Source organism: Solea senegalensis, linkage group LG16 (assembly GCF_019176455.1).
Source record: "Solea senegalensis isolate Sse05_10M linkage group LG16, IFAPA_SoseM_1, whole genome shotgun sequence".
Lineage (NCBI taxonomy): Eukaryota > Metazoa > Chordata > Actinopteri > Pleuronectiformes > Soleidae > Solea > Solea senegalensis.
Genome location: NC_058036.1, coordinates 20426462 through 20570640, shown reverse-complemented (window position 1 = coordinate 20570640; position 144179 = coordinate 20426462). Strand labels below are relative to the sequence as shown.

The following is a 144179-nucleotide window of genomic DNA, read 5'->3' as shown; positions in this document are numbered from 1 at the left end:
AGTTACCTTCTGCTAACAGAAGTCAAAGACAATATGACGCACAGATGAAGTATGTTTTCTTGACGATGATGTAACCATGCGTCCCATATGAAATCAACTAAACCTGTACTGGTACACAGTGTTTCTTTGAAGCTTCTGTGGTCTGCTGCCCAGTTTGGGAAACCCACACATTTGATGACTTCCTCTGTGTCGTCTGCTTCCTCCCCCTCTGTCCTGATGCACATTCTCTGAGCTCAGTTGTGTGGAACTCCATCTTGTGTGTCAGTGGGCGATGAGAAGCAAAGAGTAAATATTGTTTTTTTGGATTTTCCGTTTGGTCTGCTGCTGCAGTCAGTGCATGTCTTTTACTAACTAATAACCTTTTCTTTAGTGTTTCCACTCTGTTGGTGCTTAAGAGTGGAAACTAGGATAGTGCAGCAGGTTGTGTGGTCATCTTTCACCTGGAAGGTCATGGGTTTGATCCCCTCGTCGACACACATGGATGTGTGATAGAAAATGCACTGCACTGTAGAAATGTGTGAATGGTAAAGGTGTGATGTAAAACAGATGTGAGTGCTATATATATGAAATACAGGCCAACAGCTGGCATCTGTAATGCTACATGACTCCTCCTCCTCCTCCTCCTCCTCCTCCTCCTTCTTTTGTCTCTCCCTGAACTTGATGCTGTTTTTCATGAATAGCTTGTGTCCTCACTTCTCTCCACCAACACCAATACAACAAGTTTCTTTTGTCAGCCTTCAGGTTGACTTAGTCTTCATTATTATTTATTGTTTCTGCCAAATATTAAAATCATGCTTGTGCATCCATAGTTGTACATATAAAAAAAAACGTTGACTCAGTCGCAACTGGACTCGCAAAGAGCTGTTTGTTCGGCTTTAAACGAGTTCATTTCCCCAGATAGTCTCATCCAGACTGTGGACTTGTGGACCAAACAAGTGAACCCTGGTGCGGTTCACTTAGAGTGAGAACTGCAAACGGACAGTCCAGCCAAACCAAAGAGAGGAAGTGAGGATAGCTCGCTGCCTCGTCCTGGGCGGCCCTCAGTGAACAAAACAATTGTTGCTCCTTTGTTTTTGTGGGGAAGGGTTTGGATTTGGGGATTTGGTCCTGGCCAATCCACGAGGCAGGTTTTTTTCTTCCTCGTCAGTGGTCGTCTCGGGCAATACCACTCCAAACAAGCAGCTATTGTAACTGTGCGAGGTCGTCGAGGTGGTTTAGTCCGTCCACTCCCCGCCCAGTTGAGTCCCTCGGTCTATCCCGGTGTGAATGCGCCCTTAGTTTAAAGAGCAAAGAGGATCAGAGGTGGTGAAGAAAAGGAAGGAAGGATCGAGGATGAGGATGAAAGAGAGAGAGAGAGAGAGAGAGAGGGAAACAATGGCCAGGAAGCTTAAAGGGCAACAACAAGCTGCTTCACGTAAATGTGAATATTGATTTAATGAACACTGAACTATGTTGACTCTCCCTCTCTGTGACACACACACTCACACACACACACACACACACTTACACAAACACTCTCCGTCCCCTGACGCCGTCTCTCAGGTGGAAGTTTCAGCGCCGCCTTGTTTTGGGAGGGTGGTTATTTTGCTCAGAGGAGAAATTACAATGAATTCACAAATGCATTTTCTTCCATCAATTATTCAGACGTGACCAAGCCTCATTACCACGGGAATGCACTCTGCTCACGGACTGCTCGCGGAGCCTGCACCAGGGTTTGTTTTTGCCTCCGTCGTGCACGGATGAATGCCATGTGATCGTGAGAGAACATGTTAGTGGACGTGTCTTTCAGCAGCTGTGTGCAGGTGTCTGCGCCTGCTGTGGAGAGAGTTCAGACCCACTAAACAACAGCTGTTGCTTAGTTTCAAACTCTCCATATAACATGTTCCATTTCATGGAGCTGCAGTGACTGATCAGTGGACTGCTAATTCTGTCTTATTCTGTGGCACAAAAACATGAGATTAATAATTCAGCACGCTTCTAAATGTGTTTGTCCTTTTTCTACTTGTTTTCTTTTAATACTTATTTAAATCATTTGTTCCTATAGCACAATTTATCTTATTAGATGAAATCCATTAGTAAACAATATTGTCAGGAGAGGGGGAAAAAATTGCCCTGTTAAGACTTTAACTGTGTGCTATTGATGCATGTGACTGGAATCTCAACAGGCTAGAGAGGCATATGCCACTGAAGCAGAGACAATATTCAGAAGTTGGTGAGTGAGTGATGGAAAAAAAGTTTCCATTTCCACGACACAGACAATGATTCCCTGTGTTTTTGAGGTAAAACTTTGACAGGAGGGTTAACGGGACGCGGTGGGTGATGTAGAGGTTGGATTTCTTCAGTGTTTCCTGCTATACTTTTCCAAACTTGCATAATTTAGCTAAAGTCTAAAGCTGGCCAACACTAAGTTTTTGAGTCACATGGGTTCTATGTGCATTCTGTTGAAAAACATCACTGTGATTAAATCTTCCTAATGTTAATTGCTTTGTTTAAATGTTTCCAATGCAACCAAATGTCATCTGGCAGAACAGCCATGAATTAACTGTCTGGACCTATAGTACGAAGACGATAGCATCCGAATGCACAACACACAGAGACCCACGTAAAATTAAGACGTTAAACACACCATAAGCCAACTGTAGTGTTAATATATGTATTAACTTCACACATTTTAAAAAGGAAAAAACAATGAAGAGATTAAAAGTCAGGGAGTCGCCAAGGGCATTGGGATTAATCCACTTTTGTCAGTGAGTATTTATCAAATATATTACGGTAATGCATCCAACAGACAGAAATGTCAAGTTTCTGGCAGATTAAAGGTTCTACAGAACATCTGTAAGCCACCCTGTCGCTGATGAAATATTTCCATTTGAAGCGCAAGTTTGCTATGATGCAAATGTGGCAAAAAATATTAGGTGAACATGAAACTTTTGCCTTCTCTTTGTGTCTGTTCAGAGTCATGTTCAGAGTCATGTTCAGAGTCAGAGTTCATTCTCTGCCAAATACTCACTGAAACATGAAACTTTCTGTCAGTGATTTCCACTCAAAGCCAATTTAGCAGATTAATTTAACCAAGTCTTGGATTTCCATGCAGCAGGCCTGAGCCTCCGTGATAGGAAATAAGAAATGTGACTTTGGCAGCGATGTGCCTGAAGACATGCTCATCCCAAACTCCTCAGTGACTTTTGAACCCTTTCCAAAAGCAGGTGTGAGGTTTTTCAAAGTCAGACATTTCCTTGGTGCTTGGAATTGTCAATTTATATTAAACAAAAATAGTTCTGAGCTTATAACCCAAGGTGCTGTCCATTTTAATCATGCGAGCTCAGTGGTTCTCAAACCTTTAATACCAAGTACCATCCGAGAAAATATTCAGCTCTTAAACCATTTTCCACAACGTTCAAATACTGTGGTGTAAATACGGTCTAGTTTCACACTGGTATGGTTATATTAGATTAAGATGATTGTTATTTTTTAATCCCTGGTTTATACAGTGGAACGGCATTTCTTATTTTACTCCAGAGGAAGCTCATGTACCACTGGTGGTACGCGTGCCACAGGTTGGAAATAAGAATTCACCCTGAATAAAATGTTCTGTTTTGATCGTTCATTATCTTATGTGGAGCAGTATAACTTGAGGGTTTCTTCTTGTCTGTGCAGTAAAGATAGAACCGGTCACACATGCACATGTGTGTGTGTGTGTGTGTGTGTTCTTGCCCCCCCCCCGCTGCAATTGATTCAGTGATGCTAATCAGGCTGCAGAACTCTGATTAGTATGGTTGTCAAGGCAGCACTCTGAGGATCTTACAAGAGTTTTGGGGATCAATTAATAGCATGGCCCTGAGTCTGAATCAAAATGACATCGATATACTCTCTGGTGTAGTTTTGAAAGCACTGCTACTGTATTAATGCAATATCAGTGCTGTCCACTTCTCAACCTTATTTACTTTCATATTAAATGTAGCTTGCATGACGTCCTCTGAATGAAAAGACAAAATTGTTCATTCCTATTTAATATTTTTCACCTATGAGCAAGATGGCACCAGTTGTCAGACTAATGACTCTAATAACTGGATAACGTGTAAAAAATATTCTATGTGACAATGTTGTAGGTTAGATCCAGTACCTGAATGACATAAAGGTGTTTCATGTAGAAATGCACCACTTCTGCATTAAAGTATCTTTAAAAATCTATATTTTTAAGATATTTTATATGTATCTCTGGAGTACTGTACTCACATTAGAACATTATGTTCAAAGTAAAGCACTGTTTACGTACAGTATATAATCTCCTACGACTGTCCTGTGGATGACACCACTTCCTCACCGTGTCTACCGTAGACCACGTAGTAAATGTGCAACCAAATGTGTTTACCCCGGCAGCAAACCCCAGTGAAACATTATTGTAGACCACGAGTCAGCCAGTGTGTTGACTTGGCCTTGAAAGGGATGAGGCAATAGTACATGCTATTCATATTCACGAGATGCATAATAAATAGGCAGTTGATCACCATTTATGGGGCTTTAAGTGCAAGTTATATATATTGGCTGAATAAAGCACAGATAACATTCATTATTCACCAGTCTTCAAGTCTCATCCATAGTCATCAGCTGTGGTTAATAACCAAAGAATCATACGACAGATACAAGGCAGCTAAGTCGAGGTCTCTCCCCCCTCAACAAATCTACGTGACAGAATAAGAAGCTTAGTGACTGCGAAGGACGGAGATGTTAAGCCACTGCTGCCTTTGTGCTGACAGAAGCCAGGTGGAGTAGTTTAAACAGTGGTTACACATGCTTTTATCACACAGCTCGTAATATCTGTCTAAAAATGGACTTGTTTGACAGCCGTCGTGAGAAGACGAGAAGCCCGAGGAAATATCAAGTGTGTCTGATAAGATCAGGATGTTTTTGAGACGAGGTCCAGAGAACGTGAAAACAATGAACCTGGAGGACGAGCTTAGTCATAAAACTCCACCACAGTGTCCACCACAGCTGTGACAAGTTAGAAATATCCATATCCAAACAAAAGCTAATATCCGAGTCATGATTTTGTTTCATTATTTATCGAAACATCCTCTCTCTTATAATCTGCCTTTCTGTAGCAGCCAAGGAATAAAACTAATTTATGCAAAGAAAATTGAAATGTATAAAATACATTCTAAAATGGCGGAGCAAATATGTCCCCAAGTGTCTCCATGGACGTCGCTCTGCTTGTGTCTCTGGTTGACGCTTGCAGAAGCAGCAGAACCTTTCTCACCATTTCATTTAAATGTAAACAGTGCATGTCTAACATGGGATTATACACATGGACATGCTGTATAACTGTATATTTATTTACTTTTATTTCCCCACATTTTCGACATTTTTTTTATTATTACTTTTATACTTTTATATTTATATTTATCCTTAAGTGTGTTTATGTTTCGTACTACTGACTCGTAGAACCCGCACAAGATTTCCAATGTGCCTGGACTGTCTGTCTAAGCACAAATGGCAAATAAAAACCTTGAACCTTGAACCTTGAACCTTGGACATGTGCTCCGTATCCACTGTGCCCCTTTTTTAAAAAACATTGAGTTTTGGGCTTGAAGGACTTGAACACCAGCCCTCAGGACTGCAGCACGAGCGTCCAGTCACAGACACGAGTCGCCAGCTGAATAACTGTCAGATATTGAAAGTGAAAGTTGTAAAAAGGAGCAGGAAGAACTCACTCGCTGAACATTTGTTTTTTATTCTACGGCCATAAATGTAAATAATGCAAGAGCGTAGCATGTTTATGTCTCACACTGACATGTACGTCCTGCTGTGTGCTGTCACCGCGTATGAAACGTGATTAGTGTGGTTCACGATGAATCAGTGTCATTGTGGGGAGTCTGCTGACGCTGCAGACGTGATATCAATCCAACATGGAGACGCTGAAGCCTCTCACTGACGCTGTTCTATTGATACGGTTGTTATTGGCCTAATGTTTGTGATGACTCTCCCAGTGCTAATTACCCAGACTGAGGCGGAGACATGGACAAAAACACTGCATGAAGCAGAGAAAATGGAAAACCTGTCGTCATGCACACTTCACTCTCTGCTCATTGATTTGTAAAATATACATGTCAGCGATACAAGGGTCACTACTGCAATTATTTGGAATCTGTCCACATGTAAATGAGTCTTGGTGAATGTGCCAAAGTTTTATCACTATATATTAGTGTGTATGTAAAAATGCCACGCTTGCATGTTCATGACTGTGAGCTGTGTTCACTTTATAATAACTTTTATTGTCCTGGATCGTTCTGTCTCTTGTTCCCAGATTCTATACATTGTAACGTTTACTTGTTCAATACAAGTTTAACGTCGTCTGTTTTGGGCGTAGGCGTGGAATATGAACGACAGCGTTTTGTGTCGTTTTGTTTGGATGAAATATTTTTCAGAAGGAGAAATAAAACGATTGTTTTGTTACGTTTCCGTGTGGAGGATGTCTCAAGATTTATCTCATATCTCACATTTTACGTTGTCTAAAGTCATTTCCTGGTGCTTTAGTTTAATAATGTATCTTCATCCAATAAATATCATCATACTCTCGATGATGAATCTGTTTTGGGACGTGGTCTGCTACCAACCGCAAAATAAACGGGAATTAATACTCTAACAGTGAGTGTCAGCTAAAAAAATGTTTTATTTTTTGAAAGTGGAGGTTAAGTAATCACAGACGAACTGCTCAAAGTGTAAAGCGCTGAACCTGAATTTAAGCGTGTATTCCTGGGAGATGTTATCTTTCATTCTGTCCTCTCTGTTGTGTTGGGAGTCCAATCTGTTCTGTGCTACTGTTTCCGCTTGGAAGCTTTTTGTGCGAGTATGTGAGACCTCTCAAACCTTTTACATTGCAAACATCATCATTCACTGTTTTCCATGTGATTACACTCTCCTTTCTCCTTCAAGCTGAAAAGTAAAGTGTTTCCTGTCTGTAGTACGTCAGATATTTGGTCCAGTAAAAATTGCTGCACATATTTGAAGGTTTTCTTGTTTTTCTTCTCGTATCTTAAAGGAAACGATCTTCTTTTCCAGCTGCATACATTATTCTAATAATGAATTCAACATAAATTAAACATACACAAATGCATTTGACTAAGTGACACACTTGACCGTGTGTGCTGTATGAGGACTTTTTCTACTTGCTCTAACATTCATGGAATAACTTATTCAGGTTGAAAGTCTGACCTTGGTGCAGATCTGTCTCAATATTCCGTCATTCATGTGACATATGAATACGACATGGATGCATATGGAATTTCAAGTACCTGGCTTTAAGATTCACCACTGAGTAGCAGGAATGCATCGATCCGTCATGGCGTCGAGCACTTGGGTTAAACTGTGGCCAAGAAAAAGCTCTTCTTACAATTTTCCTGACCCCATTACACAAAAATGACGTCCTAAAAAACCAGCTCCCACTTGAACTGCAGAGTGATAGTAAACCTGAAGGAATATGGAGTGACAGCAGTTCTCTGTGTATCTGTGAAAATCAGCACAAAAGGACATCAAGGAATATTAAGTATAAGGAAATACACATTCTATACTGTGTTGAACATGCAAAGTAAAGGTATATACCATATATTTACTATCTGAGTTCCAATTGATCTTACTGATTTCGTCTTCTCTCGTCCAGAAGTGACTAAGAAACGTTCTCAGTTGGCGTGCCGCGTGCTGCCGTCTTAGCTGACTCGATTAAACTGGTTAAAAGCAGCAGCTCACATAGAGACACATTATAAATGGAGTTTTCTTGAGTGTGCAGCTTCCTCAAATACACTTTCCCTATAACCCTACCCTGTATATTATTGATCCAAAGGCGAGATGCGCGTCAATGTTCTTTTTGGGCAGTTTTTAGGTCTGTCTTTTGCTCCCTCAAAAAAAAAAAAGGTGATGGAAGTAACTTCCACACATGGTTTCCTGAGCTGATGATTCATGGGACTGATTGATCATTTTCTTCCACATGTTTATCAGTAATTAATCATTTCCTACAAGTGTTTCCTTGTTGAAAGCTTTTGTATTCAGAGAGTGAGAGACATTAGCGTTCTAACCTCCCATTTCCACAGTAATTCACTACCCGGACGCTGACCTGCATCTCAATAAGCAAACTTATTTACCAGCTCTCGCTGTATACGATGACTATAGCACATCTCCCCCTTCTCCCTCTGTGTTTCTCCTGTGTTACTCGCTGCCTATCTCCCACTGACATATCGGCTCGGTTTTAAGATTCCTGGCAGGCGTTGTGAGGTGTCAGGAAATGATGAGCCACTAAATGAACAGACAGATTGTTAATTTCCTTCCTCTAGGCTCAGACTGGACAGGGTTGAAGTCAGTTTGGAGACACTGTCACTTTTATTAGCTTTTTGACTGCATCAGAATATCTCCCTCTCTGTCTCTGTCCTATGTTTCCTGCCTTGAATCCTCCGCCCTTGGAGACTGTTTCTTTGTCTCCCTCTTGGGCAAACCTCCCTAAAAATAAAGCTTGACACACTGTATATAAATAATAAATGGAATATGTCTTGGATATGAATGATGAGTCAAGCTGTGCGGGAGGATTTCTTTAAGAAGTCAAGGAAGGAGCTGATTTGAGTGCAATGAAGCACAGTCAGATCTGACTCGACAGGCAAGGGACCAGTAATATTCACAATACTGCATGTAATGTATTTTTAGCATTACCTGTTTTGGTGAAATCTGCTCTTCATGATGTGAAGAGACATTCCCGTATCCACGGTTTCTGCTTTTGCACAAGCAAATACAATTTAAACATTCTCAGACGTTACATTTCATAATGTAACGTCAACAATTGACAAGAATGTTTTTAGCATGTTCTCAAATGTCTTGTTTTGTCCACAAACCAAAATGATTCAGAGTTAATGATTTCTTTGTGATATGGATCAGAAAATATTCACATTAAGAAACTTGTTTTATTTATTAAAAACCCTCAAACAATTAATTTAGGAATCAATTAATAATCGATCTTTGAATAATCGTTGCAGAAATATCATTTCTTTACTGATAACAACACACATTTCAGTCCTAATCTCTGGAAAAAACACAATGTCAGTGGATAAGATGGTTTTATGTTCCGTTATTGTCGACTTGTCCCTTATTTGTCATCATGTGATAATATGATATTTTCATCTTCTCCAGGATGATATGATAGAAACTGTTCAAGTACAGAAATGGTCTGAAATCATTGCTCAGTTAAAAAGAGGGACTAATCACATTTATGAAGCATATTCTTTCAGAATATTCTCTTTTTTTGGGATTGTAAGGACCTCACCTGGAGCTGATATGATGATATTGCTTATTTACTGAACTGCGCTCTGTGAAACACAACAGACGAGAAACAAAACACTGTCAAGATTGTTATTTATATGTTGTTTACAAGAGCAGTAACTCAACGCGACCCTGCTCCGTTCACACAGACTGGAAATAGTGGGCCGCTGTCGAGGAGGAAACACTATGTGGAATAATATGCTGCATCAAACGTCCTTCACACCCACCAGGTGAATTCAGCGCAGGGATGGCACGGAGATAATAAGTAAATGAACCGGATAAATGTGGCAGAACGATGCAAACTGTTTATCATCACAAAAATGAAACCATGATGCACAAGTTTGTCTCAGTACAGTGAGGATCTGTCAAAGACAGATAAACAACTCATAAATGACCTTAAAGGACTGTAGACTCTGCCTCTGTCACTATAATCCTGTCTCTGTCTGGACGGGGAGAAAAACTCGGTCAAATCGGGACGGCAGTGTTTTGGTAAATGGTCAGAGGTCCACACGGGGCAATGGAGGTCCTGCACAGGAGCTTTAGTGCTGCAGACACAACAATGACTGAATGACTGATGATAAGTGTCCTTTTTTTCTCGTCCTTCAGCTCGTTCAGCTTTTGTTTGTCAGACCTGGACTTTTCCTTGATTATTCTGGCTCTCACTTGATAGTTATATTATAGTTTACAGCTAAATTCATCCCTCCATGCTGCCTGTTTGTTCTGTCAGTGGACAAAACAAATCGTTTTTGGCTAAAGCTGCACGATCACAGCTCCTTCAGCCCAGTTTAACATCTGCACTGCTCTCAGAGAGAAGTTGGCATGTCTGCATCCGGAGGCCCCAGACTAATTGCTGCTGTGGAGGCGACCCATGCAAATACAAAAAAATGATATGGAACATAACAATAATTTATGTCTGTTCAACATTTGCTTACAATAAATGAATAAAGGGGTAAAAATCATGGTTCAGCCATCTGTCATTATTACAGATTATCTGCACTATCTTCTCTGAGCTGAGTAACCAGCCAGAGCTGGTGAAGGTTTTATTAAAAACAAACAAACAAACAAATTAGTGCTGACCATCTGCTGGTCTTGGAACAGAAACCTTGATCCCAACAGAGTCATCATCGGCTGAATCAGATGATAGTGAGTGAGCTCTCGTGAGCAGACGTGCACTGAAAGAGCTGCTGGTCTTTTCTTAAGCCCGCCCCACACAAGAGGATGATTGGCCAGATTTTGGCCTCCGATTCTAGGATGATTTGAACAGATTATATGGCCAAATTGTCCTGTAGTGTGAGGGATTAACAGACGTGATTTTATCGCCATAGAACGCATCACATGTGTCAAACGTGTGAGAGTAACCAATGAGAGTGAAGTCAAGTTTCCAAGCGTAACTTTTACAAGCTGAAGTGATTGTGTCTCCTTCTTAGCCGTGACTTGATCCACAGATCACACACACACACAAAAGACATTAACTGACACTCTGTCTCAGTGTGGATCGTCTAGTCTGTGCTTTCTCAGGATTAAAACTTTTTCAAAATCGCTTACAGAAGCCATCGTGTCTGTGCTCTCCCACATTTAAAAAAATAATAAAATAAAACTATATATATATACATACATATATATATATATATATATATATATATATACATATATATATATATATATATATCTATTGTTAACTATGTGACACACTGGAGAAGAAAAAAAGAACATGTTATGAAGTGGATTAAAACTGAACAGACTCTCTTTGCCCCAAGGTAACATCACTTGACATCAGCTACTTATAAAGTAACTATAATTGGGCCTGGAAGCGCACGCCTCATTGTTACACACACACACACACACACACAGAGAGAGAGTTTGGTTGTGCAACGGCGTCTCTGTTGCAGAGCGTTTCACATTTTGTGGAGAGCAGTGTAATGTCCATGATTATCTGCAGAAGATGATTGCATGAGCCCCAGACGCAGTTGTCTCGCTCAGACAGAAACATGAATTCACACTCAAACCCTAAAAATGTCAATGTAGTGTTTTCTCTTGCAGTAATTTACAGTTTTCACTAACAGAGGCTTACTGCACCGATTCTCACTCTACCTTCTCCTCTAATTGCGTCCTGTGCACAGTTCAGAAATGCAGCACCAATATTTCCTGTAGCTGCATCATTTTTGGGTGAAATTGACGAGAATAACTAGTCTTCTCTCTATGTCCATCTCCAAGAAGTGTCCTTGTATTTGTCACAGTGCGTCCTGAAATGTGTTGTACACTAACTGCGCCTCTTTAAGATATCACCATCCTACACACTAAGCTGCAGAGTCAACTTGTGTTTTATAAGGACATCATCAAAAGGAGCAAACTCTTCAACAGCCAACAGTAAAAACACGGTGTCACCTCCGGATAATCAGCAGTCTGATGAGCAGTCGTCGCTCTTTCCCTCATCAAACAGAAAAGGCCTGTGCTTTTGATTTCAGTCTTCCAGACGGATCATTACGACGTGGATGAAAAGCATCTCTGTCTCCTCTGTTCTCTAGCGTCATGTTATTGTGCTGCAGCCCCCTGCTGTGACCACAACATGGCACCAGTGATGGTACTTTGTTACGGCGGAGGTGTGTCAGTGACTGATGTCAGGTGTCATGTGCAAAATTGCACACACACACACACACATACAGTATATTGTTGCACAGCTTTCTCTCTCGTACACTCGTTGGTAAAAATGCTTTCCGAGCACTTTATCCTAACCTTAAGTATAAGAGCTGAAACGACAACAACTCTGAAGCCAAAAGTCTGTTCTCGCTCTCGTTCTGCTGCCGTGTTCTGGAGAGAGAACACATTTCTCAAACTACACCAGTCACATGCACAAAGAGAGCTTGTCATCAAACACACACACACACACACACACAACATTTGTATCATCAGCTGATACACAAGTCATTTTAGCCACTAACACGTCACACACATTCACAGACACACACACACTGTTTCATGCCACTCGGCTCGATGTGTGTCACTTAAGTCAAGTGAAACAGCTGAAGCTTTGGTCAGATAGGCCAATTATCGAGTGTTAAATCCTGGATTGTCGACCCCTCAGTTGGATTAGTGGACCTGCCAATCACCTTTGGCACTAATCCAGATAAAAGTCACATGGGACTGACAGAGACAGAGACATATGTCAGTGTAGTCCACAGGCAGTGTTTAACTTTGGTTGCTCTTTTATAATCTGCCTCTTATTATTTGGACCCCGCTCTCGGTTCCTGTCTGGTTACCACTTCTATGGTAATCTCACTTTTTCTCGGGCAGTTGTTTCTGTTTTAACCCTTTAACACAATAAAAATAAAATTATAAAATTCCAACGGTTTGTGAAAGCTGAGAAGTTGCAAGTCAAAGCCGATATGTGGTTATTACGGTAATTTCACTCCCGCTGTTGCATCAGCATCTTTGTCTTTAAATCTTTAAATGACTTTATTGTCATTCAAGTATCCACAGCGTGTATACACAACGAAAATGTGTGTCATACTGTTCCATTTTCAAATTTCATGCACGACATTTTAAATTGTTATTAAACTATGGGGAAGAAAAGGGCAAAAGCATTTACTCACAGGACTTTTTCTGGCCCTTTTATTGTTATTATTGTTGGACAAAAAATAGTTCAGAAGGACATTTTGAGGTTAAGACGTTGAAAGGATCATTTCTTGGCCACTTGAGTCCAGTAGACACTGACCAAAACTTTGTGAGTGTTAGTTGTAAATCCAGTCACTGACAGACTGTTGTTCACTTCTCATATCTGTGGTAATGTTGACCTTTTGTAAATCAAACCTCTGATTGAAATCGTATTTGCAGTCGCGTGGGACAGATATTGTGGAATTAGTCCTGGCTTTTTTTGCAGCTCCTTATCTCATCTGCTGTTTTTTTTTGCATGCGTTGATTTGCCTCTCTGCTTTTCTCCTCTCGTTTCCACATCACTGTTAAATAATACAAAGACCTATTTATATCACCCAGTTGAATGAAAATGCCACGGCTAGTGCAGGGGTCTGTCGGCAGCTTCAGACGAGCAGTCGACATTCGGCCCTAATCCAGTCACATAGGAGGGAGAAGACTTCATTTACAGCAGGTATTAAAATGTGATCTGCATGTGAATATGCTCTGTGGATAATGAGTTGTCCAATCACTCCCTTACATTTACATCTGAATTGAACAGGAATTGCTTTTTGGACGCAGCACGGTGGCTCCGTCTACTTCATGAGATTAATGGCTGAACAGCCACCTTACAAAAAAACACGTCAACAATCACATGAATAAATTCAAATCATCACAGAAACTGTTCCATTGAGGCAGCGAAACGTTGATTATTGCTACGATTACTTTTAAGCACTGTGTTCATAGTTGATGAGGAACAAAGTCATGGAGTCGCACTCGTGTGTGGACGCGGTCTTAAACATCTTACACTCGTAGCATGAGCTGAGTTGAGCTGAAGTCTCGTGACAGGAGCCACAGAAACACATCTGTCTACATTCTCTGAACTATTCATCGTATGCAGCATGTGGACGGCAGAGTTCATGTCTATAAATGGCTATGAAACTTGTTTTATTTGAAAAATAAAGCCCTTGAGACGCAGCGGCTCACGAGCACAGACATTCTAATGCATCTGTCTCGTGGATTTTACAGAGAAACTGTGGTTCAGCGAGTTAAATGTGCCTCGATCGAACCTATTGAACCACACGCGTCAAGACACCGACCACCTGTGTGTCATTGCTAATGAGCGCCCATTAATGTATGCCATCTTTTATAATGTGAAACCTTCGTGCCCAGTCATGGAAAGACCAGGTACAAGTCTCCTGAGGGGCTTTTTTGCGTTGTTTGCAGATTCTGAACGTGTGATTTCTAAGCTTTCCGACAATGTCTAACACACGGTAATCATGGTAAAAGATTTCTGACTTTGTTAAGTTAAGTTTTTGGTGGAAGTTAAACCCTGAAAAAGAGTCAATATGTCTCTGAGACGCCTGGAACACAGCAAGTGTAACCCTCACCTGTAATGATGCTTTTACTCATGCTAATGACGCCTCTATGTGAGACATAAAGGTCCCCATGGCGATGACTGATCTGTGCCCTCTATGATATTTCTGTAATGAGAACACACACACACACACACACATGTTCTCATTACAGCACTGACTGGTTTCTTTCTCACGTTCCAGGAGCACAGCATGTTCTCTACGGCAGAGAACTAACGTGTCCTGGAAGACACTCCCGTCTCATTTCCTCCTCCTCTTCTGTTTTTATCTTTAAATCTTTAAATCTTTAAATCTTTGTTTCTTTGTAGGGTTAATAATATCCATTTTAGTGACCCCAGCAAAATGGGCTGGATCAGCATATCGGCCAGCTGTCAGATGGAGTCAATGGACTGGAATACTGGAACTGTCTCTCCGTCTTCATTCATCCTCTCTTGTCTTGCCATCACTTACTTAAATGTCCGACATATTCAGAGCACAGAAGAGTCAGCGTGTGTGATGATGTTGCTTTCCCTGAAAATATTGCATCATTTTTTTCTTCCTCCAGGAACATAATATACTTTATTTTAATAAGAATGCAAAGACATTCCTCTCTGGTCTTTTGTTCCTTTTTCCCTCGGTGGGTTTTGTGAGGTCCATGGCACAGAATGAACAAGTGCACTAAAGTTATTATTCCTTGTTCTTCAGCTCGGCTCTTCTACACAGCAGAAACATGATCAATTTCTCTTCTTTCTTTTTCTTTTTCTTTTTCTTTTTTGAACCCATTTCCATCTACTAAAGCTGTGTGTGTGTCTCTCTCTCTGTCTCTCTCTCTGTGCATGTCTCTCTCTCTGTGTGTCTCTCGTTCTCTCCATCCTCTTCTACTGCTTCACATAGAAAAGGCTTTAAAATGATTTTTATGACTAATAACAGCACAGACCGGTGTGTAGAGTAGCTTGTAGTGACTCGACATGAATACAATTGAATGTAGCTATTCAGATCGATAAGAACAACAACAGTGGTTTGTGTGTGTGTGCTCTGTGTTTAATTAAATTGTGTTAGACTGTTGTTTAATCTTTGCTCACCTTTTTCATCCCTTGCAAATATTGAAGACATTAACTTTCTTAGTAAACACCAACTTCTCTCTATTACATCGTAAAGTGTCTTGAGATGAAATGTGGTGTGATTTTGATTTGATGCTGAAAACACCAAATAAGGACATAACACATGGTCATTTTTATTTTCATGTATAAAGCAGCTACAGCGGGCACTACCTTTATTCTACATTTAAAATAATGACATAATCACTTTGTTACCTGTGCCACATAAGGCACTAATGGACTTTTCTCCCTCCAAATCCCCTGAAGTGACCATTAGTGTGGTGAATGACCATGGTGGTCACGAGCCGTTAGCACCAGACCCAGTAAAGCCCAAAGCTTTGAGTGTAATGGTGTGACTGCATACAACGTCAATGCAAAGATATCGAGGCAACATTTCATCATTTACTTCATCTGTGTGACGTGATTTTTTAGTGTTGAGATTCTGCAGCATGTTGATGTGTGTGTGTGTGTGTGTGTGTGTGTGTGTGTGTGTGTGTGTGTGAAGGGACTTAACGGAAAGTAAGCATGAAATTTGGACCCGGCGCGTTCTAAAAATATGTGTGTGTCATTTGATTCAAGCTGTTAGTAACACTTTACTATGAACATAGCTCCAACATTAACCCCAGGTCGTGTTTACTCCTGGCACTCGCACGAGTCACGCCATTAAACACAAATGACTCAAATGATGCACGGAACACAACGCAGAGCACAACATGTGCTTCGTGTTTCAGTGAAAAGCAAAATGGCAGAGACGATGTGAGCAGTCACTGACATGAGTTAGGAGTAAATAATGGTTCAAAGGAGAACATAAACATATGATAAAATAATCAATAATAAAAAAGGGGAACAAAAATTTAAAAGATCTGTAATGTAAGCGTTTAGTCTATTTTCTATATTTATTGTTTTATACTTTTATACTGTTGACTATCATTCTATATTGTTTTATTCCATGTGTATTAATGTTGACAGGAGTGGGGCACCAATCTCCCGTAGGTCCGGCCCTGGACACTTGCAGTACTCTGAATGCACTGATGTTGTATTTCTGATCACATGACTAACAGTATAGTAACAATAATAAGGAATATAGCCGTGTGTTTGTGTTGTTTCAAAGATCGTGTCACATAATATTTTTGTAAAATGTCACAGCTCTAGTTTTCCATTAGAATGATAATAATACAAATGGGTAGAATCCTGTTATTATGACACTTGATCTTATTTAGCATGTATTTGAAAACGAGCAGCTTCACAGAGCAGGAGCTGCTCACTGGGAACCACCAGCATGTGTGTTAACTTTTCATGCTGTGGTCACACCAAAGTGAATTTTTGCCCTGTAGCATTCGCTTCTTCCACGCTGCGGGATCACTTCTGCGAGAGTGGAGCGAATTCTATAAGTCAATATATTCCACGCTGATTTTAGTCCAAGCTTAAAACGGTCTGTCGATCAGGCTTTTAGTGTCACAGCTCATACAGATTCTAAGCTTCTCCTCCATCGTGAACCACCTGAGTGTGGCTGGCAGCTGGAAACAGACGTGGCGTCAGTCAGAGAATATCGACCCCGATCGGGTTCTGTGTCATTGTATGAGGGGAAGTTTTCAACCTGCGCGAATGATGCAAAAATGCATGTCGTGTCTGTGTGTCCGCTGTGAGCGCAGCATCGTGTCAATGTGGATAAAGCCCGTCATCGTCGGCCCTGCAAGTACGAAAGATAATGAGCAAACTAGATTGTATTTCTAATATGTAAACGTTGTGATTTTAACACAAATATGAATGTGTCTTTACAGGACAGTCATTATAAACACCCTGATATTAGCTGTGTTATTGGTGATGATAGTGTGAGTTCACTGCGTACACCAATTCATCTTTGCTATTGATTTTTGTTTTGCCAACTTTTCTAACTCTGTTAAATGTTTCGGTGTTGTGCAGCGAGTGAGTCATCACCGAAGCAAAAGACAATAAAAGACCTAATTACATGCAGTCCCGTTGTCTCTTTAGGGTCCAACAACAGCCGAGCTGTCTTCAGAAGCACGTCAATACAGAAGAGACACAGTCGTGGGGAAAAGCACAAAGTGCTAGTTAGAAATCAATACTTTGCTTCTAACACAGGTTCAAGAACTGATGAAACTGCCAGAGAGAAACAATAGTGGGAGCAGTTTCAGCAGAGGTTTCATGTTGTTCAAAGCCACTAAAGACTATGGCACGGCCAGCAGTCACTTATCAACCTGTCAGTGTGCTGAGATCAAACATCTGAGTTTTGGGTGGCTGGATGCTGCACCTCAAACCAGCAAATGACACGATGATGAAGGGGTTTGTCCCACATAAACACGGGTCACTGGAGACTTCTGTATGTTGCTACCAAAGTGTGAGCATGTGAACCATAAATAAAACTAGAGCAGAGAAATAAACAAAAGTGTGAGGTTAAAGCTGGGGCGGGGAACAGGTTTCCCACTGAAGCACTGATGCTTTTAAACGGCAGTGATGATGATAGTTGACTTTAGTGGAAAACAACTTTTCTTTTTTGCCACACATGGCTGCAGAAGACTGATTCTCCATCCTTGTATCAAAATGTGCAGCAGACCCACTGTTTTAAAGGTCCAGTGTTTAACGTTTAGTCAATAATGAATAAGTTAATCGTATATTCACTAAAGAATATGCCCTTCTTCTTATTTTTGATTGAGGGAAGCTGTCTTGTTTCTGCAGCATTATGAACAGACAAACCAGTCTGCAAGTATGTAAATAAACACCAACAACATCCTTTCTGGAATACGAAGGCCACCGTAGTTCATGAGTGAGTTGGTTATTTGTCTTACCATCTTCTGTCTCTAACACTGACATACTGGACCAGGCAGCTATTTATAAATGTACTACATGTTAAAATAGTGTATTAACAATTTAAAATGAAGAAAACCAAAAAGTCACTTGTGAAATTTCCGTCATAACCACACGGTGGTTTTGACATGGAACTTCTCAGCGTTCAGAAACCGCCGCATAATCACGGTATCGTCAGCATTTTCATCTTTTTCATTCATTTCTGCGTCAAACTTTGTCGCATCCTAGTCGTGAATTTCACAAACTCATAAAAAAAACACATAAAAAAACATTAACTCCTGTATCCACAAAAAACCTCCGTATTTGCTCTTTGTTCAGCTTTTATTTTAAAGTGTTTAAAGTCACTCACCACCAGTGTTTCCTCAAAACGAATCTGATGCTGAGAACTCGAATCACACAGAGCAAAGTGAAGTATGATCCTCATTCCTTATTACCTTAAGTGTATGAATCACATGGTATATAAAGAAAAAGAGTTGGGAGAGCATGAAACAATTAAACCGATGCAAGAGCAAGATAATGGCTTGATGAAAAGGCTGCAGAGATCAGTCGATAGACAAATGCCAGACAGATAAACAAGACCAGATGAGTTTGTTGTAAGAAAGGAGTGCAGTGGATAACTTGAATTAAAATGAATGTTGATGCTTAGATATAGATACTGGGAAGATAGCAACAATTATAATTGTATACTTTACTATATTTTATTGTCTTGTTTAAAGTTTTAATCGAAACATGAAATAAAACAAGCAGAAATAAAACAAGCCGAGCACAGTGGACGCCGAGCAGCCGTCACAACTGCACTTAATGGTGGAATGATGAATCTCCATCACCACAATGTCTTTGGTGTGGACACGGTGTTTGCCTGGTGACCCTTTAAATGGTCACGTGTCACCAATGTGCTGAGAGTCCTCAGAGAACATCTTTGGTCGAGGCAGCTCCAGTAAAATGTGTTGAGTCTCAAAAGAGGTGATGGAGAGAGGAGCTGCTCATAGGCAGTGTTTTCTTATGTCCAATAAATATGCAAGTGAAGAGGACAGAGGGAGGGAAAGACCAGGGGGCGGGACAACATGGAGGAGGAGAAACACATCAGACAGCCTCAACATGAGGGTGTGAGTATGTCCTCATTTTACTGTCACTGAGAAGCAGTGAAACATACTCACACTGAAGAAGCTGAAATCAGAGACACAGTGTTTGCCTAAATATTCCTCAGTGATGGGCGAGGCACAGCAGTCCAAGTCCAGTCTAAGTAGTGGATCGAGAGTTGTACTGCAAAAATTAAACAATAGGCAAATTCAATATGTTCCATATGAGGTCGTTTTTCTCTTTTGCACCAAATTCAGTTTCATCAAAAATGTCCTCTATCGATTCAAGTGTAAAAAAACAAAGTGTGATATACTGTAAATACAGACCATGAAAGATGTTCCACGGTCAGTAAATGTGAGATTCAGGGTTTGAGGAGGTTGTGATAAACTAAAACAAAACATTTCAAAGATCTCTAAACTGTTTTAAATGCCTTGAAAAGTTTAATTGAGCAAAAATAAAAGCCTGCAAACAAACCTCCACTTTTCCACAGCTGCTCCACAATTAAAGCCTCCATTTACTCTGGTGATGAAATTTTCACTTTGCATCAGCAGCAATTTAACAGCTCACAGTAAAGAGATCAGCTAAATCAGGCTGCAAGGACAAAACACAATTAAAGACATTAGGAAAAACTTCCAACTGCAAAGTTTCAGCAGAAGTCAAGTGTTTAAGGTTCAGGACAGAATCTCCTGAAACACACAATCTGTCTCAAAAAACAACAACTTACAGCTGTGTTTGCACAGATGGAAACAGAGAAATAATCAGTGCAACAAACTCAACATTAGAAGAAAAAATAGTGAAGAAAGAAACGATGTTTTACAGTAAAAAAAGACCCGGGTTCACGACCCCTGCATGTCTCCTCCCACTGTCCAAAAAACATGCACTAAACTGACTGTAGGTGTGAATGTGAGAGTGAATGGTTGTCTGTGTCCCTGCGGTGGACTGAATGAGTATGAACACACACACACACACACACACACACACACACACACACACACACACACACACACACACACACACACACACACACACACACACACACACACACACACACACAGTGGGTTCAGTGTTTGGTCAGTGGGAGCTGGAAATCTGCTGTTTCACTGCCAACATGGGCTTTGGTTTTCTTCTCCTCTCTTCTTGTGTGTGTGTGTGTGTGTGTGTGTGTGTGTGTGTGTGTGTGTTGCATCTATCTGGTCTCTGCCTTTCTTCATTTGCCAACAGCATTAATTACATCACCGTCTTACACACACACACACACACACAGGAACACACAACTATTAAATAGATGACCTGGTTTAAAGCATCCAGTGGACCAATAACCATGTTTTTTAATTCCTGCTAATAAAGCCCACGAGTGTAAACACAACTCCCACAGTCTAATGCTGCAGGACTCATTTTCCTCGCTCATGCATCACAGGCTTCTTCTTATTTTAGTTTGTTTGAACAAGTGTTTGCCCTAAAAGCACAGTGTCGGCCACATAACTAAACAAAACTAAGCATTCACTTTTAACCAGTATTTGGACAAATTGACCTCAACAGTTATATTATCTGAGAGGACACTTCAAGTCAACTCTGCAGAAGTTTCCTGTGCACAAATGTTCTGGAGTTTGTTGTTGCTGAAAGCAGGAGGAGGTCATGTGGGTTACATGTGTTCACGTTCATGTCTTTTGTCTTATTTCACCATGTTGAACTGTTGCTTTAGCACCGATTGATTAAAAAGATGCCGGCTCTTCCTTGTGGCACTTTAGAGTAAATCACCGGGGCTGTATATTGGCAGCCCAGACAGCATTTAAAAAGTCACACGTGAATATTTATGTTTTTGTGTTCTTGTGAAACACTGAGTTTAACAGTGTTTAATCTGCGTAGTGTGAACAAACCCAGTTCATAATTTTTCTTTTTGAATTTAAGTACCTAACCATTAATACTGTTTTTTTTTATAAAACAAAATCACCCTAAGTTAGGAATAAATCACTCGAGTGATCTTTTCAAAACATTATACAATTCATTAAACAGCAACAATAAAACAAGTGGCTTAAAAGACCAAGCTGATAATTCAGTTACATTAAATAGTACAAAATCTCAGAGGTCCAGTCAATGAGAGGTGTGGTTAAACTACACTGTTGTTGCATTTAAGAAAAATGAGATGCTGTGGCATCGTGTGTCCTAATTGTGCCCATTGGGCTCTCATGATAATGCCCCTCTCATCTAAAAGCCTTTCAACCGGTGCCGAGTGAGCAGGTAATGAGGATGGAGCTTTGCAGAACTGGAGATGTGGGAACTTTCTGGTAAAACTCGAGCTGTTGTCCCACCTTGTACTCTAGTTAGTAAGGAATCTGTTTAGATGAACATCAGTCACATTAAGACAGAAATCTAAAGGACAGCGTGCATGTATAAAAATGACTGTTTCATAATTAGTCTCATTGTACCTTTTAATAACAAATTCTAACCCTAAAACTGGACAGTATTTACTTTAGTGGCAATGATGAGACCGACCTAGAAGAGTTCAATAATAACTGGAACATCTATAACTGTACACAACCATGTTCTTCACCTCTGTACATGTAGAAACTAGACAACACATCAATCACACAACTCATCTCTTTGTCGGCTGTTTTTTAATCATAAAAGTGAAGGATCGATGTGCTGGAGACAGAGAGAACATGTTGGTGGATCCTCACAGATCCAGAGAGACAGTGGAGGTGAAGCAGGAAACGGAGGGATGGGAACCCATCAAGCAACGGATGCTGTGGTTTGCTGTCGGTAAATAATGAACTAATGACGCACGAGTCTGTGCATCAACGTTAACTCTCAGATTACTGTTGAATGTTTGTCACAAAGCCAGATCGCGTCCATGTGTTTCCCTCCTGGCTCCTGGAAACTTCCTGGAAACTTCCTGGAAACGTCCTGGAAACGTCCAGTGACTCTGGAGATGAAAGGAAGTTTATCAGGAAGTTGAAGATGTCAGGATACTGCAGGTCAGGGACGATGTCGCCTCCGGCTGTTTCCTAACGGGGGGGCATCAAAAGGATCACATATATTCACTCTGTCTCAGTGGAGCTGTGTGGATTTAAAGTGCACAGTGAACTCTGACGGCTTCAGTCCATCACTCTGCCTCGTCTCAGGCTCTATTGGAAGAAAGTGAATATCGTGCTCATCAGTAGTTTCTGTTAGATTTAAAATGAAAATCATTGTGTTTATGTAGCTTAAAGTTAGCCTTTTATGTGCAGTGCATTATGGGGTTTTTACACATTTTGATGTTGGAGCTCTTCACAAAAACAAAGAAGAACGACTGGAACGTGAGGAAGGGAGCAGTGAGTGGTGTCTTCACTTATTTTACAGTCTGCAGTCTCACATTTAGACGTCAGTAATTCTTAAACAAACGACATATAACTGTTCATCAGTCGATTTTCATATATATATACTGTATATATATATATATATATATGCATTTTAAACGTGAGAAAGAACATCCTATAGCACAATCGTGATCTTCACACCTTCAGTATATTATAACCTTATAGAACTTTTGACTTGTTTTCATTGTTCATCACCATTAAATCAAACTCTTTCATCTTTCCCGTCTCCTCTTACCCTCTACTTAAAAAACATATATGCATGCATGCATCTTTTTTTAAAGCCCTCTTCCCTTCACTGTGCCCGCCTTCTCTCTCTATTTAAACATCTTTCCACTTATCATCCATCCATGCATCCATCCATCCATCCATCCATCCATGCACAGAGAGAGGGTGAAGAGCATGGTCACAGTGCAGAGTGGAGCAAATTGGAAAATGGAGACCGCAGTATTGCAATGAGGGATTAGTCGAGAGAGAGAGAGAGAGAGCGAGCTCCTGACTGAGTGTGTTTACCTTCTCCACATGTTTTATTCCTGCATCACCACCTCACCATCGATCTTTTTGTTTCCTTTTTCATTGTGTATATTAAGTCCACACGTCAGTATGTTTACTCATGTTTCCTCCCTCCACCTCATTCTTCATCCATCAAAGTGACTTTTCTATTCTTTTCTGTCAGACGTCTGAATATACACATGTGACAAAAGCCTGCTGGTGTTGTAGGTTCATTTACTTGGAGCAGAATGTTGTTTTTTTTTGATGCACTGGAGCTTGACTGTAATAAATACTGACATATGAATCTGCATCGGAAACCAAAATAATGATCTCAGTCCAGTAGGAACATGTTTGGCTGGGCTTTAAGGAAACGTCTCTTCCATCTTTCTGTATTCCCGTCTCGTGCTCGTCTTTCACAAACATGTCTGTGTGTGTCTTCTTCTCAGCAGACTCACAAAGTGAAGGCACGAGTGTCAACTTTCATCCAACAACAAATTGATCTCCATTATCCATTTTGAACTTTCACACATTAAAACATTTTTAGTAACTGAAAAATGTCACAAGCTACATTTAGATGTTACACCCTGACATGTGGGGGAGCTGCTTTCAGGTGGTGTGAGACACCTGTGTGTGAGACACCTGTGTGTGAGACACCTGTGTGTCAGACACCTGTGTGTGGGTGATTTTGGTTGGGTTTATTAGTGGAGACACTGACAAATGTTGGGCTCATTGTGTGAAATGAGCGGTGATTTATTTCACTGTGTCCTCTTCGCTCCCTCATAGTTCATATCTGATTCATTACAGATGGGATTTGATGGTTCACATTCATACTGTAACTATCGTCAGTGTCCTGCAGCTGAAAGAGAACTGATGAGATAAAAGATGAGATAAGATGCATCTTTATTGAGTCCCACAGGGTTATTATGGGGGAGACTTGGCTCGAGCGGACCACTCTCTCTCCTCTATCGTTGCACTGCTGGTGCAGGGTGAAGAGAACAATGACTTACACATGAATATAAGAAAAAAGCCGCATGGATTCTGATATTCTGATACGGCCCTGCTCATAGGACCACATAGACAAATCTGATGTGTGCATGATGGGATGTCGGTGCCTGCACAGCCCTGTGAAGTTTACTGTTGAGCTTTCTCTGTTGCTGTTTGGACGACATGTCAGTGTAGATATTAGTGTCGTGAACTCAAAGGAAGTGAGTTTAGGTGTTGACTCAAACCTCCTGACTTACCTCACGTCCTTCCCTCTGACCTGCTTCCTTTCCTTCTTCACCCATGAAAGGTAAAAAGGGAGCAAGAGTAAATAGACTGCATGGAGTATTCAGTCTCCTGAGCCCCCAGGAGAGTGCGACAGGAGAGCGTATACAGTACTTAAGGTGATTTGGAGAGAGAAGAGGGGGGAAAGGGATGAAAGAGTAAAGCAAAGGGGTTGCACCAGTACCTCCCTAGTCCTTTCATCCCTCAGTCTCCCACCACTTAAGGAGAAAAAGCCTGTTATAGTGTAGTATATTTGGCATTCGACTCCGTTTCCCATTTTTAAAAGTAGCACGGAGCTGCACAAAGGTGTTTGCTCCCTCATTTCACGTCATTACTTCATGCTTAAAGCTTGAGCTGCGTGACTAATTTGGTGGCAAGACAAACACGAGTGTGCGACAATAACGCAGCGCAACACACAGCAGAACTTCAACACAATCTGCTGCTGAGCCCCTCTCATGCATGAAGAAGTGAAAAGAAGGTTACGGTTACCAAATAGAAAACATATGCAGATGTATATTATTTATGGTGTGTACTTTCTGGGGCTTTCAAGTCTAAAGTTTTACTTTTATTGTTGTCATGTTTCAGGAGGGTGTCACATTTATGTGTAGCATTGTGTCAAAGTGTTTTGTTTTTATTGCTAGCTTCTCTAGACTTGCACAGCCTACATTTAAAGCAGTAAAACCTGTTTGCATGTGATTTCCTGGCCCAGTGAAAACCACATGTCATACATTATTAAGCTGAGAAACGAAAAAAAGAGTCATGTTAGAGCGTTTTCATATGAAAAGTTGGTGCTTTGAAATAGAAAAAGTGACAAATGGTGTAAAAATAATTCACTTTCATCTTTTTGCAATTGCACAACAAATCAAACACACAAATGTTTGCTCTTCATCGCTGCTTCTGAAACTTTGGTCCATAATAAAAAATAATAATAATAATTCCAGCTTGTTGGATGTTGCTTCTTCAGTCATTACTGAAATAGGTATGAATTCCATGTTTGGCTTTTAATGAAAAAGATCAGCATGAGCAGCATGTCTGTATTGTGTAACATCACGCGTGATTCTGTGCATGTTTCTCAGCAAATTAGACCGAAAAAAAGTAACGTTTTTACATTACTTACATATTTATTTGTAATATTGACAAGTCCCACAGATGTGCAGCTTCAAACTAAAGGCCTCAGGTATTAATATGTAAGCAGCAGCAGCAGCAGCAGCAGCAGCAGCAGCAGCAGCAGCACACACACACACACAGCTGTCCCCAGCCTAAGCCACTTGGTAACTTGGCTACGTTACAGGACGTGAGTTTGAGCATTTCTTCTATTGATTTATGAAGAAATCAACACGCTCCTGCTTGAGTTTTGGTAAATCTTCTCTCTTAGTTGCATCTTAATTTGTGTGACTTCATACTTGTTTCTCTCTCATTACTCATACTTGTGCTGCCTCAACATTTGCATTTTTGCATTTGTTTTCATCAAACTTCACCATAAGTCCTAAGTTTTGGAACCACTGTTCGCCATCAAAGCTTCACGGCCAAGTTTTCCTGGCACCTTCTAAAATAGTTCATCTCTTGTTTAGTTGTTTTGATTATTGTGTCCTGGAGGACAGCGTAAGAACAGGACACCAAATAAAATGGACTGTGTGCTTTAAATCATTGTTGTAAATGTTAAGAATAAAACCGAAACAGAAGTCCAGCTTTTATTTGTTTATTTAAATACACAGATGTTGAGTGAACATCACTCACATCTTCTGGTATCTTTCATTTACTGGACATTTTCATGCGAGTGCTGACACTTCACACACTGCTCAGAAAACATGGAGCGAACCACATTCAATGAAACGTGTCCCAGGGCGTCGTTGCCTCTACGGTGACTGTAAAATCTATTTGAACACAATGTCATAGTGGAACACTTCACAAGTTCCCTCCTCACAAATATCATTCACTTTCTCCTATTCATCACTGTTTCTTTCACATGTTGAAGCTGAGATGTAAAAATCACACAAAGCTACACACTTAATTTTCAGAGTTGTTGACAGGAAATGATGTCAGACCCACTTTCACACCCGTTTGTGTCGTTTCCTCATCTCATCTCACAGACCTTTGATTCATCCCGAGGATAATTTAGTTGTTGTTTCTCCTCGCTGTCATGGAATGCATTTTAAAACACGTTGGTAATTAAATTACTCTTCTTTTTTTTAATGCTGTTTAAAGTGGCAATCGACATGTGTTCTCCCCTTCAACTTATTATGACGTAAATGCTGATTGCACAATGTAATGGCCACAGAATAATGACACCATCTGCGTTTTGATTGGTTCCCCTGTAAGCCTCACTTTCAGTATGCTATTCTGTCTGCCACTAGGTACAAAAACTCTGCAAAATGATGGCTCGATTTATGAAGTGCATCTTAAACCACATAAACAGAGCACAAATAGGAAAGCACTTTTATTTTTATGGCTATATTGACACATTTACCCCTTGTAAATGGGAGCAAACTGTGGAAAATCCACCTGTGAAAGGGAAAGATGTTTGAAGAGGGAGAGAAGTTTTTCTTGCATAAGAAAAATAACATTTTACTTTATTTTCTTTACTTTCCAAAGTAAATCCCTTCAGTGTAGTCCATCTTTTTAGCATGAAATTGCTGTTTTGTTTTCTTTTGATTTTAATTACTTGATGAAATGAGGGCAGTGTGAGATTATTCATGTGTTAATAGTTTTTTGATCAGATCATAACATGACTTAATAAATGAGACCCTCTGCAGTCGAGAGTTTACAAGCAGCGGCGCTGAGTGAGTGTGACACAGAACACAACAGAAGAGAAATGAATAAGTACAAAATGAACGTTGACGAGAATCACACAACCACCCGACCCGAGGTTTGCGTTCGGTTCCACTGACATACGCACTGATTTAATATAAACAAGTTAAACATATGCGTCATGAAGAGCGGTAACCCATTGTCAAGTGGAAAGGGAACTTGGCTTGTAACTGAAGGGTTACAGGTTCAAGTCCCGCAAGTCACAAACCAGTAACTGAAGGGTTTCCAGGTCCCCAATCCCCATTGCTCATTGATAATTGGATATTCTAAGTGTACGGAGTGTACTCCGTGTGCTGAGCCCGGTTAAATGGGAGGGTCACATCAGGTAGGAAAATCTCTGCTAAATCAAATATACAGATCGTCCACAGTGGGAGGAGCTAAAAAAAGAATAATAACAAATTCTACATGGACAATAATATATGAGCATGTTAACTTTCATCAAAAAAACATCACTATGATAAAAACTCCTTACACTATTACATTCACACTCACACATGTTAAACAGTCAGGTGTGTTACAATGACAGAGTCGATTACTCTCTTGTAAATGTGAGTACACTGAGCCGGATCCAAACCTGTGGTCTCACTTAACACTTTGATAGGTTTCCAGCCTTTGTCCTTGTTTCCCCGTGTTAAGGTTACTGCAGCACACTGTAAAATAAAAAGCTTACTTTTCCCCCAGTTCCATTTAAGTACTTTTTTTTACTGCTCAGCTCCCAAAAAGATATCTGAAACAAATGCAGCCACCTTTATATGAGAGTGACTGCTGCTCAAAGTCCTAGACTTTGCTTTATTTCAACAATAAAACTCACTCTACACTATACTTCAGATTAGTTATTTAAAGAAAGTTGTATATATATACTGTATATATATATACATATATATGTTTAGCTTTAAACAGTCGGCCTAATCAGTCGACTGTCATGGCGAAAGCTGGTCTAGCTCCACCATGATTGTACTGCTTTACTCTCGCACCCCAAGGGAAGGGTCATTGAACAGTTGTGGATGGTTATTTTGGTAATATTCTTAATGGAAAAGTATGGAAAAAGAAATCTGTACTGAACCATTCCACCTGGTGGAAACATGGTTCAGGTAACCTTGTACAAGGTACCCCAAACCTTGACCTGGCAGGGATTCAAACCCAATTCTCCTCCGCTCATAAAGTGTTGTATGTATATAATAACTTCTCTCTGTAACTATCACTCACTGTTTAAACTGCTGCTTAATCCACAATATATATATATAAAAAGATAACTGAAAGATGGACACATGGGAGTGCAGCAGAAAGGGAAATAAAAATCAAGTGGATGGAGGGAGGGATATTCTCCTGCAAAGCCTCTTACCATTAAGCATTTACAGCTTAAGAAAGGCATTGCAAGGTCAGTGAGAGAGGCATGAAGCAGGACGTCACTGACACACACTTATGAAGAGAGGAGGAGGACGATTGTAGCCACACAACAGCTGTGCAGGAGAGGTGATGAGCTTTTTACACAAATTAAACCAGGAGAGTGATGGGAAGGTAATCTGTTTCCCTGCTCATCTTCTCATATGACTCCACTCAGCCACTCAGGTTCCCGTTTAAACATTCACCTGATGTCTGCTATCGTCATCAGCTATTGAAATGTAAAACCCTCTCGAGAAGCCAAATGTGATAGTGGGGGGAATTTTTGTCTCGCATCCCGCAGCTGTTGGGATCTGTATCTCACTCTCTTTAATTAAATAACTTTGACGGAGTAAAACACGTGACTTTATTGCTAATACTTTCACCCAAAGTGTCCTCAAGGAAACACAGAATGTGCACGCGGATATTCTCACGTCCACCGTCACTGCAGTGGGTTCAGTCTGCCATCATTACAACAGCAACACAGTACATGCATTTACATGTGCCTGTCAGAGCTGTTGTTACGTGTCAAATGATTTTCTCTTATTTACTTCCTGCTTTGATGTTAACTGAGAGTGACGCGGTCTGAGGCCCCCACGTTACCTTGTTACTGTTGGTGCTGATGTAGTGAGATGTAATGAAGGTGTCTATAATATGCTCTCCACCTTATTATAGTGGATTCATGTGGATTATAAAGTGGTTTTGCTCTGTGTTTGAGACTCAACACTGTCTGGTGTTTAAACAGGCAAGCAGAGGAGGAAAGTGCAGTATATGCTGTATTTTAAGCTTGAATGGCAACAATTACCAAACCACCCCTCAATAGTCACTTAGCCGGAACATTAAGAACCCGTTGACATTTTAAATGAACCAAACGGCCAGAAGTCTGAAATGTTCCCATATGTGAACGCATCCTCAGATCCAGTCACAGAAGTCAGGTGTAGCAGACACATCAAGCACTATCCTAACGTTAGAACTGCTGCTGTTCCTGCGCCATGCAGCTCCAATGTTCATGTTCCTGGATGCAGTCTGGACTAGTAACGTTTCATTAAAATACAGATTTACAACACATAATGTAAAAGTTGAGTGATGATGGACAGGTTGACAGATGAGGTCAGGCAGGAGTCTCCATGGACAGATGAAATCTGTAGTCGAGGACAGGTGGAATAGAGACTGGAGAGAAGAGGAATGAAGGTTAGTAGGAGACACAATACCTGTGTGTGAATGACAGTGGACAGTGGACAAGGATTAGAAATGTTCATATTTGATGGACAGCTCAGGTTGAACGGTTTGGAGATAAAGTAAAAGAGTCAAGGTTGAGCTGGTTTGGTCGTGCAGAGGAGAGATAGTGATTGTATTGGACCAAAGATGTTGAAGTTGGAGCTGCTGGGCAGGAGGAAAAGAGGAAGACCACTTTGAAGGTTCATGGATGTAACAGTTGGTGGACACAAGAAAGAGGACAAGATGGAGGAAGATGATCCGCTCTGACCCCTAAAGGGAGAAGCGGAAAAAAGAAAGACTTTTTAAACCAAGGTCGAACCTAATATCTAATTTCTTGCACAGCTGAATCCTTGTGAGAGACTGAGGAGGGGTGGGGGGGGAGAAAGAGAAGTGGTGCGCAGTGATGCTGTTGTGTTTTGGTAATTACTCGGACGTCCACTGGGGGCGATGAAGGTTCTGCTCTGGAGCTTTAACCAGTGACGTGTGCTGGTGTTTAGACAGAGTGAGTGTTTCCTGAATTCCTGCCTCCTCATTTGTCCCTCAGCACATTTTCATGAAATGTAAACATGTCAAAATCAAAATCATATGAATACATGATTATTTTTGCTGCCATTAAACAACATTTCCCATGGGTTTTAGTCACTGTCACACAGTCTAATGCTCTTGAGAGCTCTTTAAAAAATTGTGTTTGCAGTGGGGGGATAATGAGATTCTCTGCTCTAAATAAGCGTGTGTGTGTATCCTTGATGTATCAAATCATAAAAGAGGAATTAAACTGCAAAATATCAATTATTCCATTTCAGTAACAACCACGTGCCTGCTCAGGTCTGCAGTGGGAGGTTGTCCTAAATGAAATGATGCAATCATGGCACAAAGTGATCAGCTGATGCTGATGACATTGTTTGCAACAGATCCAGATGCTTGACGGTGTCCTCATCCCTGGACAAATCTGCAGATATTTCTAATACATCAGGGGCCACATAAAAACACATCTCTCACATTTACAGTTTTCATTTTACCCCTTTTTATTTTACACAACATAACAACACAGTACATGTTGCCTTTTTCTGTACAGAAGCTTTTCCAGGTGCTTGTGACCAACGCAGGTTGTCGTAAACCACCGGCGGTGAAAAGCTCACAAGTTATTGTTATTTTTATTTTTTTTTAATTCTTCCCTTTTAAAAAATATCAATTTCATAAGAGGTCCATTAAAGTCTTCATGTGTTTGTTGCTTGTTCTCTCAGTTTGTGTCTCTGTAAGTGAGGAAAAGGTCCGTACTCCTCAGTAGGTAAGAAAGGCTATGTGTGAAATCGCTCTAATCCCGCGCTCGTCTCATCTGTGTTAATCCCTCGTTGTTGGAGCCGCGGTGCAGTCTGAGATCCAGTTCTAACATCTGTGGGTTAGTGCATAAGAAGGCACCAACTGTTATTCTCTTGCCACCGTATCATGTTGTGTGAATGTTACGAAATGTGCACTTTTCAGTTTGTATAGTTTCTTTTTCTTTGTAATGCTTTATTTTCATTCTTTTTTTTTTCCTGTAATTATTCCCTTTGTGTTGTTTCAGTTGAGTGCGAACTAGGAGTTGACGTGGCAAACCCACTGTCTTTGTTTTCTTTTGTGCTCTAAAGTGGAACCAATGAGACAACTCGAGGACGCTACGAGACAAGGCAAGTGATCCACTCGCTGAACGACAGACTGCAAACAGTTAGGAAATTGTCTCAAGGTGAAAACCTGTAAACTGAATACAAAGAGGTGTAAATATGAAAAATAATAATCATCATTTAAAAAAAAAAAAAAGGTTGAAAAATGAAACGTTATGAACACAGAAGACACACTCATTCAGCCATGACTAACATGAACACATGTTCACACAGCATCACACCACACCACGCCAAAGAAAAGCACATTCTAAACATCAAAAACATGTCGGACACGCCTTCACACACACACACACACACACAGAGTCAAACATACAGTCATACAAAAGAGAAACAATAATGGATAAACTTTAGTGTGTTCACACTGTGCTTTCTAAGATCCAGTCTGAATCACACCTCCCCTTGTCCGAGTCTCCGTCCCTGTCTTTGGGGAGCAGCATCCCGCTCATTGATTGGCTCCTTTTGTTGCGCATTATGCGCCCTAATTTGGGCGCGCCTCCTCCCTGATGGGACGAGTAAGTCTTTGAACCTCCTTCACTGAGCGAGTACCTCCTCCTCGCCCTGCTCCTCCCTCCCTGCTCTGCAGGGAGAGTCTGGTACTTGGCGGAGGAGAAGGCAGTGGCGGAGGAGGAGGAGGAGGCGACGGCGGCGGCGGCGCGTGGTGCCCGGCGCAGAATGGGTGTATCTCTAAACCGGGTAGAAGGGACAGGGCTTGGTGTGGAGTAAGGGACAAAGAGAGGCGGGGTTTGGATGAGACAGGTGGAGTTGTTGCGGTTGGTATTCTCTAGAACGGAGGATGGGAGGAGCACAGAGGAGGCGGTGGAGGAGGAGGAGGAGAGGAAATTTTCAGCGGCTGCCGAGGTGTTTGAGCAAGCTGAGCCCGGTTTACTCGGAGCAGGCTTCCGCTTTGTCTTGGGCAGTGATCCGGTGGTGGCGGTGGGTGATGAGATGCCAACTTGAGCTTTCTCCTCACCTGCTTTCTCCCTTTCCTCAGCTCCACCTGTTGGGCTTCTGGCCGTCCAGGGCTGGCTGAGAACTGTCATAGCTGTGGAGCAATCAGGCAGGGGGGAGTCAGAGGACTGAGTCATCACGTCTTTACCCCCAACTCCTTCTGCAGCTGCCACACTCCTTTTCTTTGTGCCTCCTGAGAGGTCGTCTAATCCGATCGAGCCGTGTTTAGAAGAGCTGGGAGTCACAGTGCATCCCTGTGACTGCTGACCGTTGGTCTGCGAGTGAACGTTGGTCATCGCCAGTGAGACACCTTTCCCACCATCGCCATGGTTACACACCTGAGGAAACAACCATACACACAAACCGACTTTTATTTACTGAAACACTTACATCAATGTCTTTAAGTCCCGCTCAATTCATGGACGACATATTCAGCATTTTTGACATAAAATGACACAATGGTGCTGCCAGATTCATCCTTTCACTCGCAACAACACATACACAAACACTGCAGTGCATGCAGTGAACACACACACACACACACACACACACACACACATTACCAGCAGCACACTAATGCCAATGAAAACCACTCCCGCGGCTGACAGAGACACACCTTATACCGTATCATCAGGATGATGATGAAGACGAGCACCGAGGCCACGATTATCCCTCCGATGATGATGATCATTGTCCCGCCGAGGAACTGCGACTGCATGAACTGACACCTCATGTACTCGGACTCTGTGGTGAACTGCACGCAGCCGACCACGCGCGTCGCCGTCAGGGAGGTGATGACGTCATCGTAGATGGCCAGGACGCAGAGGTCGTAGGGTGTACCCGCCGCCAGGTTGTTGACCAGGAAGTTCTTGCTCGATGGGGGGATCATTCTGTGGACGAAGACGGAACAGAGAGACAGGAAAGACAGTTTAGGATTCTATAGCAATGAAGCAATCCGTGTACAGAACAGTTTTTTATTACGTAAACGCGTCAGGACCACATTTACAGTACAATATAAATAATAATATAATTAAATGATAGGATAACATCGTGAAAACATTGTGTTCTTTTCCTGCAAAGGAAAGAGAACAACAGGACAGAAAGAATGAAGATGATACAGAATCAACATGCTGCTCCACTGTGTATCGATGGATGCTGAATCTTCACAAACCCAAACCCCAAAAGTCACCGGCAGGACACAAGTCCATTTAAATGATTTATTACTGCACAGAAGTTCCGAGCGGATGCTTTTTCGTTGGCAAACTCTGCTCCAGCAAAGCATCGGTGTGTTTCATAAAGAACTCTTTGTTTTCTGGTTTCACTGTAAAGTTACATTATAGAGGGAAATCCTTACGTATGTTACGACACACACTGACTAAAGTTTAGTTACTCTTTCATGGAAACCTGCCCCATTGACTCAAGGGTTGGCTTTTTTTTCAGTTTCCTTAAAAGTGCTTGTCAGCTTTCCTGGGTTTCTTCTTTCGAATGCTAATGGAATTCCTCATTAAAACCAAAGGCAGCGGCCTCATATGCACTGTGGAGAGGAGCACAGGGTGATTTCAGCCAAGTTCAGCATCTGGTTTGGAGTTTGAGTCAAAAGAAAGTTAGGAGACATGCTGAGGGTTAATGGTTAGTATTAAGAGAAAGGGGATGGATATTATTCCAGTGCCCTCAGTGGAAAAATAAACTTAACCAGTTCCTCAGAAATGAGATTCTGCTTCTTTAGGACCATGTTTCGGTCCCTATGAGAACTACTGGTCCTGACAAGCTCAGTAAAGGCCCAAAGAGGTAACAAATACAAGTGCACACACACTCTGACATTGAAGTGTGCAGGTTAATGATTGGGGTGAATGTCATCAGCAATTACAAGCTCATATACAAGCTCCATTTGGACACAGACAATGATTCATTTCCATATAATTGCAGTGGCCTTGTGTGTGTGGCTGTGTGTCACTTCAGTTAGCAAAGCATTAATATCTCCCTATTTGTTGTTACGATTCTGCATAGCCAGCACATTTGCCCCTCCTCCTCCTCCTCCTCCTGCAGCCTTTAAAACTCCTCGCTGACGCATTAACACTGCATGTTTGTGGGGTGTGCATTTATATACGTGTATGAATATTCATTGCATAGATAGAATACATCTTGAACACCTGTTCCTTTTGTGATCATAATGATCAGGACATAATGGGGGCGAGACCTTAGCACTAAAAAAATGCATATTATTCACAGTACAGCAATTAATCAAGTATCAAATATTAGTTTGGTCCAAAAACCAAAATGTTTCAGTTTGAATGATTTGTTTGGCAAATGGAACAACAAAATATTCATACATGGGAACAAGCTTGTTTAATTGTAAAAAAAATATGCAAAATTAATCCACTTATTAATTTAGTCATCAATTAATGATCAATTAACCAAATCATCGCTGCAGCCCTACACAGCAGACACACATAATACACTCATAATAATCCAAAAAGGCACGAAGTACAGTTTATCAACTCACACAAACCTGACAATTGAAGCTTTATTATTTGTCTTGCAACTCAAAGGTTGTGGGTTTGATTCCCAGTTCCGTGTGTCTACAAGCTGATGTGTCCTGGGGCAAGGCACTTTACCCCGCTCTATGTAAAGTGTTACATGATTAAATAGAAATAGAAAGTCTGCTTTCAGGGTCTGTAAACCTTTAGTGCAAAGTAACCACAGCTACTTCCTGCGTTACTGTAACAGAAGCACAGTGTGTTTTATTGTTTGAACATGGACTGCAGAGTGAATGAAGTATGGAGTGTGGTGGACCACTGTGCTGGACTTCACAACGTCTTAATATCCGACCAAACACGATCCAAACACAGCTCGCACCAACACGGATCCCTGCACTCTGTCTTTGACAAGCCATTAAAAAGAGCTCACAACTCAGGCACAGACAGAAAACTTTAGTGCTTATGATACCGTGACTTTTTAATACTGCGGTATACTTTGAAATGGGTTATGGTCCAATTCCTATAGTCCCTACTTAAATATATCACTAAAGCCCCGCAGAACAGTGTAAGAGCATGATGATCTATGATCTCTCTTGATCTTGATCTTATCGCTCCATTATAGTGAAAGTACGGTCATTTTCTGAAGGCAAACAATTATGACTGTGGACAGTAACCGCTCAAAGTCATGATCCAAAGAATGTGCTCTAAATATCTGTCTTTCCGTCCACATGAATAAATCACATTGGCTTCTTTGTTTCCCTGCGGCTCAGTAAAACCACTTCTCCTGGACACAGTTTGAGTTTGACTGTCTCTAAGCAAAAATAACCCACGCAACCACATGCTCCCGCCAATGAAAGTAGTGTTGCACAGATAGCTGTCATTGTCATTGCGTAAGGCCAAGCTGTTATCATTTATAATTAATGCAGTCCACACATTTGTGTGTGTGTGTGTGTGTGTGTGTGGCATATTTGGACCCAGTATCTACTCCATGCTCAGAACATCATCTTGCAAATCAATGTTTTTTTCCTTGCGTATGATAATGTGTTGACTGTGTGAGCCGTCAGCATCGTGAACTCATCCAAACCGACTCATTCATTGTGGTGAATTTCTTTCTGTGTCTGAGCTGGATGTTGCTGCCAGGATTTGAAGCCCCACAGTGGGCAGATGATTTCCTTGGCCCGAGACTATTACACTAATCTATCGACTCTATTTTGCCAAGCTCTCAGCCCAGGGCGCCTGTGTGTGTGTGTGTGTGTATGAGGGTTTCATTACTATGAGCATGCATTTGTGTATTTATGGCTACATGTGTCTGCAGTATATAATGTATGTGCGTTACAGTAATCGTCTCCTCCTATGGCAGCCTCCTCCTCCTCCTCCTCCTCCTCCTCCTGGCTGTCGCTGTGTCTGGCCTCCTGCCAACGTTCATCACAGATAGAGCACTACATGTTGCCTCCACCCAAACACTTATTGCGTTGGCATGTGCACGGGTATGTTGTGTGCACACGTGTTTGTGTGTGTGTGTGTGTGTGTTAATCTATCCTAGCTTCCCTTACTCCAGCTAAGACAAAACCTAGAATTAACTCAAAATTCCAGGTAATACAAAGCAACATTTGGATAAAATCTGTGGTACAATTAATCCAGCATTTTAGTAAAAAGAACCCAGTAATTGGATTGAATAGTCAACCCAAGTTAAAAAAACAACAACAAATAAAGAAAGAACAACCCATCTTGTTGTGTTAAATGAACCCAGCATGTGGTTAGTCCACTAGTTACCCTGCAGTTGCATCAATTGGGTTATTTTCAACTCATAGGTTGTTTAGTGTGTACCTGCATGCACACATCAGTAAACTGTGATACCAGATGATTCTATTTCCATTTCACATCATTCACATATTGGACGAAGCCTACAGGCTACAAACATACTGTACATAGTGACTCAATGTTTCTCTATAGCAGAGCTTAGTCAGACTATGTGACACTGAACGTCCAGGGGTTTAAGTCCTTTTCACTTTAGAGAAACAGTATTTTTGAATTGTGAAAAGTGAAAGCTGTCTTAACCTAATATGCATTCATTGTATGAATGTTTTCTTATGTTTTCCTTTAATGAGTAACATCTGGGGACTGTGATTAAGCAGCATGATTACATCTGGTCACACTTGTTAACATCTTGATGCTGTGTGCTAATTTGTTTTAGTTTTTTGCTGAGATGTTAAAAGAATTGAAGCCTACAGTAGGAAGGAAAAGGACAATTAAACAACCGGAGGCAGCAATGACACCGAGCTAACTGCTAGCCCAGATTTATCATAAAACGGTGATAATCATGTGAAGATCATTATTTTAAACGTTAATGCAATAATAAAATGTTCCTGTAAAGTTAAAAGAATAAAGTCAGTTTTGCAGTAGCGGTGTTATCGTACCTTTATCCATTATTATTATCTGTGTTTGAATAAAAGAATTATGAAACTCCAGAGCAGAGTTACTCATCGGAAATGGATGAAAATGTGGGTCACATACATCTAAAAGTAGGTTTTCCAATTATTTCAGAAAATGGTATTTGGTGCTTCTGGCTAAATAGCCTCCCATGCTACCATAAGTCTAAATTAAACAGTTTGTAACAAAAATGTGCAACAAATTGGATGGAAAAGAAATTAAAAATAAAAGAAACAACAACTTTACTCTGCGTGTCTGAAACAGGTGTTAGTCTCACACTTTTCTAAATAGAAGCTTGGCTTTTTCATGATTCATTTCTAGTTCATTCTAATTTTATTAGCAATGAAGGATACGATCTCACATGGCAGCACATCCCTATGCATAGCACACCATTTCAATCAAACCAGTAAAGAATAACTGGTTTCTAAGCACAAAGTGAAGAGGATTAATGGTAGTTCAACTTCTGCTCCATTACTGCTGACCTCAAAGCTAATGTGGCTTACACAGCAGATGGCACAACGCCATGCTAATAGGTCTGAGTCTCTCAGGCAGACAGAAAACATTGCAGAGGCTAACTTCTTATCTTTGTTTTCCCATGCATAATGCCCCTGATGCCAGTGCTAATGGTTAACAAGCACCCACACAGCTTGTAATCAGAGGTGGAACAAGGGTTTTGAGGCGAGGCCAGGTGAGCTTTACTATCACATCCCTGCCCATTTTTATTCATCAATCCAACTTCAGTGTTACACTCGGGGAGAAAAATGCCATGCACTTGTTGAAGAGGTAAATATTAGCTTGTGGATTAGCAGTGAATCCACTGTTCTCTGCAATACAGATTATGGACAGACTATAAGTGCTATAAGACTCAAAAACATGTGGAAAAGATCTGGATCTTCTTCCACTGATGAACAGTTAGATAATTTACACAGGTTTCAACTGAAAAGCTGCTTATTCCCTTTGAATAAAGCAAGGTCACGTGTTGCCGGACTGCAGTGCACGAAGCAGCCAATCAAACTGTCTATGCAAATACTGCAGGAGGCCATTTTGTCCACCAATGGACTGTACATAAAAATGAACATAGGGTGCACACAACAACACGACACCTTTGTGTCTTTAGCAAAGCTTGGTCAATAGTGACTCTTGCTTAAAGGATCGGGCACGAAAGACACCGTCATCGGCACAGAGCGTCAACCACACCCGCCATTAAACATGAAAGCAAAGTGCAGCCATAATACTACAGTTGACACACATCGGCACCTTATTGAAAAGCCAGAGTGTAGCAGCATTATATAAAAAACTATAATTATACTCAGCCTTTGAGTTGCTTTGCTCATAATTATCCTCACTCGCACACTAAAGTACAAAAAAGGCTCATTTGCGTTGAGATGCTCACTCTCAGAACGGTTGTGTCATCAGTGACAGAAATGGAAAACATTAATGCTTTCCATTTGCTCTTTAACAGTTCACTCTTTCATGATCATTGCTCTTAATTTGAATTGATTTACAGTGTCTATAATAGTGACAATGCTGCTTCCAATTAAAGTCACCAAAACACAGTCAACACAACTCCATCTATGGGACTGATAGTTGCATTGCATCGCTGGAAGGACTGATCTAAGGTTTAGTCCTGAATGAAAATGACCAGCTCTGGTCTTCATGATTCCCACATGTCCACAGGGAGACTCAGCACTTAGCAACATCTGGTTACTGCTGAGTTGAGGGCAAACGAGCTGCAGACTGGACGTTGAAGTGTCGTGTGGTGAGAGCTGTCCCAGATGAGCAGAGGTCTTTTCAGCACTATCTCTAGCTGCGTGTAGCTCCATCTGTCCAGCTCAGCTCCATTCCCCATTTTAGTTGAGTCATCTCACATTAATGCTGCAGTTGGCGACTTCTTTACTTTCTTCACTAATCTGTTCTACGTTTGTGGCCCTTTTCCTTTTCTCTTTGTTCATTGTCTTTGCAGATTTTTTCTTTGTCCATCTCTTGTCATGTGACCCACATTCTTCCCATCGCTATTATTATTTTCTCAATTTCCTCTTGCCTTTTGTCCTCTTTCTGCTGAAAAGAGATTGAGTCTTTATCCATCCTTGCTTCCTTATTCCCTACAAAAGCAGGTTTTGCTGGTAGTCCACACTGTAAGCTGCATTTAAAAACCCATATAGAATCCTTACCACCATAACACGCTTACATTAGCTCCACGATAACTTTATGGTGCTATAAAATAAGGATTGGTAATACAGCATGATAAAGGCAGAGGGTCTTTCACGCCTTCACCAGTGCTGAGCAAGGTGTTTTACGTGTGTGTGTGTGTGTGTGTGTGTGTGTAGCTTGCAGATTCATCCCTGACCCCCTGTGGTGCAGTCTCTTAAAAAAGCTTGCGTCACAATTTGCTTCATGTGTAGATTTTTGTTTAAACAGAAGCAGTGCAGTGAGGGAAAACAAGTGAACGTAACTGGCAGAGCAGATGAAAGCTGCAGGATGAATGTCATTTTTTAGATTCCACAGATTCAGTTTTTAACAATTAGTTAAAGTTGTTGACAAAATGAGTTACTGACAAACTTCATTGTCAGTTGCACCTTCACACGCCTTTTTATGCTGTGAAGCTGAGCATAGTTTTTATAACAGAGTGAATGATCACACTTTCTACTGCTCTCTGCCGAGACTCAGATCTCTGTTAGCTCAGCAAACTCCACCGATAACCATATGCTGATTTTTAGTGGGTGCGTGGATTCAAACACTTCCTCCCTCCACTTTTCGGAAGTTTAGTTTTGTCAGTGTCGTCCAGTGTAAAAGACAATAATGTAACATAACCGTTGTCTTCATCTGATGAGTTGTAGATGTTATTTGCAGCCATACTGCCGGCACATACTGGAGATATCATTATTTTAGGTTTTCAGCTACTTTTTCATTCCCACTCAAAATGATCCTCCTCTATAATTCATAATGCTTCTTCATAATGAGTTTCAAGCCGACGCTCTAGTATTTCATATATTACTCATTAAAAACTGTACATATTTCCATATTTATCTTCTTTTTCTTAATGTAACTACTGTTGCATCCGGTGCTCGTCTTGTGTAACACAGTCATCCTGCATTGAACGTTGACTTTTCTCCAGTTCCATGATGTTTAGACGTCTAAGCTCTATTTTTCATCAAGTCATGAACAAACTGGGGCTTCAGCATTTCATCTGTCGAGTGGCATTTGTATCCGTGTGGACAGAGAACAGCGTTTTGCAAGGGAAGACACGGTGAGCGCAGTGAAAAACATTGAAATTGATCTTTTATTTCCATTTCCTACTTTAAAATGAAACGCTGTTATTCTTCAAACTGAGGGGAAAAAAAACACTCTTAAAGTGAACTAAACCCTCAGGAGAAGCGATCAAAGGTTTTTGCTGTGCATTTAGAAAAAGGTTGGCTTTAAACCATGAGGAGGTTGGTTCCTTAATACATGCCATTATCATGTCTAAAGTATGACAAATCTTCTTTCTCTGCACAAACTGTAAGTTAAACAACCTTCTGAACATCATTGTCTCTACATGTGAATACGAGCACCTATTTCTACTTTGTGTATGTTTTTCTGGACGCTGACGTCCGTGCAGGCGCTGAGTTAAACGATCATCATCGACACGTCTGTGAATGTCCAGTAAAACCGCTGAGGTGTAAAGAGCCAAAGATTACTGTAGTGCAAAGGTCACGTGTAAAAGGTCGGCACATTATTCCATCAGCATCAGCCTTCCCTTGACCTGACTCTGATATAAGGAGTTAACAGCCGAGACTTAGGTGAGCGCTCTGCCAATGATTCCATTTAAGAAGGAAAGAAAGGAGATTTGAGAATCTTCACAGGATGAAGAAATAAAAGAAGACTGAGGTGAAGGTGATGAGCTATTCCATTACAAACTACAAGAAATGAACTGGGCCAGACAATATCTGCAGCCAACATGCAGCTGGTGATGACATGATGTTAAAACCAGCACCAATGTCATTTATTCATCGTCTACAACGTTATCTTCCACATGAAGGTCGCGGGGCTGCTGGTGCCAATCCCTGATCATCCCAGCTGCTCATTTTTTTGTATTTTGGTCTAATTGTGTTTGTCATATTTGAAACTCATGATATGATGCGTTTAAAACAAGATTTAAATACGTTTTTGTGATTGTTCATTTTGTTAAAGCCCTTTATTTGATCAAATATCAAAATAATGAGTCTCAAGCTGAGTACTGTCAAACTGTTCTTGCCACAGCTTGATAAGAGTCTTAATTTTTCATGATGTAATTAACAAAAAACTGTAGCGGCTGTGATCTGAAAATTGCACTTGATTAAAAATAATGCCTCATACTTTTCACCCTTTTCCATAGTAATAACAATTAAATATTCATTCATTTTATCAAAGGAGATGGATGATTTCAGAGCTGGAGTGCTGTGCAGGGGTTTACTCTTGTGACTGACTGAGCAACAGACTCGCCTCTGGAATAGAAATGTAATACTCAAGCTGGAGGACTGGCATTCAAACACCGGAACTGTGCCTCTGCTTGGCTCAAGTGTCCTCGACAAACACTGACACTGAATCCCTGTCCTCTCCAAGAGAGCTTTTCTGCAGCTGACCCTGACCTCCCTGAGGATGGAGCTGTGGGTGGGGCCACAGTTATACTCCAGACATGCAGCATGTATGACCATGGGATTACCAGGACGGTGGAGAAATAACGGCCGTTATTTACAGGAACCAATGAATGGATGTGGCATTCTGGTTTGAAAAGTGAGGTATCCACCAGGAGTCCGTGGAAGTCTCACACGCTTCGTATCGTCAGTAAATATTGGTATTCAGGAGTTCATGGTTTCAGTTGCTAGTTTCAGGTCTTCTTCAGGAGCACACATTTGCACAAACTGCAAATAATTTTGCAACTGGAAGACTAAATCAATTTCTTACATACAGTATATATATTATGCAGAGCAGGAGGCAAGTATAGAGCATAAATGTCAAGGTGTGGAAACTCGTGTAGCTCTCACTGGATGTGAACAGTAAGTGATGGCTGTGAATAAGTGCACTTTTCCTGTCTATCACTCTTTTCTCTCCACTCTCCTCCTAATGCCTCTGTCTTTCCCCGACATTTTACGCTCTTCTTCTTCTTCCTTTATCTCTCTCTTTCCTCCATTCTCTCCACCTCCCTCTGTCTCTCGTCCTTTTCTTCTCCGTGTTGTGGGTGATGGAACAAAAAAAAAAGCACAATCAATGTGTTGGCTGCTTTGTGCCAGCTGAGGTGTTGAATGGAAATCAATCAGCTATCTAAAGACAAGAGAGCTGCAAAATAACACTCACATAAACACACCTCATGACTTCACCACTTAATACTGGGGAAAAGAACAGATGAGGGAGAGGGGAGGCTGAGAAAAACGACAGGAAGAAAGAAAACGCTGATTGATGTGACAGGGAGAAGACTCGTTGGGGAGAGTGGTGAAAGCCTCTCTAATCAATTCTGCTCTGTGCCCACACAGGAAGCTGTTTGTTTTTGTGGCTGAAATGTTCTTTAACCTAATACTGTCAACAAGCATTTTCAAGTGTTGGGCTGAAAGTATAAATCGGACTCCTTCTAAGATGAAACTCCTACAAATACACCGAGGCTTTAGTGTGGTTTGAAATAACAACGTTGTAACAAGGATGTGATCTTTGATGTTATCTCTTCAAAAGAGAAAGACGGCTGTAAATCCAGTGGGGGCCGTCTCGCTGTGATGCTTTCTCTGAACGGGGTTAAGTACTGATGAATTAAATACAGAGATTATGAATAACATGAGATGCTGATAATGCCAGTCAGAGTCACAGAGAGATTAAGACAGGAAGAGATCGGAGATCAGGAATGTACACAGTCTTAACAGATGAATTTGATAAGGGGAAATGTCATCGCTGTGACCCGTACGGTCTGTCCCAGCTGTCTGCCAGCACTATACAACCATGATGCTTACTCATGGAAGTATGAATGGGAATTAGCAATAATATGAAAGGGAAATAATAAAGGCAGATTTCCCTACGAAGGCTTTCTGCGTGTTTGCTTATTCCCTCATTCCACAGCAGTAAATATTGAACTCAAATAACAATCATCCCGAGCAAGATCAATCTAATCCCCGTTATCTTGAGTAAATGGCAAAAGTCAAGAAACAAATCTAGCAGAGCTCTCTCTCCCTGTCAACACCATTGTGGTGAGTCAGCAGGTGAGGGGTTTTTTTCATGGTCAACTTCGTCACATCTTTCCTTTACTTGGTTTTCATCCACGTGGCGTCTTCATTTTTGTACTAAACTCAGCTGCACCACAGTTCTACAGAGGTGAGATCACGTGATCATGTTTCATGTTCTAATGTGATAGTTTATAGTGGATCCCGGACCTGTTGACAGATGTTGATCAGCTGCTGCCTCCGTCAGTAACTCAGCAGTAGCAGTGGACCACGAGAGAGCAGTTTACAGTCTGTCTAACAGTGAGATTGTATTGTTTTCTTTTATTTAAAGGAGCAGAGCATTGTAGCATCCTACTAATGTTGTCCCGTGCCCTTGTCGTGCCTTTATAAGGCCCGTGGATTACTCTTGTAACACCTAGTGTTTCAGTCGCACTCTATTAGAGCTCTTCAAGCACCGGTGTTTGCCTTACACTCTTAGTTCTCTCCAGTTTCATCTGGGTCCCGTTTCAATTTCCTGTGATCACATTTTCCAACCACATCATTAAAGTGACATCTAATCAACGGTAATCTCATCCGTGCAGCTCAGCTCGGCGATCCTGTCAGTCTTACCTGTACACCAGTGAGTCGTCTTGGCTCCCGTTGTACTGTATCTGGAACATCCTAATTCCCGGAATATTCCTCTGGAAGTTGAACTTTATCAAAGCGGTGGATGACGTGGCCTCGGCCGTCACCACCCTTTTATCCACCCCGCCTTTGACGTCACCCGTCACGTTGCTCCCGTTGGCTTTGGTTGACGTGGAAATGTCTGAAGATCCCGGGTCAGGTTCCTGGATATTGTTAGTGTTGTTGGTGATGTGAGGGAGTTTTATAATAACCAGGTCTACTGTCTGGTGGGCTTCACCGGCGGGGTTGGAGGAGATACAGGTGAAGGAGCCGGTGTCTTTCACAGTGCTAATGAGGATGTCCAGAGTCCCATTGGAGTAGACCAACGTTCTGGAAGAGTTCGACACCAGTTTGCCCTCCGGAGAGATCCAGTGGATGGCTGGCTCCGGGTCACCTCTGGCCTTACACCTTCAAATGATGAAAAGCAGCAGAGTGGAACTTATTATTAGACAGAATGGGGTCAACGGTGCAGTAAAAGCAGGGCACTGCTTAATGGTGGCTTCTGGAATCTCCACCTCTTTGCTTAGTCGACTTTAAGTGGAGGAGAAAACTTGACCTGTTTATTCTATAATTTCATGAAATGACAACAGGGTGCAGATTTTCAGATCTGGATATTAACATAATTATGCTAGTAAGCCATGTATTACCTACGACTGTTATTAAAAACGAAACGTTAAATATTCACCGTTTAATGATCAAAACAGAAATGATTTGAGTGACAAATGAAGCAAAAGTTAAGAAAGAACTTACAAGTTCTGCATGAGTTAAAGAGCATCTCTGTGTATGTGTATTTTAAAGGCACTACCTTAAAAAATATTTATCAACTGGCGTAAAAAAGGTTCTGCAAACTGTAATCACTATCTACCAAAACAAAACTTACACTAAAGAATCATTGCCGTTGCATTCTTGGCATTTATTTTTTAATTCTATGCATGAATGAAGCAGTCGATGATAAATGTGAGGTAAGTTGACCCTTGACCCTCGCTTCCACCAACCCTACACTGAGTGTTGGTGGAAGCAGCATCTAACTGATTGTTTTTCTTAATTTACATATTTAAAAGCATACTGTGACATCACTCCATGTTTGCATGTGACCAATATATATGCAAATGAAGTAGTCCTCATCCTCATCATCATCATCATCTCTCAGACCAGTCGTGTGTAATGTCCCTGTTTTGTGTTTTATTGAGACTGTGAAACAGTGTGAGAAAAAAACTGATACCAACCAGTAGTTGGAAGTAAAAAATACTATGCTATGTGTAAATATGAAATAACCAGCGGCCCTTCTCTTAGTGTTTAAAGAAGCTGCCATGTTGTTACTTCCTCACTGCATCTTCAGACTCTCATTAAAGACTCTCTAGACTCTCTGACATCGTAGGTGAATCTTGTGAGACTTTTAGTTAGATACAGTATTACCTCAAAGACTTGCTCCCTGAGCTGAACTTTATGCATTCATATTTTTAGTTTTTTTTTTATTCCCCTTTGTACTTTTGCTCGACTTTGTGCTATTAGTGAAACTGTAATATTCTCTTTGTTCTCAGTGTTCCAGGGATTCTGCAGAGTTCAAAAATAACAGCGTTGCACTAGGAAGAGCTCATGCTTCTGTCTGTGTTTTAAGTGAAGATGAATGTCTACATTAAGAAAATAATTGTATCAAATCCTAGAAAATCATATTGTTACAGAATAAAATAATCATGGACCTGCGACGTGTCCAGGGTGTGCCCCGCCTTTCAGCCAGGATAGCCTGTTCACACTGTTTTCATGTATTTGATGAGAAAAAGTGATGCTGATACCTCAGTGCAACTCGCTGCCCTTCGAGCACCCTCATCTCATGGGAGTATCTGGTGATGAGTGGGGGCTCACACAGGAACTCCTCCTCAGGGATGGACCAGAAGTAGCGTCCAGAGAGGTGCTGGGGTGAGGCGCACGTCTCCAGGTCGTCCTCCCTGTTCAGTCGTCTCAGCCACAGTAACTCACAGTTACAGTGGAGCGGGTTCCCACCGAACGACAGTGCGAAGGAAGTGGACGTCATGATCCCAGACGTAGCCAGGACCTGTTCATGAGAAAAACTCAGTAAATCTCTGCTTCATATTCAAATCTGGAGTTGTTGCAAATGTAGGACTAATGTTTAAATCACCAAATTAAATCATTTTGGGTGAAGGTTACCTGAGCTCGCTGAAACAGAGGATCTGGTGGTAGCTTTTGGAGTTTGTTGGAGGTGACATCCAGCCGGTTGAGTTTCTGCAGCAGTGAGAAGGTTCCCTCTGGGATGAAGTCCAGCATGTTGTGGTCTAAACTTAGCGTATGGAGGCTTGTCATTCTCTGTTGGAATGCCAGAGGAAAACAATGTTTTAATTAACTGATAATAGTAACTGATAATGGTGATTGTCACTTGTAGGTGACTGAAGTTTCCCCTGAACACAGGCTACATTCATACTATTCTATGTTCTTTTTAATAGACATAATTCTGCTGCAGTTACGCTTGTTATCCATCTTCCTTGGCATGTAGAGCCTCTCAAAATGGAGATGTTTAAAAACTCTCCTGGCTCCATTTTAGTTTAAAAACTCCAGGGCTGCATTTTACAGAGAACATTGGAAATGATGACGCAGTTACTTTCATTCAATTCCTATTTGGTTCTTATCATTCGTGACTGGACTCAGTGGTGAATACAAAGCTCCAGAAACACTGTACATATAGTAAATGTTTTAGTATGGTTGTAACCTGGGTGAAGCCAGCTGAATGTACTGTTAGCTATCAGTACTTACATGTACCAGGCTTCTTCTCTAGTTCACCACGGGTCCTGGATCCAAGCGGATCACAGCACAGGCCACGATGTGGTTAAAGAACTGCAGGAACTAATGCAGCAGCAAGAGTGCTACTGCGGCTGAGTCTAAGCTCTGAGAATACTTCAGAGGAGGTGACATTTGAATCACATAAAAACTGCTTGTTGACTCGCAAAAAGCACCAATAAACTTTTAACTATCAGCAATAAAAATGCATAGAAATTAAAAAATCTCAAGTGAGACAATCAATGGAAACTGCATATAAGCTTATTGAGTTGTCTCCTAATGGCCTCTGTTCTGTCCAGAAGCCCCAAAGCTCTTTTTTTTTTATTTCAAAGAAAAGGCCAAAGAGGTTTTATAGGCGTTTTATTGACACTGGCTGGTTTTAAAGGCCTCCAGACAAACAGCTTTGAAAGTTTGCTGCAGTTTAAAGAAATCCTGACCTGAATGGCCTCCCATGGAATTGAGTCCAGATTATTGTAACTGAGGTCCAATTCTTCCAGCGCCAGCAGGTCATTGAATGCTCCCTGGTGGATCAGCACCAGCTGGTTGTTGTTCAGAATCAAGTGGTGAAGCTTTGACATCCCGCTGAACGTATCGTTCCCTATCCTCGTCAGCCGGTTACTGTGAGAGAGCAACAAACCTTTTCTTTAGAAACATGGACGTCTTTGCTGCTGTGGAGATAAACAGATAAGTGACAGTCTGTGTTACCTGTTGAGGTGTAGGGCTCTGAGGTTTTCCAGATCAGCAAAGGCATGAGGTGTAATGAAGGAGATGGTGTTTCTGGATAATGTTAGGTCCACCAGCCGTGTCATGTTTGCAAAATCTTTCCTCTTCACACTGTGAAAATGGACAAGCACAAAGCAAAGTTCCATTAGAGAAGAGACAGACATTCTCTGGTGCATATCGTCTATGGCTGTCCCAACACTGTTTTGAGCATCTTTTGAGGAACACCCAGAATCCCAGAGAGAGAGAGGGAGTTTGGATGAGCAAAGCTGTCAATCTCAGGATGAAAACGTGTCAAAATATGACTTCAGAGAACAATGTTGCACATGTGTCGCTCCTTAAATGCTCAGTGGATTTGAAAGAGATCTTTTGTGTGCAAACGTTCAACATTTTCAAGAACAAAAATCATCCTCAAAGGGAAGTCCCATATCTTATTCCTTTCATCCTGCGCAGCTCATTCAATATTTGTGAGCGTGAGCAGCTCTCTCTAAAGGCTGCAAAGCAAAGAACAGAGGCATTAAACAGCAACGCCATCAGGAGATAGCCTTCAGCTGCTCTGCCTGCTATGAAGAGACCATGAACTTCACTAGGTCCTTGAAGAATGTGCTGTTTTATGTGACAGCCAATAAGTTTTATTTTATTCTAGTGCCAGAAGACAATGTGTTTGACAAGCAGAACTCCAGGCTCATGAGTCCGTGCTTCCAGTTTTGAGGAAAATTAGTTATAATTTTCATCGTTTGTTTCTCAACAGAAGTTAATGACATTTTCAATTTATGCTCTTCAATCATCGCCATGCCAACCAAACTCACACGTCCTCCAGTGGGCCTTGTATCATCCTAATCAGTTTATCAGTATTTCAACTGGATTATTTCTCTCTGCTTTGCTTTGTTTTGATTATGGATGGATTTGATGTAACTGTCGAGGAAGAGACTTTTACTTTTGAAGAATATAGTGCAGACCTTCTGAGAAAAAGGGCATTTTTATGACATCCATGTTCAGTATATCTGCATATTGTGCAGGGGAAGTGAGATCATTGACAAGTGTTCGCAGGATGCATGTGAATACGTGGTGTGAATTAGATTAGAGATTAGATTAGAGGGTAGCAGCAGTTGTTGACGGTACATGACTTTTACCTTGTGACAAAGTTGTCAGCCAGCCGCAGCTCCACTGTGTGCCTATCAATGTTCGGTGGTACAAACAGGAGACCTTTCTTGGCGCAGAGGGTTGCCAGGTTGGGCGACAGGATCTGACACACGCAACGCTTTGGGCAAATCTGTGCCCGCACTGCCATGGCAACCGCCAGCATCACACAGAGCAACAGCCTCTCCATGGTCACCACCCTACCTGGACACACCTGGAAAAACAGGATAGAGACAAAAAGAATGACTTCCATTTTCCCGCTATTTCTTTTCATTTGGCATTTTAGAGATATACAAAAATTTGTAATACGGCATCTCCTCAGTTTGTCTGTCAATCGTCTGCTGACTTTCAAAGTTTATGTTCATCTTGTCATCCACTGTCCGCCCCTCTCATTACAGGAGCTATACTCAAAGTTTATAACACCGTGTTAGTATGCATCAGGAATCCCTCAAATCTTTATGTGGAGTAATATAACTACTTACATTATACTACACACTTATTACACTTGGCAACTTGCAGTGAATGTGATTAGAAAACATTACATGAGTGAGCCCACAGGTCACACCAGCAACTTTCAAATATCACTAATGAAACCATTGGAGATTATTAGACTTATTAGACATTGCCCATCAGCATCCACAAGCATGCACACACAACTATATTCACCATTAGTAAGCAGTGCTTGTAGATAATTAGGGGAGAGAGAGAGAAGATGATACAGGGGGTGTGGAAATGCTCGTTAATGACAACCGTGATTGAGGTTTGAAGGACGTTGGAGAATCGGTTTTAAAGGGATCTCGCTCTCTCTCTCTCTCTCTCTCTCTCTCCTCCCTCCCTCCCTTTTCACACACACACACACACACACAGAGGTTTGTGCAGCTATTCTTCTCGGGATACTGCTTGACCAGAGGTTCCACCTCATTAGGATCCTGAAGAGGTAACACATACAAGTACACACACACACACACAGTGAGAACATGAGAGTTTAACCCCAGGGAACTTTCCCTCGTCTCTGCATCACATAAAAAGACGAGCTGCAGAGGACAGTGAAAAGAGCTGCATTAGCATTTTTAGTAAAATGAAAAGTTGATTATTAGTGAATGAACTAACAACTGCTAATTAGCTGCTGTTAGCTGAGCGGTCATTACCTCTGCGGAGAGGTCATGCTTTTGGCCGCAAGCCTCGAACGCTAACCCGTCATTTTCACGACCTGTTAACTCCGAGTTCAGGTTGTCCCGTACGCGACTTTTCATGTTGGAATTTCAAGTTCACAAGTTCCACTTGAAGGGAGCAGAAGACTTTTAAAGAATGTCCTTCCTGTTCTGGTCCTCCATGCACACACATTTACTGTTTGTGTCCATCTTTTACTTTTATTCCCTTTGTATTGTCCCCAAATAGACTAGTTACTTCTGGCTACACGTTGAACCTATAATGACACCAATATGATCACATGTGATCAAACTGGTCCCCTGTCCCCTGTCCTGTCTGTGGGTCATTGATAGAAAAATGTGTAGTTAATCATTGGAATGTGTTTATTATTATTATTGTTGTGTGGTGAGTTACATGATCACAATCAATGAATCCAAACTGGAAACACACTTCTCCACCCCCGCCACCCTGATGACTGTGCAGTGACAATCAAAGAAAAGTGTTCTGAAATCAATTCAGTGTCAGTTTGAGTCATGGACACTGCTGATACATATTCACATGTGCCACGTGAACCGGTCTCCTCCCTCTGCTGTCTCTGTCCATCCACTGTGTAATTACAAGGCTGAAATCCTCCATTGAACGCCACACAAGCCATGTTTTTATTTCTCTCTCGATGCGAGTGCAAATAAAGAGGAGCAGAAAGACGCTGCAGCACCAGATGACTCACACACACACACACACACACGTGTGCTACATGGAAAGAAAAGAAAAGGAAGAAGAGGGAGAGAGTGTTTGTGACCCTTGTGACATGAAAGCAGATATCGGCTCATTAATCAGCCTGTGAAATGACTGTAATGAGAAGGAACGAGTGAGAGAGACAGAGAAATGGGAAAGGAGACGGCGGAGAATTATCAGAGAGGGAGAAGGAGGAATCAGAGAGGGAGCTAATTAAAATGAGTGCTGAGGTGTGAATGGAAAAAGGATGGAGATGGATGAATTTCATTTAACGAGAGGAGACGGGGTCGGACAGATGATGACAATGTCGCGCTGTCACACTTATACTTCACACTAAAACTGCATTTCATGTTCATTATGTCAGAGAATATGTTTGTCTCTGACAACTGAAATAGATTACCAAGTCATTGACATGGAATCTTGGGAGGAAGTTACCTGGGAGTTTACTAGCAGGCTAATGATGGAGAAAGCTACATGAAGAGATGCTCCATCCACGTTCAATACATAGACTTTATGACGTTTTGTTTTCTTCAGTTAGACAGATATCGTGATGTATCTCTGTTTGATTGCAATATAGTGAGTATCACGTATCATGTATCACGTATCATATCGTGATGTACAGCAGCTCCCCTGAATCACTGAACATGCATGGCCTTTCATCCTCGTCATCCTCTTCCTGGTGGCAAAGAGACCTCCTTTACTTTGTCATTCATGCCATTCAATGCTATTGGCTCCTATGAATCAATCTGGCAGTCAATGCCAGTCAATATGGTGACGAGATACAAAAATACATTTACATGAAGCTACTTGCTCTCATGAGGACTTTAAAAAAGAGTTTGATACAGACCGTTGAATCAATCAAAGGGATTATGGGTAAGGACGACACATTTAAGCTCTGTTTTGTGTAAAATAAGATTGAGCCAGTTTTATCCGTGTCTTTGAAAGCCGTCCACGCTGACACCACAGTTCCCTGCACGTTCTCATCACCCCAGCTCGCTCAGCGATCAACTGCTAACTGGCTCCTTGGGCAGCTCCAATGGATTCTCCACACACTCCATATACTGAAACTGATGTGAGGCTACATTCAAATCTCAAGGTGGATAACAGGTGGAACGACGTGGCAGTTAAAAAGAGAGCGCTTGGATTAGCTTTTGCATTCAAGGCCTTTTGAAGCTGCCAAGAAGCTGTGATTGAAGATATTGTTGCTGCCAATTAGCCTTTTTACACTTAATACACATCCAGTTACCCAGTGATATGTTAGGGCTGATGTGTTTGACTGCAAACCACACAGTTGAGCATTAAGAGCAAGCAGAATGAGTTTTCTATCGTCTTTGTGTGGGCAATGCACTTAATCCAATAACCTCTGTTGTTCTGTCGTTATCTTAGCTTTGCTTTCATGTTAAGACAGATTTAAATTCCCGTTGGTTTAAATACCATCATCTGTTCATGCACATTGCTGTGTTTGGTAAAGAAAAATCAGCAGATGTTACGAGAGTTACAGTGGTTTATCATGTACAGTGTGATAGAATAGAAAATTAAAATGAAACAAAATGTATATGTTAGTCATGATAAACTTTTACTAGATCTGAATGTGGTTGGCGTTCCCCCCGGTCAGTAATCGGTGGAAATCACAGGATACGTGACGAGTATCTGTCTAACTGAAGAAAACAATATGTCAGGACTTCTCGATTTATTCACAGCATCGAGAACAAAGTGCATAAAATCCATGTGTTGGACGTGATCGATATTTAGACTCACCCCCCCGTGTGGGGGTACATTGTGGTTTTTGCTCTCGGGGCTCTTTGACTAAGTGTTTCCATCATGGTATGGTTCTATTTGGAACAGTACTAGTCCCGTTACTTGGTGTGTGGGAAGCTTTGTATGAGAATAGACGGCAGAGATGACAAGGGAGTGACATTGTTCAGTAAGTTGACCGTTGTGGGTGGAGCCGGTCCAGTACTGTACCATTTTACTCTGGTGCCAAGGAACTGAACGGAAACACAAAAAATGAGTTTGTCTCGGAGCAAAATACAACTAAATCCATGCTGGATAATATTCAATAATTGCATTAGATTTCATAACAGTATGTCTTTCTGTCACACATCATTGCTTTCTATATATTATAATTGTAGTGCAAACACAAAAGCTCATGCATAATTCTCCTTCGTTTATTAAATTCCTGCTTGTTGCTGGTATAGTTATACGAGTTCATTTTAAAGCATGTCTCAGTCATTTCATTTGTCTGTTTCATTAAGATCATTTTTCATAATGATGATTTTTGAATATATTCTCACGATTGTGACTGACTGCACGTTGTTGCATAGATTTAAATTCACGCATGTTATTTTATTTGTCCTTTTTAAATAAAAACAAGGATTATATGGCAGCAGAATATTTACAGGATTTGATTTCAATAACCTTGTTTGAGTCTGAAACATCCCTTTAATAAAAACTAAAAGTAATATTGTGGTTCAAACAAAACAACACCTGCTTGGGTGAATTTGTTTTCTTAAGAGTTGAGGTTCAGAGTTCATTCAGCACAAGATTTATTTCATAGCCTTGAGCAAAAAACACAGTTCAGTCAGTTTCTTTTGTCCTTTTTTACTTCTTTTACCGTCAGTTATAAAAATGACTAACACATATTTCTGAATATATTCAATTGTATTCAATCATAAAAACTGTGAATCAATTCTGAAATAAACAAACAAAATAAATAAAACAAACTCAACTACTGAAGAGATGCAGACGCAGTGAGAGTTTCTGAAATTCTTTGATTTAATGAAATTCAGCTTTTATGTTGATGTAAAGTTATCCCTGAAGAGCAGCGTTTATGTGACTTATGTGATTTGAATGTCATTCAGGAAATGCGTGTTAACGCCATCATTTCCAAGCAAAAGTGTCACTTGTATTGAAAAATGTTCATGTTGTACTTGAGCAACATATAAATCCTGGTGACTTGGACGGACATTCTATTAAATCATGTTTTGTAAACCTGGACTTCATAGGCTGTTACTCTTGGAAAACCTTTTAGCGGCTGTTTATTTTCAGTTTCTCAAATGAATTAATAGTTTATATGCTCCCCTGCACTTGGAGGTATGTTGGTTGTTTGTACCAGCGCCACTTAACAAATCCGCTGCCTTCCTGTTCTCCTGTTCTTCCACTCTTTGGCCTTGTTTTTCTGTGTCCAGTCGAGCAAACCTCATGCATAAGCTAATGGCTTTAGCCATTCAAACAGCGGGGGTCAGCAGCTGCCTAAATAGATCACAATTACTCTTTATTCAATTAGTTCACTTTGAGACCACTGCACTGAGGACCCACACACTCATCATGGACACAGTGCAAGCTCCCACTAATGCAAACACACACACACATATGGAGAAAACACAAAGACTTGACTCTCATCTACATCGGTGCGTTGCATTTATATCAAAATCCTAATGTATTCTCTGTGTGTAGGAATGATAATAATAATGTTATTTGCATTGCACATTTCAAGCGCTGACCAGATAAAAAGGAATACAAAATAAAGTCAACCTGCATAATTTCTCTGGGAAACCAAAGGGTACTACGAGGTAACGAGGTACTAAGGCTGTGAGTGGTAGGGAGTTGAACTGGCAACCTTTACTACACTGCTCCAACAACCCTAACCCTAAACCAACAAAGAGCAACGAGGTTACAGACAAAAACATCAAATAATCAAATGTGCAATTTACTGACGAAGAATAAGAACAACAACAACCCATTGTCAGTGTGTGTGTGACTGTGGAGCAGGTCTCTCATGACCTCAGTGTTCTGGTCATTACTCCAGACGTCCACAGGGGGTGATAGACGTTCTCCACTGGAGCTTTAAGTGTAGGCCATTTGATAAAAGTATTGAAACAGTTGGTTTTCAGTCAGGTCGGTGGAACAGCGAAAAGGTCTCTTACACTGACCTGTGCTGGATAATCACCATTCACCTCGGTAGATGTTTGGGTTCAATAGTCAATTACAATCCCTGCACTTTACTCCCACTGAGCTGGGGGTCATTTAGCACACCTGTGTTTGCACCGCGTCCCTCCCTTCACCTGCCTCCCACTCTCCATCACTAACTCCTCAAATGGATGAAATCAATCCAATCAAAGGCAGATAAAGACAGACTGATTTCAAGCGCTGCCAGGAATATAAGACCAAGGTCAGTCTGATAGCAGTGGAATGAGACAACGTATGCATCCGACACCTAAACACAGATGCAAATATTGTGTACGTATAAACAGTACATTTGAGAGAAGGAGTAAAGGAAGAAGGAAGATGTGTAATAAGAGATCTGACAGTGGTGCTTTAAGTGCCTGATTCATGATGGTGCTGTGTAATATCTGGTCGACAAAACTATTTCCGCACCATTACATCACAGCGCTGTTCACAACACGCCAGAGTGCATCCATCACCGGCTATCAGATGATATCATATTCACAAGACAATCTCAAAGTCGTAATGTTGCTATCACTATCCCTCACGAGGCGCATGAGTGCGTTTATCAGTGACGCTCAAGAGTATCTGACGTATTTCTCCGCTCATTGTTTTATGGGAGATCAAGGGCTGTTAGGTGTCATTGAAGTAGATATTCCATCTTTTCTGAGATACAAAGCAGTTCATACTACACACTGTAATCAGCACTAAGGTGCTGGTTTTCCCTGTCAGGGTTGCAAGTGTTTTATCTTGAGCAAACAAATGGTTATTACTGCATGTGACAAGGAGCATGGAGAGAATCCCATCAACACTAAAAGGCCAATGACAGTTAAGAAATGAAAACAACAACTGAACAATGAGAACAGGTGCGTTCAAATAGTATGGTAGTAGTAGTGAAATGATCACCACACTACATACATTTACTAAGTTGTACTGTAAACAGTTGTGTTATTGTTTTCCGCAGCTGCACATGATTACATTTTGCCATCCAAACAAAGCTCCGAGCTCCTGCTTATAGATGTAGTTGCAAACAGCCTCTCAGCGAGGTTTCGCTGTGATTACACTTCTCTCCTACACCAAAACAAACAGCTGTAGGGTTTCAGTGACTGCTGCAGAGCAAATAGGTGTGAAAGTGCCTCAAGATGTGTCGGCTGCACGGGGCAACGGTGTCTTCCACGAGACCACACTGAACAAGAGCCAGAGCTTTCACATCTTAACTCATGCTACTCTGCTCCAGATGTTTCCTCCTCCACTCTGAAAAATAAATAGTTTGACCCTGATGAAAAAAAAAGATGTGTTTTTACTCCATTATCCAAACAGCCCAGAGACGCATTCATATGCCAGACACATAACCATGAGATACTGTTTACTCTACTACGTTATGCATACACGGAGCATCTAATAAAGTGTCAGGAGTGGCACCTGGTGTAGCCCATCTGCTTCAAGGATCAGCATATTGTGCCCTCAGAGATGCTTGTGTATATACCTTGGTTGTAACTTGTGGTTATTTCAAACCAGCCTGCACATTCTCCTCTGACATCTGCTTCAAAAATGCATTTTCCCCACAGAGAACTGCCACTGAGTGGAGGTTTTCTAGTTTTTGGACGCTTCTGTTTTTACCCTAGAGATGGTTGTTGGTGTAGGGGATTCCCTGCACATCAGCTGTTCTTAAAATGCCACACCCAATCATGGCTATGGCAATTTCAAAGTCATTCAATCACCGGGGGGGTGATTTGAATGGAAGTCAGTGGGAAAATGATCTGCAAACATTTTCCTGAGGCGTTAATGTCTCATTCACTACTTTTACATCTTTTTCAAAAGAACGTGGCGTCAGTTTTATAAATCATGTCCCAGTTTTGAGGAAAAATACAAAGCAGATCACATGTGACTGACATTTGGTTACTGACAGCGGTTAAGCAGTGATTCTCGTCCGTAGGGGGTTCTGCAGTCAGAGGATGATGATCCATTTTCATATCTAGTCTCATGTCTACATGACTAAATGCCCAGAGTTGCTGCCATGTGATTGGATGGTTAGATATTTGTGTTACTTTGCAGTTGAACAGGTGTAATGTGTACCCAACAAAGTTATTAGTGTGCGTATGTTAAATGAATGTAGTAAAACGTGAACAATAACTAAACAAGTGAAGGGTTAGGGTTTAAGTATTACATTGTTCACAATTCCTTTTCACATTTTGCTTCTTTTGCCCCTTTGAGGCTGAACCCATGTTTATTGACACATTCACACCCTCACAACATCTCTCACTTCAGTAGTATATGAATAGTAATATTGGACAGATATGGAAAGCATTGGCTCCATGATTATTCTAGAATTACAAACTCTGATCAAGGTTGTAAAGGTCACCAATACATATTACGTATACTCTACTTTCCATCTGCTCTGTTCCAATAGATTAGTTCTCTCTCTCCACTGTGGTTAGATAGATTTGTACTGTAGTAATTGTCAGGTTTCTCTGTATATCAACAGATCTTGGCATTACTCTGTTTGAGAGTACAACAGTATAGAATAGTTGATAATCACACAAAACTACTGAACTTATGGAAATGAGATTTGAGAAAATTAATGAAAATGTAACAAGTTAAAAGATGGCTCAACTGAGGTGACTAAAAATAGAACCAGAGAATAAAAGTCGACAGACACACACACACACACACACAAGGTATATTTTCATAACGGTCTCTCTGGGGTGTAAAAAAACGTATTAATCATGAAGTGAGACGGGGCGGATGAATATTTTATTTAAGCTGTCTAAATTGGGTCAGGCTCTTTTATATTAGAATTTATGAGAAGACAGATAGTGACAGTAATGGACTGAAATACAGTAGTGAAGAACAGAGATCACATAAGACTGGCAGACAGAGAGAGAAGGAGACGATGTTTCCATTCAAGTGTCAAAAAAGCAAACTTTTGAGACGCCTCTATTAGCGGCCCGAGCATAGACTGAGTTTAAACACAAACTACTCTACATAAAAGACATCTGTTAAGACATCTGTACTCTTCCAGAATTCCTTTTCCTTGTATCTTCTTATCCTTCCTTTATCTTCCTGATGTATATATGTATGTATCAGTGGATTACTCAGTGGAGTAATGAAGCATCGGGCAATAGCACGATAGATGCTACATAGGCCTAAATGGTGCCTGGAATTCCTCACTGAGGTGCAGGTTATTTAGATTGATTAGTTTTTGTGAATCTTCTGTTTTACATATTTAGATCATACATGTTACAAAACAACAACAGAATGGAAATGCCACACAGCTCATTTTGCACAGCCAGCATGTCCATTCATCATAAGGGTTATATGACAATATTATGACAATACCATGGTGGCCCCGCCCATGTTTGCTCACATGTTACTGAAACCAAATAAGACGATAATCTGTCCACTTCAAGCCCATTTAGTAACCACTTAGTACCCAGGTAGCCTTGAAAGGGTTCTAATTGGACATGGTAGCACAAATATGACCCTTATTATGTTCTTATTATTATTATGGAGCTGTGTGAATCATGCCATTTTAGTTAATGAGTAGCTTCCTCACAGGTTCACTTCTTCAAACTCAGTGCATTTAGACATGTGGACATGGTCAAGATGACCTGCTGAAGCTCTAAGTGAATGAATGTAATTTAAGAGATTTTGAACCAGACATATGTAGATGACGCTGATCCAGGCTAACTGCTTTGATTATTTCAAATAAAGATTTACTTTGTGCCAGCATCTCTAGGGTTTACAGAGAATGGTCCAAACAAGAGAAAATATCCAGTGAGTGGCAGTTTGTTTTGGGCAGAAAGGCTTTGTTGGTGCAGGAGGTCAAAGTGGCCAGACTAGTTTGAAATGATAAAAAGGCAGCGGTAACTCAGAATGTCAAACTGTGAAGCAGATGGGCTACAGCAGCAGAGCACTGCAGCAGAATCTTTATTGGGCACACATAACACCACAATCCAAGTCTCTATGAAAATATCTGACTGTCTGCTGAATGTTAGTCTCTGCCTGAAGTGCTCGTGTACAACTGTCATCTGAACATTTCCATAAATCTCCATAAAACTATCGTGTGCTTTATGTCGAGAGTACAGCTCACTCACGTTGTAGTCTTGTGTTCTCGAAATACTACGACTACATCTACTGCAACTACTTCTTGTCATCATCATCATCATCATCGTTGTCATCAACCAGGTTAACTTGCTCCTCCTCATCTGTGATTGGTCAGTTTGGGAAAATTGACACCGCAGCGCTTACAAGTTGCCTCTCTAAATAAGACTAAGTGCTCTTGAGAGGATGCTTAATGGACACACAAACATTGACTTTTCACTGAGATGGACCACTTCCTCTGAGAGCTGAAAGCTTTACAGTTTCAGACATCACTTTATATTTGATTCATCTGAAAATAGTGTAACAGGGAGTAATAAATCTCATTGTTTTTGTGCATGTTAATCATACATTCACTTACACCTCGCCTCGATCTCTCCTAGTGGCTGTAAGGAGGAAGTGCCTGAGGGAGCATTCACTCGCCTCCACTCTGCAGTCCTGCACGAGTGTGTGGAGGAGCGGCAGCTCACAGTGTGTCACACTGAGGAATCAACCCACAGCGTACATCCATGTTGATATGCATTTGAAATTCAGAATCAGTTAGGAATTTGTGCATGTTGGCACGGCTGTGTTCGCCTGGAAGTGTCTCTGCTTTGCCAACAAAGCACATTCGATTTGAATGGATGAAGATAGAGAGCGGGAAAGAGAGAGAGAGAGAAAAGTGGGAGGATGACAAACGCTCTCCATCATTATCCTCCAGGCTAGAGGAGGCAGCGTGCTTACATAAGATTACACACACAAACACAGGTTTGGGTGGTTATCCTTGTTAGGACACTGCAGTGACTTCAGTAAAGCGTAAAAAGCCCAACTGCACCTTTAACCATGAACAGGACCTCAGAAGTGGTGTTTATAGCAAACACACACAAACAATTATCTTGGAGACATTTATTTAAATACCACACCAGACTTTGGTCTTCACTAGTCCTGACAAGGTCTGTGTGTGATAAATGGACTCCGTGTTCCCGACAAGAGGGCGACTCCACTGATGTCAATGTTGTCATTGATGTTTCACTTTAGAAGGAAACAGGGATGTGAGTGGACACCAGTGTGATTGACAGCCGGTATCATCCAGGAGGAGGAGCCTGGTTGCAGGTGACGCCTGTGATGTCTGTGCTAAATGTCAACATGTGTCGGCTACATGGTGATTTTGGAGGCTTAAAAGTCTGAGTACAGAGATCAGGTTTGCACAGCTGTTCTTCTTAGGACACACACACACACACACACACACATGCATCTTGTTTAGGTGGTATTTGTATGTAGATGTGTAAATGTTGTTAGACTGTGGGGCAAAGCATTGTTAGAGGTCATGGCAAACATATCGGCATTAGCCTGTAATGACACATTGTTACTTGATATGTGCATTTGTGTTGGGTGGAAGAAAAGAGCCCGAGGGAATGTGGAAGCATAAATCTTTGTCTCCAGCTCTGTGCTGCACAGACAGAGGAGACGCGAGGAGACGCCAGGAGACGCCAGGAGACGCCAGGCAGTGCGCGAGGGAGAGATGCATCGCAGTTGAAATGATAATCATGGAGCAGCCATCTTTCATTTTCTAAACAATTATAAATAAAACAGGAACGTTCTCACGGGGAAACCAGAGCGTGGAGAATCTCAGTCAAAAGGATATTTCTTACAGGAGAAGCAAATGACTTCTTCTTCCTCCTCCCTCGCCCACCGCTTTGCCACTCACATCTCGGCTATCGACTTTTTCCGTGTTAGTGCAGAAGCAATCAAAAAGCTAACATGCATACCAGACAATCCCCAACAGCCCCTGTAGTTCTGACTGCTATGTTGAATGTGAATTACTTCAGTGTTCTATTTTTGTCAAACTAGTTTTCCACTTGAAAGAGGATCCTGCCAGACATTTAATTTGCACAGACGAGGGCCACGGTCTTTGAGCAATGTGTGAATATGAAACTATACCAAAAGCTTGTTGTAACTGATGCATATTCAACTCTAAATTGTCTTATTAACGCGGAAAACAATTTAACTGTCGTCCTCATTGGGTCATTTTGAAAATATATAGGCAGTTACCTTTTCTTCCACCGTCACTGCTGCTACATGTGGGAATACTTCACATTAAATGTTCACAATGTTGCATCACAGTCTAACCACCTTATTCCCACAAGTCCACTTGTGCCATTTATGTATATTACTTGTCTATCTTTAGCTGCAATGAAAACAAGGAGTTGTCCAAGCGATGATATGCGACGCCACTAATGTCTCATAGAGATCCTACCTGACTGTCTGCTGGAATTATGCTGAGGACACAACCTTCACGACCATAGACCGTACATTAGGAGATGTAGTCTAGTGCAAAGTGCAAAACAAACAGTGTGAGTGTTTCACAGACGTCAGCTGTCAATCACACTCATATATGCTCTCTAAATGAGAACACACTTTACAAAAAACAACAACACCTGAAACTAGAGATTTAGATCATTAACTCATCAGGAAAAAAGATTTCTGACGTTGTAAATCAATTAAAGAAGAGTTGTTTTCATACAGTTCTTCATGGTATCGTCTCCTGGTGGATATTCATAAACTATAGGATTATGTCCACTTTTGTATACATATGACCAATGGTTTAAGTTTAGAATTCCACTGTATATTTCAGTTACTGCTCAGTATAGTGTGTTATTTCCACCGTTTTACACGAGATACCCTAAGCTTTAAATTAGCAGCCATTACTGATGGAAAACTTTTTTTTAATTACATATCCCCTTGTTTTTCCAACCATATCAAAGATCCCGGGGATGTTGCCTTTTTCTAATTTGCTCCTGACTCAATAATTACTGCCATTATTTTTTAATGTATAGTCATTATGTTGTAAAATACAGGGCGTAATTGACTTAAAAGCCATTGGTGAGTGTGTGTGTGCGCTTGTGTGCACATGTTGGAGTGTGTGTGTCTGTCAGAGCACACAATTGGCAGGTTTGTCAATAGTCAGAGCTCAGCATCGACTCCAGCATCAAGGAGGCAGATTACAAATGTCCCTTTCATTTATTCATTCGCACCTAATTTTTCTCTCTCCTCTTTCATTTCTGATAAAAAAAAATAATTGAACAAAGAAAACACCAACTCAACCTGGCCCATCTTCATTAGACAGGTTTTACAGCCTGTGCAGGAAGACTGGAAACATTTAGACTGTCTTTCTCTTCCTGTCAGGATGCTATCTTTGTAATTGTGCAGTAGTTAATTGAGTCTAATGTAATAAGACACACAGCAGAACATCTCTCTGTCTCTCTCTCTCTCTCTCTCTATATATATATATATATATATTTATATTCATGTATATATGATGAATAAATAATCTGTTTTTAAATGAGAATGGATTTTGACGTTAAAGCTGCATTGATTAACTTTTAGTGACTTTTTATGTTGTTTGGTCTCTGTTATGCAATACTCTCTGACCCGACTGAGGGTGCATTTGTGCGTATACAGCAGCAGTGCAGGGGGCAGGGGGCAGATGTGCAGCCAGTCATCTCACTTTAGCACGAGGTTCCTGTAGCGACACGTGATATACATGTACTTAGAAACACAACGAGAGTTGGCTGCTCACTTTTAAATTATACTATAGTTTTTATTGATACACTGAATGGACAAAAGTATTTGGACACACCTGTTCAGTATTGAATTCAGGTGTTTCAAGCCTCTTCTCTCCAATGAAGAATGCTATGCTTCCAACTTTGTGGCATTTGTGGTGATTAGACACATTTGTCACTGACTATGGTAACTGATCACAGGGTTTGAAGGGATGTTTACTTCCTGAAAAAAGTCTTAACCCTGTAATAATCAACTTAAGTGCTCAATTAAAAAAAGGGAAAACACAATAGAGAATACAAGAAGTGAGAGAGCGGACAGATGGAGACAGGGAGACTGTAGCGTGTGGGCAGTGCGTCACATGGGGATACGTGTATTCGTCAGCATGTGTGCTGGATTGAATAATTTACACTGATCCACACATGAGTACACTCTTTTATTATTTACACAGTGTGTGTGTGAGAGAGAGAGAATGATACCAAATTTAATGGATCACAAAAAATAAAGTTATGGCAAGTAAGGGAGAGTTTCTTGTGTACAGTTGTGTCATAGCAATAACAATATAGTCCTTAAAATGAACAGGGGTGTGGTGTGTGTGGTCCAGGTCAACACTTCACGTCCCTAAAGCAGACATTACCTGTGCCGTGTCTTTAAATCAAATGCCATTTATTTGCCAGTGTAAGACACTACCAGTCATATAGCCTCCTCCTCCTTGTGTTAGGGTGTGCTCAACTGAACAGCTGCTCTTATTGTATGTAGCATTTCCTCTGGACTTGCAATCAAACACAATCAAAGGCAAGAGCAACAAAGAGAGGCTGTGTGCAAAACAACAACATTTAGAAAAAGAAACAATGGCTCAGAAAAGCATATTTGCCTGTTTTGTTTTCCACAAAGTCCATGAGAAAGTGTGACCTGTCGTGTTGAAGGAGAGTCGAAAAACAATTTTGAAAGATAATGCAAAAAAGATCATTAAAATCTTGCTACAGGCTTAACCTGGTTCTTGAGCTGTAATGACATGTGATTGGGTTGAGTGTCTTTATGTTCTGATGGCCATGCTCATCAATCAGTTTTACTGCACACTCATGGTTCATATTCAAAATATTACAACAAAGGACTCCGAGCTGCTAAACTGAGACTAAACGATTTGGAAAAACAAAACTGGATGACGTGGAGAGGTTGGTTTGAAATGAATCCCCTGGTGTCATGGTTATGCATGATGTATGTCACCATTTTCTGTTTGTCAGTGTTTGCAAAGGATGGACGCATGTGTGCTATGTTACGTTTGTCTGCTAGTAGGTTAGAGAGAGATACTGCAGTTGTGTGTACTTGTAGTAGTACACATTAGTACGTTAACATACTTAAATGAAAGTAACTGCTCCAGAGTCACAACCATGCTATGAGTTCTAAATGTGAAAGCTGTTGATGCTGTGTCGTAGCAGGGAAGAGCTCTCCATGGTGCTGAATGTACAGCTCATGTCACGCACAGGGATGTCAGGAGGCAGAAGTCTACGTTTCTGTTGGATTTTCCTCACTGCAGAAGAACACTGTGTTCTCTGTCGGTGCGAGAACACCCCCGTCACTGAGATTCATAATCAGTATGAATGTGGACTGACCCACAAGAGTCTCTCAAGACGTGGGTAATTGCATTACAGCGGACCACATGTGAGGCAGAGGTTTGGACACAAACACATTCTCTGTGTCTGAGTCACAAGCACAATTCCTGCTATTTATAAGCAGAAGCAGCTCATTCCCATTTGTCATCCAATCACAGCCTGACAGGCCAGTCTAAGGCCAATCACTCACACACTGTCAGATATTTAAAATGCACACACACACACACACACTCTCGTATGAAAGGTTATATAAGTGAAATCTTACATTTACACAAGGAAACAAAAACAACAATTGCACAGCAGCATGTTCCCCCACACCCTCGGCACTGCATAGCAACAATGCAGGGACAGGAAGGAAGGTACGGGAGCCCTGGAGGTGTAGACAGGAAGCAGTAAAGGTGCATCGTAGTGAACAATAAAAGAAGAACTTGACATTATAACCAAATGATGGGTGTTTTAACTCTAGGTCTAAGCATGAAAGACTTTATTCAATTCAGAATAAATTAAATCTAAATAAATGAAATGCATAATAGCTGGGGCACTCTGGGAATTTGTTTGAATGAGAAAACACTTGTGTGTGACGTAAACATCGTTCACAGTTGAAAAATAAGGTGACAGGTAGACTGTAGCATTCTTCAGCTCAACATATGGAGCTAACGTGCACATGTGATGTTACAGAGTCTGAGATGATGAAATATGGCTCACTGTCTTATCAAGCAGTTAACGTTCTATATGCACATGTCAAAGAAGGGTGGAGGTGTTCTTCTGTGCACGAGCTGTAACTTAACAAACATCTGTGATACATTACTGACAGCAGCGTGGCTGTGGTTCTGCTTAAACACTAACGACCACAGATCCAGTGTGATCTGTCTAATATTAAACCATGCACCCCAGCTGCACTAAGATTAGGCTGGGGGATTTTATGAGCATGCAAATTGTGTGTGTCATATTTCCACTGTTTTTGTTAATGCTGTAAAACATGACATGACCAAAAGTACAAATATGAATGAATCCACACTGTTTTCTTGTGAGATCAACAGACAACATGGTTTATTCTGATTAAATGTTATAATTTGAGTACTTGTGTTTTCGTCCACATAAACAGGGAAGTTGTAGTTTGTAATCAGAATGATTAAATATAAACATGCCTAACTTCTGTCCTCTGAGCTTCACAGTTTTACATGACAATCGACCAAAACTGTGCGTTGGTGCAAACATGCCTTCAGTATCTAGAGCTGGTCTCACTGCAGCCATTATCTTGGCCTTCACACAGTTATGTTTGAGCTGAGAGAATATTGTTAGAATAAGTGTTAGAAATAAAGACGACACCTGTAGTCTCTCCTCATTATTTTGCTGAGTAAGCGGAATATAACACGGCATCATCAACAAACCGCCCACAACATCAGCTTTGCTTGCCGACCAGATGAGAAACTGTAAACAGAATGTGAGAAAATGTTCACACTAATATGTCAAAATATGTCAGTCAACACAAACACACACATCTACAAAGTTGTTGCACAGTTGCTACACTGCAAAAAGCAAAAGAGAGAAGTCTGAGTCAAAGTCTGAAGACAGCATTTGACAAAAAGTCGCGCTCTGGAGTCAACAGTTCACTTCTGCTTCACTGAATTGTGAAAAGTGAATAAAAGTGACCTGTGAACATTTATACTGTTAAAGTTAGAACCAATGTTGCATTGCATGTGTACGGATTGTGTTGTGTTCTTTTGCACTGATTGACATCCATGAGCCTTCAGCTCAGATGACACTATGGGCTGCACACACACACACACACACACACACACACACACACACACAGTGTGGGCAGCACATTTCCTGCTAAGGGAGTTGGCAACATATTTCTCCAGTGATTACAGTCATACATCCATATTTGGACAACCACAGTGCACTTCCTGTCTGTCAGTGTTCCACATACATCAGCAGTTAACAAAGTCATCATGGGACAGGTGGATGAAGATAGAACGAGAGAGAGAATGATGAGGAATCAGGGATGAAGTGCAGCATGAACACACCCGACCTCATTTGTTTCATGTTTGTCCTTCGGTGCCTTTGCTTCTGTGTTTGTCAATCACGTCCTTTTCTACAGGACGTGCAGCCATTCAGTGATTAATCATGAATAGAAAAAGCAGAATCTGTGTTGGCAGCTGTCGGTATTCTAATGTTTGGCCTTGGAAATAAAACTAATTTAAATATCAAGTTTGCCAGATAGTAACTTTAGTTGTGTGCATACTTGTGTTTAGTTTTATTTATTGAAAAGTCTGAGTATGACTCTGTAAGAATCTGAGGCAAACACATGTATGTGGTGTTTTAATGCTTGACGGTGACACTGGGTCACTGCAGGTAGATATTTGAGCTTCGCAGACCACTGTCGGCCACGGCTAACGTGGTGGTGATGGCGTTCTTGGCAAAGTGAATGAGAAGCTTGTCCTCTGACACCTCTACATACATGAGTCAGCCGTCATTCCTTCAGGTAAGAACAGTGTATAAACTATGACTGGCTACAGTGAGTGTTTTCATTTGCCTTCATTTTTAATCTCCTTGAACAACCTCGTTCAAAAACATAGCTGGCTGGATTAATGGCTCTCCTTGATTCTTCTGGCGTTTTATGTAAGTTTCCAGGAGGCTGTGAGTGATGGTGCAGCATAATGCAGCTGGACCTCTGGATATGGCTCGAGCTACAGTGTTATCTGCATATTTCTCACATTTGCAGAGTGATGGCTTTTAAAGCATTATGTCGCTCACCTCTCACAGTAACTTTAAATAACTCATTTACACATTTTTCAGTATAAGGTATTAAACGCAGACACAACACACTCTTTCGCTTATGAAATAATCCAGGCTGAACTGCGGTATCCACCTTTAGCAGTAGCAAGAACGAGATGAGAAAGATTTTATCGTCAAAGTGAACAGCACAACGAGGCAGAGAATGTGAGGACAGAACAAGTTAAGAGAGTGAAACCACTCGCTGGGAGACAATTAAAGAACAGTGGGAAGAAGAGGAGGAAAAATCAGAAAGGGGAGGGAGAGAAAAAAACGTGTGCACAACAGTGCAACACTAGGAGAAAGAGCCAAACATGCTGCTCGAGACACATTTAGCTTGAGGGAAGGGAGAACAGCATCTGCAAGCTGTCGGAGTGAACACATTGGGTTTTAAAGAGAAAGGGGAGCAGCTACGGCAACATCAATGTGGAAAATCTGACGTGCTCTAATGAAACAGCTCCATAAAACAGTGCAGGAGGGAATCATGAGCCAGTAACGTCACACGCACAATATCATACTGTCGGCACAATCTAAGCAGGCTAGTCATTATATACACTGTATAGTCACATGAGATACTTACGACAAACCTTATACATTTTTAACTGAGTATGACGACATTTACTGAATTCATGGGTGTGATTCCCAAACACAGTGGCACTGAATTACATCAAGAATCTTTTATTTTAACCAAAGGTGGTTTTTTTTTATATTTAAAAATGTTGACTTCTGATCGGATGACATTCACTGTGTAAAACAAAGAGTTGCTGTCGCAGTTCGAAACCCATTCGTGTTCATTTCCCTCTGATTGAAACATAAACTCATGCATTCCGTGTCATTCTGAGCTCATAAGCCTGTTTAAATATTGAAATATTTAACCTCCAAGGCAAGTGTTGGAGGCTAAATATTCAAATCCCTGTCATGATTTTGTACATATGTACATCTTTACATCTCCGCTCACTTGCTTATCTATACTTGCGGGTCTATATCTGGTAGTAACAGAACTTTTTCTCTACATTTTCTATAGTGTAGTCCCTTCAGAGGATATAAATATGAATCCAGCCTGTTTGCAGTGTAACACACACACACACACACACATATGTATATAGTAAATCTCATCCATCACACAGACAATGTTGCACACACAGGCTCACAGTGCTGATATATGACAACAATAGAGTGTGAAGTGTATGAAAACACAGCGGGGAGAGTGACACTGCTGACAGAGGCAGAGGAGGATGAGGAGGATGAGGAGGATAAACTTTATAACGAGTTCAACATGTAATCTCAGTCTAAACACAAAAGTTGACTATACTCACTATTAACTAACTATTTGAGTTAACTATCTGTTGTGTCCTTTGAAGATCCTCTAGTGTGAGGCATGCTTTAATTTGTGTTTGTGATCTGAAGTAGAACATCATTTCAATTATATCTATAACTCAACTATACAACACAACTGGAAACACAATGAACACAAACACAAAAACCTTTTGCCTGATATTTTGTGAGTTTTTTCAATCAACATTTTCTGATACCCCTGATAACTTTTTCCTTTTTTTTAAACAAAACAAAAAGTGTCATCACAAGCATAAAGAGCACAGCGTGGAACCAGCCTCTGCCTGTGTCCATAAAGCACACTGTCTCTGTTTGTCTTCCCTCAGCGGTTTCCACCCGGCTGTCGCTTTTCAATAAAAAACTGAACAAGTATAGCTGCGCTCGCATCCTGTTTCACACACTCCATTTCCTGCTGCTGCCTATGGTGAAAGACCAACAGCGTAACATGGAGAATAGCTGAGGAATTTAAAGAGCAAAGTCGAACTGTGTGCATACGGTGATTCAGGCAGGAGCTCACTTCCTACACTGCAGAGAAAAGGAATAATACATGGAGGAGAGGAGGGGATTCTCGTGCAGGAATAACACAACTCCAAATGAGCAGGAATTCTATCTAATGTGGGAGGAATCGCATCAATCGCATCGCGGGATCCTTTTGTACATTCACTTGCGTCCAGAAGTCGATGCATTTTGGCCGGAAGAGAAGACGGAAGTTACAGACGTTTATAGAATTTATGAATTTACATGGAATGTCACCACACACACACACACACACCATTTAAACACGATCGCCGTGCTAACCGGGGCTACTATGCTACTTTTTGCTTTGTCTTTGTTGTTTGTGTCACAGTAAGAGAAACAAGTCGTATCGTACAACTCCGGCTGACTGCACACAGAAATAAGAATCATTTTGTTTTGTGGACATTCAAGAACGTCATCATTCCCACCTTTGGTAAACACTGATGAACATTTTTCAACATTTTATGGACCAAACCAAGTACTCGATTCATGAAGAATGTGTGTGTCTGTGTGTGTATGCAGGCCCAGACTCAAAGCTTGACAACCACAGACTGTAAATTGCATTTGTATTTGCAAATACAAATAGTGGATGTGTTTATATTGGGCAGCTCTTTCTGTGCCTCCCTGCTGCTGCTGCTGCTGCTGCTGCTGCTGCTGCTGCTGCTGCTGCTGCTGCTGCTGCTGCTGCTCATCGGGGGGAAACAAAGAAATAATGTAAAAGACCACTGTGAAGTGTTCAGCATGACTAACAACTGAGTGAGAGCAAGAGAGAGAGAGAGCTTTAAGGATGACTAAGTAACTACCTTAGGCTGTATGTCTTGTGTATTTGCATTTCCTCTCATGTATGAATTATCCCCTTCCCTTTGCTTTCCTTGTCTCTTTTATCTCTCCTCTCCTCTCCTCTCCTCTCCTCTCCTCTCCCTCCTCAAACATATTGTCCCATGAGTGCCAGAAGCAAAGCAGTTTAGCATGGTGACCGGGCCTGACTCGCCCTCGGCAGGTCCCCTGGGATCCAGATGCAGAGTCTTTTAACTCTGTGGGATAGAGAGCACAACAACACACACACACACACACACACACACACACACACACACACACACACACACACACGGAGGTAATGAGGAGGTTATGGAGTCAATAAGCAGATGAGGATTGTGGTGAGAAGGAGGACAATGATAGGACAATTACAGGGAGGGGACTGTAACAACAACAAGGTAATATAAAATATCAAATATCTATAACAACAACAACAACAACAACAACAACCTTAAACCGTGTTTAAAGCAGTTATTCTGCAATGCCAGTTCTAAATATTGTGTTGCAATCGAACACTATGTTTGTCTCTGTGATGGACTGGCGAGGTCAAAGCAGTAGAAGATGATGAGAACGATGTGTTCGTGCACACTTTCCTAAGTGACACCATAGAAATGGAGAAGAAGACAATTAGGAAAACTATAGAATATAAGGGATGTAAATGTAAAATGAGAAAAGAGCAAGAGAGAAACAACAGGAAATATGCTAAAGAGAAGATAAGGAGATAGGAAAATGTGGATGTTCACTCTCCCATTCTTCTACCATCCATCCTGAGGTGTGTAGATGAAAGGGGGAGTTTTGACTTTAGCAGATTAAATGTTTCAGAGCCCCAGGTTATGGGTTCAATTCCCCTGACAGTGCACAGGCCTCTGAGTGAACTGTACTTTGTTCATTAAAATGATAAAACTAACACGGGCTGCTGTCTGATGGCTCATCACTCTTCCTGTCTGACTCTGAATCTCACGCTCTCTCACTCTCTCCCCGAGGCAAAGAAAAAAACAAAAAAACAATGAAACTAACAAATCTACTCCATGTTTGTCACCTGATGACTGAGAGAGGAGAGAAAAGCAGCTGAAGCTAAACACACAAATGATAAATACTGAACATCAGAGCAGGATACAGTAAATACATGGTTACTTATCTTAAAATGTTTGGTAGAAATCAACATTAAACAAATTCTGATGCAAATAAAGAATCAATATGAGTCAATATTTACTGTATACACTCGATTACTACAACTACTAATGATGATAATAATGATCATATCGTATTATTCAAAATCTCCATCACACATTCATTTATAATACCAGTAAATCTACTCTTCTGACTTTCAACTAAATGAAAACTGATGATGCCTTCAGGGCATAAACGAAAAAATAATTGCATAAATCACTGGTTTTACAGATATGTTCGATTTTAACGATTTATTTGTTCTAAGGAGCAAAGAAACCAAAACATTTACACATTTTACTTTAAGAAGCTGAAAAATCTGTAAACTTCAGTATATTCTGTGTCAATAAATGTAATGTGTTCTATGATTCATAACACACAGTCTAATGTTTCTAATGTTTCTGCAGAATAAGTTAAGGAACCATGAAAACTGATAAAACAAGCCACCAAGGTCACATCCAACATGTCATTATCTGATAATCTGCACTAAATGCTATAAAATAAAGATTTTAATCCATAATATGTGTCAACAATGTGCAATATTTTGCTGAAAATGCAGCGCTCCCGGATCATTGTGGTGCTGTGCGACTCACTGCCCTGCATGTTTTAGATGCTGCCCCTGCTCCAACACACCTGATGCAGATGAATGATCAGGCTCTTAGAGTGAGCTGACCTTGGATCAGGTGTGATGGAGCAGGGAAACATCTAAAACATCCCAGAGGACCACGATAGAGAAACACTACTCTAGTGAGTGAAAACAAACCATCCCTCTACAAGGGGAATGTTGAGGGCGAGTATTGTCTTACTATAGTTCTGAAACTTTTTATTTATTATGTGTGTGGCATTTGTTCTGGTCAGAGCCGTTACAACTGTATGGATCACACACACACACACACACACTCCATATTTGTCTAATTGATCTCACTTCCACTTCCCTCTTTCCTTCCTCGCCACCCTTTCTCCCTCTTTTCTCTCCTCCTGCTTCTTTCTAGCTGAGTTCAGCACTCAGCCACGTCCCGCAGGGACTCACCAAGGATGGAAGTGTTGATCTAACAGCAGCTGAGGAGAGGGAAGGGGAGCACAGGGCGGGGAACAGGGGAAAAGAGAGGGCACGGGGGGGGAGGAAGGGAATCAGCAGCAGCATCTCAGGAGGTAAAGAGGTTAGATGTGGGTCTCTGACAGAGAAAGCCAATCTGAAGGTGACAAGCTCACAGCTGAAAAACAGGCCTGATGTGAGAGGGAGTTTGGATGAGAATGAATTTAATACTGCACTACTCAAGACAAAGCTGTTTTTTAAAGTATGCTACCTTCTTGTTCTTGTGTCCCACTCTACATTTGTACTTACATAGGAAATACAAGCTAGCGTTGCCCTAGTAACTCTAACACTACTCACTCACTAATCTGATCAACTCGAGATGTAGCCTCAGGTACGCAGCTCCATTTCCACTAAAAGGCCAAACACAGCTGACCTGGCTTCTCGGCGTCTGATCCGAGGTTTTCTTTCACCTCGACTTAATGTAATGTCACGTATCAGGTAAACTGTGTGTAAAGCTGTGGAGAATATCTCCTCTGACTTTGTCGTCCCACAGGAAAATGTCTTGCTAACCAAATTTGAATGATCAAAGAAGCCGCTAAGTGTTTGAAGTTAAGTTTCAGTTCATGTAAAACTCAGCTGCATTCTCTCTCTCTCTGAAATGCTGAGGCCGAGCACACACACACACACACACACACACGCACGGGTGTAAGCAGAAAATGCATTGACCTCTGACTGTGATGGTCCTCTAACAGCTGTACCTGCAGTCTCACAGCAAGTTTTTATAGGAGGAGGAGTTATGCTAATTATGGTGCGTCATCGAGGCTCATTTTTGGACACGCCCACAAAAACATGCTTGAATAGGACACTGGAGAGAAAATGTTTTCAGTCCAGAATTCTTTAGTCCACAGTTCCTAATATAATGTGTGCTTTAGAAAAACTGGATGCAGAGAGAAACTGTTTCCATCAGTGTCACAAATAAACAAATCACCTTCTGGTTGTCGCGTCGGATTAAACAGACGTCGGTGTCTTCGGCAAAAAAAGAGATGCCGTTAAAAAACGGCCTTACCTTCAGCGATGTAAACGTGGATAACACTCTGCTTCACGAATCACATGTTACCGCATCCATAACATCATGGATAAGGGTGCAGATGCTGAATGTTCTGTTCTCACACACTGTAGAGCAGGAAAATAAAGAAGAAAAAACGACAACAAACATTTAGCAAAAGATGGAAATTAAAAGAGTTTAACTGAAAACACAGAGACGCACCCAGCTGTAAAGCATGATGATAAGATGAACACCTCTTGTCCCCGCCCACCCCTGCACTGCTGCTGTATACACACAAACGCTCCCTCAGTCAGGTTTGATAGTATTGCTTAACAGCGCCTGTTTTTAGATGGAAGTTGCGGCATAAACATAATGTTACACGGTTTCTGTTCACAAAATCAGCTAAAGTTATGCACCGGAGCTTTAAAGTGTTTAAATATGATTAATCAGTATTTGTCTGACAGCACAGAGAACGTTGCACAGGTTTCTCCTGACTGCAAAGCTGCGCACATCCCCCCAAACCCACAGGAAATGTACTCTAGTATCAATGACTTGAACAACCCTGACCATTGATCCACAGATATCCCTCTTCCTTCCTCCCCCTCCCTGCACCCCTCTGCCCTTCTTTTACCCCTCACTCATCTTCATCCTCCCACGCTTTCTTTTCGTTTTATCCGATTTTACCATTCTCCTCTCTCACCCATCCATGTTTCACTCCTCCCCTCGACCCATCCCTTCTTCCCTCTCGCTTTTCAGCTCTCCTCCTTCAAAGCATAGAGGGCACCGGTGAAACAAAGGCTGCTTCTGTATGAGCTGAGCCAGCAGGATGGAGGGAGGCAGTGGAGGGAAGGGGGACGGATCAAAACGAGGCAAGGAGGAAAAGAATGAGGGCAAAGAGAAAGGTGGAAGGCAGTGTGAGCGGGACATGGCAAAAAAGAAAATGAAGAGAGGGCATGGGGGTGGCTGTGGTGTCGAGAAATACAACGGGGATGAATGTGAAGAAGGAGAGAGGCGGAAGGAGATAAAGATAGATGCGAGATGGGACACGTAGATGGCAGAGTTGAGATTGCTCTCACATCAATAGTGAGGTAGTGTCCGGTATCAGCAGGATCTTTCACACATGAAGCGTTATCACAGTCGGGCTATAATTAAATCTGCCTAAAGCAGCACAAACACTGCATGCTCTCCATTTTTAGCCCAAACGGAAAATCTAACTTTCCAAAATCTTACACACAGATTATTAATCTGGTGATGCACGACACAGGTGTTTAAAACCTTGGACAAACAAACTGGACACAGTGACTGATGTGATATGAAGTGATTGATGAAGGTGGTGATCTGTTCATTTGTCACTCTCACGTTGACCTTGGGGAAGCAGAAAAGCCTCAGAGTCATGCAGAGGTAAACTAATGCCACTTTGTCAGCTCCGCTGTCAAGAGAAGCAAAAGTTATTGACTGGTGTTACTGTGCGGGACTACACACTTAAAGCAAGGGCATGAGCACCAGTGTATACAGTGTCATATATAAAACTATGTGAACCCTTGGGAATGTTCCATTGTTTGGTATGAATGTATCACACACTGTGCTTTAGTTAATAACACACAGAGAACTCATATCTGTATGTTTGTTTTACTGCTTTAGATCAGCCTTGTTCTTAAGATTTTTTAAGGTCATTCCACAGCATCACTATTAGATGTTGTGTTGTTGAAGTGGATTTACTTTGTCATCGTCCATCGTGACTGATAAACTTGTGAGTTCATTTTTCCTTCAGTGATGAGGCAGTAACTTCACTGTTAGGTTGATGCAGTGCTCTTTTTACACCACATGTAATACTATGTGCTCTCCCAAAACAATGTCACCTTAGTTTCATCAGTCCATAAAACATTTCCCCTGAAGCATTAGGGAGTGCCCAGATGCTGTAGCCAGTACGAATCATTCCTTCAACTCATTTGTTATTGAATGTTTTTCCTCATTGGGGATTCTGTGTTTATCCATCGTGTGACTCGGTGCATAAAGTGTATAAACTATTCAGAGTTTGAGAACAGAGCCCTGACCTTCTCATCCAGCATCAGTGACTGACCTCGTACATGCTCTACACAATTATACTACGTTTAAACTCATGGAGATTACTCTGTAGCCTTTACCAGCTTCATCCAAATGTACCATTGTTAGTCATAGATCTTTGGTGAGCGCTCTTTGTTTTGCCAGATGCTTCTTGTGAAGTGTTTGTACCATTTAAAGCCGCCGCTCTAAACCACACCCTCAAACCTGTTTCATTGACAGAACACCACTAGTGCTAAAGTCTCACTCTAATTACCTTTTGTTGAAGTTATCAGTTTAGTGGCACTTTTGTTTAATAAAGTTTAAAAGAGTGTTTTTAATCAAAAAAAACATGACAGTGCAACAGTCAATAGTTTAAGCACATTACACTATTTGATACTTGTGACTTCGATGATGAAAAGATCCCATGTTACGACTTGTACCTATTGTGTGTTTGCTGCTGTCACTTTGTGAGGATGCATTGCAGCTGAATATCACAAGTTACCTCATGGCTGATTTCATGAATTAATCACTGTCTGTGGAAAGTGCTTGCCTGCACAGCACAACCTAGTTCAAGGCTATTATGTAACTCCACAGCAAACTTTGTTGCAGCCCATATTTACAGACAAAGAAAAATCAAATAAAAGTTTATCTTCCTGATCTCATCCATCTCTCCTGTCAAAACCACAGCCAAGCGTTCATTATAAAACTTTCCCGTCCTTGTAGAATTGTCACAAATGCCAAGTCTGTCGCCAACAAATCTATTTTCAGTAATCTGAGCATTAAATTTTGATGGAAGCTATAACAGTACAGAGCATTAAAGCTGCACCAGACACGTTACACAAAACTGTGGGTCACTTTCGAGCTTCATGAGGATTTCTAGACAACTGGTGCAGTTTAATGAGCCTCAGTCCCCAGGGTGAGACTGCACTCACTCAGTTTTGGCCTGGACCTTTTAAAGAGTCCATTTAGCCTTTAATGAGATCAGGTACCCGGGGTGAAATGCCACTGTCTCTTTATATGATTCCCGATGATGATGATGATGATGATGAAAGCTCTGAGGAAGCCCCACGTGAGATGGAAATCATAAATTGGTCCACAGCAAAAAGTCTTCCTAAAAATAATTACCTTCAATTATTCAGGATCTTATGTAACTCCAAAATAAGGGAAATGTCTTAACGGGTGAGCACAGCTGCAAGAAGCCTGCTTAATTATGGCTTGTTTATTCTCAATGCTAGAGTTCCTAGCATGGGTCGTTCACAGAGACTCTGCATACATCATTTATTCATGGTCCATGTCGTCTCAGTGAGGACATACTGTCCTGATGTTCTGTCTATGGTTCAGTGCCACAAATCAAATTGACATTTGTATAACTCTTATTCACTGCAAGAGAAATTCAGTGTTTTTAGTGTGTGGGGACCCAGCAGCAATGCTCTTTAACCACTGACTGAAATATGAGTCCATATCAAAACAAATACTTGCATTTATTAATAAAACCCAATTATGACTTTCTTATATGCATTAATATTCATGAGAAAAACAGAAATGAATTAAAGAGCAACAGTCAAACTGCTGCATTACTTACTGCATGTGACTTATACTCACACATCACATCTAAACATCACAAAGTATTTGAGATTCGGGTGTTCCAGCGTCAGCTATCGTTACTTGGCCTACAGTAGTTAATGGCTTTCCGTCGACGGTGTGGTTGGAGTCTCTTGTACACACGCCGTCACCAACCTTAAATTAGTTCTCACAGAAGTTTTGTTTTTGGCGACTGACATCTTCCAATATTCTCGGGGGGGCCCCTCTCAGCTCAGGGCCCCAGGCGATTGCTGGCTATGCGTTCCCCTGATATTTTGATGAAGGCCCGTGGCTTTACTGAGTCAGAACTTCTCTGATGAGAAAATCCCATACATTTGACACCAGTGTTGTCTTTGCAGCATTAAACAAACACAAATGCCTTAATGAGTCTTTTAGTTTCTAATCTAATACATACATACAATATTCTACCTTTTTGATATGATTTAGTTGACTGGAGTTTCTTAAAGAGAACTCTCTGTTATTGACTCATTGTTCAAATGAAAATAGTGAAAATGAAAGTGATGCATTTCTGTTGATTTCACCAGGTGGCAGATCGGTGTGGGATATCAAATGTCTGAGACTTGTTTGCGTGTGTGTAAAGCTGCACAGATGCAATGCTGCCAAGCATAACAAACATTATGTTTGTGGGTGTGTGTGACTGTGTACAGCAGTCAGACGAGTCTATGGGTAAAGCCCCATTGCCAGCCTGCAAGTCACTCTTCTGAATTATTGAAACAGGTCAGTAAGCAGGAAGAAAACAGCATCTCTCTCTCTCCCTGCGTGTGTGTGTGTGCGTACAACACCGTACTGCAGATTCACAGCTCAAGCTTTCAGTTCTATCCCGTACCGCTGCACCTTTTATTCCTTTCTGAGATAATAAATAGAAAGTACGACCAAGACGACTTAAAACTAAATCTAAAATATTGCAGATAGCGTGTGTTTATCACGTGCAGCGTCTCTGCTCTCTCACTCCATTAACCCATCAGAGAGAAACAAGCTAATGAACATGGGTATGTTGTTTTTCAAAAGCCTCTCTGACTTTGCAGTTTACAGGAGCTTCAGAACAACATCATCTTCTGTTTTCTCTCTATTTTCAGGACCAAGGGCAACCAGTGTTCCTAGATAAATATTAGAGCTTGGGATCCGTGTCATGTACAGATGTACAAACACGTTGTTGGGCATCTTGGTCGCCCAATTAGCTGAAACAATACATTCATGTTTTGATAAAAAGACTTTAATTAGGTTGCGTTAGGTTCAGTTTTCACACAGTAAACAGCTGCAGTTCAAACCAACAAATCAAGCAATAATTAGCACATTTGGTGCAGCTCAAACATTAACAGAGACATAACAAGACAACAAGAAGCTAATGTAATTAATCCCCTGGCACATACACTGTCGAGAGGAAATTCAAGACCCAGATTAAGAAAAAATAAATAAAGTCAAAGCCATCTGATTCTGAAGGTCTTATCTTATTTAATCTGTTTCAGAACAATGACCACAATTATCACTGTCAGCAGTAACAGAGAAGTAATCATCAAACATTAAGTTTTGTTTGTGAAAACACTTTCAGATAAATGGCTGCATAGAAACACACTTTGTTTGATATACATGAATTGTATTCTCTTCATGATAAAGCTCACTTGAAGGTGAGGGGGGGCGAGTCTACACAATTCTGCAGGCACAATTCTTAACTGCACAGATTTGCATTTGTGCAAGCTATCTTTTTTATTACCACTAGAAAGATTTTTTCTATTCTTTCCAACCTCCAAACTTCCTCTAACAAACTTTCCTCCGAGCATGTTCCGTTATCTTTGCAGATGAAGAGGAAACTGCAGCGATCGTTAACTGTACACCGTCGTAAACTGAAGGGTTAATGAGTCTAATTAGTACAGACGTATATTTGACTCAATAGTACCAGAGCATTTACTCACATCACCTTGCCCTGCGCCTTACACAACTCTTTAGATCCATTTCTGGTAAAAAAATAAAATAAAATACTGAGCTTGTCAGGACCAGTAGTCCTTATGGAGACCAACACCTGGTCCTAATCTAATACGATCTAATAGAATACAATATTTGGTATTGATATAAACACTGTAGCTACTGCTCTCTGTCTCCCTCTGTCTCTGTCAGTGGTACTGCAGCCTCACAGCAGGAGTCATTTCCTCATCTTTAGGAATTGTATACATAAAGTGCTGGAGCTTTTCTGTGTGTTTTTGAATTGTGGGACAAGAGTGTAGGAGATTTTTGTGCACCATGAGATTTTTGTGCACCATGGTGCCTTCCGTTTCATGGATCATTGTAAAAATGTAAACACCAGAGGACAGCAGCTCCCCAGCTGCAGCATAATTCATCAGTGAATCTGTATTCCTTCCTTCCTTTTCCACCTCATCCCTCCATCTCTCTGACTGCTCCTCCCTGCCCCCGCCTCTGTGTCTCTCACCTACTAGTATACACATCCATCTCTGCCCGCCCAGCTCCCTCTTACTCCCCCTCATCCCTCAGTACATCTGACTCGATCCACCCCCATCACAGCCTTGTCATGGAGGAGACCCAGAGCTGTCTCGGGGAGTCAGGCTCCATCTCCTTTTGTGTTTCATGCGTTGAAAAAATGAAATAAAATGAAAAGTACCGTGAATTCAGGCTCCCTTATAAACTTGAGCACATTTACGCACATAGAGAATTACGCATGCAAATGTCTTAAGACTTCCAGCACCGAGTGCATCAGACTTTTAGTTGCAACAAAGAATGGAGATGAATTATTGAGGCAGAGAGCTTTAAATGGAGGAAAAGTAAAGAAAGTGCATCGTGAGTGCATGTCCCTGCTCCCTCGCTGACAAAAAGACCAACATTTCACAATATGTAATATGAGGAAGGAAGGAAGGCAAAAATGTGATCATGTGAAACTGGATGATTTTACATCAGAGTGCACAAGCAGAATAGGTCGGAACTGTCGTTTTGATGCTGGCTGGAACATTGTGTGACATACAGAAATGTTTTCATGTCATCACTTTTGTCTTTTACCTGAAGAAAAAAATACTCAGCCTAGTTAGACTATTTGTTCACTAGTAGTAAAAAAGCAGTATCTACAGAATTGTGGTGTTTTTGGTTAAAGTTTAAAACACTGAAATAAACACAACAGAGTTACCTAAGTTAGTTAGTTTATTAGTTAGTAGAAGTGTACTTGACATCCATAATGTCTTAATTATCCATCACTGCTCTTCTTGTCTTTTCTTAATTCACACAGGAATAAATTATAAATAGAAATAACACTAAAAAAATATAAATATAAAGCCATGCTGTCATACCCGTGTTGGTTTCCTTGTGCAAGTATTTATCTGTCTAGGTTTTTCTGCACTGAAACTGAATGATGAAGAACACTTTGTCCTTTTACCTTCCATAAAAAAGGCTCCATAAAACACAGAGGCTGAACATATTAAACGTGCAAAACCCTTTGAAACGTCTAACGTAACTCCCTCAGTGTTGCACGAAGTGAGTGCACGAAGGGCTTGAATCCTATTGGTTGAGACTCGGCACAATTTCAGCTTTTTTATATGATACAGTCTTTTACGTGTTGAAATACCACTAAATCATTTCAAAGGGAAATCCATGTGTTGTGATGTTTGAACTTCAACGTTAGCTGGTAAATTAAAACAAGCAGCTTCTATATCCACACAATCTTTCTGGTGATCACTGCTGCATATTGTGTACGACCTCAGTGTATCATTGCTTTAAGGCTTAAGAGCTGAAAGTTTTATGTGTTTACTTCAAACATACTGAAAATATGTTTTTTCTTTCACTGGATTACTGCTGCAGCCCAGATTTTGCCTTTATTTATTTATTAGCTTCTGGCTAATTAGACTCAGGAAGAAAAAAGATAAATCCTGTCATGTTGCATATTTCCATCAGTAGTGGGATCCAGGATATGGATTTTTCATCCTGATGCTAATGCAGGAAGATAAAGTTGAATCCTTCATGAGATCTCATGTTTGTTCTGGCAGTTTTTTGGCTGAAAGAGACGTCAGTTACATTCAGAGATGCTCCAGAGCTTGGAATGACCACAAACATCTGTGGGAGGATTGGAGGCTTATTGATCAACACCAGTGACTCAACATTTTCTTGGCCAAGTGCTGAGACACCACATTTTCTCTCTAATACATATTCACTGTGTTGGAACTGTAACTTGTCTCTCAGCAGTTTTGCAAGACACCCCAAAATCCCCGGGTCTCTGCTTTAATGCGCGACCTTGATTTCAGCGTCTTCACGTGTACATATCTGTGCAGATTTGCACCTGCGGAGGACTTCACGATGCAGAAGGAACCAATTTAAAGTTGCACATCATCACATTTAGCAAAGGCAAGGAAACACCTTCATGTCTCACAGCTGCTCTGAAAGAAAAAACACTCACTCCGTCTGGTTGCCTTGCTTTTCTTGTGCAAAATGGTTAAGATTTTTAATTGAAGCTCAGCAACGCAGCACACAGAGCAGTTAACTAATGGCTATTTTCACCATATGGATTTATTTTTCAATTAAAAGTTTGCTGAGTCGTCTACAAGGTGACATCCCCGAAAACCCAACAATGCACAACAACGACACAGACGGTAAAACAGTAAAAACTCTACACCTATTAAATTGTTTAGATACATAGATAGATTTATTTTTCACTGCGTTCATTCCTCCTCAGAAAACTCACGCTTGCACATAAACAGTAGTTGAATTTTGCATGCTCATGCCAGGGTTGCAAATATGACATTTGTTTTGATGAGCAAAACGTATCAACATAAGTCAGAGGGGGAAATGTGTGGCAAATCACAACCCCCCGTCTCGCAAATGTGGAGAAAAACTGGATGAAATCCTCGAGTCACACTCTTTTTTTAACTCACCTTTTGTGACGGAGACAGAATTTATTTATACGGCGACAAGCTGAAACATGGAGACGGCCGATTTCTGCCTCGTACATTAAACAGTGCACTTCTGTGTCTTGAAATTGGGAGAATGCAGAGTGTTGCAGACATGGAGATGAGTCTACATTTGGTATAACATGATAATATTCACATTATTTACACAGCCACCTTTATAGCTCTTTCAGAAAATGACTCTCTGCCACAGTTTCTCAGCTAAGATGAAGCAGGAACTGAAGCTGGTAAAAGCCACAGCTCTGTGAGCGGGTAGTCTGGGGAAAAGCCTGTGAAGAGGTCATTCTTACTGCAGCCAGACACAGCTGTTTAGCATTTTGCCTGCAGCTCACCTGCTAAGTCAACACAGGCCTAATCTCCTCTGGTGAAATCAAGTTTTATTTATTCATTTCATTCCAACTTATTTGTTTTCATTTAGAATCCATGCCATTCTGACTTCACACAACTGGTGTTCCAGGCTCGTGTGAGTGTAATCCACTGCGAATAGTTATTTGTTCCACTTGGTTGAGTCCATTGAGCTGCATTTGGGTGATATGTCAGGGTAAATATGTTTCTGCGGGCTGGAAAAGCAGATGTGTTTTTAAATGAAGAGATATGAAAACAAGGAGGTGAATATATGGTCCAACATTTTAGGCAGTTTCTAATGGCTTTAACACACACACACACACACACACCAATGATGCATACCTTTGTTACAATTTAGGACTATTAAGAATTAGGTACGGCATAGAACGCATACCCCTCACACCTCTCGCCCTGTTCACACTTGGCCCTAATGACCGTACCATAATACATAAGTATCTGCTGTTTGGTGCAGGTCGTTAGATGATGTAATGTCAGTGAAAACACCGCCCAATGCGTCTGTTTACATCAGTGATGTGATGTTTCTGGTGGCAGCTGAAAGAAACAGCAAATAGTTGGAGAAGAAAGAGAGAAAGAGGGAGAGGAGACAGTTTACCATAGAGACACAGAGGCCTTTGATCTGGAGCCCTATGAAACTGGCCTGGCCTGCAGACACACACACACACACACACACACACACGGTATGGGGATGTGTGTGTGTGTGTTTGAGTGTGTACATAATTATGTATCTCTCTACAAAATGTCAGTGGACTTCAAAGGACATCAGACAAGTACACAGACACACACTGCATATCCCATTATTAGGTCAAACATATATGCTGTGTGTGTGTGTGTGTGTGTGTGTGTGTGTGTGTGTGTGTGTGTGTGTGTGTGTGTGTGTGTGTGTGTGTGTGTGTGTGTGTGTGTGTGTGTATTTCACCACACTTTCATCTTTGACCGAAGAGCCAAAAAATAAAAGTTTTCAAGGGTAGAGAGTTGCTGTAGCAGGGTTAAGAGAGAAATAAGATGATAAAGAAACATGGAACACACTGATTGTGTGTACATGGCGTCTTCCACATAAACAGTCATAAACTGTAGAGCGATGTTATCTTAGAGTCACTGTGATGTTTAGTATAACGGAAAAAGCTCTAAAATGCTGTGACACAGAAGGATTTGGGGAAATTACGAGCACAAAACAAACAACACGCAGTGGTCAAAAGTTAACTTGAGTATTTTGCAGATTCAAAGTATAAAAATAAACACAAGATAGAATAGCTGTAACCCTAACCCCCATTAAATGTAAAAGATATTTTAATTCTGTCGTCTGTTGGTGAAAGATTATTATACAACATGCAGTATGTGAAAATGTAATGTTTTCACTGATGTAAACAAACAGCTGACCCGTCTATTCTTCACATATTTACTCATCACATTCCACATTATTACTTGTGTAACTCACAAGGGGCGTGAGTTATTGAGCTTTCGTTATTGTTTTTTTTTTTCTTTTCTAAATCCACAGCACTGACAAATGCTCAGCTTATATATACAACAACAACACCCAGGCCAAGCACTTGAAATCTGATGTGACTGCTTCTCCATGCACACTCATATGAGACTCCTCCCTCACACCTGATTCAAATGAATGGGTCGTTATCAGGCTTGTGCAGTGCTTGCTGATGAGCGATCATTTAAATCAGGTGTGCTGGAACATGCAGAACAGTGACTTCCCAGGATCACACATGAGAAACTTATATAACAACTCCAATTACACCTGGAATTAAAGAGTCGTGAGTCGTTCATCAGCTCAACAATTCACTCATTCATTCAGGTTGACAAACACCTAAAACTAAACTATTCAAACTAAAGTAGTCAAGTGTGTTGTGTTTTTAATGTGGTTTTAACGTCCACATTCACCAACAAAAACTCAATTTCTCCTGGAGTAGTCAGGCTACACATGTTTCCAAAAGATTGATCTTAGTAATAACAGGAGACATTTTTCTGTGTGTTTATGAAAGTAATGTTTTCAGGTTTATGTGTCAGGCCTGTGTGTTTGCTTCCTGAACTATAGTCACCATGTTGTTCATACATTATATGAATATATTATGTTTGCTTCATGTCTTTGGGGGACACGTCATTGCGTTAGTGAAAAATTGTAAAAATGGATAAAAGGGCGTGCGCAGTGAAAGTGTGACAGGTCCAGTGTGACATGGAAACAACAACAGGATACATTGTGTTTGAGTTTAGTGAAGGTTTGTTGTTCACAGCCTGCCAAGGTTCACTGGTTACTGTTATTTTCAGCCCCAGTGGAACAGAACCCAGTGAACTGGCAGTGTTACTTCTTCAGCTGCATATATGATGCATCTATTTATACATTACACACATGTACTGTATATACTGTACACACACGTATATAGTGGATGTGCAGTTTATTCATTTCTATCCATAATCTGTGTCATTTGTGTGTAGACAAATGCAGCTGTACGGCGTGAACGTGTGTCTCTTTTTGAACATGACACATGAGTTGGATGATATTCTATCTTTAGAGTCTCACACCCTTCAGTGAGACGAATGGAGAAGAAAAACTGGAAGATTCGCGCTCCTGATTCTTCCCTCCTCTTGTCTCCTGTGAGATTTGATAATGCTCCCAATACTTAGTTTAAATGCTGATTCCTCTGATCTGATGATACTTGTTTATCCTGCCTCTGACCGCACCTTTAAGCCACTATCATGCCTTTCATACACGTCACTAGCCTATGTACTCCTGGAGATTACTCTAATCCATGTACAAATAGTGCATAATAATGGAGGTTTACATTGTTTATATGTATTACATAAGCTCCTACCACCTACCATCTGTGACCATAACCCAGTGGATAATAACCTTTTTGCACGCAACTCAACACTGAGTTGAATTTTTACTACTAAACAATTCAATTCAATTTTATTTGTATAGCGCCAAATCATAACATACATTAAATACATGTGTTCAAAAGTTGAAAAAACTATAATAATAATTCTATTATTATGATAATGATGACACTGTTAAAACATAATTTAACCTCAAACACTGTATGTGCAAGCTTTCCTGTCACTTTGAATCAGTGCTGATATCAGAACACAGCTAAAAACATGAATTCCCCCAGTAACAGGTCTTATACACAAAAGCAATTCCATACAAGTCAACATGTTAAGTGTTCCAAGTCCTGCTTCAATACTAAACTGTCTCCTTGTTTTCTGCAGCGTGGATCAAATGAAACATGGCATCACGATCGATGTAATAAAATGCAAACAGGGAGTCGTCAGGGGCTCACAGCTAATTTTTGCCTCGAGCCTCTGAGTGAATCCACCGATGCGTCTGTTAAAAACAAGTGGGGAAAAGCATCTGTTATTATCCCTATACAGCTGCACACAGACACAATGCAACCACAGTTCAACTGTCGCTCAGTGAATCGAGCTTTACTTCCATCATTAGTAATATGTTAACTGCAGAGAAGGAGAGAAGAGAGCAAAGTCAAATGTTTGTACCACAGTTACCTTCTGGTCACAGATCATTATTCTTACCCTCTGATAATGTGTATTATCAGGGTTTCACCTCCTTCTCTCTCATTCGTCCTTTACTCTGGTAAATAACTAGTAAATGGTAAACTGAGTCCTGCTCGAGCACTGGCACGTTTTCCTGCTGCTGACATACAGTAGATGTAACCCTGACATGCAGAGATGGGCTCACTCCATCAACTGTACATCAGACACTTTTATTTTGAAATGCCACAACCTCCCAATCCCCATGTTGTCTTCTATCCCATTCCCTCTGGTAAATAATCAGTTTAATCCCAGGATTAAACACTTTGTTTGAATGGTTGAATGTGTTTCATCATCATTTACTTCCTGTTCTGTAATATTTAGTTTTACAGTTTGGGGGCAGCACTCAATACATTTGATTTTATCCACTTGAATTTGAACGAGACTGTTTGTGGCACATTTGTGTGACAAATTACAACCAAACACTGGTAGTAAGAAGGACGTGAATTGCCATTTTTGCTTCCTGACTTGAGCAGGTGTTGGAAATGAGGATCCAGAGCCCACAGACTGTGCTGGGACTTTTCTGTCTTTCTCTTGTAAGAATTCACTTTGACCCAGCTGCTTTTATTATATTGGGTTAGGCAGTGCTGGGCTGTCTGCCAGACAGTGATGCAATTGCACTGTTAACAGTCATTGTGTCAGTGACTGTGAGCTTCACACAGGTCGCAGCCTTCACCTCCCGCACTTTCTGAGATGACATTACATTTGCTCTACCTTGTTCTGTCTCTCTCGCTCCCCCCAGTCTCGCTGTCATTGGCTTGCGAGGATGACAGAGACTGCGCCGCTGTTTAAACGCCACTTTTACTGCTGTCCTTCCTGCCTGTGTGTGTGTGTGTGTGTGTGTGTGTGTGTGTCTTTGTCTTGCTGATGTTAAATTTACCTTCATCGTGCGTCGCTGCTGTCACTTTGAGCACTTTGAGTTTCCAGCACCTCCCACTTTTTCTCTGTATTTTTGTCGGTACAATTATAACAGCGTTGACTCTCTGTCAGCTAAAGCATCTACTTATAGATTATTACCTTCACATGTGTTTTTCACAGCTACTGTCATTCACACCACAGATACTGATCTGTGTAGCTTAGCTTATTAGCAGCTAAATGCTCCCGTATACTTGCTAGTTGCTAATATTTTGGTGCTTTGCAGGCAAGGATGGATTACAGAAGGAGGCCTCAGTCAACGAGGTTAAGGTATGTGAGTTGTTTAAAGAGGCCCCTATTATTATCATCATTATTATTATTATGATAAGTCTTTTTAACTAAATGTTTTTGCAAAACAAACGCGTGGGGCGGGGGCTTTTCCCATCTGTGCCCAGGGGCCTTCAGGCTCATAATCAGTTCCAGTTTGCAGCTAGTGTACAGCTAATATTTAACTTTTTTGCTTAAAACATTGCTTGCTATACTTCACCAACACACACTTGTGAAAGACAATCAGAACTGTCAGTCATTGGTAGCTTCATTGCTAATATTCTGACAGCGTTCTTCATAGAGTTTACACCTGACTGTTTGAATGCTCTGGGTGCTTATCACAAGAATGGAAACTCAACTAGTCTTCAACTTTCTGATCAATTTTGCAATAGAATGATGTAAAATAGCACTTGATACCTGATACAAAGTGATCACTACACAAGTGGAATCTGTTGCCTGTGGATTCCCAGTGATCCAAGTCTGCCGTCTCTTGGAGTCTCTGGTGATCCAGTAAAATTCTCGGCAGTTTGCTTGTTTTGACAGTTTGACTGTTTTGGCGCGCACACAGTGATCCACCATCTTCACTTCTTTATGAATGCAGCCAGCAGAGACACAGCTTTCCTGGCATTTTGCCTGGTATATGTGCCGCGGATCACATATAACAGCACAGCCCGCTGCCAAGACGGCATCACATTGTGAGTGTGGTGCGGAGGGATAGCGTGACAACAGCTCCCGCACTTCTATATCAGCTTCAACTCAAATCTGTCTATAAGATACATTTATTATTAATACTTTTTATACTGTGGGTCTATTTTAACAGGTTCTTGGTTGGCACGCTGAAAACAAAAGTAGCCAAGCAGTAACTCATTCTTACTGGCCCTTAAAATGTTTTGACAGTGTTATCATGAAATCCCTCAGTAATTTCTAGACACAAGGCTGAAACAAGTTGCTCATTAAAAGGCCAGTGATGCTGAGGCGGTTAAATCTTCCCATCTCTGCTGTGTGACTCTGCATTTCAGGCCGTTTGGCTAAAGCTCCTGTGGAAAATGGAAAATAACCATATTCTCGACAGGGATCAGATCGGTGGGTTTACTGGTCGTTATGATTTAAAAATCTTATTGTTGTTGTTTGGTGTCTCGCTCGTCTTCACTGCAATTTGTGGAAGCAGCTTCAATAGAAAAGAAAATATCCTACACTAGTCAGTACACTAGTCAGTAGACTAGTCAGTAGAGTAGTCAGTAGACTAGTATCTTAAGCAGAATGCTTTCTTTTTAACACAGGGCACCATGTCCTTGTGTTTCTCGCTAAAGCACTTTAAGTTCATGTAATATCCTCGTCCTTCTCTTGTGCTGTGTCTCATTATGAATATTTCATGTTTTTTTTTGGTGAACACAATATCATGCGTACAGTTATATACAGATTTCTTGGCATGCTATCTCCTGGACCTGCCGTATTAAATAAAAAGTACGCTCATTTATGGATTATCAATAACACGTCTTTACTGTACAGTGAATCATGGAAACACACACACACACAAACACACAGGATGCTCAACTGGAACCACTCCCTTTCTGCTAAAGCAAACCTCTAATGAACTCTGAAGTCTGTAACCTTGATTTACTGTGTGTGTGTGTGTGTGTGTGCGCTTTATTTTTTCCGTGTGTATCGGTGTGTGTGTGTGTGTAGGTGATTAATCAGAGTAGTATCTTCAGCAAAGTCAGCTATGAGGTGATGTATGAGGGTGGCAACAGTACACAAACAAGAGCACACGGGTTACAAACACACACATACACACAAATACTGACACACAGCAAGTTTGCAGCTGCGGTAAATGCTGTGGAAACGATGAAAAAATATGTAATACATCTTTAAGAGACTTAACAAAGCATTAACTTTAACCTTAACCATAACCATAACGCCGACCTTAACCTTACTACAGTTCAAATCTTAGCCTTAAGCTTAACCAGTTGCTCAGAGAGTATGAAGTGGACTGGTCTGCTATGTCCCTGATCGGATTTTATTTAGAAAGAAAAAATGACTACTTCATTTTTAAGTAAGTCATGAAAATAGCAGTCAATTCTGGGCCAAGTTAGCACGAGCAGAGAAGAATCCTGGCACTGGCCACGAGTCTCTCTACTATAAAACACCAGCGAGGAGCAGAGCTGTAAGTCTGCACAGTTGGAGACGTTCCATGTTCAAGTGTTGTAGTGAACTAAATGGATCCGCATCAGTGTGTTAATGAGGCGTACACAATCAATCCTTTGTCAGCATCGTTATAACTAAGCTACAACTCAAGGAACAGTGCATTAAGATTGTGTGCTACAGGAAGCACTTCACAGAACCGAGTGTCTATTTGCTTTAGTGATTGCACTTGAAATGCATATGTGACATCTGTCACTGACTGCAGTCCAGAAAAGCTTCTGATGTGATCATGTGATCGTGAACATGTTTCCCACTTGTGTTCCACGCAGCAGGCTTGCGTCTGTGTGATGTGTCTTTTCACAGCCTCAAGGAAGAAGTGCTAAAAGCTCTTAATGCAGCAGTGACAGGTTATTCAGCGCCTCTGTGTGCATGTATGTGTGTGTGCGTGTGTTCTGCTTCCCAGCAACATGATGTCACGCGGCCACCCGCCGAGCACGCCACATGTCACAACCGCTTTCCACTCCAGTCATCAGGTGCAGACACCTTCAAACCCTCTCACTGCAGCTCCAAACACGTTATTTTCAACTCATCTCACTCAAAGACTGCCGTGCACTCAGTTTGCATCAGTGAGGAATCGGCTGCACACTGATTGATTGCTCAGTGTGACAAGGTCAAACAGAGAGGTGAAGAGAGGAGGGGAGATGGAGAGAGAGAAAGAGAAAGAGGAGCGTTTTGTCCCCATCTCTCCCAGTGTGTCATTACTGGGTGATTATGGTGGTAATGACCCTGTAACTCTAACACCTGTCAATGTCACATATACACACCGCTTCACTGCGCTCCTGTCTCTGCATCTACTTGCTTATTAAGTGGGGACTTAAATCACTGCCACTCAGAATGAGGGTCTGTGGTTTTTAGGACTCCTGTCCTTTAAAAACAGGCTTGACGCGGTCACTCGTACGAGATGAACATTTACTTTCCCCACTGAAATTTGCCAAATGTTATACCTGACACTGAAAGCAAGCGAGAGATGTCACATTTATGCCAATTCTACAATAAAATACTTGTTTTTTTGGACTAGAGGGCCACTGATAGTGGATTTTCAAAGGCCAGTAGTATAATGATAGGTTGAAGCAGTGTATGTGTAGTATTGGACAATGTCCAGTCCAGAAGCTGTAAAATTGTGTCGTAATTATCCAGAGTTTAGAAGAAGACTGACAGCTGTTCAGAGAGATGAAATGTACAAGGTTCCTTGAATGCATTAGCAGCAGTGGAGCCACTATTCAGGGCAGTGATCTGTCTCCACATGATGGGTGGAGGCAACACAGCCATCAGCCACTGTCAGAGGCAGAGTTAAATGTCCTATCACAGCTGATTCATTGGTTAAAATGATCATCAGTCAAACTGTATTTTCAAAGACCTGATGCGATGTGTATCTTTTTAGGACCAAGGACAAACGGTGCAGTCCTCCGTGTTTTATTTGAGCTCGTGACATATTTTATTTGAGGCTGTTCTCAACATGAAATGCATCACTATGCACCAAAATCTAGATCAGAAAGGCAAAATGTGTTATAGGAAATAAATCTAGTTTGTTTTTTTCTTGTCTTGGCTGCAGAAGAAAGGAGTCACTGAAGGAGCAGTTCAGATAAAATGCAAGCGAGGAGTGAGTGACATTACAGTTATAGGACAGTTACTGGGATGAAAACAACAATGACGGATGATCCAGATACAGAGTGGCTGAGCCACCAGCCAAGGCTCAGGGTAAGTCAGTCACAATCAGCTAAAGATGGACCTGATTTAATGCCGTTATAGGGTCAATAAAAGCTCATCCTCGTTTTTCATCTTCAGAACCGTATGGATCGAACAGTTTGAGAGTGTGACGTTCTGTTTTCTACTGCGATATCTTATGAAATAAATACAATTTTAAAAATTCAGCGGCACCTTTAATGTTGACAAATGTGCTTGTTGTTTCAGCCATATCCAGTTTTCGAGCAGAGGAAATTGTTTGCAATGAAAGCCAAAGGTTTAAGCACTTATTTCGTGTTTCTATGCTCCAGAGTTTTAGTGAAGGTCAGGGATTTTCACGAAACCCTCAGGTTTTAGGGGTTGTTTTCAAACAATGCTCAGGTTTTAGATGCTTTTTTATTATTATTGGGCCCCTCAGGCCATAATGTGTTTGTAAGTAACTTTAAGGTCTCGAGGAATAAAAGGGAATGAAATCTAAGGGAATACAATACTTGAAAGTCCTCATTTTGCTAATTAGACAACCGACAATTGGTATGAAACAAGGTGATATTTCAAAATAACCATATGATTGTGTCAATGGTGCCCGACAGTGAGAATATAAGGTTAATGAGTGGAACTGTGAGGGAATGTGAGACAAGACTTTGCTGGAAAATAGCACTCAGGATGTCCCGTCTTTGGACAAAGATGGAGACCAGTTAGAATTCTAACCTGGCACAAACATGTTCATCTGAGCTTGAAATCTGGCAACTTCTGATAATTGTACATGAACACACAGGCACAACAAAACAGATGTGGCACGTGAAGTATGATTTGAATGAGCTAGGCAACAACTTGTGTGTGTGTGTGTGTGTGTGTGTGTGCATCAGTATATAACAAAATTCATCAATAACTGGCACCACTCACTCACTCACTCACTCACTCACTCACTGATGCTCACTCATTTTCATCCAAGTTAAATGTCTGCGCTTCTGTGACTTTACTTCCATTCACATCATCATAAAACTAATGAAGAGGCTTCCTGGCAACTGTTACCCACGGCAATATTGCAGCATTGTGGCAGTTATGAACACACATGCATGTACACACTCTGTTGTGAGGTCAGTCCTAGTTTTAACTTCTTTTAACTGACTTTGAACAGTAAAATAGTGTTTAAACACTCAGGCTAAAGTATGTGTGTGTGTGTGTGTGGGACTGGTTTCATCATGGTTTTAGAGTGGGGGTAAGAGAATGCATTATGTTTCCCCCGTTGTGCATGTGTGTGTGTGTTTGTTTTCTTGGATATGAGAGAGAGAGAGCGAGAGAGAAGAAAATTCAGCACAACTCAATATGCTTTATTGGTGTGACCATCAGGTGGAAAAAGTGAAAATTGAACTGAACTGAGCGAGATATTCAGACAGATCTGAGAGTGAGAAATGGGGTTTGGCAAAGACAAGTGAAGCAATCACAGTGTCTTTCTGGCAACTAATGGTTTTGAAATAAAAGCTCTGGCAATCACTGAGATCATCCAGCAGAACAAAACGTCATCTGCCATGTCTGTTTGGTAAATAAGCAGTTAATTACTCATAGTGCTGGCTGTTTTCTGGTGCCTGATCGGTACTTTAGAGGCTTTATGGCTTTATTTTATTGTATTTTATTCATTTCTATGGCAAATGCACCAAACCTACCAACCCATTCAATGTATTAGAAGACCCGGGTTCGAGCCCCGGTTGGAACAAGGGCCTTTCTGCATGGAGTTTGCATGTTCTCCCCGTGTGTGCGTGGGTTCTCTCCGGGTTCTCCGGCTTCCTCCCACAGTCCAAAAACATGCAATGTGGGGATTAGGTGAATTGGACACTCTAAATTGACCATAGGAGTGAGTGTGAGAGTGAATGGTTGTTTGTCTCTAGTTGTGTGTGTGGCCCTGCGATGGACTGGCGAACTGTCCAGGGTGTGACCCCGCCTATCGCCCGATGTAGCTGAGATTGGCACAGCACCCCCCGCGACCCTCTGGTGGAGGATAAAGCGGTTAGATGATGACTGACTGACTGACATATTACAATCATCAGTTAACAACATAACAAAACTCCAGTAGTATGAACACAATCTCATGCTGAAACTATGAAGTAATCATTCAGGCTCCTCGAGTCCTTGGACATGAGCACTGATGACTCAGAGCAGGACTCGAACATTCAGACATGAAATACAAGACGTGGAGTTGCCTCTTTTGTGTCACAGGCTACAGTAAATTGTCATGCGGTTGTCACTTTGTCCACCTCCATCGGTGTTTAGATGCCGAATGAGATCCTTGTGGACACTGAGAAGACTTTGTTGTCAGCTGCTGCTTGACAAGTTACTCTTGTGTCATTAGTTTTTGACGTCCTTTTTTTATTTGTATGTCAGCTGTAGCTATTGAGAGCTTTTTGGATATGGAGTCACGTGACTCAGGTAATCGGGACCCGCCTTCACTGACACTCGAGGTTAATGAATCGTACTACAATACTGTTTTCTTTTTCTCCCAGATTTCTGGGATTATTTAAAGTCCATACGTCATCTCATGTCTAAGTGTTGTGCCGCTGTGCCGTTCCTGCGTCTAAAGTAAACATAATCTCTTCCTTCATCTGCTTCATGTGACTCTTGTGACCACATTGTCACACTCTATCACGCTGTATTCAAAGTGGTTACTTCCTGCTGTCCCTTCTTCTCTTCACACTTCACACCTCTCCCCTTCTTTCCCCCCCGGTGACTGAACAAACATCTTTTGCTTACTTTCACACTTTCTTCTCCATTTTTTTTTTTCTCTTTCAAATCTGTTCCTCCTCTCAACCGCCTTGTTTGGACGACATCTGGCACAGCGTGGCTACGTGTGTCGGTGACCAGGTGTCTGGGCTCTTGTCATTTTGAATGGCACAGATGCTAACAGATAACAAGTAGCTGGCACAGGCTGCAGGTTTGGAGACAAATTAGAAACGTGGTCACATTATTCAGTGAGGTCCTTCCCTTTGTCACCCCGGGCTCTAACTCAAACAAATGGCCACATGCAGGCGAATTATCACCATCCTTTCATATCATGTTCTGTAGCTGGGTCAAAATAACAACACAGACACGTTTCTAGTCACTGCAAGCTTCAGGATCACGGGATCTTTTATCTTAAAGGTGCTATGAGGATATGATGTGTTCTTAAAAACATCTTCTGTAGAGACATAAGGGATTCATATAAAGGGTTGAGTGTCATTCACTTCAGTGTCTGAATCTGTATCTAAAAAGTAACATCAATAATACTGTATGAAAGAATACATCATTGTGTTTAAAGCTAATATAAATATCAACTTAACAACAATCTAAGGGCCAATGTGCAACATTAGCATAAATTAAGCATGCTACCTATAGGTATATTTATATAAGTGTATAATCAAAATATCTATGTACTTTACCGAGTGTTCATTTTCAGACACTCACTTCTTAGATGTGAGTGTCCATGTCTCACAGATGTTTCTCACCAGAGAAAACCCACAAACAGCTGCGTCAAACGTAGTGAACAAATGTGTTTTTTCACGTGACAAATGTGCAAGTGCACAGTGCACTGATTGATGCCACGGTCCCCACAGCTCTGAGGGTTCTGTCAAAGAACCAAGCAAAAAACACAACACAAAACTGGAGCCAAGACCCAGCAGAGGAAAACAGCTCGAGTCCACCGACAACACAAAAACAACACAAAAACAACACAAAAAACTCTTTTCTCTTCAAGTCTATACTGTATATCTAAACTTACTTTAACTGACACTTTTCAGTTTAATCAATTTTGATGACTTTTATCACCTCACCCAGCTTCTTTATTTTCAACTGTCCATCCATCCATCCATCCATCCATACATCCATTCATCCATTCATCCATCCATCCATTCATCCATTCATCCATTCATCCTTCCATCCATCGCTGCAGCTTATCATGTAGGCAGTGGGTGAGAGGCAGTGCACTCTCTGAGTCTCTCACAGGAACCAACACAAAGAGTCTCCAGTTCACCTAACACAGGCTGCATGGCTGGAGAACCTGGAGAAAACATCACAGACACATCACAGAAGGACATGCAAAGATAAGTTAATCTTATCTTATCTTATCTTAGCTGTCTGTGTCTTACATACGTGCACGTGTTAGAGAGGACAGTCGATGTACGACCCTTGTCGCTGTGAACGTGAACAGACAAATCTGATCTCATGAAGAAGATTTTAATCCGATTTTAACGACATAGCTGGTAATCTGAATGTGATGTGGAGGTGACATACAGTAGCTGCCCCTATAATCTGATTCAATCTGAGTTGATATGAGAGTCATCTGGATGTTTGTGTCCTCCGTGGTTCTGAACATGGACTAAACTGATCACGACTCACTCGCTCACTAAACCTATTCACAACAGAAATGGACCTCTCTGTGTCACATGATGCCTCATTTCCTTTGTGAGTTTGATGTTTTAGGCCCCTCCCCCTCCCCCCTCTTTGTCCCTACAGTTAATGTAACTCGGGACATAAATGGCTTAGGAGGATGCAAATGACCTCATTGTAGTTCTGTAGGACCCGAGTTCTGCCAGCAGTGGAGCTGATGGTTGAGAGATGGAATGGAGAGAGAAGAAGAGGAAACCTGATATTAAACTTCTTACAGGGTATTTCAAAGCCTCTTAGGCCCCTCGCTCTCACTTTACCCCCGTGACTCACTTTACCTTCACTGTCTTTCTCCTGAACTACTGAATAAATGATGAAATTCAATCTGGCTCCACAAACACTCCAGTATTCTGTTTCCCTTCCTACTTCACTCCATGTTACAGTATCTCGTTCTTACTCTCCTTCCTCTCATTTTCTCACGGATGAGACTTTCTTTCATTTCCTACAATTGTTTATCATGTGATCTCCTCTCCGTCTTGCTCCAGGTTAACTGCTGCAGGGTTACATGTGTTTACCTGACGAGAGGTGCGGCATATTCACCGCTGACGTCCTCAGTGCGTCTGTGGAGTGTTTGCAGTTTAGAGATCGGCATCACTTGTGTGTGCCACAGCTAAATTACAGTATCAGTTCAAAGGAATTCAGTTACATAAACAAGAGAAAAGCAAGGTCAAGAAAACAGCAAAGAAAGCAGGAAATTGATTCTGTCTGTGAAACAAAAAACAACTTCCACCATCAGCAAAACATCATTTCGCCATCTTAGTGGAAAGAACAACACACTGTAACTGAATTCCATATTATATAATCATTATCTACTCTAAATATTTATCCAAAAAGAATATTTATTATTTATTATTGTTGACTTTTGATTCATATTTCACACAATAATGATAAAAAAAAACCTATAATATCCTTTACATTCATGTTGTTCTGTATATTAAATGATTTTCGTTATGGACTTTGATGTGGCGAGTGAGCGTTTCACAAAATTCAGTTTCCAGTTGATAAAACTCTGTATATGGAAGCGATGGTGCGTCTGAAGTCAGGCTCAGCAAAGTCTGTGTTAATGTGTGTAAATACAACACTTTACAACAACAACAACAACGACACCTTCAAAACACACCCACCTGAAATTCCACAGCGTAAAAGGTAAAACAGTCTCTTTTATTAGGAAGGAAGCTGAGTTTATTTGTTTTCTTCTTTATTTATGAAAGTCTGCACAATATCTTCACACCCTGTGGATTCTTACACTGACTTTAGTGGATGGCAAGCTGTGTTCTTTTATCTCAAATCTCTTGAGGACTCTCTTCGGAGTGACTCCATCATTGTTACTACTCATACAATATAGTATACTTCTGGCCTTGTCGGTCCATTTGTCTCGCTCTGTGTCTCCATCATGCTGCAGCTCCATCACTCTCTCCACTTATCCCTGATCTCTCTCTCTCTCTCTCTCTCTCTCTCTCTCAGTCCATTTCTCCCCCCTTCCCTGCGTCATGGAGTGAATAATTCATATCAATTCTTCAAGGAGCCCTCACCCTCAGTTTTTCTTTTAAAGCACTTGGGATAGTGTCAGTGTGTGTTTGTGTGCAGCATACAACACACACACACACACACACACACACACACACACACGCAAATCAGCCTTCCTATCGGAATTAAACCAATGCATTATTTATTTCTTTATTTTAAAAGTAAGGTTTCTGCTCTACAGCGTGTGTCCTGTTCTCTGGTGGTTCCTTTGTGTGATGATTAATGTCATCATATTGAAGGTTTTTTTTTACTGCCAGTGAGGCGACAGGGACAATGCAGTAATAAGAGTTAAGACCTTCAATCTCACGAAGTCTCATATGCCTTCTTCGTCGTATCGTTTCTCTGCTGGCAGATATTGAGTTTTAAAACCAGCTGTTCTCTCATTCCATCTTTGTGATTCTTTGCCACGTGCTGTGCTGCAGGCCAAAGCTTCAAGCATCTGACGTTTGTGTGTGTGTGTGTGTGTGTGTGTGTCTGCCGTCTGTCGCTTCTCCCCGTATCAGTATTACATTACACTGTACTTGCATAGGCGGCTGTTGCCTTTTCCCACACTAATAATATATAATAATAATAATAATTATTATAATAATAATAATAATAATGATAATAATAATAATAATAATAATAATAATAATAACAATAATAATAATAATAATAATGATAATAATAATGATAATAATAATAATAATAATGATAATAATAATAATACTAATAATAATAATAATAATAATAATAATGATAATAATAATAATAATAATAATAATAATAATAATAATAATAACAATAATAATAATACGTACTGTAGCTCCTCACTTAGATACGTGCACCCTGTACCCAACACACCAGCAGTGTCTGTGCTCAACAAACCTGATATTTTAATCATATGACTTGGGAGAACATTTGGAGCTGATAAAAGTCCACAGTGGATGACCTGCATACTTGACTTTGCAGAGATTTTTTCCCGATGCAACCCACCTATTTTATCGGGGCTTGGCACCGGCTACAAGATGTACCTCCGTGGCTAGGGTCAGTTTAGAGCCGGGGTGTTAAACTCAAATGACCTGGGGGCCAATGAGCATCTAGTCTGGTCAAGCTGGGGCCGACATAGAGGAAAAAAAGTGGAAAAAACAACTATTTAGTATCGGGTGGGCAATATAAGATATTCATTATGATATTAGACAGAATTGCAAAGTAGAAGTGCTTGTTTTGATATAAAATGATTCACAATAAAAACATATTTATGATGCACAAAAACGAAGAATTCAATTGAAAATTTAGCAAATAATGACGAGGATAATTGTGATTAAAACAGCTTAAATATATGTCATTTCATGTTGAGTGTAATACATTTATTAAAGCAGTGATTACAACCCAATGTCTTATTAGTATTATAAAAATATTGCCGGCAAATACATTTAGTCTTATATTCTGTCTCTATTGTATCACCTCGTACAGTGGTGGGCGGGCCACATGTGGCCCCTGGGCCACCAGTTTGACACATGTGGTTTAGAGCGTAGATTGTAACATGTGGTTTAGAGTGTAGATTTTGGTACCTCCCTCTGGGTTAGCCCAGGCCTTGAACTGGCGGTGATGTATGACAACATAACATGAGCTGCATCTCTGCATCTCATGGACTGATGAGGATCCTACTGATGGTAGGAATGACATCATCATTGCATAACTATGACATCATTATGCCATACCGATCATAATATTGCCAACTTCTTATATCTATTATTAAAAGGCATTATTACAGTATTAAACAGCTATGATGCTTTTCACTATAACTTTCACTCTGGCTGGTCAGAGACGACGTTCTGTGTCGTGTTCACTCTTTTCTGCATGATCGATTGTGATGTGCGTCTGTTCCTGTTCTGTGTAAGAGTCTGTGTTCTGCTGGTACATGACGTCCTCATATTAAAGAAGAAAGACATGTACTCCACACTGTAAACAGTGACAACAGCATCTGTATAGCATGTCGTCTGAGTAAACATGTAAAATGTAACGCACATGTGTAGAAAATGTGCGTTACATTTTAGGTTATAGTAAAAAAACACCAACATATCGAAGCATTGTGTTTGAAATGATCAAACTCTTAAAGATGGTAATTAGGGGTGAGTCAAAATATTGATTTGGTGATATATCGTAGTCCTTCCTTTTGCAATAAGATAATCAATACACCGGGGCGAATATAGACATTTGAATTAATAAATGAAGGAGTTCACTTCATGTTTCCTTGTGTTGGCGCTGCTCAAATGAAAGGGAGGAACTTGGGCAGAAGTTACCCGGCCGAAGAAGAGCGAGTTTACAGCACTTTGTTCTCTACGTTGGGAATAAATAGAGAAATCCTCCTACGTCTATTATCACACAATCATTGTATCATGATAGTATTGGTATCGTATCATATCGTGAGTTACCCTGTGATTCCCAACCCTGATGGTCATTTCAAGTTCTGGACAGCTACACCCAGGATTCCTTCCATTCCTTCCCGTTTTTAATTTTGTGGTAATTCACTTAAATAACCTTTTTTTTCCGTCACTTCAGGCCTGTGTCTCCTGGGAGCAGCAGAGTTACAACACCTGAGGGCACAGGTTCATACTTCAAAGAATGAAGCAGCATATTTTCTCTTTTTTAATTGCCAATTAAAGTCTGTGATTTGTACTCGGAACAGAATCAGAATGACTTGTTATTTTCATTCACAATCATCATCATCATCATCATCATCATTATGACGTTAGTCATATCCTGCCTCACCATACTCAAACACAAAGGCAGACCTGCGTCAGACGGGATGACAAATTAAACACGGACACAATGTTTCCTCTCTGCGTCGTCAGGATGAGAAGAGCTGCAAGGCCACGGCGAGAGAGAGGAGAGACAGTGTCTACTGCACCTGTCTCTGTGCTGATATTTACTTATTTATTTCTATGAGAACCAGCTTGGACAATGTTGATCACTTTTACACAAACGAGCAGCTGTAGTTAGTTAGTTAGTTAGTTAGTTAGTTAATCTGTAAATGGTGACAAGCCATGTTGCCATTTGCCAAACGTCCAACCTTTTTTGGCAGAAATTGAATATATATAACCTATAAGTGTGTTTCTATAAGGGGATAATCACGACCACCGTAGTTCCCTGAGATGCAACAATTATTTGATACATCGATTATTAATCGTGTATTTATTGATTGATTGATTTATTTACATGTTTATTTCAGTCATCATCACACATCATCTTAGTGTAGTTCACACAATACACATAACCGAAAGGGAAAGCGGGAGAAGCAAAAGCTTATCTAGTCCCGCCCCCATTACTTTGATAATCGATGAATCATTTGAATCAAACAAACTAAACAAGAACTTGATTAATTGAGAAAGTAATCGAGTATGAAAATCCTTGTTATTTGCAGCCCTGTTGAGATTATTCATTTGTGAACAATACAGATCAATGCCATTGTTGTATTTTGGGACTTTGGTGATCTCTTCACTCATTAGTGACTCACTGTTTCACAAGTATGACGCACGACGAACATGGCCGACATTTGACTGAAGCAAATATGATCATCCACAAACTTAAGGAGCGCGTCGAGCACACTGTGGCAAACACCAAGTGCTCTCATCCGTCCATCGCCACACAGAACGTGGAGTTGATTCCGGCTCTGCTGATTAGAATCGCAGCCACTCCACCCGTCCACGGCCCAGAGGCAAATTTAATATTCTTACCAGTTTAGACCCGGTGCCATGAATATTTATAAAAGGTTCACACCAGATATGCAAATGAGCCAGCCAACCCAGATGGCTTCAGATCACGACATAATGATCACACATACACACACACACTTGTATTCATGCACAGAAGTAACACACACGCGCACACACACACACTGTGATCTTTCGAGAGGAAAACACACCTCACATATCAAAAAGACAAAGTGGAGAAAAAGATGGAGAGGGATTAGTGCAGAGGAATGAGAGCAGAATATAAACCACTTTAAAGGGGACGTGACAGTATTTATATTTACACAAACATGAACTTAGAACTGATCGGAATAAAAATCCTTCAGATGAAAATGCCAATTAGAGTTTTCTGGTCCGATATGATCCATTTGGAAAGAAATGTCATGTTCTGGCCGTGGCTTTACGGTTTGGGCTGTGTTTGAATTACATGAGCGCTGAGCTCCCGTATAAAGGAGTCGGGCTCCCATGAAGGTAGTCAACTTGTACTTGAACTGTGGCGGGTTGTTAAAATAGAACTAAATGCCAAGGGTGTAAGTTAGTGTATGGACGGTTGAAGAAAGCCAGATTTTCCCGACCAATTTATAGTTAGAATGAATAATTCACAGTGAAGTGTCTCTTTAAGATGCACACCCCACGCCCGATATTCACAAATATAAGATTATAATTCACTTTTGATTTTGTTGGAAACGGGTAGAAACATGGCAGATTATTATGAGAGACTTTAAAAGGACTCCAGATTATAGGGCGGTAAATTTAATGTGCTTGAATTTATGTAAATGTCCTCCTGCCCTTTCCTCCTGTTTATTGAACACGGGAGCAGTTTGAATAGTTGAGCCTGTCTGTCACCTTATTACCAAGAACAGAAGAAACAAAAGTTTGTGCATGTTAGGGTTAGTTGGTTTATCCTGTTTGTATCTGCACGTCATAATACGACATAGATATTTTCACTCCAGCAAACGTGTGGTGATGCATCTACACATGAAATACATCAAGGTCAGTAAATAATTACTCATGTAATCTACCATATTTAGCATTTATCTGTACGGTGATCGTACTCAACAGTGACTTATTGTAAGATTAAAGCTGATCCTCGAGGTTTGCTGCAATGCCGTGCTGCCAAGTGTTTCCCCAGGTTCGTCACGTACAAGGAACGACAACTAAACAATACGATTAAAAATGATTCCAAACACATGGACACTGTAGATCATGTGATTACTGACAACGCTGATGACAGAATGCAGTTAAACGTCGGCCCTAGAATTCAAATTGGGTCGATAATAATCGAGTTAAAACAAGCAACGCCGCCACTCTGCTCGAATCATTAACACAGACCTGTAAACAAATGCTGCGCCATGGTAGCTACACAGAACATGCACATGCACACAAACTATTATAACGTGTGTGTGTGTGTGTGTGTGTGGTCAAACCAGAGCAAGGTGAGGCTTGATTTTAACACACGAGCAATTATATACACAGATATCAGCAAACACAAGCATTGATAGTGAGAAGTCTGCAAAAAAAAGGCTCATTACAGCAAATTGAATCAGCTACAGTTAGTTTCTTAACACTGGCATGTCATTTTAATCAAACCTCTGCTCTTCTCTCTCTCTGTCTGTCTCTCTGTCTGTCTCTCTGTCTGTCTCGTCTGCACACACAGAAACAAACTCTGCCTGGAAACTGTTCGCACTATCAGATATTTCCTCTGAGCCAAAGCCTTGCTAACGAGCTTATCTCACCACATACTGTGTGTGTGTGTGTGAGTGCGGTCTTGTGAACGCTGGTTAACGTGTCACAGATGATCCATCTCATATGGCCACTCACTCAAACACACATACAAGCTTGTTTGAGGACACTTCACCATAGACATAATGCATTCTCCTTTAGCCCCTGAACCTAACCTTGAAAAAAGCACTTTAAATGTGACTGAATGTCCCCACAAAGACAGGTTTGTATGTTTTCTTGGACCTCATAAAGATATAAATAGAAGTAAACACACACACACACGTCCAGAGAGAGATGAGTACTTGTGTTCTGATGCAGGATTAAGGTCAACTAGCCTGTTGTCTGTAAGCTTAACATCACCTGAGATGCCACACACACACATGCATGATAAAACCGTTTGCTCTGTCATGGTCAGTTGTGTGCAGTCAGTCCGTTACAGTTTGATCCTGTTGATCTTGACTCGCCGTCGTATGTTGGCTAAACGAGGTGAGGTCAGGTTGACTCCGCCTCACATTGTTACATGTATTAATTGTCTCACGTCGCTAAACAGCCGTAAAATCAGCTTCAATTCAAATCCAATTCACCTAAAATGCTCTTAAATCATGTCTTTTGGCGTATCGTGCTTGATGACAACAGCTGCAAAGCACTGATTGATTATTTTGCCCCCGTTTGCCGGCAGAATGAGGTCGTGTGGAGCAACAAAGCTCAACTGGGTCACAGGCTGTTGCATTACACCTGAACCCAGTAACACCCCCAGCCAGCAGAGGGGCATTAGCATGGCACTGTCACTAGAGTCAGTTTCCATGCACAGTTGCTGTAATTGGACGACTGTCCTTGCATTCAAACACTAACAGGGAATCCATTTATTGAAATACTGTAAGTGCGTCAGCCTTCAGTGCACTAGGTGGCGCTATGCTGCCTTTCACCTTGTCAGAATGAGGTGTTTAATGGTTGACCTGTTCCATCTTCCATCTAGTGGCACCATGTTGAGCGTCATTCGCTTTCTTTCAACCATGGATGAAACATTCACCAATGGAGAAACCATCTGGTTACCTGGATGTCAGCTCGTGTGGATTTTACGATAATATTCAAACTTCGTCTGACAACAAAACAACTGTGGTCGAGGGTCAGGTCACAGATTCCAGCGATGCTTTCCTTCCTTGTAACATCGGGAGCGGAGGATCAGCTGAAGCATGCTGACAGAACAAAAACTATCCCAAATAATAAATCACTGATGCACCCTCAGGTGTTTCCTGGAATCACTACCTTTGATTGATTACATTTTTTTTTTTAGTCACGCTTCAGTCCACAGTTTTTTTGTGTGATATATTTTAAAGAAGACGGGACATAAAATACCATGAAAAATATGAAGTACTTCACTTAAATGCAAGGAGAAGAACTTTTACTTCTCCTTTTAGCCTAATTGAACAGCTTCAGGGTCATTGTGATAGTTAAATGGCTTGTTGCAGGAAGGGAGGGGGGGAGCATTAGTGGTGAGGATAAAGCAGAAGACGATGCAGGAGAAAAAAGGCAAACAAGCGTCCAGACTTGCAAACTTGCTTCAAACATCCATGTGTTGCTTTTTTAAATTAGCATAAATCCCTGAACAATCACAAAGTCAACAATGTCATTGCAGCATTTGCAGTTTGTTAACGCTCATCCCTCGTGTGTGAACAGCGCTTTGGCCGAGTGAACCTGAAGAAGCATTCATGAAAAAAACACAGTATTATTTCAGTCATTCCAGTGTGTGGTGGGTGATGTTTCGAGCCTCATAAAAGCCTCTGGAGCTCGCTCCATCTCTTCTGCTGACTCACTGTGCGGTGCAGGTAAATGGTTGAGTCATGCTTTTGCTTGAATTCCCAGAGCGTAACAATGCTAATGTTGTACATCCTTTTATCCGCCCACTTTCTGCCTACGCAAGTACATTTTTTATGTGTGTGCTACTGTGTGCATCTGCATATGTGTAGTAAACACTGACCAGCCACATTAAAACAGACCACTTTAACTGAGTAAACAGTTACTGTGTGTTGACAGAGTGGCTGAGAGGCCATCTTGGGCCAGTCAGTGTATTCCAGATCATGCAAGTGATGCCTTTGGATCTCAGCCTCGTACTAAAGAGAATCTGCGGAGTCTTTAACAATTATTAGTGTTTGTAATTGTACTTAAACAACAACTCCAAGGATTACTTTGTGCAGGAGCTTTACAACAGCTCTGCACAAGTGTGTCCGGTCAGGTGACATTATCACTACTAACTTTATTTATATATTTATTTATGTATATGTATATATATATATATATAATTATACATATATATATATATATATATATATATATATATATATATATATATATATATATACATATACATATATATATATATGTACGTATATATAATGTATATTTATTTAGTGTAACAACATTCAACATTCAAATGATATAGAAATATTGAAAAACGTTACGATAGAGTATACACTATTATATGTACAACATGGCATATTATGAAGGATTCCACATACTTCTCCTGCACTGTGTGCATTTCATAGTTACATGAATAAAACTGAGTCATAATGCATGAGGTCTACTGAGAGCCGAGTAGGTTTTTAGTTTTTGTAGGATACACAACATTCTTAACTGTTAAGTGCCACAGCGAAGAGTCCTCACAGATAATGGTACAAAGCAGTCAAGTTTGACGTCAGAGGTCAAACTCCCACTTACTGCTCACCACAGGAGAGGGAATACAGCTGCTGTTACTGGTCATCAGGCACCAGAGGCTAAATTATGAACCCTGAGCAGTTGTGACACTGATCATTGCAGTCAGGCTGCTTCAGCTGCTCCACTGAACCCATTCATCACAGACTTTCACGGTGGAATCACAACTCCGATCAAATGCATCTTCATACAAACAGATCAATCTCACTCCCATCCTGTCTGCTCATGTAATGCTGTTCTGTCTCCTTAGACATTATCCTTTACTGCTCAAACAGATAATGAACTAGGTTGTTCAACATCATTTGAGCTTTAATGCTTTCATTTCCCTCAATTTCCTGTATCAGTGTAACTCGGCCAAAACATATCAAATAATTAGACTTTGAAGCATTTGTGTGTGTGTGTGTGTGTGTGTTTAGTAACAGCGTTTCCGAGCTTAAGTTAGTGCCACATTAGAAGAATTGGAAATTAAATAAACTGCTTCCAACTGATAGATTTAGCAGGCTGCTATTTTTAGTATCTGGTGTAAAGGCTAGCTAAGTGGGATGCAGTGATTTGGAAGTCATGCCTGTTTATAAAACAGATGGCTGCACCTTAAGTAGCCAGCACATGCAGCCTTGATTCACTTAACAAGTGTGTCAAAAACCAAACAACCAAAACATATGAATAATTATTCTTATTGTAATTAGTCACGATTGTCATTGCAGCCGTATGATCGAGACGGACACCATGGATAGTGTCATGTCCTGTAAACAGTCGTCATTGAAAGACAAATGTCAACGAGCGCTCGAGGAAGACATTTGTCCTCACATTTAAAAGGAAAGGGGCTCTTATTTTGTAAATCGTCTTACTTTTAACACACATGCAACCCATTAGGTTTAGCTTCTCTTATCAGCAGGAATTTCCACACTGATTACAGATAAAACTAGTAATGCTACTAGTACTAGTAATTATACTAGTAATGCTACACTTATAAAGTGACTCACACAACGGAGGAGTGGAGTCGTACCATGTGTAACTGGAGAGTTGGAGGATTTGGAGTCAAAGTGCAAAACAAATGTTCCTAATTAGGTAACAAGTGTTGGAGGTGGCACCATCTGGAGGTAACATTTCTAATCCAATCAGGACGTCTGCCCGGAAATCGAACATTTGAGACATGATGATCTTGTTGGTATCGTGGACATACCAGTCAAAAAACAATGCAATACATTGTCCCTTCCCCTGTATTTGGATTGTGTCTTTTGATATTTGCTAATACATGCACTACTGCTGCTAATTCAGTAACACTTTAATTTCTTGATATTTTATTTATACATTATTCAAAATATATATAAGTGCTCTTCAGTGGAGGCACAGAATGCAGACCATAAATGTTATTAGATAAATATAATGACCTTCTAGGGACATTTATCTTGTTTTATATGTTGAACTTATTTAAGTCAAGTAATTTTGTGCATCATTTGTTAATATAAAATTGGTATAATATATCACACACAGGAAAATCAGCCAAAAAAGAGGAAATGCCATCATATATCTGCAATCTGCAATTACTTTCCACAAAAGTTAAAATGCCTTCCTTTAAATTCAGTCCGTGTAAAGTAGTGAAATGCTTTTTAAAATGATGGCCTCTCCTCTTATTTTAATTTAAATTTCCCTGCAAGCTCATCCATGTGGGGCCCTGCTGACATTGGCATGTTAATATCAGTTGGGAGTGTTCCCTTTCTTCTGACACGCATACAAATAAAAAGACTGCTTGAACCAAGGTTCACTTTTGGGAAGGACAAGGAGAAGAAGAAGAAAGAAAGAGACACAGGAGAAGGTAGGGGAAGAGAGAGGATGAGCAGGTGTGACAGGGTTATTGATCACTGACTTGTGCTGCACAACAAATACTGACATGGTCACTATGGAAAAAATGAACTGAATTTAATTGGAACATTTAACCTGATGCACTACTGCTCCGTCGATACTTGTTCTAACATTCACACAGCTATTGTCCCCAGTGTTTGTCCTCCAGATGTTAAGTACATTACATTTACATTTAGTCATTTGGCAGATGCTTTTACCTAATGTAAAATTACAAGTGATATACACTGCTGTGTGTAATATGCACTTTCTGGATCTAGTTATTTCTAAACCTTCTAAAACATCCATAATATATTCATTCAGTATAAATAAAATATTTAAAAAGAAGAAACTATGAATGTAATAGGGAATAAGTTTAGTGATTATCTGCCTAAACAGTGCTGAACCAGAAAGTGTACCCGCAGCTAGTGCCTGCTGTGGAGCGTTAATCTGTGTGTGTGAACAGATGGCATGCGCTAACAAGCTAGGCTAAATGTAGCTACTGCTGGCATGAGCCAAGACTGATCTCTGACTTCCTGATCCTAAGCCTCTTAATTAAATGCACCATTTAATCTACTCAGTTTTCAGTCCCCGTGCTCCAAAAAACAACAGCGTTCATCACTGATGACCTCCTTGTCCCGCTGATTAGAACATCGCAGTAGTGAAGCAGTTAGAATGACAGAACACCTCCCATTTTGCACACCGTGTTTTCCTATATGAATATGCTGGAGTGACGCTGAGTCATTTGATATTTTACTATTTAAGAAGTACAAACAAAAGGTTTGAATTATTGGATGCTATTGGTAACTGGATTATTCCAGTTTCTTAAAAAAAAAGGTCAAATTTTAAGTTCCAGTGCATGTTGAGAGGTTTATTTGTTGTTGTTGGCTTTATTATTCTGCTTCTCTTTAGTCATATTGGATAGAAACAATGTAACACAGTGACCAGCAATACTATCAGACCTGACGGAGGGCGCATCCGTGTATATACAGTGGCAGCATAGTAACGGGCGTGAGCAAGAAGAAGTAATTGTGTGAAACTGCTGAGCCACTAGGATATTTTTTTTTAACAGTACAACTTTTTTTTTTTGCTTTTCAGTCGTACTCCAAACTGTTTGCAGACGTCTCACTTCATTAGCACATAGTTGCTGTCATTATTTATATTTATATCAAATCCTTGGATATAAATACTTGGATTTGATCAGCAAAAGTAAAAAGGAGCCAAGAATTAGCACAAAACAAACAAACAAAGAAATCTGTAGTGCTCATAAAACGCAGGAAAAGTACAATGAGCTGTCCGAGGTACTGAATTCAGGTCAACAACTGATGCACTGAGCTGTCCATGGTCCTGAACTGACACTGCTCACGTTGTATCTGTTCCTCTTTGTGAAGTCTACTTTGACGGAGCTATCTATGGTCCTGAAGCTGCAACTTCACACTAAGCCAGTCATCCAATGTGAAATATCAACTTGAACTGTAGCTGTCCATGGTGCTTAAGAACCTTTTCGCTCCCTCACCTCCACCTCCACCTCTTCTCCTGCCCCTTGTCCTGTGTATGTGTGGGGGAGATCATCACACATTCTGAGAAGAACAAAATCTTGTATTTGACTTTGTAGTATTTGAAAACTCTAAGCTTTCTTTTGGCCAAACCCCAGTTGTTTCCATACACTGATTTATTTGTGGTGGTCAACATTAATCGCCATTAGGGGTTTAATGATTCTGTGTCATGCCACTATGTCAAACTGCTGCCAATGCTGCAAGCTATTGAGCTCTCATGACTTTACCAATGTAACAAAACACATGTTGACATCACAGCTGTGTGAGTCTAACAAGGCAACGCTGTATAAGATTTACAATTATAGTGGATGATATATTCTGTTTGACTTTTTAGCTTCAATCAGGATTGAGTAATCTCGTCTGCCATAAGTAAGGCTATAGTTTAATTTGCTCAGGATGGATAAAATCAGTCAGCAGTGTAGTGGTGACATGGATATGAAAATACGGGAAAAAAGCCTGATGAGTGCAATCATTTATTCAATTAATATTCCCAGTGCTGCTGTGGCAGCTGAAGTAGTGAGAGAAGGTCAAGAGGACATAGTTGTAGCTGTGGAGAGAAAGATGTGGGAGAGAAAAGAAGAGGAGGAGGAGGCGGAGGAGGAGGAGGAGGAGGAGGAGGAGCAGGAGAGCAGTCAACACGCTGCATGTAGCAGAGCCAGCTCAGGCAGAAGCAACAGGTGACACTGACAGCAAACACAGACAGATGCATCTTGTTCAGCTGCTTATTTTTTCATTCAGTCGTTCACAATTAGAATATTTGCAGTGAAGCTCGTCTCTAGACCTCTCACACTGCTGCTGCTGATACAGTGGCCCGTTTTACAATTGTACTGTCCACAATGTGCATGTCTTTCATTGAACCACATAAATACAGACTTACAATGAACCCTTGCTAATATTTGCTTACATGTACACTAATGTAAGCAAATGTGATATTTATGCTATGGTGGTGATCTGACCCCTTTAAACACAGTGTGACACACAGTATCGGTGCATCTGCAGAGTAATGCTCTGCAGTTTTCTGAACTGTTTTCATGGATATTGGTCACTACTTGACATACAGACAGCCCATTTAATGCTACTCTGTGTCACTCTGCTCTGGCAGTGGATTGAGGTGCATATTCCATGACAAATGTCAGCACAACATGTTCTTTCAAAGCACAAAACATCTGAGTAATAAACCTGATTAGGGATGATAGGATAGAAACGATAGAAGAGCACAAAATATATTTCTTTTCTGTTATTTTTGGGTCTTGTTTGACCAACAATTTCAGACAGAATTACAGGAAATATTTATGTGGCATGCAATGTAACCATTTAGCCACCAGAGCGTTCCACTGACACCATATCATGCACTATGGACATAAAACATAAAACCACACGTGTGTGTGTGTGTGTGTGTGTGTGGTGCTTTGAGAGGTGAAAGTCAGTACTTTTATAGTATTTTCTTAGCTGTACAACAAAGACTTTCCCGTGTATAAAAAGCTTCTGACTGCACGGATGTTCCACACATTTCACCCTTGGGATTTTTTTTGTAACCTGAAACTGTTTGATGAAGTGTGGGCCAGTTTCATAGAGCGAGTGCCATGTCTGGTCGTGGAATTCCCCTGCTGACAACTGCACTGCAACACTTATAATTACTCTTATGATGAAAGTAAAAAAAAAATGAAAATGGGTCCAGTACAGTAAAAACAGTAAAACTGAAACATCCACAATTAGTCTGTTGTGTTAATGTAACTGAAACAAGAAATCCTGTCCTCATTTCTCATCATTTATGTCGTGTTTATGAGATGAATGTTGACATGAATGTCCAGTCTGTCAGTGGTGGAAATGCATGTGCCTGTCAATCAGCACAATGTATGGACAGACGGACAGATGGACAGAGACGGCGGGATTGCAGGCACCGAGCCAGAAGTCTGTCAGATAACCCTCAGTTATCTGACCCGAACACTGCAGCTCATTATCGCCCAACACGGCTCACATCTGTCATGTCACCCACTCCTCACGCTCACAGCGTCATACACACACACACACACACAGCAGCTACATGCTCATCCTCCCACCGGCCTCACAAAGTAAAGGGATCCAGTGTCAGGTGTGTGACGCAGAAGAAAGAAGGGGGCGGTGATGGAAGTGAGGTGGGGGAAAATGGATATTTTAATTTATACGAGAAACAACATGTGACCTATGTATTAAATGTATTGTTACTCAGCAGGGGAACTGAGTGTCCAAACAGGTATCACACAAACGTTGACAATAAGGCTGCAACCAAGGATTATTTTCATAATCTATTAATCTGTTGAATGTATGCTAAAAAATGTCTCAAACAAACCAAAGTGAATCTGTTTTCTTTGTTACGTGGAGCAAAGAAACCACAAACATTCACATTTAAGAAGCTGAAAAATCTGTAATAATTCAATCATTAAATCAATAATCAATGATTAATAATTAAATCAACAATTGAATTATTAAAAAAATACACAGAAAATGGACTATTAAAATAGTAATCGATTCATCTAATATCATCGCTGCAGCCCTAACTAACATTCACGACAGCAACAACAACAAAAACAACAACAGTGTTCAAATCTGTTCTAATGTAATTAATGACTTTATAAAGGATTTTCAGCAGGAATTGAACGAGAGCCACGAGACAGACAAAGACTAATCAGCCCTGGCAGTCACACGCTGCTTATTTAAGGTGCTTGAGTGAAAGTGTCAGTGAAGGGATGAGTTAGAGATGTGAACACGAGCACAGCGTCACAGCGACGGTGGAAAGAGTCGTGTAATTCTGTTTGTACCAGCCATTCCTACACTGTAGTGGTGACAACAAAGACATTTATTATTGTTATTAGAGAATAGAAATGTCTCTGAACGTCATACTGTACATACTGTAGTTATCAGAAGTGCATTCTTTACACACACACACACAATATATGTGTGTATTATACGACTGAGTGGAGTTTTCTGGGTTTTTTTTTGCTCCGATTGACAAAAAATATAATTAAAACCAAATATTTTGTGTTTGTGGACATTTGAGAACTTCATTTCCATCACTGTGGAAAACACAGATCAACATTTTAGCGACAAAAAAAACCTCCTACAAACACACCTACACCTGTCGTGATTCGACCCGGAAGCATGCTCTTGCGCATGTTCAACCACTTCCTGTATCCTACATTCCATCACGCGTGTGAAGGAAGAGCGTGAGACGCACGAGAGGGGAAAAAAAAGTCCGGTGCGGAGCAAAACGCAGTTTTTTCGGTATTTTTTGAAGTCAGATCGTTAATCACTCGGACATTCGATCGTCGCTAACCCGGTTTAACCTCGTCTTTCCCGGATCGTCTCCAAACACGCGACTGTCAGCGTTCACACCGACGCCACCTCGTCATCCACAAATAACTAACACGGACTGGATTTACGAGCGACTGGAACGGACTGACTGCGCCAACCGACCGACCGACCGACCGAAGACGAACAAGAAAGTAAGTGAAAAAACAAACAAACAGCTTTTGTGTTCTTGAATTCGACTTTTTGTGTTGTCTTCTGTTCTGAAGTGTGACGTCATTCAGTGGGCAAGGGAGCAATGCTTTTATAAACAAACAAACAGAAAATGCAGTGTCTGTCATGGCCAGGGCCGGCCCAAGCCTTATTGGGGCCCTAAGCTGAATTTGATTCTAGCCTTTAGAGGACAGTACAATCACAACAGTGGCAGAGTATTAATTTGCACTTTTGTTTTCAAAGTAAAGAACTAAGTGTGCTGATACTGAATTAAACCAGTTTAATGACTTCGGTGTTTAAAACGACAAAATAAAACCAAATAACTTAAGGTCAACGTCATTTAGATAAGTATATATTTAGAAAAATGTTTTTTTTGTCCACACACTATTTGGGGCCCCGTGGTGATTAAGTGGCCCCAAGGAGCCGTGTAGTTTGCTGATACGTTGCCGTCGCTGGTCATGGCTGCCTACTTAGTACGAGTTGCTGATGTTGCTAAAGTGATCGCTCTGATGTCTGTGTTGTGTTTGAATTGGATTAGCAAACACCTGCTGTTGTATTTGCATAACATGATTTGATTGGCGGTGCGGCTGCTGCTGCTGCTGCTGCTGCTGCTGCTGCTGATGCTGCTGCTGATGCTGCTGCTGCTGCTGATGCTGCGGCTGGGGGGGAACATTTCTGTATTTGTGATACATGCCATGGGAGCAAAGTGAGGCAACGGATCAATGGGCATCACTTGATGCTGCTCCATTAAAAGTGAGTGAGACATGCTTGCGTCGATGCCACGGCCTCATACATGTGCATCAGCTGTCACTGATGGCCCGCGTGTTAACTTGAGCAGGATAAATTCCAGCTTGGCAGCAACGGTGCAGGATGACAGTGCATCGTTCACACTGACCAGCAACACACAGTTTATGTCTCATTGCAATTTTCCTCACTCCAGAGCGCTATCAGTCCTTAAAAAGTCATTCTGCAAACACTTCTCTGCCTCTGTACTCGGTGTTCACGACTGTGAGCAGGCGCTGTGCACATTTTAATGAGTGTAACAACCCGAGAGTGAGAAACGGCAGATATGAGCAGAGTCTTCTCGTCTGTGAGAGAACAACACGCTGCCATGTTTAGAGTTTTGCTCCTGAACATGTGACAGCAGCCGCCAAAGACTCCTGCAGATTAAACTGGGCTGAACAAACACTTAAAGCTGATTATCCCTGAAACACCTTGAAAAAACCCACTGGCCTTTTGCCACATAATATATATACATATGACCCACGATCCACCGAATATACTGTGATACAGAACGGTGTCATTCTGAAATCTACTGTAAAACGCTTTATTTTAAAAGTAGTAGAGAAATGTCCTTTATTACAGTGGTTATGGTCTCTGCTCTGTCCAGAGCTCAACATTTTTTCTATCCATCTTTATTATGTCGGACAGTTCATAGACTTTTTATATCACCTGAGAAAATACTGAGCTCTCAAAGATACAGTTAAAATACAGTGGTGTAAACAGGCCGAGCAAAGTCAGCTCCAGACTCTTCACATGAGGCATATTATTTATTCCTCTCATCATCCGTTTCATTTTCTCTACACTCCGGTCAAAGTTCATACAGTACAACAGTGTTTTTGATTTTCCTCCAAGTACCACCAGTGGACGCTCGGGTACCACTGGTGCTACACTTGCCACAGTTTGAGAACCATGGATGTAGCACATTAGCATGGCATTTATTCATTTATTCTTTTACTGAGGACATTTGAAAATTTCTTGTCTATTTTACTATAATTTTTTAGAAAGAAAGACATTTTGTCTTTGTTTTCTCTCGTCAGACTCTGTGCTTGCGTTTTTTTTTTGGGACATATTATTTGAGTGGATAATGTCCACACACTTGCATAATTCCAGTCACCCACAGAATCAGTCCAGATGTCAGCTGCCTCTCCACTGCTAATAGGAAATGTTCCCTAACATCTGTGGTCTCCATCCTTCTCCCTGTCTCATGCTGTCTTCTCGCTGCCTCTCTCCCTCTCTCCTGGTCTCCCTGTCTGTCGCTGAGCAGTGGAATAAATTGAATTAGAGCTCTGCCACCCACTCCACAGGATCCTGCAGCCCTTTATCAGATAGCTAAACAGAGAGAGAGAGAGAGAGTGAGAGAGAAAGAGTTGTGGAGAGATGAACAAAGGGCAAGAAGAAAGAGACGCATAATAAAACATCCACACTGCCCCCTTTAAAGGAAACAACCGTCCTCTTTAGAAGTGCATGACAGCCATGATAAGAGTTTTTCCCCCTTTATTTGTCGACTGACAGGTTGAACAAGAGAAAAAATAATGAGGGAGAATCAGAAAATAGGGGATAAGAGAGATGCTGTTTGTGCTTTGTCTCAGTTTGCCCTACATGCCATAATGGAATATAGGGAGTAATCCATTATAATAACGCACACAAGTAAACATGCAAGTCGACCGCATGTTTGTCCATTAGCTCTGCACAACTATAAATGCTGGAGTCTCCAAAGCAAAACAAAATGGCTAAAAGTCAGCGGTGGCTTCACAAATATACAACCTCGTCCGTCGCCTTCTGGCTTTTCCCAGAAAAACTCTCAAAAACAATCTGTGACACATGCGTTACCATTTATCACAAACCTAATGGCACAGAAAACCACTCCTTTTAGACGTAAATAGGAGGCTAAACACAACTAAAATGAACCAAAAATCACTAGTTTCCCTTCCTCGCTCATTCACTAACACTCCTCTGATAGAGCCAGGAAAACCATTTGCATAATGCCTCCATATCCACGGGCCATTAGTGCCAGCATGAGTGGCTCATGTGCATAAATGTATTGCCTTGATCAATCAATGCGAGGTACTGTACCGGTACAAACCAATGAAACACCAATCTGGCAGAGGATGGAGCCACGAGAAGGAAAAGGAAGGGGGCAATTTACGATTGTTGACGTGTCAGAGTCCAAAATTACAAATTAAACTACACTGCATTTGGAAAATAGTCATTTTTACTGATTTGCTGCTCGTTCTGATTAAACTAGAAAACTTCATTGGATGCAGGTGCCATATGATGCACTTTGAATTCACTCGTATAAAAGCAGAGTTGCTTGGTGCCTTTACATGATGGTGGGATTACAATTGAATTATTGTGTTGGTCCCACTAAAACTGGACTTTTAAAATACATATTAGCATTCAGCTGGATACAAACTGGCCAAGGAGCTAAGTGCATGCTCCACAGTCAATATTGGTGCTTTTCCATTATACAGCTGACGTTATTTGGGTCTGTGACTTCAATGGTCGACCATAAAATGCATAATATTAAAGGTGAAAGCTGTTGTATCGCTGGTGTCAGGTGATATACTGTACTTTAGTGAGTAAACAAAGATCTGGAAAACCAGGTAAAAGTTGCTGAGCATTAGCATGTGTGTGTGTGTGTGTGTGTTGGAGGCAAAGTACAACCAGCATTTCAATATGTACACACTCCATTTCCCTTTCAACGTCCAAAACACCAATAATGGACTCAACCATTTATTTAAAGTGAATGTTTTAAAAACTGAGTTTCATAATGGACGTGTAGTATTTCATCCAACATCCCAAATTCTTCAAGCTTTCTGCTCAACGGGACATTTTTCACGACAGACTAATCCTCAGAATAAACTTCCACACATAATTAAAAATTAAAAATAAACACCACAACACCACAGATGCACAGTGTGAGGAGGTCAGGTCCAGGTCAGGTCCAGGTCAGGTCCAGGTCAGGGTTGTTTTGAGTCTCAGATTATCGACTAAACAGTCAAAGCAGACACATCAGGGGCAGGGAGGTGGAGGTTTCTTCAGCATGTATGTGTGTGGTGTTGGTTGTTGAGGAATATCAGATCTGCTGATGATGTTCTTTGTTTAGTTGTGTATTTTTTGTATCCCTCCATTTCCACACAGATTTCATGTGCAGTACACGACTGCATTCTCACAGGAGAGAACACAAACTCATTTCAAATTCTGTTTATTTCAAAGCAGAGTGAAAGAGAATGTAAAAAAACCAAAACAAAACAAAAAAACCCTGCAAACAATGAAACAATGAATCAACTATTAAATGAATTGCCAGCTATTTAAATAATTGGTTTCATTCATTTGGGTGTTTCTCTATTGTAATTATTTATTTTTCAGCATCCTAAATGTGCATCTATGCTTTCGCTTAAACAGTAACATGTAGCAGTAAATGGATCAAATGTGACGGTTGTGACAATTTGGACATTTGAGGATGTTGTCATTTTAGAAATTTAGAAAACACTGATCCAAATGTTCCCCGGATTATAGATTTAGTATGATATCTTTTGTTAATTTTAATTTGAACGAATTCTGTAGACCGGAAACAAAACACTTTAACAAAGAAATCTTGATCTCGAGATATTTTGAGAAACTAAAATTATGTTGTCCTTTATTTGGAGTTGATCATTTGCACATTTAGTGCATGTTTGCCCATCTGTGTGAATGGGTGTGAAACTGGTTAAACGGGTTCACACCACGTTCTTAATTAATACTATGACACTTAACTATGATTCATGCAATTTATAGGGGTGGTGGGAGGGCTGGCCCCCCAAATCCAATTCAGCTCAGGGCCCCATAAAGGCTCGGACCAGCCCTGGCTGTAGGATTAGCTCCTGTCATTAGAAACACACGCAGACCAAAGCGAATGCTCCATGTCAGCATCGGATGTGCCAACAAGGAACCAGTACGGTGGCTCAGTTATTGTGCACAGTTGCGCGCACACGCACACATGCACGCAGGTTATTGCAGATGCAGCACTGAGTCCACTGTCACATATGAACTACATACAGACAGGCAGACAGACAGACAGACAGGCAGGCAGGCAGGCAGGCAGACGCACCGACAGAGACGATGGTGCCTCTTATTTCTCCCCGTCTCTCTTCCACTGTGATCCAGGTACAGTGTGTTGTAGGCTGTACTGTAACCTTGCAGGAAGCTAAAATTACCCAGCAGCCTACATGCGCGTCTAAGTAGGTTTATAGGTGCTGAAGACAACACACGCACACACACACGCGCGCGCGCGCACGCACACAGAAGTTTTCCTTCTCTTGGGGACACATTACGCGCATCGGCATATTTGCGCGTGCGTTTATCCACAGCACCTAACCGGGTGCAGAGACGCATATAGCCTTAAACAGTGTGGGTCCACCGAACGCGCACACACGCACACACACACACACACACAGCTTCTATAACTTAAACTGGGCTCAATTTTGACCTTGCAATGTTCTCACTGCTGCTTTTCCTACATTCATTGTAACACCTCCCCTCCTCCATCCTTCCTCACCCTCCTCCTCATCATTTCCCTCCTCCTCGTTCCAGCAGCCAGGGTCTGTGAATGTCTGCACACCTAGATCCAGAAATAACTCTCTACCTATGTGCCGCTGCCGCTCTTTCACCCCTCAGCCACCTCCATTCCTCGCGGTGAGAGAGACAATGCACACGCGCACACGCACACACGCGCACACACACGCACACACACACAGACAGACGCAGAGAGAGGGAGAGGTAAGTGTTAGACAAATATAGAAGTTGGAACTTTACCTCTCTCCAGATACGGATCCTCGGTCCACCGCGCGTCAGGGCGCAATTAACTTTCCACATGCCATCATTAAAAGGGTGAATGCAGTGTGATCCCCGCTGTAACTCCACACAGATGTAGGTTCCAGGTAAGAGGACACGGCCCGTGTATCTAGGTGAATGTGTGTGTAATAATATCCTCTGTGTGCGTGGAAATTCCGCTCAGGTTTAGAGTTCAATCCTGTCCTTCCAGTGGGGTGCGTCCGTTTTGCATTCTCACTGCGCCCGACGACTACATCCTCCACTTCTCCCTCCTCTCTCGCTCTCTCTCTCCCCGCGCTTTCCCCCCGGTCTCATCCCTTACATCCGCGGAGTGAGCAGAGGATCCCATCCGAGAGAATCCCCCCCAAAAATGACTGAACTCTGCTCCTTCAACCGCTTCTTATTTTCTTCTCTTCTTGTTTGTTTCTCCTCCTCTCCCCGGACGATGGAGCCTCTCTTCTCCACTCCCTCGTGCAGGTGAAAGAGAAGGAAAATTCCACTAGAAGAATAAAATAGACATATCCCGAGAAAAGGGGCAGAAAAGACTAAATATTCCAAATCAAATAGTTCGACTCTGTAGCTTTTTTAAAATCCTCAGTAGATGTTTCCCTGCTGTGTTGGAGAGCCTTGAATATATTTGGATTCTCACTTCACAGTCGCGAGCCTCTGGCTCTCCATCCTTCCTCTCTCTCGCTCTCTCTCTCCCCCTCTCCCCCCCTCTCTCTCTCTGGTCTGTGCTCACGTCGCTCACCCTCTATTAACTTGACTCTGTGCGTCTCCTCTGCAGGCGGGAGTAGACGAGGAGAGAATAAATGGAGAAAAAACAGAAGAATATCAATGAATAAAGGGTAGAAGTATAGTCACAGAGAAGCTGTCGCCCGGTGACTCACATACCGACACGTTTAACGGAACTGTCCCGCGGATCCTCCGTCCTCCTCCCCGCTCCGGTCGCTTCTCCCGCACCGTTAATCCGTATAGCGCAGCGGGCATGGCAACCCTGTCAGGCTGCGTGAAGTATACGAACACAACATCCTGTTGTGGTTTTCAAAATAAAAGTCATCTTCTGAGCTTCATATTCATGTATGCATGTGATCTCCTTCATGCATTATTCTTGGACCTGCTGTTAGTGGGTTGTAGGACTTAATGTGTCCTCTTTTATTTTATGTGTCCTAAACCTAAAGTTTGCCACATTAGAAATCATAAATCAAGCCCATAATACAGACTTATGACTTTCATCTGCAGACCTTCAGTTCATTCAGGTAAATGTGTGACACAGGATATTAGAAAGGTCTCATATAAAGGTTTATATAGGGTCAATTTGTCATTGCTGTGTAAGCGTATCCAGTCCAATCCAATGCAAATTCATGTCTATAGCACATTTAAAAAGTGTTATAACTTAACCAAAGTAAAACATGGAGATAGTGCTGCAGTTTCAGAGGATTTAAGATTTGACCAGCACCAATTCACTCATAATGTTGATAATGACTCATAATCATGTTTCAGTGGAAAAGACCAGAAACTATACAAAGCCATTAAGTAAATGTTTATTGATGATATAAATCAAGTGCACTCCATTCAATTAGATTCTAATTTATGATGGGACGATACCACTTTTTTGTGTCCAATACCGATATCACAAACTGGAATGTCTATCAAAACTGATATTAGTCTGATACAGTCTTCTTAGACCATTTATGAATCATGAAGCTGTTAACAACACATTTGAGTCATTTCAAAGACACATTCTCCAACTGTGTAACAAATATTGTTCTCCCAAAACAAAGAAATGAACAGCCCAAACATGACTCAGCTAAAACGCTGTTCGTGTGATACATAGGAGTTTTGGATTATATCAGATTTTATATTTTTATCTGTCCGATATCCGATCCAGTGATTTCTATCAGTATCAGACCAATACCGATTCCCATCCCTAATTCCAACCAGTGTAGTCTCCCTCTAGTGGCTAACTGCTACTTCATCCCATTTCTTGGGCTTAAATTTTCTAACGTCCATTTCTTATACAGTCTTAGATTTCAGATTTCACAGCCTAAGGCCATCTGTATATTCACTGCGATTTATGGACGTACACATCTGCTGATTTTGAATACTAAACTGGCGATAGTGGTGTTTGTTGTCGTTCGGCTTGTATTGTTTTGAATGTGACGTATGAATGTGTGTGTGGATCAGTGTCTATGACTGTTGCTGAGATGAGAGAAGTGCTATATAAATGCAGCCCGTTTGCGTTCACCCTGTAGTTACAGGAGTATGATCGCCCACCTCTGGTGAGTCATGGTAGTTTAAATGTTAGGTGTCATATTATTTGTATTAATAATAATAACAAAGTGGGCTTCCATTGGTGCGCAAATCAAAAACACCCTACAGAGACTTTTATTTTGAAGTGTAAATCAGCTCATTTCCGGTCTGCATCTTGATGACCGGGTCTTGCTTGACGCAGCTTAAGGCCGGGTTGCTGCATGGAAGTGGTAAAAGCTCTGTACTGTGTGTGCAGGGCTCTACACGGGTCTGCTGTTGTTTGTCAGTGTCTCAGTTCTTTGTTAATAACACATTGATGAGGAAGTGACTGCATGGCCCACATGGAACTGTGTCCTCCCTCAGCTCCACATACTTACCAAGAATCTGTTGTCTTTACTTTTGAGAAGCTTCATTTTGTGACACAGGAATAAAGAACAGGAATAATCTCTCTCTGTTGTTGTTGTTGTCCAGAATATTTTAAAGATCCAGAGCTTTAGTGGGAGATGAAAAGGAGAAGAGGAGGAGTAAATCCATGCGGTTTGTGAATGGGGTTCAAAAGCGCACACATGTGGAATTGATGTTTTCAGTGTTGCTGCTCTGTCTGCAAACAGGATCATGTGTAAAGTCAGTTTTAATGAAACCTGGTGTCAGGGTGGGTACAGTCTAAGAAACAAAAGCTATAAACTCAATCAAATATTAATACTGGGATCATTATGGAGAGAAAAAGGCAGGATAAAGGTTGTTGTTTCTCCATAAAAATGTTAATAGTGAATCATGGTAAACTCCTTATATGGGCATCCTGTTTATAGGTTACATATTATTTTTAAAAAGTGTTTTTTTTCATCTACTTATATGTTGTTCAGTCAAAGTTAGGATTCATTTTATATCACATTGTTATATTCTTATAGCCTCTGTATATACTGTACTTAATATAGTAATGTGCAAAAAAAAGTTCTTCTTCCAGTGTCTATTGACTGGGAATGAATTTAATGGAAAAGAAAGTTCCTTTATGAACTTTTAGAGGTATAATAAGCCTGAGGTAACACAGTGTCGACTTTGAAACAGGAGTTCCAGTTTTGTTGCCTTCTTTGTTTCAGTCAGGCGGTGTGTTCAGGTTTGGCAGATGAACAAATTGATCTTTAAACAGCCTAAAATGATTCAGGCAAAGAGATTTTGTGAATTATTTCTCACCGTCTCTCAGCAGCTGCAGCTTCATGATTGAGCCAGACTTTTTCCCCCCCAAATTCACGTTGTATTCCAATTTTCTTTACGTCAAATACGCCACACAGTGATCACAGCTGACGTCGACTTCTGCTCGCAGCAAACTCTACGGTGCATGAGATGATCTATATTTCTGTTTTGTAGCACTTTCTGTTCATTGAACAACATATTACTGTGATAGTGACCATACAGCATTCTGATGGGAGCTGATCTAACAAGAATATAATGGATTATGTACTCTATTAAACTTTTTATACTAAGTAATACCATTATCACCGACGTTAACATATAGTGGTGTTATTTATTTTTTACACACTCCACACCCTGGTAAACTTCTACACTTGAGTATGTGGTATATATATATGTAGATATATATATCTATATCTATATATATCTATATAGATATATATAGATATGTACACACATTGAATTGATTGAATTTGATTAGGTTTATTGTTTTATTTTATAAATTTTATTAAATAAATTTTTTTATTTTATTATTAGTTGTTTTTTTTTATAACACATGGACAGAATACATTATACTACACCGACGGTTAGCTGTTGTTTCATTTGACTTCTTGCAGCACGAGTGTTTAGCTCAGTGTCACAGAATGATCAGTTATGGCAATAAAGTGACATAATCTCACCTTCAGGCCTCATGGTTGTATTGATCAGCTCTGAGCCGCTGTTGAGACCACGGAGACATTGACAGGTGGTGGATGGGATAGCTCCCCAGTGAAATGGCTATTCATTTGTTAGCTGAGCAGTCAGGAATGTGTGTGACTGGCAATTGGTTAACCATTTAGAGACCAAACAGTCTGATCGATTTATTTTTTTTTTTTTTATATTTTTTATTTTTGTTTTGTGAGAGCATTACAATACAGCAATTACTTTCATTTCAGATAACAAACAATGGTATTTCTGCGAGGTGTTGAAATGGGGTTATATCAAAGAAAACACAAGAATTCCTGCTCTCCATGATAATGAGGCATGTGTTACATAAACAAACCCGCCCTGTAACCTGCACTAGTCTGGTTTTTGTTCAGTTTTATCTTGATAATGAATCTTGAACCTAAACAATGTGTCACAATCAGGCTACTGTTCAGCCCTGTGTGTGTGTGTGTGTGTGTGTGTGTGTGTGTGTTCTTTTGGCTTTTGTTTTTCTTTGAATTGTGCTCCAAACAATTCCATTACGCAGGGATTTATGGGACAGATATTGTCTCACAAGATTCCTCCGAAGATGAAGACTGAATACAAAGTACAGTCTCACCCCCTAATCCTCAAACCCTGTCTCATCCAAAAATGACCCCCCATGTGAGTGCGATGTGGTCTCAACAAGTCGTATATAGATGACTAAGCATTGGCTAAAATAAAGATAAAAAGCAGCAAAGTCACTCTTACCTTGAGTTCATGACATTTCTAAACGGAGAGACTTGCTCTTAACAAGCGCTCCTGTCATGTTCTGGTCACTGACCAGTACTTTTCACATTCTAAGCCACTCAAATTGTCAGCTTCCAGTGGTCCTGATCAGTGCATTGATTGCCCGATCATCGGGGGACCGTGATGGAAACAGTGGTAAGACTGAAATAATTGGATGGCTGCATAGAAATCCCCTCAGTGAGACGTGGGTCAGTGATCGGAAATGTCGGCATTCGATAATCAATTCAAGATGGCGTCTGTTGCTACGGCTACGGGTATTTGTGTCATCGTTTCAAAGCAACAGCTGTAACCATGAATATCGCCGTCCCGTGACTCTTTTTTGTTACCGTCTCTTTAATTGTCTTCCCTTGACAGAGTTGGACTGGGTCACTCTGTCCTCTCACATAAATGTCTCCCCCGCCTCCCCCCCCTCAGCCCTGGTCATGTTTGTCTTCTCGTGTTTTTATATCCACTCGGGCAGAAGCTGTCGATGGAAGCACAAAGACACTGTCAGTATCAACGTAAGCTGCCCCAGCTTTAGCCGTCTGTCACTATGGATCAAGCTATTGATTAGCTGTTATGGTTATTGCCGACGCTAGCAGGTCAGATTGGCTGGAATCCTTTTTTCCCACAGGTGAGTGGTCAGAGAATTATACACTCAGCAATGACTTAAAGCCTCAATGCAGGGATTCTTCATCATTTTTGATGGTGTGATGTAATCTGAGGCTTCAAAGATGCTTTTATTTCTCCTTTGTTCCCATTTTGGTTAAATTCAACAACGCCATACATATATTACATTTTGCAAATGATTAGAAAAACAAAAGGCAGGCTTACTTAGATGTTACATGGTAACAACTAATGATCATTTTCATAATCAATGAATTTGTTGATCGTGTTTCTCAAACCTGAAATTGATGCTTGTTTTGTCCACAAACCAAAATGATTCAGTTTTAATAATAATTTCTTTATTACGCGCAGCAAACAAACCAGAAAATACTCACATTTAAGAAGCGGAACAATCAGAAAAACAATTTTAATGATGAAAATCATGTGAGTTATTCTTACTTGGCTCATATATTATTTAACTCTCCATCATATTCTTAAGCAGCATCACACACAAGAGGGAGTGCTGATGTTCTGATGACCTGTCCAGGGTGGACCCCGCCTTTAGTCCACCTTCAGCTGAGATAACCCTCATGTGGAGGATAAAGCGTTAGACAATGACTGAGTGAATGATCTCTCTGCCCATGATCTCCCTTGCTGATGTCATATAATCTAATCCTCCTCCTGATAATTAAATTCATTTTTTGCACTTTTTAACAGAGTAGGTTGATAGCGTCCGACTGTCGGTGTAATTAATGGTTATTACGATTCAGGAATAGAGATAAATGATGTACAGGACGATCAAAGTGGGATTAAAAATATGCAAAATAACATACAAGACTATTCTGAGACTGGATTGTGTATAAACTAGGATGCAACACAATAATCCTGCTATACTGTTGTAGACGTGACAAAAAGCAACACGGTGTTCTCACGGCAGCTGAATGACCTCGAGTCAGGTTCATAAAAAACACGTGACACCCTGCTGAGCTCTCATCTGAATATAGTCATCAAATGGACTTTAAGTGAAATGTCCTTTTGAACCCATTTGTTTTCACTATGTTCAACATCAGCAGTGATTACAATGCAATTTTCATAGGAATATTGGATTAAAAGACATTTAGGGTCTTTGTCGTCGCCTGGTTTCATTTCATTATTTCACCTTGATGTGTTTATGATGGTACATAACAGGAATGTTGTTATTAAATATTAAGGGAAACGTTGGCAGTGGTACTTTAGGTGAAACTGCGTATTATTAAGGCAGGAAGCAGAATAATGAGTTATCCCTCATTGGTCTCATTTGATCCTGTTGTGGAATTTGACTTAATGAGAGTTCACCTCATTAAATTCAGCACGGCTGCTCACTAAAGATAATTTCAGCACAATTTGGACAACATGGCAGCACAGCGGCTGAGTGATATTTTGCATCTGCAGATTAGGATTACAGTTGTTTTATTGAGAAGTGAGACTGCATTGCTGGTTTTTAACAATGAACCCAGTCCTGCTAATGACCGTTAGGTCTAAATCATGAGCCTTTGTTCATTCACAGTAGTGTAATATAGTAGTAGTAGAGTAGTACAGTAGTAGAGCACATGCTCTCGCGCTCTAATCTGACATTACTGAAATCATACGATACTAGCTTTACTCCAAAAGGGACAAATCGGTGCAACGTGAGGGTTTGATGTGAGGTGGTGCAGATCCACAATCCACATAAACATAAATCTGTTATATAATGAACTGCAAACACGTTTAATCCAACAACTGTACGAACACTGTGCATATTTCTAACTTCACTTTGACTTCACGCTGGTGTCGCTTTGTGATGCTGTCTGAAAAATCCGTCTTCTCTGTGGTCATTTGAAAAGAAGGCACAGTGAATGTTCTGTAGTGTTTTTATCTCTCCTCTGCATTTAAAATGTTCTGCACTTCATGTGTACAGAGTTTTAATCGTCTGTAAACGCTTCCTGTGTACTTTTCACTCTGGCATGGAGTTGAGCAAAGTTGTCATCAGCTTTTTCCATAGAGAATCAGAGAATTGATTTTGTTTGTGTCTCATTTCACTCTTTAGGGACAATACACTGTAAAATGTGGAATCATGTTCTGATGCTTTTTAAACGGGCATTCAGGATTCACTGCTCTTATTGTTTGTCAGGAGATAGGAGCATGGCATTGTTCCCAAGGCCAAACAAAGTTTCAAGAAGTTTATTGTCATGTTCACAGTGAAGACACATTATAAAAACCATCCAATGACATTCTTATGTTGTGGAAAGACAACACTTAAATAAAAGTAAGAGATGAAATACAATGCAAAGTAAAAAAGAAGTTCAAGTACAGTGGCAATTGCAAGATAAGGTGCACAGTGCCTGATGAGTGGCAGTCAGAGTGTTTGGCTTTAGCTTTGGGTGCAGGTTCTTATTTTTTATTTTAAATGTAACTTTTATTTTACCAGGATAATCCCTGTGCAAATCTCTTTTCCAAGGGTGTCATAAGATTATTCAGAACTCTAACAGCTGTTCACACTCCTGTAGCGCCTGGACAGTCTCGTGTCTGTTGGTCCACATTCAGTCCCTGTATGTCTCCACAGATCCAGATCCTTGGGTCCAGTGGGCCCAGTTTTACTGTATGTATCTGAGCAAGTCCAAAATTCCTTCAGGCAAGAGGAATTCAAGTTTTACACAGAATTTCTTCCAGATGATCAACAACACATTTGTATAAGACTAAACTATGAATTCCAATACATTGCACGGTTCAAACCGTAGTAAATAAAACATAACTTTATTTTAGCTGCAGCCACATAATAAAAAAAAAGCAAACAAACTCCAGGAGTGAAGTACTTACACTGAAGTTGGGCTTTTGTGCTGCAGAGTCTTGTAGAGCATGAAGCATGAGGTTTATTAGCAGCCAGAGTTTTGACAGCGCAGACACAGTCCACTTTGTTCCAGAATAATAAGGCTGGGGAACACACACACGTTCACACACATTCACACACATTCACACACGTTCACACACATTCACACACATTCACACACGTTCACACACATTCACACACGTTCACACACATTCACACACACAGTTTTCTGTAGGTGATGGTGGTGTGATATCGTGTCACAACACACACACCAAAAACACACTCACTTAAAAGATCATTAGAAAATAAATATAATTTGATTTGAATATTGTGTATGATAGTTTTATTATACAGTATACATTATTCACAACTGTATGTGTTATGTCAGCTTCTACATGGTCCCACTGATCCATGGCGTCTCCATGTCCTCCATGTCCTCCAGGTCGTTGCTTTTCCTGCACTCATGTATTGTCCTCATTTTCTTTTCTTAACACGGGAACTCGTGAGTCACGATTCTCAGTTTCATTCTCTCCCGGTGTATTTCGGTTTCTGAACGCTGCATCACCAGTCTGTGTTTCAGCCTTGAGATGATCGAGAGATGACGGAACAGTCTCTCGTGCATCAGTGTCTCAAAATACAACATTACCATGCTGTGTAATAACATTTGAGATAATATTGATTTTATTTACACGTTAATGAATCAAGTTTGGCTCTAACAGGGTTTCAGTGTTTGTCTTGACTGAACCTTTTTGTCACTGATGCTTGTGTCAGCGTTTCAGACAAAGCACCGTTACCCTCTCAGGGTAAAAATGAGTGGAACTCTTATTCCCTAAGTAACTCATGCCACTTTGCCGTGACATTATAAACTGCTCTGCTGTCGCTCAAACAGAATCATGTGACTGTCAGTAACCTTGTGAAGACTAATGAATACATAATGTTGTTTTTGCCAATTAAAGTTTGACTATAGAAAAAAATCCATTGTCATTTAACAATAATCCAAACAAGCTTATATTATCTTCCCCGTGTTTTTATTGTAACCGGGGGCAGTTGACTGACTGAGCGCTAACTGCTTTTCGTTTTGTGAACAGATTGTTATCATGTGAGCGCAATTCATTTCCCCCAAACACTGCTCAGCGTGTGCTGCTGCAGGCATATGGCAGCATGTGCTGCTATCATTGTTCCTTTTTCGCACAACGCACCGTACATATCGCCGAGCTGTGAGCACTGACATCGGGAAACTGTGCTTCAGGTCAGAGCATCTGCTCTGTAACATGGAGGGAACTGTGCGAGAAACATGTTCCATTCATGGTGAAATCTCTTCCTCGCTCTCTTCCTGCTGCGTCTTATCTGCGCTGACTCTGATAAAAGTGTGCAGATGTGTTTGTGTGCATGTGTGTGTTAAAGAGGGAATGTGTGTGCACTGCCAAACAGATAAGCCTCCCCTGCAAACCTCTTACTCATGCAGCACCTAAGAAGACAAGGCTACAATCACTCCCAAACCATCTTAACCTTGTTTACACTTCAGCGTGACAAAGAGCAGCTTGTAAGTGTGCATGCGTTTATGAGTCTGCTGGAATGAATACATGTTACAGGGTTGGTCAAAGGCTGCGTTCCGCTCTGTGCTTGCATGTGTGCGTACATGGGCTTTAACGTGCGTGGAGACACGTTGGCTTCCTCGTATTGTGGCTGTTTGCTTATGTGTGTGTGTGTGTTTATGAGTGTACCCTCACAGATAAGCCCTTCTCGCAAGCCTCTTATTCGTTCAGCGCCGAACAACAGGGCTGGCATTACTAATAAACTCTGATATGAGCGCTGAATATAGAGTTTTCCACCCGGGCACGGCCGATGTAGCGTGAGCCTCAAAACACTCTTCCTGTTTCCAAAGAGAGGAAGAGAGAGAAGGTATTTAAAAAAGGTAGATAATCAACATAGTAATACCTTATAATAGAGCTCCTAAAGTCACGTGACTCGGCCCCTATCTGATCCTTATGAGCAGCCGGAGAGGTCATCGTTCCTGACCTGCAGTATCCCTGACGTCTTCAGCGTCCTGATAAACTAAACTATAAGTGTCATGTAAATAATGTTTACGTCGCTGTGTAGACTGACTGACCGTCCGTGGATCTGCTTTGGCATCGCAGGGTTCAATCATCAGTGTTGAAGAGACGAGTTGTGTGACATGTCGCCTGATTTACATGTTGTCTTCTTTCTACAGAGGTGAACAGCTGACCTTGGTCCTGTGAAGTCAGCTCAGTGCAGACCATAAAACCAAATCACCAAACTCAGTGTGAACGCTCGCAGAACATTAAGGACGAGCTGTCTTTGAACAAACCCGTTTAAAAGACATTTTTCTTCTCATGTTCATTTAATTATTAGCGAATGAACAAAGTTTGGAGCTGACGAACACAGCGACCGTGAAAAGCCTGAAAGAAGCTTATTCTTGTATGGTTTATAAATAATTAAGAGCTTCCGCATGTCCCGCTGGGTGACATGGACCTTTGCTAACACCCTGCGAGTCCCACATATGCGACGCTGCAGCTGAAAATACCACAGTGCCAAATGTGCAATTATTTCAGAGCTGAAAATATTCCGAGGAATGCACCGTTTCATTTTGCAACCAGCTACTGCTGATAACTCTTGAATGGCAGTTTTCATACTGAACACAGTGTTTGGTGCTTTTACTGGACACAACAAACATATTGAGCACTTACACTGGCATTTATACACTCTGATGAAAGTTGGTGCACACTGTGGGACTTTCAGTATTAAAAAGTGTCCCTCAGTGTGATTGTGTCTGCTTTTTAGCCTGGCAGAAGGACATTATAATACAAGCAGCTGCTTTTTTAAGCATTAAACACTTGATTGGTGTGATATCACCAGATGCTGCTGCAATGTTATCTGCCAAATGTACCAGCCTGTTCTGGTACACTGCCCTTTACTGGAAGTTGGAACTTGCTAAAGTAGGAAAACCTTCATTTCCGATACGATTCATGAATATCGCAAAATGTTACGTAACACAACAGTGAGGGGAGTTCACTGGTTATAATAACAGACTTAATAACAGGTGTGGACATTAAAGCTCAGCACATGAAACGTATGAACAGAATACAAATGGACTTCAGTCTGTGAGCAGGAAATGTTTTTGAAGAAAAAAAGTTCTCATAGTTAAGAAAATCATTGTCGTAATTATCTAAATAATTAAGTATGTGCTTATTGCAAACAGAGCTACAACAACAACAACATTACTGTGTCATTTTATGGCTGTGCATACAGTTGGACAGTGATTATAAATGACAGCACTGACGTGCCGGAGCAATGGAAATGGTTAATGCTGATGTTGCAGCAAAACAAGAAGTAAACTTTTAACCTCACGATGGTGCTGATGAAAGGACACAACAATCAATGCTAATTAAAGACTGGATTTCTATTTGAATAAAACTAAAATCATTGTTGATATAACATTCCAAATGATATAATGCCAGGACACTAAATGTTAAATCTGAATTGTTTTTGTACAACAGCTTATTTGATTTCATTGTCAGTCTCATATTCATATCATCTCACATGTATTTGTGTTTAAACCTTTCACAGAAGGTGTAATCCTGCTGTGAGACATGATCTCATTTGCAGCTTTAAACACAAAGAAAATGTCAACCTTCCGTCTGAGAATGTGCTGCAGTGTGACCTGACGGTGCTAATCACACCAGAAGCTTTTGAGTGTGAGCTCCTGCCCAGCTATGGTTATCACACTTTTTCAGCAGTGATTAAAGATCTGTCTATATTCATAACTGAGAGGAGAGGGGGTCATTACAGGAAAAGGAAGATAGTAAATTACACCGGGAGAACTTTACTTCTAATCGGTTTCCTGTTCAACTTTATTTTGCTATTTTCTCTCTTTCTCGGCTTGAGAAATGGTCACTTTCCACTCTACGAGGCATGTTCACCTGGTGTCCAGGTTGGTTGATAGGTACGTGCAGTGTAAGTAAATAGGTAGGTGGGTACAGTACAGTAAGCCACTCTGTTGATCCTAAATCTTTTCATGACCGGGTTATAGCTTTTATTAAGTTTCCCCCAAATAAGAAGTACACAGCCAGTGAGAAACGAGTCTTACAATTCTCAAAGCCAAAATCCTCCATGGTGGTGGGATGGGAGTGGAAGACAACCAGAGAGGACAGTCCATAGTTGTCCAGGCTGTTTGACGGGTCATAAGAGACACTGATGCATCATTCTTACTTCCATATTAGAGGTGTCACAGTTCTCTTTTTTCTCTCTGTTTTAGTGCAGACGGGTTTGCATGATTTCGACTTGTCTAGTTTTGTCTAAGATCAGTGGTTTTGTGTCACTATTTCAGTTTTTTTTTTTTAAATTCCCATTTCAATTGTTTACACTGTTGTGTCAGGAGTGCTATCATTATTTGCAAGGCCTTATTGTGAAATGACATTTGTTTATTTGGTGCAGGTAACGTGCAGTTGTGCTTCAATGGCTACGACACTGTGTTTTTCCCCTCTGGCCCTGGGGGCGTGGTTAAATCCTCAATTCCACCTTTGTTTTCGAAGGCTGAGATTTTGATGTCGTTTCAATCAATATTTGAATTATGAACCCCTATTCCAATATCATATGTACATACCTCAGCATTGCCATGTTACTGTGTCATTTACTCATTCTTCTTTTTGATTATGCTGTTCATCCTCTGGTCATGATTAAAACAGATCTACAATGTTTCTCTGAAAAGAAGCTCATCATTCACGGCTCAAATCTTTCATTTGAGAGAATGTTTCATTTAGAGAAGCACTTCCCTAAAAGTGTGTGTTACATGTCCTTTCTTTGTCTGCGCACATCTGTCCTAAACAGCTGCAGAGACAGACGCAGATAGCGACACTTGTGTTTTCCCCTGAACGTCTGCTCTTTTGTTCAAGTGACCAAAATAAATGAATAGTTCCCTTTCAGCAAGACCCTGTTCCTGAGCACACAGCAGCAGATTCTTACAGACCGTGCAGAGGCACTAGAGTGCCCTAAACTTTGCTGTTGATTTTTTGTTCCAACGTTTTTAGCGACATCAATGTCTTAGAGGTCATGTTGCGTCGTTACATGTATTTCTGTTGTTTGGGTTACTGCCACAACACAATTTGTCTTTTATTACAATGAAATCACAATTAATATACCATCAATTCAATGAGCACCAATATAATGACCATTTTTCCCGTTATGTTTCCTTCATGTCGCTGGACCCTTATTTTGAAAGGTCTGTGTCACTGCCGACGAATGGCATTGCATGAAACTCAGTATTGTAGTTTAAAGAATCAATATCATTTAGTATTGTTATTAAACTCTAGATTAAGACAGTCCTGTTGAATGTTGGTATATTCTGGGGATTTGTCTTCATGTTGCGTCATTCTAAGAAAATTCTGCTTCTATTGATGTACGCCGTCTCTTGTTTGTTGAATCCATACAAAAGTCAAAGTGGATAAAAATGTGGTTTTCTGAGGTTTGTGTGCTGGACTTTTGCAGCCACAGTCGCTCCCTGGAGTCTCTATTGATTGTCTTACAATTACAGGCAGATGACGAGACTCAGTCAATATTTTCAGCACAGTATTTTCTTTTTATGTTTTAAATCTCAAAGTTGGCTGTAACATGGCAGACACACACACACACACACACATACGTAGTAATCCCTGGGTGAATGAACAGCAGGGGCCTAACTGAAATTAATGGCACCACCTGAGTGTGCATTAAACTGGGTAAACTCACTGAAGAGCGGCTACATCCATCACAATATTTGGGAGTTAAGGCAAGGACAGCTACAGTGGCAATGAGGAGCAAAGAATAATTAGCATATGGCCTAAAAACATAAATAAAGGACTTATATGACAATAAGAAATCACAGTGTACCATCTAGGTTAATAAAAGCCTTTAGGGATAATTATTGAACCTCAAAGTACATATTTTGTTTGCCCCAAAGGTTCATGTGCAGTAAAAGTGTTTTTATCCAAAGAAGTGACACCAGGAGAGCCTGCTGACTTCCAACACAGGACCTGTACAAACCTGTACCTTAGAGGGTACCGCCCCAGTGACAAGCCCATTTACCCCTTAAGGCAAAGCTCTGTACCTTATTTTCTGAGAGTGAACAGAAGTGGAAAGGACGGACTCTAATGATAAAGCTGTCAGTCCCCGGTGGGAGCCTGGCTACATTTAAGTATAGAGGTTAAAGTGAACCTGAGAAGATTGTCATGGATGCATGACTTTAAAGCTCAGATCACGTCATGTCTCATGTGATCTGGGTCACATGTATGCACACTGAGGAAAGCACACAGATACGACTACACTTACAAACCACACTTCTCCTCTTCCTACACACAGTATGCATGCATTGGAGCATAGAAGGGGAAAGTGGCAGTTTGCAACTAAAATATAGAAAGTGTAAAGTAAAGAGTGACTGATATTCATGAAACATGCAGGTGAAAGATGCACATGTAACATGTTGCAGTGACAATGATCCACCTCTTCAAAGCACATCACACTTCAACATGACAAACTTAGAGGATGTGTTTCCTGTTCGCATTTTCTCATAAACCAAACTAGTGCCGTTGATATAAGCAACGTGTTACCATGGTTACTGCTTGTGTTGTCTACAGACACATGTCTGTAAACAATAACACGGCTGCTGTACGAAAGGACCTGAGGCAGAAGGTTCTGGTGGACTTCACTGAACTGTACTGCACACAATATGCCACTGGTTACAATAACAATAACAATAATATAGTGCAACAAAAATACATGAGAAAAAATGGATTAGAAGTCGAGGGAAAAACCTTTCCGTGATTTGAGACCCCAAAATCTTAACGAGAATTCCCCACTGCCCGCGAGATCTTTGGGAAGATGAAGATCTGCTGATAGACAAGATGAAGAAGAATGGACCAGTAAGTGTCCTTTAATTGTGCTCAACACTGACCACAAAGGTCAGTACACAATAATCCCCAGGCAACTTAAATCCAACGTAAGAAGAAGCGTCACAACTGTGAGCGTTGATGCTACGCTGGCAAACATCTGCCCCTTTCATAGTTTATTGCTCATAAATGCCCTCTGTGAAGGAGAGCGATGGACTCTCAGCTCACAAACTTGACTTAAGGGACAAATCCTGAGCTGAAAGATGCAGCTGAGATACAAACCATTCATCTTCATTGCCAGCACATTATGGATCTTGTGCCTGAAGCGTTTTGATGATTGGATGCATCCACAGCCTGACTTACAGATCTATGTCCTCTGCTAACGGTAGCTGACGGAGCTATTGCACAAATCCCTCTTTCTACAAGGCATCAAGGCATTGATGAAACTCAACCAGGGCCAGGGAACTGGAACTGTCCAGCCAGTAACACTCACTTTGTCAGATAAGTTACCTTTTTAATCCTTTTTTTGTTGGAGTTTTGTGTCTTGGATGACCTGAATATTCATATAATAACTTTGATATAATAGTCATGTTAAAGCTCTGTGCATCAGGGAAAACACATTGTGTGTGTGTGTCATCATTTTCTGGAGATTGTCATGCAAATGTGTGGTGATGAATCAGAAACATCAGTAACGTCCTCACATGCAGCAACATATTTAATGTGCGGCTGCGTATACTGAACCATATAAACATATAACATGTGAATCCGTACAATGACTTGAGTGACGGAGCACTTTGGTCTCCAATGGCAACAGTGAACCCTTCAAATGGCAGATGAGTCCACCAGTGTGGTGGCACTTACAGGGCTCAGTCATCTATGACCGCACCGTTTATCAGCCTCCACGCCGCTCACATGTTTGCAGATAATGGCAAATAAAGACCTCAAGTGCTGCAATGAAAATGTTGTGCACTTGGAATAAGAAGAAGAATCATTGCTGCCGTTTCACGTTTAATAGTCATGTAGTCTGGAATAACCAGGATTCATGTGGACATTGAGCACCTGCAATGACAGCTGCTGTGTTTAATTTACGGAAAACCTTCTGTACACGGAGAGTGGTCGAGTGTAGTTGAGTTCTTGCTGTACGTAATTACACAGCTCACCTCCCCCCAGCACATTTGCAGTAAGAGCTCCATCATGACAAATGACATCAAACTAAACTGATCAGACACATGAACTCTGGTTAAACATTAGTGAGATAAGAAATGTCTAAAGATCTGTTGGAGTCTGCTGAAGGAAACACAATCTCTTTGCTTTCTATTATACCACATTCAAAGTTACATATGAGTCTCAGGCCCTTTGTGCCTCCACTTTAAATGTTCCCATTAACATAAAGTGATGAGCCGGCAAGCAAGTGTGACCTTGAACACAGTGACGCGTTAAGTTAACTTAAAGTCAATGAAAACGACCAACATGCAGTAAGACCATAATAAATAACTCTTATAATGTAACATATAATGTAATAAAGTGTCTTTTTCCCATCGATGCTAATTTGAAATCAGCTGTTTCCTTCATCACCGCTCTCTAATGAGATGGTATAAGGTCATAAAGAGATGCCACACACACGCAGTCCCTCTTGGCTCCAAGTGAGACTGTTGTTAAAGGTCAGATATGAAAAGTTTTTTAAAGTCCTAATGGCAAGATACAGTGTAACCGTGTAACTTTATATCTTTGTCATTTGTCACTTTCAACCTTAGTGAAAGTGAGTCAGGGTCAGATTCAAGCTGTATGTTAACAAGAAAGTAACTAAGCTATTTTGTTAAATTTGTGATAAGCAGAACGAACGTGTCTGCTTTGACTCTCTCACTCTGTCTCTACCTGTCTGTCTCTGACAGTAAATGGATTCAGCGGCACAATTAGCATTAATCTGCCATGCAGCTCAAATAAATGACTCCTAATAGACTCCTCTGCAACAGACTGCACAACAAGATATGCTGATCGGGCTCGCAATCTCCCTGCACACTGTGTGTTGCTTGAATATCAATCAACTTTCATCCAAAATGCGTTTTCCTGAATAACAAAGTGAACACACCGACATCATTATTTCCAAGCAATAATCGAAACCACAAGGAAAAAACCCAACATCGCTGTTATATTATGATGCAAACAGATTGAAATATACATCCTGATAGTACAAACGTGTGTATTTATACTCCACATGGCAGCAACACGTGTAACATCTCGTGCACCATTTTGTCTCTGTCAGCGAAACGTTAAAGCAAATCATTTATCCACCGTCATGTCGCTGTCGACGCTGTTGTTGTTTTCCAATGACCTCGTTTTAAAATGAGTTATTTAAAGACTCTTAAAGAGTGACTTGAAACACAAGTTAGTGTTTTACAATTACTGAAGTTCACTCTGTTCATTTCCAGTTTCTTGATAATGAATGGTCTAAAAAAGGTCTTGTACTAAACCTAAAATTAAATGTAATTTATGCAGTGAGTTGAGTTGAAGAGTATATTCATATTGTAGTTTAGTTAAGGACTGAAGTGACAGAGTAAGCACAATTACAAAATTCAGCTCCCTGCACAAAGTAACCAATGAATTCCACTCGGATTCTTTACAACTGATTATTATCAGTTTACACTGTGTTGGCAGTTCAGGTACACGTGGCTAAACTCAATAGAAATTAATAAAACAGCCCTGCAATAAATCCTCCTCTGGGGAAGTTTTAATGCTCAGTGGTTATTGAAATTGCTTAATATAATATATAATAGATTTGCACATATATGTGTAGGATATGAGCAGCAGAGTTGGACACTTGTTGTTATCCTCCCAAACTGGACGCCCACCGTCCATAAATAAATAAATAAATAAATAAATAAATAAATGGCTTCTCCTTCTCTAGGGGTCGCCATGCCGGATGCGACCCTCCCATTTATCTGTTCTTGGGTCACGAGGAGTAAGTGGCTGAGGTCAATTTAGAGTGTCTAATTAAAAATGAGCAAAGGGGAACGTGTACCTTGCTCAGGGATACCCCAGCTTTGTGGGGATTCGAACTGGCAACCCTTTGCTTACAAATAAGTTTAATTGTCAGAAAATATGTGCGCGTAATCTGGACTCTGCGTCATTATCACCCGTCTGTCTTCAACCTCTTCTCAGCAAAGGTCAGTTGATCCCTCGACACAACAGTCATCAGCCTGTAGATCAAAGTTTCACAGAGTGTGTCACAGAAATATCAATTTATGTTTCATAATCAAGACACTTGGTCTATAAACCAGTGCACGACCTCATTGTGCATACAAACATGTCAATATCGGACACTGACATTTATCAATGTGTCTCATGGAAAGGTTTCTGTTGCAAATGAAAGTAGGCGAGGATGACTATGAAAAGATGATCGGCGTATGATGATCTATGATATATATGATATATATGATGATCGGCACTAATGACAGCAATCAGTACATGATCCTTGTCAATGCAGAAACATAAACAATTGAAAGTGACACCATCCAAACTAATCTTCCTCCCCAATAACACCCTTGTTTCATTATGGTATCCTCGTGGTCACCACTGTGGTGTTTTCAGAAAACACTGCAGAGAATTGCTTTCACTCTGTATCTCATTATGACTCAGTAACGAGCAGTAGTGACGTCACCCGTAACAATCTGCGCTCTTGTTTTGAAGTCTCATGACTCATTGGGATTTGGCCAGGGAGGAGTCACCTGCAGCAGAGCTCCTATTGGACGATAGCAGCTGTCATCTGACAGTTAATTTGGTTGCTTGGCCTTGTTTAGTGGACTTAGCCTCGGTTTGTCTGCTGCCTGATGGTGTTTGTATGTTTACTTCACTGTCATAGTCATATATATATATATATATATATATATATATATATATATATACATATGACTTTACCTCTACCATCCTGTTGTCTCTTGTCACCGTGTGCTGTTGATGATCCGGTCAGCGAGGTGAACGCTGCTCTGCGAGCATCGAGTTTCCCGCTCCTTTCAGTCGGTCAGCTGCATGAGACGAGCTCCCTGCAGAAACACTCCATCACAAACTCTGCATGGGGCACGTTTCAAATCTCTCCCTCCATCACTTTGTTTCGTCTCCCTTTCTTTGATTTTGTTGTCTCCTCTTGTTCTTCATCTCCTCTGCACTCTCGCTTTGACGATTTTATTATAGATGTTCTATTGTGTAGGTTTGCTGAATGTTTTCCACTAATCACAAAGAAAGAAACTAATAAAGAACATTTTCTCTTAATGAAATGCTGAAATAAATCAATCTCCACCTTAACCTGAGTTGTCAAACTCAGGCAGCCCTGTTGATTTCATTCAGCCTGATAATTAACTATATAAATTAGCGATATATTTATAAAAAAGGTCTTTAAATTAGATTCATTTTAGAACGTATTGAGACAGTGGAGACTGTGGACAGCCTCTGCTAAAGTCACTAAACACACGTTTTTGGTAATAGTCGACCAGGAAGAGACGATGCGGTCACTCTTATTGAGGCAAAATGACTTTTATTTTGAAAGTTAGTTGTTGCCGCCGTCAATGAAAGACAGAAAAGACGCTCTTTTTTCATTCTCATTTCTTTTGATCTCTTAGAGGCTTTGTTATATTTTGTGATCACACATGGAGTGGATATATTTATTTATTTTTTTGCACTTTGTTATTTTTTTTATGGTCTGCTGTGAATAATTGAAATTTCTATTAAAAACACGTCGGTATGAGAGCCCGCATGTTTCTAATCGGGCGGGTGCAGCGTTGCATTAGCACTAATGAAGGTGAACGGGTCGGTTCTGTTTTGGAGCTTCACGGGAATGTGCCGGTGCCAGTTTTTAAAAGTCCTTGAAACCGCAGCATGTGGCTGATGTGCAATTACCAGAGGGAGTGAGAGCAGGTCTGTGAGTCTGAGTCTGACTCTGACAACACACCTCAGCCCAGTAGTGCACACTCTCTCATGTGAACATGGCTTATTACACATTAAGGAAATGGCTGCTGCTCTGTTTCTCAAAACTAAATCCTCACCAGGTCAAAATACAACACACGGCTGATCACGCTGCTGTGACTGTTTAACCTGCAGCATTGAATAAGCACAGAGAGACACAGGCTTTGACCTGCTACAGGAAACGTTTAAAAGAATTAAAAACTGACGCTTTTTGGATCCCGACCTTGAGGACTGTCTATCTAATTTGATGTATTTTAATGAAAGCAGACAAAAACTGCACTTCACTAACAACAGCTTCACGTGGACTCATTCACTGGGCTGGAAGTGGATCATACAGTAGCAGCGTTAACTGGGTTGAGGTTTTCATTGATGGCCAGGTGTTCGTGAATGACCTGCATGCAGAGCAAAAAACACACAGCGTATGTCGATGTCAGCAAGTTCTTCTGGTTCCTGGAGGGATAAGAAAAGAGGAGATTTATGAACAATGGTACAATTCATTTCTAAACATAGCAGTGTTACATGTTCATCCCTGGCATCATCATCATCATCATCATCTCTCTCATGTGATTCATTCACAAGAGTTTCTACAAGCTTTAACTTCATAACATAACTCCTGTTCCTGATGAGTCTGAATGTCCCAGTTTTATCGAGGTGCTTGACCACGTGTCATTACTAGAGATCGGGGAACTGTATGCAGCTCTATGAGATAACATTTTTATGCTTTTGAAATATGAAAAAAGTGTGGTGGTCAAGGTTAGTGTCATGGCAGTGGCCATAAATAAATCAACGCATGGGAAACACTGAGATTATAGACTTTTTTACAGTTTTTACACCAAATGAAGGTGTGATTACCTTCTGGTTTCATAAGTAAGGCTCAGGAAACATCATTTAATCTGAATGGAAGTCTGTGGGGAAATGATGACGTCTCACTTGATTTATAAACATTTTCCCGAGGAGTTGATGTTCTCAATCCCTAGTTTCAGAACTTCTTGAACAGAACATGTTTTTTAAATCCTGTTCCCATAGGACGTACAGGGCCAGCAGGTGTCTGGTTACAGGCGACGCCTTTGAGCTTCCAATTATTCAAAACTGACAGATGCAGCAGTGGCTTCACAGCGGCGACACGTTTACCACCAGTGTCCAGATGTTCAGGTTTCTTTGTGCTGGAAATCAATATAAGCGAATCAAATAAGCTGATCATACATGTTCTTACATGTTCTTACATGGGTTTGTTTGTGGTGGTAAGAGCATCTAACCCTGGTGTGACTTTAACTCACTACTTTGAGCTAAAGTTCTCCGAGCTGTGCAAAATCAGCACAAGCTTCTCAGTGCATTGTGGTAGATAAACAGCACCTTCTGTATGACTGTCTTCCTGTTTTCATTTTCTGGCTTCTGCCTCAGACACATCTAATCGATGATAGCACAGTGAAGTGCTGCTCACTGATGCAGTCGACTTTATTTGTTGTTGTTTTTTTCTGTGGGAAAGAGCGAAGCCAAATTAGAGCAGGTGGCCTAAACTGGCACTTGCAGTTCATTTACATGCAATATTACTACTTAACTGCAAGACCTGGTAATTGAGTCATCGCTCCAAATCACGGGTAATTGGAATGATGCTGATTCATTTGATAATCCACAAATTGTTCATCCATTGTTTACTCTGGGGGTGAAGTGAAATCGAGGTGGTTAATTATATTAAAAAGTCAGAGTATTTTGATTTAGCTTTTTAACGTTATATACGGCACAAAAAAAGAGGCTAAAATGAGGTTTTCCTTTTTGAATAAAAATAAAATGCTTTCCTTTAATTGCCTTCCATCACGTCTAAGATTCTCCTTGACCTTTCTTACAGCAGAACATTTGTCGAAACTGTGAAAAATAGCAATCCCATATCTCTGTGAAGGACTGTCCTACTTTGGAAGTGCTTAATGACCATTAAAACGTCTCACTGAGGACAATGATAATCACTTTCATAGTCATTAACATGTGCAGTTGTAATCACCCACATTCTACTTAGCTGTTTTAAAACCATCAGCAAACTTTCTCTGAAGAACGGAAAATATCCTTAAAAACTGTGTTTAGATGTGAAATAATGTCTCTCAGGTGGAAATGCAGGTATAAGAGTTGTTGTTTTTTTTGGCTGACTGCCCCTGAGACACTGCTGCTAAAGAAAATGAATAAACTATTCCTCACTTTAGTGGTGCATTCTGCCCTAATTTAACCCTGTGATGTGATAAAATGTGAGTATGTGCCAACTAAGTAAATGAATTCAGAGCTGCAATTAGCATCAGCATAACAAGCAGCTCAAATGAATGAATCATAATAGACTCCACTGCAAGATGCAGCAATAAACTACATGTACAGAGGAGGAGGGAACCTATACCTGTGTCTCTGAATGTCTCCTGTTCAGGTGTCTCTCCTGAGGTCTGTCTCTTCTATTTCCATCCCAGTCTTTCCTTTTGTCTCGCCTCAACCTCCAGCCTACTCTGTCTCTCGAGGAAGATCCAGGACAGTTGGAAACAATATAAGAGTGAAAGGAAGTGTGAAGAAAATGTGTCTGCTGGAAACTCTGCTCACACCTTTGTGTCCATTGTGCCTGAATAATTGTGTGTATTAGCTCCAGGGTTAATTGTGGCGCATTTGTATGCATGCATGACAAACAGAAGCTGCAGGTGTCTGCACACATGCTCGTACAATTCTGAGAGAATGACCAGAAACAAAGCAAAGAGAAGAATCCCTGATGTGATGACGTGTTGGAGGGAACCTGCAGATGAACATAATGTGACATATGAAGGTTGAAGCAGATGCACAGCCTGAGTCTAATAGTTCCTCTGTGGTTGTCCTCAGCTTTCATACGTGGCAGTTGTGTCCAAAGGAAATGTTATAACACACAAACAATCGCATATTGATATCAATTAAAAGCAGTTTTGTCTTAGGCGTGGTATACGCTGTCCGTAGACAGGGTCTTTGTTTGATTCCAGTTAACGTGGAACAAGTGATCATTTATATGCTGACTTGGTACAGTCGGATCAGCAAGCCGTGTAAAAAAAAAAAAGAACCTGCCCATCTTACAATTTATCAATAAAGATTCCTTTTGGAAGCTCCAAGGCAATGAGCAGCAAAGCTAACAAGGCTATGTGCCGCCTTGTTGATTTGTGCTAATTCATGTGTAAATCTTCAAAAGAAGAGGTGATAAATCTACGATAAATCAGTATCTCTCTCTGTCTCACATACAGTATGTTGTGTTGCGAGCCTGGCATCAGCTGATCAACATTTCAGAAACCGTCTTCTTGGCCATTCAAGATCAGACGATCGGTCCTTGATCATATAAAAAAACAAGGTAGGCAAATAAAATAAAGTGTATGCTCTGTCTGCACACACACAAGCGCGACACACCCAAATGTGATGACTTTCATGAGGAACCCTCTGTGACGAGACCTTTACCACGGCGGATTCTCAACACCTCTTTAGTGTGTATTTAGAAAGTATTTGGATGCTCTGTTACATCATCATTAGTATCATCAAGTACTCGCAGTTATGCACCTCATCTAAGATTATTCCATGAGGATCATTTTAAGGCAGACAGAGCCAAAAGCTTTCCCCAAATGATGTCTCCCATTCACTCTGTGTCACATTATAATAATAATACTGATAACAATAATAATAATAATAGTACATTTTATTTATAGGCACCTTACAAGACCGAACAGACCATATAAAATGACCTTATGAATGACCTTCATGGTGGAGAGCTGAATTTTGTAATCGATGCTAAATGACTGTTAACCAGCAAGGTTGGTGTAGTGGTTAGCACTCTTGCCTTGCAGCAAGAACACCCGGGTTCGAGCCCCGGTTGGAACAAGGGCCTTTCTGCATGTCTAAAGTCTAAAAACGGGGGTTTAGGTAAATTGGACGCCCTAAATTGACCATTGGTGTGAGTGTGAGTGTGAGTGTGAATGGTTGTTTGTCTCTACATGTGTGTGTGTGTGGCCCTGTGATGGACTGGCAAACTGTCCTATCGCCCTATGTCAGCTGAGATTCTCAGGTGGGGGATAAAGTGGTAGATGACGGATGGATGGACTGTTAAGCAGTGGTGCTGCTGCAGAACACGCGTGATGTGATGAAAAGAGCGCTGGAGTTTGTGAAGTGAGGGAATTACAGTAATCTCATGGAGGTGTAACATGGTGTGGACCACATTTCTATGAATGATAGAGTGCTGTTGAGGATAACACCCAGCTTCTTCACCTGAGGGAGACATCTGCATATCAATAAACATGTGGACTACACATGAGCTCCTTCTTCCCCTGAATTATACACACCGACCTTTAAATCCATTTTATTTCTGTAGCTAATGGGCCTAAGCGGCATCGCTGCACGCAAATGAATTCATTTGAAAGATATTTATACTGCAGAGGGAACATTAAAGTCTCCCTATGGATTACACAGAGGAACACACATGTGTGTGATAGTGCGGTGTGTTTGCAGATGTTTTAGTTTAACGATCAGGTCGACACAGCCCGTCTCTGAGCTTGTTTTGCCCTCAGGGTCTGGTGAGATGTGTATAAGATACCCGCAGATGCAGGGTTTACCCAAACGCCTGCGTGTCAACATGTGAGCGGCGGCTCTGCTGCTGCTTATAAATGGGCATCGAACAGAAATCATGCAGCTCAAACCTGGTCCACATATACAGCAGAAGTTTCCATAGCCACTGGACAGGCAGGGTGGATTTGTGTTCATTTATTTATCATTTTGTTTTAGATAATCAACTTCATTATTTTTTGAAGGGCAGTGCGTGCTGAATGGCCTGACTCTAAATGATTCCCCCAGGCTCTTAAGGCAAATTAAAGCCGGTGTGACGCATTTGTATGTGGAGCAGCGCAGGTGTGTGTTTGTCTGCGTCTGTCCTCGCCCACCGATATTTAAATGTAATTAAAACCACTTTAATCTCCACCAGGTAAACAGCGCCTATAATTAGGAGCAAATTCCCCGCGAGTCCTATTGGCTTTGGCATTTGCCCACATGTGGGATCGGTCTGATCAGCATTACCGACGCAGCCATTAGATTTACCTCTAACCCTGAGGATGCCACGTGTGAAACGGGAAAAGCTTCTTAAAAATGCAAAAGATATACTGACTCAGATGATATTGTGATTGTTGTTGTTTAAAGAGAAGCAAATTGGCATTATACACTAATTAAATGACTTTGAGCAGGATTCAGTGTCACATGACCACTAGTAGGCCCACGTGATCACATGACCTTGTAGCATCCTACAGGCTGGCAGGAACTAGCCCAGTTTTGCATGAAGCCTGGAGTCAGTTATGAGCACTAACCTGGTTAACCATTCAGATCCAATAACAGCGTAACTGTTCACAAAGGACTGGCATGCTACTCAGTATTAGCTCTGGTTTGGTGTCTTCTTCAACAGATGATGATCCTCAGACACGTCTTTCATCCGAGTTCATCATGAACATTGAGACAATAAAAGCCAGTAATGACATAATGGTTTTAATGTTCACACAGGTAACATTTTACATAAGGCACACTTTATACAAACATGTATTTATTACTAGGTAATCATTAACTAACACAGTGGAGTAGTGGATATATTAATAAAAGAACTAATCATGAACTGCATTGTCTACCTAATGATGATCTTGGTCTCATAGCATCTCTGTGCCTTCCACACTTTTGCTTCTTATTCTTCTCTTTCACCGTCGCTTGTGTGTCTTTTACAAGCCGCGTCCTTTAATCTCACAATAGTCAAAATGATTTGCAGAGACGATGAATGAAACTACTGAACACAACAGTGGTGGTTTTATTCTCCACTGCCCTGCAGTGACAATTCATTCTGAATGGGCTTTCACAGGTGCTGCTAAAATGTTTAAGTGTTCCTTTAGGACTGACATCAAACATACTAATTATGTTTTTAATGCCAGTGAACAACAGAGCTGCAGCTGATCACCCACAATGATCGTGGCAGTGTGTAGAACATGCTTTAGACATTGTTTATTTTACAATTAAATATATAAAAGAAATAAAATAGGAACTATTAGGATCATATTATGTTTGAAGACTGAGAACTGATTCATCGCCTGGAGTTTAGGGAGTGTCCTGCAGGTACATGCAGTGCGTGTGTGTGTGTGTGTGTGTGTGTGTGTGTAGCATGCTTCCATCTGTGTGTGGACTGCTAATGAGAGCAGCTGCTGCTTGCAGGTATCCACATGTTATCATACAATAACACTGACACAAGAAAGTAAATCTCTTTCTCTCGATCGCACACAAAAGACAATTATAACCTCGTGATTGTCTGCGTGTGTGTAATTGTCTGTATCTCTGTGTGCGTGTGTGTGTGTGTGTGTCCACGCCGAGAGTAACAACACACAGCTACAAGTCAATTAACTTCCGATCCGCTTCACTCAACGCAACAGTGACGAGACGCGGGGCGGAGATTTTGAAATTCAGACTGGAATGAGGGCACTTAGCATTTCAAAAAAATAGACTTGCTGTCATGTTAGACAAGCGGTGACTGTTTCTCAATAGTTTTCAATTATTGGCACCAGGGGCAAAAAAGGAGGCGTCATTGTTTCATGCTGGACAGTAAAGAAGGTTATCATGCATTGTGAGAGTAGTGTGAGGCTGTATGTACTTAAATACTTAAAATAATTACTACTATAAAGAAGTAGGGCTGCAAGGATGATTCGTAGATTCACAGTAGACGATGGATGGATGGATACACCACTGATGACATCACAAGTGCTTTTATTGTGCGATGTCGTCTTTGGAAATCATGCAAAAGTGTGCGCTTGGATAAATTAGCAGTTAGTTAGCAATGAGAAACGATATGGATCTATGTTTTTGTTTTATTGTACATTCTCTAGTATTGATTTCTTTAAAAAACCCACTGTGGTCCATGGCTATTGTTGTTGCACTGATGGAGTGTAAGGTACATTGTGTTTTGGCAGCAGTGTGGAGGGACATTTGTGTTTGCTTTAGTTGTTGCCAGGAAATCAGTGAGAGTGCCATTTCTGCGGTTTCTTTAGAAGAATTGTGGAAGGAAAATGCAGCACACCTTGTTCTTATTGCCTGTTACACACAGGTTCCATTTCTGTCCTCGTCATTGACGGGAACATGATATAAAAAGTTGCAGGAGGCAGAATCACACTCACATCTGCTGCTTAGGAAAACACGCGGCTGTATTATGGCGGCAAGTTGTCTGATCAGATTAACACAGACGCGACAGATGACTGAACACAGTTTCTTAATCTTTGAAACACGCTGCTCATATTGACAAGGGCTTCATATGTGTGTTAGGTGATGGAGA

General features: G+C 40.9%; 1 protein-coding gene across 2 annotated transcripts; it reads right to left on the bottom strand.

Moving 5' to 3' along the window:
• Positions 1–31588: 31588 nt before the first annotated feature.
• On the bottom strand, positions 31589–117636 carry LOC122783323 (leucine-rich repeat and fibronectin type-III domain-containing protein 5-like). Of its 2 annotated transcripts, XM_044048046.1 has the most exons (11): positions 117578–117636; positions 116666–117464; positions 72584–72690; positions 48783–49003; positions 47635–47763; positions 47367–47547; positions 46306–46461; positions 45933–46192; positions 44086–44547; positions 33025–33298; positions 31589–32746 (listed from the first exon to the last, which is right to left on the bottom strand). In XM_044048046.1, the coding sequence occupies exons 4-11, from the start codon at positions 48977–48979 to the stop codon at positions 31817–31819; spliced, it is 2589 nt and encodes an 862-aa protein (XP_043903981.1). In that variant the 5' UTR covers positions 48980–49003; positions 72584–72690; positions 116666–117464; positions 117578–117636; the 3' UTR covers positions 31589–31816. The 2 variants fall into 2 exon arrangements, with proteins under 2 accessions (XP_043903981.1, XP_043903982.1); XM_044048047.1 differs by lacking the exons at positions 116666–117464; positions 117578–117636 and adding an exon at positions 92836–93583.
• Between the last annotated feature and the right edge of the window lie 26543 nt (positions 117637–144179).

Bases quoted from the DNA above. Each gene is read 5' to 3' on its own strand.
- LOC122783323 (XM_044048046.1), bottom strand. From the start codon at position 48,979: ATGGAGAGGCTGTTGCTCTGTGTGATGCTGGCGGTTGCCATGGCAGTG. The intron at 46,462-47,366 runs GTCAGGATTTCT...GCATTCCAACAG, and splicing joins TTCCATGGGAGGCCATTCAG to AGAATGACAAGCCTCCATAC. The intron at 44,548-45,932 runs GTATCAGCATCA...CATCATTTGAAG, and splicing joins GGGCAGCGAGTTGCACTGAG to GTGTAAGGCCAGAGGTGACC.